General features: G+C 35.3%; 4 protein-coding genes across 6 annotated transcripts; 2 read left to right on the forward strand and 2 right to left on the reverse strand.

The window, feature by feature from the left end:
- Window positions 1–36,639: 36,639 nt before the first annotated feature.
- Window positions 36,640–90,849, reverse strand: LOC127831768 (carboxypeptidase D-like). Of its 3 annotated transcripts, none has more exons than XM_052356810.1 (7): window positions 90,673–90,849; window positions 87,975–88,069; window positions 75,238–75,410; window positions 74,113–74,631; window positions 73,285–73,437; window positions 38,057–38,202; window positions 36,640–37,535 (listed from the first exon to the last, which is right to left on the reverse strand). In XM_052356810.1, exons 1-4 carry the CDS (start codon window positions 90,833–90,835, stop codon window positions 74,421–74,423), a joined length of 642 nt encoding a protein of 213 aa, XP_052212770.1. In that variant the 5' UTR covers window positions 90,836–90,849; the 3' UTR covers window positions 36,640–37,535; window positions 38,057–38,202; window positions 73,285–73,437; window positions 74,113–74,420. The 3 variants fall into 3 exon arrangements, with proteins under 3 accessions (XP_052212770.1, XP_052212769.1, XP_052212771.1); XM_052356809.1 differs by lacking the exons at window positions 36,640–37,535; window positions 38,057–38,202 and adding exons at window positions 69,458–71,906; window positions 72,409–72,551; XM_052356811.1 differs by lacking the exons at window positions 36,640–37,535; window positions 38,057–38,202; window positions 73,285–73,437; window positions 74,113–74,631; window positions 75,238–75,410 and adding exons at window positions 78,802–80,207; window positions 81,179–81,352; window positions 81,857–81,997.
- Window positions 39,629–46,409, reverse strand: LOC127831769 (uncharacterized). Its single transcript, XM_052356812.1, has 5 exons — window positions 46,345–46,409; window positions 43,604–43,698; window positions 40,845–40,979; window positions 40,004–40,191; window positions 39,629–39,857 (listed from the first exon to the last, which is right to left on the reverse strand). The coding sequence occupies exons 1-5, from the start codon at window positions 46,373–46,375 to the stop codon at window positions 39,815–39,817; spliced, it is 492 nt and encodes a 163-aa protein (XP_052212772.1). The 5' UTR covers window positions 46,376–46,409; the 3' UTR covers window positions 39,629–39,814.
- On the forward strand, window positions 56,586–59,492 carry LOC127831514 (uncharacterized). The gene is made up of 5 exons (XM_052356498.1): window positions 56,586–56,867; window positions 57,619–57,865; window positions 58,334–58,443; window positions 58,657–58,864; window positions 59,092–59,492. The coding sequence occupies exons 1-5, from the start codon at window positions 56,808–56,810 to the stop codon at window positions 59,490–59,492; spliced, it is 1,026 nt and encodes a 341-aa protein (XP_052212458.1). The 5' UTR covers window positions 56,586–56,807.
- Window positions 59,561–62,115, forward strand: LOC127831766 (uncharacterized). The gene is made up of 2 exons (XM_052356808.1): window positions 59,561–60,470; window positions 61,055–62,115. Exons 1-2 carry the CDS (start codon window positions 60,389–60,391, stop codon window positions 61,846–61,848), a joined length of 876 nt encoding a protein of 291 aa, XP_052212768.1. The 5' UTR covers window positions 59,561–60,388; the 3' UTR covers window positions 61,849–62,115.
- Window positions 90,850–137,549: the final 46,700 nt, after the last annotated feature.

Raw genomic sequence — 137,549 nt, forward strand, 5'->3', positions numbered from 1 at the left:
TTCAATACGCACAGAAAATATGATTGTGTTTAATTATCATTAATACAATGTCTATATTTTGTGCAGCGGAATGTTTATTCAGACGGATACGACAGAATTACGTAAGTATCATTGTGTACTTTACAGTAGATTTTACTACGGAAGAAATTTATTATATCTCACTCAGTCACTGACAAAATGAGCTTGACACATAAACAACAACCGGATCGGATTTACATCCACATAATATTGTGACGAATCCGATGCTATTCAAATTACTAATGTTTGATAACGTTTGATGAATTCGTTTATATCAATATGCATTAACTTTCAAGGGGAATAATTTATAATTGAAATGTGCGATCAATGACAGTGTTATATTGGGATAATTAGTCGTTTAGCCGTAACAGATAAGTATTTAGTTTGTTGTGTTTCATTTTCAACATAGTTTTACCGTTTTTTACTTAAAGTAAAACAGTTCAGTCGTCATTATATCTTGAATTTTAAATATTGAAATACATGTCGGATATTTCATATTTTCGGACGTTGCTACGTAGCTAGTTGTCAACATAATTATTAAGATACATATTTACCTTTTACCATACAGTTGTGCCAGCTGATGTCTAATTAATGACGCGCTGTTTAATGTCAATAATGTTTTTCTGCCCGTGATGATAATAAGTCTTTAAATCAACAACCCCAGCAATGTCAATGGTCTGTCAACATAGAAAAATATTAGCTAAAGAAACTTCAGCGTACAATTTATATGGTATTGACATACCTGTACTCTGAAGCCAACTCTGTATCGAAAGTCAACCAGAGTCGTAACATATTTATGTCACGCTATAAATCAAAGAATACTCATTTTCTTGGATACATTTCTACATATATTGGTGAATGAATATAAATTACTGCATCGAGGAATGTTTTAAGGTTTAAATGTTTCAAATGCATCTAACAATAGATGAAAATAACTCTCATCAGTCTGAAATTCACAATTTGAAGCCATTGTCGCTTTGTCCAAGACTAGTTTTCATTTGGATACTGTCGGATTCATCCTTGACATCTTTTGCTAATATTGTAAACATTGCCTTTGTTTTTCTGAAATCATATTTATTGTGATTAACAACATACGTCTGGTGGATTATAAAACTGATTTCAGTGTGAATCGGGTAGTTTTAAATATTTACTTTGAGTTTGTATTTACACTAACAATTTGTTAACAACACAAGCCAGAATATTCTAAAATACCGGGAAATGTCATTCTGAATTTGAAAACACTTGAGCACATGGTATACAAATATACAAATACAAATTTTATTTAAGTCAGTTTGTACATAACAAGTATAACATTAACATCTACATTTTCACAACAATAACACGTATACTGAAAGCGCTTGGACAAAGCGGAAAGAATCCGGGTATTTCGGACGAGGTATTTCCGGGACAGTTTACTCAATATGCAAAGGAAAAATATGATATGCCTAATCGACAATTTCAATTGGGTTTCGGAACGCATGGTTTTATTTTTCTATGCGTAATCGGCAATTTTACATTGGGTATTTACACAAATGTGCACCTAATCTGTAGCTCTGTTACAGTAATCTGTGAAACAACGTCATTAATATAACAAAAAATATGTTTGACCACAACGGTGGCTAATAATGTTTAGGAAAAATTACCAACAATATAGATTTATCTATAACATAACATGTTAGAATTTTATCATGCATTTATAATCACTCATAATGAGATTTCAATATACAGTTACATGCATAGACAGTTTTTTTTAAGCCAGTGCCTTTTGAATTCAGAAAATAAGCAAGATAAACCATAAAATTGGGAAAAAAATAGATAGTAAACCATAAAATGGAGAAAAATGAGGCATTATTAATATGATTATAAATAACAGAATCACAATAATATTGTTTTAAGTGCATGATTTAGTGCATTATTTAAATTTATATTATAAAATGCTGCTTGAATTTCTTTTTACCTTTCATATGTAAAAAAGAAATATCATCTGCTAGTGCAAAATATGACTGGTCATTTCGTAGCAAAAGAGAAGAAAATAAGTGCATTAAATAAATGAATTAATATTTTTGTATCTGGAATAGTTGTATTTTAAATGATCCTCCACCCTATTATGGCCGAATAAGGGCTAAATTGCTTTCCAACTTGAAATGAAAAGGCATATTGGTTGATCGCTGTAGCGTTTATGTGCAAAATTTGAGGGCCAATTGATAAAGCTTGTTGATGCCAAAACAGGTAATAATAATAATTTATTATCAGGTACATGTACACAAGCAAATAAGTATATTTAACCCTTTCAGTGCGGGAACCAAATTTTAAAGGCCTTTGAAAACAGTTTGGATCCAGATGAGACGCCACACAACGTGGCGTCTCATCAGGATCCAAACTGTTTGCTATTCTGATAGTATTCTTTGATAAAAAATCGAAGAAAATGCTAATTTTAGAAATTCAGCAGACGACATTTTAGCAGACGACAAATTTCCCAGCATGCAAAGGGTTAAGATGCTTAAGGTGTGGAAGACTCATAATCAGGTTTGGTGTCCCTCAAACCCTAAGCGTCTTGTTATTTCTTATGCAGTTTGTATAGATAGTGCCACATCCTGACACGTAAAGCTTGTGCTTTGTTGGCAGCGTTAGTTGGCTGTTAACAGGTTCATTGTGGTTATCTCCACCATCAGTCTGTCCGTCTGTCCTAGCCACTATCTCTTACACCATAAGCACTAGAACCATGAAACTTAAACACATGGTAGCTATGAGCATTATGTGCGACCCTGCACTATTTGGAATTTTGATCTGACCCCTGACCTCGCAAACCAAATAATGTTTCTTTAAAAAAATCTATGGCGGTAAAAAGTTAATGTGCAACGTCGCGGAAAATATTATACTTGACGACGTCATACAATGATGCGACTTTTAACAATTTAAGATTTAAAATTAAATCACATTAATGATTTAACAATGAGTTTTGATAATATAAATGCCATTGAACAGAAAATTGACATAAATGTGACCATATATTAATATTTGTACAAAATAGCCGACAACAACCGATTAAGTGTTAAAATTCCCGGGTACATTTTAGTATATTTACCGTACCCAGGGTACGAGCCTTACTAACTGTATTATTATTATATCTCACCGACTACAAGGTACCTTTACCTTGTTGTGTTTATCAACCTGGAATTTATGTAAAAATCCGGCTTTCTTTACTTTTATTTTTCATTCATTTGATTAAGCAATTGTTGACGTATCTCGTGGAACATTATTTGAATCTTGGGATTTTAATGGCGACAAGCTGTGTCAATTTATTTTAAAAACAAATCTAAGATTTTAAGTTTTGTGTGTTTGTCATGCATAATTCAGTGTTTTCCAAAAAAATTGAGTAGCCAGTTATATGGCCAGCAACAATGCAGTAAAACTAAAGCATTTGTGACATTTTACTTGATATACTTGGGGAAAGTAGTTGGCGTCTAGAGTAAATGTAACCGGCGAAATGGCCCGCTGCCGGTCTTACAGAGAACACTGATAATGGTAAACTAAATTAAAAAAACTCGCTGCGACTGGATTACGGGTTTGTAAAATTGTTTTTTGGGTCATAATATGGTTAGCATTCAATACAAATGTTATTATAAAGTATTGTGGTTTAAAATTCATTTTGAGAATAGGATGGAAGAACAGAAAATGAAAGGGTATACAGGGATGAAAATTAGTGGTTTCCCGTGAGCCCAGGACAAGTAGTTTTGGCCTGGGCAACTCAATTTCCAAAGTTGATAGTCTGGCCGGGCAACTTGTTTTTTTTTTTAAAGCTTAAAACAATTCAGTGCAATAAAAATTGAATAACAATTGACCACCATGGATCAATACTAGTTAAATAACATTCATTATTTAGGAATAGGAAATAATTAAATTCAGGCTCATAATAAAACATCAACATTGAGTAGTGCAATGTCAGCAAATTTATTTAATTATCTATTATTTTATTAAAAGAAAGTATAATATACACATGTACATATTTCTGGGCTCGTTATTCTTTATCTGGGCAACCAAAATACTAAAGATGGTTGCCAGTGCAGGCAAACCAATAGTAATAAGTTAGTTTTAATCAATGAAATATCATTGTAACTTTATTGTTATAAGCATTGCATTAAAGTTGTGATTGAGGTAAGCTTGTTGTTAATAATATAGTATATTACTTTTTAGCTCGACTATTATATATGAAATATATAAAGTGGAGCTATCCTACTCACCCCGGCATTGGCGTTAGCGTGCAAATGTTATAGTTTGCGTACCACCCCAAATATTTCCTATGTCCCTTGACATATTGCTTCCATATTTTGCATATTTCTTAACCAACATGACCCCAACCTCAATACAAGAGCAGACAACTGTATCACTTGCATTTTATAAGAATTATGACACTTTTTCCATGTAGAATATGCATATTATTGATAACTCTACAATGTTCGAAATTCGCACTAGCCCGGAGCTAGTTGATCTTGTTTCGGGCTACTGAATTTCAATGGGTACTAGCCCGATTGGGCTATTGATTTTTCGAACTTTTGAAATTAAAAATGCTCAAAAATATTATTTTCATCCATCGTTTGAACCATACCTTAGAGGGTTTATTTAGCTTCGTATCGCGTTTCCTCACCCTTCCGATTATGTTGACATGATGAGAGTTTGAATGACAATTTTTTTTTGATACTGTGCAAATAAAATGCGGATCTACCCAGGTTGTTCAATTTGCTGTACTTTCAGAAAACCATACAAGTCTACAAATGTTTTAAATGTCCGCCATCTTGGATTTGTAATGATCTATTGACGAATTAACGCATTGCAATATCATATTTTAATAGAATATGTCAACCAAATTATATATTGATAGCGTAGTTGCTTGGTTACTTTTTACTGGTTTTCAGTTTTGGCAGTCAAACGTTATGCATATTTTATTTCACGTGCAAGGACTTACATTGATTGTTTTTGGACAGTTGTTTCCGGATACGGTATTATCTGTCGATTTTAATTTATTTTCGACATTCTTGATAAAAAAATATCTAGAATGATGAATACACATGCGATGTTACGGATGGTCTGGTTGATAATTTTTCACATTGTACTCACCAGAATTGGACCTAGAAAGACTATAATAAAAAACAGTAAGCTAGGGGGAGGAGACACTGCCCTCTATTCGCTTTATCATACGGCCTAAGACTTTCGGCTAAATGTTTCGGATTTCAAATTTGGGACAATTGACATCTAAAATTATTTACAGACTGGATATAAACCTTTGCATCTTGACTGCATGTAAGGTATTGATTGACGAATATCGTCATACATAAATATTATAATCGTATTGTGTCATTGAAAATGAAATATTATAATAACATTTCCAGTTAATTGGGATCAACTGTTTGTTGCAATCCTCATCAATTACACCCTACCTGCAATAAAATCTACCCAGAACCGCAAAAATATAAACTTATTTTAAAAACTTGTGATAAACAGTTCGGGTTAGTAAACTTTGGTTCGGGCTAGTGAAAAATTCCATCTGGTAGCCCGAACGGGCTAGTGGTTTCAAATGTGAAATTCGCACACTGACTCTTTGTTAAAGTGTGCGTACCACCCCAAATATTCCTATATCCCTTGATATATTGCTTTCATATCTTGAATAATGTTAACGTGCATATTTGTATTAACGTCTTGTTATTGTAGTGTACATATTTTTCGGATTTCGGACAGCCCATTCATTGAGTATTATTGTTGTGGTTTTGTGAGTACTCTTCATGTAAAATACTGCTGTTTAGATGTTCATTTTTAGTCGTATATATATCAGGATTCAATACCTATACCTTAGTGAAAATGGCATCGGAAGAACATTTGTTCATTGTACTAGATAAAAGTAAACATTATATCTATCCATCTTATTGTTTATTGCAGTTTCAGTAATATTCTGTCTAAAAATGATTTCAACATGATATAATTATAAATCATGGCTAGGAAATGTGTATATATGAAGCAAAAATTAAAAATAGATGGTTCATTTTTTCCCATTTACATGTATGTATATTTATCTATGTATACATCTTTTGTTGTAAACAGTTATGCGACATGTCGGGAAACGCCCAGGACAAATATATCGACGTAATGATTTTTTCACTTATGTGGGTGTATGTTGGCTCCACTTCACACGATACAGTCATTGTAGTTTAATTGAAAAATGCATCTTACAATGTGAGATGAGTTCTGGGTTCAAGCCCCAGCAGTGGCCTATCAAGTGTGAAATATGGAGCCATTATGATTAAATATACACAGTTATCTTTTTAAACAATACAATTAAATATAAGGAATAATGTTAAAGGGGAATTGCTGCTTAGCTATTTTTGACATTGAATAACAGGGTTTATATACACCCCAAGGATAAATGCTTCTAAATTTGTAAAAAAAACAAAAAACAAGTCGAAGTGTGCAGAATATTAAACATTTGCAACTTTCTGATGTCTAAAGTCATCAAATGCCACTTGAAGTTTACTTTTTTTTTGTACAAAATAACCCATTTTGTGCTGTCCATTATCGGTTAATGTTTTACGCTGTCAGGTCCAGAAGCGCTCATTCTGTAGCATGTTTGGACCATAATGTATAATGCGACCAAGTTTCAGCAGATTCAGCCCAGTGGTTCTGATTTTATACGCTGTGCCTAGCTTTTATTGAGTATAAGTACTATTACTCACTGATTTATGCATATGAGCTTGGCTGTTTTCGAACAAAACCTGAGGTTTTGTCATAGCAAGCTCATTGTGTCATGAAGTGTCTTTTCGCCATCCGGCGTCCGCCATGCTAAAACCTTAACATGAACCCATTGTACCCACATATTTTTTCGTACCCATTTTTTTCGTACCCAAATATTTTTCGTAATCAAATGTTTTTCGTACCCAAATTTTTTTTGTACCCATTTTTTTCCTACCAAATTTTTTTTTCGTACCCATTTTTTTCGTACCCAAATTTTTTCGTACCCAATTTTTTTTTTCGTACCCATTTATTTCGTACCCAAATTTTTTTCGTACCCAATTTTTTTTTCGTACCCACATGTTTTCGTACCCAAATTTTTTTTCATACCCTTTTTTTTGTACCCAAACTTTTTCGTACCCACTCTTTTTCGTACCCACTCTTTTTTTTTAACCCAAAATTTTTCGTACCCAATTTTTTTCGTACCCAAATTTTTTTCGTTCCCATTTTTTTACTACCCAAATTTTTCGTACCCAAATTTTTTCATACCCAATTATTTTTTGGTTCCCATTTTTTTCGTACCCAATTTTTTTCGTATCCAAACGTTTTCGTACCCACATTTGTATATTCTTACCCATTTATTTTTTTCGTACCCAAATGTTTTTCGTACCCAATTTTTTGGTCGAAATAATCGGTTTTCAATTTGATTTGATCTCCCCACTCATTCCATCCCGCGAAACCCTTAAGGTGTCGCAACTCTGGTATGGAATGAGTGATGTATTGGACGTCATCATTGATGACGTTCAATCGAACGAATGATAAAGGGGGCTAAGTTGAGTTAAGGTGGCGAGAATCACCGCGATTTGAGTTTCTTGAAAACTGGCCGAACACGTTTGCTGAAATTTGACATGTATATGAACCAGAATGCGATCTACCTGTTGGCGTTGTCGTCATATCTGGGAAAAAACAACTTTTCGAGTATTTTGTGTTTAAATACTTTTATGGGAAAGGGCACGCGCACAGATAAACATTGTGACGTCACTTCACAAACAGCGTTAGACATCCGCCATCTTGTAACGCGACAAAGAAACTCAGTGTTATTAATTCAATAAACACAGAAAATATGATTGTGTTTAATTATCATTAATACAAATGTCTATATTTTGTGCAGCGGATGCTTATTCAGACGGATACGACAGAATTACGTAAGTATCATTGTGTACTTTACAGTAGATTTTACTACGGAAGAAATTTATTATATCTCACTCAGTCACTGACAAAATGAGCTTGACACATAAACAACAACCGGATCGGATTTACATCCACATAATATTGTGCGAATCCGATGCAATTCAAATTACTAATGTTTGATAACGTTTGATGAATTCGTTATATCAATATGCATTAACTTTCAAGGGGAATAATTATAATTGAAATGTGCGATTCAATGACAGTGTTATATTGGGATAATTAGTCGTTTAGCCGTAACAGATAAGTATTTAGTTTGTTGTGTTTCATTTTCAACATAGTTTTACCGTTTTTTCCTTAAAGTAAAACAGTTCAGTCGTCATTATATCTTGAATTTTAAATATTGAAATACATGTCGGATATTTCATATTTTCGGACGTTGCTACGTAAGCTAGTTGTCAACATAATTATTAAGATACATATTTACCTTTTACCATACAGTTGTGCAGCTGATGTCTAATTAATGACGCGCTGTTTAATGTCAATAATGTTTTTCTGCCCGTGATGATAATAAGTCTTTAAATCAACAAACCCCAGCAATGTCAATGGTCTGTCAACATTAGAAAAATATTAGCTAAAGAAACTTCAGCGTACAATTTATATGGTATTGACATACCTGTACTCTGAAGCCAACTCTGTATCGAAAGTCAACCAGAGTCGTAACATATTTATGTCACGCTATAAATCAAAGAATACTCATTTTCTTGGATACATTTCTACATATATTGGTGAATGAATATAAATTACTGCATCGAGGAATGTATTAAGGTTTAAATGTTTCAAATGCATCTAACAATAGATGAAAATAACTCTCATCAGTCTGAAATTCACAATTTTGAAGCCATTGTCGCTTTGTCCAAGACTAGTTTTCATTTGGATACTGTCGGATCATCCTTGACATCTTTTGCTAATATTGTAAACATTGCCTTTGTTTTCTGAAATCTATTATTTGTGATTAACAACATACGTCTGGTGGATTATAAAACTGATTTCAGTGTGAATCGGGTAGTTTTAAATATTTACTTTGAGTTTGTATTTACACTACAATTTGTTAACAACACAAGCCAGAATATTCTAAAATACCGGGAAATGTCATTCTGAATTTGAAAACACTTGAGCACATGGTATACAAATATACAAATACAAATTTTATTTTAAGTCAGTTTGTACATAACAAGTATAACATTAACATCTACATTTTCACAACAATAACACGTATACTGAAAGCGCTTGGACAAAGCGGAAAGAATCCGGGTATTTCGGACGAGGGTATTTCCGGGACAGATTTACTCAATATGCAAAGGAAAAATATGATATGCCTAATCGACAATTTCAATTGGGTTTCGGAACGCATGGTTTTATTTTTCTATGCGTAATCGGCAATTTTACATTGGGTATTTACACAAATGCGCACCTAATCTGTAGCTCTGTTACAGTAATCTGTGAAACAACGTCATTAATAAAACAAAAAATATGTTTGACCACAACGGTGGCTAATAATGTTTAGGAAAAATTACCAACAATATAGATTTATCTATAACATAACATGTTAGAATTTTATCATGCATTTATAATCACTCATAATGAGATTTCAATATACAGTTACATGCATAGACAGTTTTTTTAAGCCAGTGCCTTTTGAATTCAGAAAATAAGCAAGATAAACCATAAAATTGGGAAAAATAGATAGTAAACCATAAAATGGAGAAAAATGAGGCATTATTAATATGATTATAAATAACAGAATCACAATAATATTGTTTTTAAGTGCATGATTTAGTGCATTTTTAAATTTATATTATAAAATGCTGCTTGAATTTCTTTTTACCTTTCATATGTAAAAAAAGAAATATCATCTGCTAGTGCAAAATATGACTGGTCATTTAGTAGCAAAAGAGAAGAAAATAAGTGCATTAAATAAATGAATTAATATTTTTGTATCTGGAATAGTTGTATTTTAAATTGATCCTCCACCCTATTATGGCCGAATAAGGGCTAAATTGCTTTCCAACTTGAAATGAAAAGGCATATTGGTTGATCGTGTAGCGTTTATGTGCAAAATTTGAGGGCCAATTGATAAAGCTTGTTGATGCCAAAACAGGTAATAATAATAATTTATTATCAGGTACATGTACACAAGCAAATAAGTATATTTAACCCTTTCAGTGCGGGAACCGAATTTTAAAGGCCTTTGAAAACAGTTTGGATCCAGATGAGACGCCACACAACGTGGCGTCTCATCAGGATCCAAACTGTTTGCTATTCTGATAGTATTCTTTGATAAAAAATCGAAGAAAATGCTAATTTTAGAAATTCAGCAGACGACATTTTAGCAGACGACAAATTTCCCAGCATGCAAAGGGTTAAGATGCTTAAGGTGTGGAAGACTCATAATCAGGTTTGGTGTCCCTCAAACCCTAAGCGTCTTGTTATTTCTTATGCAGTTTGTATAGATAGTGCCACATCCTGACACGTAAAGCTTGTGCTTTGTTGGCAGCGTTAGTTGGCTGTTAACAGGTTCATTGTGGTTATCTCCACCATCAGTCTGTCCTAGCCACTATCTCTTACACCATAAGCACTAGAACCATGAAACTTAAACACATGGTAGCTATGAGCATTATGTGCGACCCTGCACTATTTGGAATTTTGATCTGACCCCTGACCTCGCAAACCAAATAATGTTTCTTTAAAAAAATCTATGGCGGTAAAAAGTTAATGTGCAACGTCGCGGAAAATATTATACTTGACGACGTCATACAATGATGCGACTTTTAACAATTTAAGATTTAAAATTAAATCACATTAATGATTTAACAATGAGTTTTGATAATATAAATGCCATTGAACAGAAAATTGACATAAATGTGACCATATATTAATATTTGTACAAAATAGCCGACAACAACCGATTAAGTGTTAAAATTCCCGGGTACATTTTAGTATATTTACCGTACCCAGGGTACGAGCCTTACTAACTGTATTATTATAATATCTCACCGACTACAAGGTACCTTTACCTTGTTGTGTTTATCAACCTGGAATTTATGTAAAATCCGGCTTTGTTTACTTTTATTTTTCATTCATTTGATTAAGCAATTGTTGACGTATCTCGTGGAACATTATTTGAATCTTGGGATTTTAATGGCGACAAGCTGTAAGTGTCAATTTATTTTAAAAACAAATCTAAGATTTTAAGTTTTGTGTGTTTGTCATGCATAATTCAGTGTTTTCCAAAAAAAATTGAGTAGCCAGTTATATGGCCAGCAACAATGCAGTAAAACTAAAGCATTTGTGACATTTTACTTGATATACTTGGGGAAAGTAGTTGGCGTCTAGAGTAAATGTAACCGGCGAAATGGCCCGCTGCCGGTCTTACAGAGAACACTGATAATGGTAAACTAAATAAAAAAAACTCGCTGCGACTGGATTACGGGTTTGTAAAATTGTTTTTTGGGTCATAATATGGTTAGCATTCAATACAAATGTTATTATAAAGTATTGTGGTTTAAAATTCATTTTGAGAATAGGATGGAAGAACAGAAAATGAAAGGGTATACAGGGATGAAAATTAGTGGTTTCCCGTGAGCCCAGGACAAGTAGTTTTGGCCTGGGCAACTCAATTTCCAAAGTTGATAGTCCGGCCGGGCAACTTGTTTTTTTTTTAAAGCTTAAAACAATTCAGTGCAATAAAAATTGAATAACAATTGACCACCATGGATCAATACTAGTTAAATAACATTCATTATTTAGGAATAGGAAATAATTAAATTCAGGCTCATAATAAAACATCAAACATTGAGTAGTGCAATGTCAGCAAATTTATTTATTTATCTATTATTTTATTAAAAGAAAGTATAATATACACATGTACATATTTCTGGGCTCGTTATTCTTTATCTGGGCAACCAAAATACTAAAGATGGTTGCCAGTGCAGGCAACCAATAGTAATAAGTTAGTTTTAATCAATGAAATATCATTGTAACTTTATTGTTATAAGCATTGCATTAAAGTTGTGATTGAGGTAAGCTTGTTGTTAATAATATAGTATATTTACTTTTTAGCTCGACTTTTATATATGAAATATATAAAGTGGAGCTATCCTACTCACCCCGGCATTGGCGTTAGCGTGCAAATGTTATAGTTTGCGTACCACCCCAAATATTTATTATGTCCCTTGACATATTGCTTCCATATTTTGCATATTTCTTAACCAACATGACCCCAACCTAAATACAAGAGCAGACAACTGTATCACTTGCATTTTATAAGAATTATGACACTTTTTCCATGTAGAATATGCATATTATTGATAACTCTACAATGTTCGAAATTCGCACTAGCCCGGAGCTAGTTGATCTTGTTTCGGGCTACTGAATTTCAATGGGTACTAGCCCGATTGGGCTATTGATTTTTCGAACTTTTGAAATTAAAAATGCTCAAAAATATTATTTTCATCCATCGTTTGAACCATACCTTACAGGGTTTATTTAGCTTCGTATCGCGTTTCCTCACCCTTCCGATTATGTTGACATGACGAGAGTTTGAATGACAATTTTTTTTTGATACCGTGCAAATAAAATGCGGATCTACCCAGGTTGTTCAATTTGCTGTACTTTCAGAAAACCATACAAGTCTACAAATGTTTTAAATGTCCGCCATCTTGGATTTGTAATGATCTATTGACGAATTAACGCATTGCAATATCATATTTTAATAGAATATGTCAACCAAATTATATATTGATAGCGTAGTTGCTTGGTTACTTTTTACTGGTTTTCAGTTTTGGCAGTCAAACGTTATGCATATTTTATTTCACGTGCAAGGACTTACATTGATTGTTTTTGGACAGTTGTTTCCGGATACGGTATTATCTGTCGATTTTAATTTATTTTCGACATTCTTGATAAAAAAATATCTAGAATGATGAATACACATGCGATGTTACGGATGGTCTGGTTGATAATTTTTCACATTGTACTCACCAGAATTGGACCTAGAAAGACTATAAAAAAAAACAGTAAGCTAGGGGGAGGAGACACTGCCCTCGATTCGCTTTATCATACGGCCTAAGACTTTAGGCTAAATGTTTCGGATTTCAAATTTGGGACAATTGACATCTAAAATTATTTACAGACTGGATATAAACCTTTGCATCTTGACTGCATGTAAGGTATTGATTGACGAATATCGTCATACATAAATATTATAATCGTATTTTGTCATTGAAAATGAAATATTATAATAACATTTCCAGTTAATTGGGATCAACTGTTAGTTGCAATCCTCATCAATTACACCCTACCTGCAATAAAATCTACCCAGAACCGCAAAAATATAAACTTATTTTAAAAACTTGTGATAAACAGTTCGGGTTAGTAAACTTTGGTTCGGGCTAGTGAAAAATTCCATCTGGTAGCCCGAACGGGCTAGTGGTTTCAAATGTGAAATTCGCACACTGACTCTTTGTTAAAGTGTGCGTACCACCCCAAATATTTCCTATATCCCTTGATATATTGCTTTCATATCTTGAATAATGTTAACGTGCATATTTTGTATTAACGTCTTGTTATTGTAGTGTACATATTTTTCGGATTTCGGACAGCCCATTCATTGAGTATTATTGTTGTGGTTTTGTGAGTACTCTTCATGTAAAATACTGCTGTTTAGATGTTCATTTTTAGTCGTATATATATCAGGATTCAATACCTATACCTTAGTGAAAATGGCATCGGAAGAACATTTGTTCATTGTACTAGATAAAAGTAAACATTATATCTATCCATCTTATTGTTTATTGCAGTTTCAGTAATATTCTGTCTAAAAATGATTTCAACATGATATAATTATAAATCATGGCTAGGAAATGTGTATATATGAAGCAAAAATTAAAAATAGATGGTTCATTTTTTCCCATTTACATGTATGTATATTTATCTATGTATACATCTTTTGTTGTAAACAGTTATGCGACATGTCGGGAAACGCCCAGGACAAATATATCGACGTAATGATTTTTTCACTTATGTGGGTGTATGTTGGCTCCACTTCACACGATACAGTCATTGTAGTTTAATTGAAAAATGCATCTTACAATGTGAGATGAGTTCTGGGTTCAAGCCCCAGCAGTGGCCTATCAAGTGTGAAATACGGAGCCATTATGATTAAATATACACAGTTATCTTTTTAAACAATACAATTAAATATAAGGAATAATGTTAAAGGGGAATTGCTGCTTAGCTATTTTTGACATTGAATAACAGGGTTTATATACACCCCAAGGATAAATGCTTCTAAATTTGTAAAAAAAAACAAAAAACAAGTCGAAGTGTGCAGAATATTAAACATTTGCAACTTTCTGATGTCTAAAAGTCATCAAATGCCACTTGAAGTTAACTTTTTTTTTGTACAAAATAACCCATTTTGTGCTGTCCATTATCGGTTAATGTTTTACGCTGTCAGGTCCAGAAGCGCTCATTCTGTAGCATGTTTGGACCATAATGTATAATGCGACCAAGTTTCAGCAGATTCAGCCCAGTGGTTCTGATTTTATACGCTGTGCCTAGCTTTTATTGAGTATAAGTACTATTACTCACTGATTTATGCATATGAGCTTGGCTGTTTTCGAACAAAACCTGAGGTTTTGTCATAGCAAGCTCATTGTGTCATGAAGTGTCTTTTCGCCATCCAGCGTCCGCCATGCTAAAACCTTAACATGAACCCATTGTACCCACATATTTTTTCGTACCCATTTTTTTCGTACCCAAATATTTTTCGTAATCAAATGTTTTTCGTACCCAAATTTTTTTTGTACCCATTTTTTTCCTACCAAATTTTTTTTTCGTACCCATTTTTTCGTACCCAAATTTTTTCGTACCCAATTTTTTTTTTCGTACCCATTTATTTCGTACCCAAATTTTTTTCGTACCCAATTTTTTTTCGTACCCACATGTTTTCGTACCCAAATTTTTTTTCATACCCTTTTTTTTGTACCCAAACTTTTTCGTACCCACTCTTTTTCGTACCCACTCTTTTTTTTTAACCCAAAATTTTTCGTACCCAATTTTTTTCGTACCCAAATTTTTTTCGTTCCCATTTTTTTACTACCCCAAATTTTTCGTACCCAAATTTTTTCATACCCAATTATTTTTTGGTTCCCATTTTTTTCGTACCCAATTTTTTTTCGTATCCAAACGTTTTCGTACCCACATTTGTATATTCTTACCCATTTATTTTTTTCGTACCCAAATGTTTTTCGTACCCAATTTTTTGGTCGAAATAATCGGTTTTCAATTTGATTTGATCTCCCCACTCATTCCATCCCGCGAAACCCTTAAGGTGTCGCAACTCTGGTATGGAATGAGTGATGTATTGGACGTCATCATTGATGACGTTCAATCGAACGAATGATAAAGGGGGCTAAGTTTCGTTAAGTTGGGGCATATAGTCGCGATTTGAGTCAATTGAAAACTGGCCCAACACGTTTGCTGAAATTTTACATGTATATGAACCAGAATGCGATCTACCTGTTGGCGTTGTCGTCATATCTGGGAAAAAACAACTTTTCGAGTATTTTGTGTTTAAATATTTTTTCTGCGAAACCACACGCGCTAAGATAAACATTGTGACGTCACGTAATAAAAGCGCTTAGGCTAGCTTCCATCTTGTTAAGAAAACAAAGTAACTGACGTTACTCATTATTAATGCAATATACAGTTAGGCGTTAAATCGATAAACAACGACGTAATAATTGTGTTTGAATATCAATACGAAGTACACATGTATGTCTTTTGTGGAGATCGAGTGTGGTTGTTTAGATATATATATAAATGACATAAATCTATGTGTTATTGTGAGCGACAAGTTGAAGAAAGGTTTACACGGCGAGGCTTTCCAAGACGTGTCGGATAAATGTAAGAACACACTCGTATTAACATGGTATTCTATTTATCCGATAATACCTTTAAAATACATGATAATCATGAGACAAATACATTATTAATTTAGGGTTTAATTATTGAATCAATAAATAAACGTGAGCAGCAAATCAATTAAGTATAAACAACACGCTTACCTTAATGACGACGATAATCCAATATGTATAACAATTACAATTATGTATGATAAACACACAATCCGAAATACGTTTTTGCATTCGTTCTATGCTTTAAACAAATAAATAACTGTTAAAAACATCCAGAGAATTTAACTTAAAATTGTTTGTTTTGACAAATAAATTACGTCACACAACATACGTCATAATTGCGCAATCAGTTGCATGCAAAATAAAAGTACGGAAAGCCGGTTTTGAGAAATGTTTATATAGATAAGCAAAATAGTATGATTCGAACAATAACAAACGGCAGAGCGGGGACGGACTTCTCAAAATAGCACTTATTGAAATAGTTTCATGTATATTAAAATCCCTGCGATATCTTTGGTGACCTTCATCAAATTCATAGAAAAAAATAAAATACAATGCAAGTATCACGTGTACTTGAATTTGTCCGACGAGTTGAAGAAAGGTTTACACGGCGAGGCTTGCCGTGAGCAACACATCATTAGCAGCATAAAGTGCGTAACAAATAAACAAAATAATCAAACATAATAATAATTTAACGTAGCACATTTAAATATCTATTGCAACTGACACCGTTTTGTAGCGAAATTTGATGACTCAATTTCAGCTTTAACAAGAGTTATAAAAATACTTAATTAAGTATAAACGTCACGCTTATCTAAATGACATCGTTAATCCAATGTTTGTAACAAAAAGTTGACTACTTTAATCCAAAGTTTATAACAAACACCTTGAAACGATATGCACTTCCACCTTTATTAATCCATGTCTTTATCGAAACTTAGTTCAAACCACACAATTGTATTGTATTTCTATCTATGTTTACATTTATGCATGATGAACACACAATCCGAAATACGTTTTGCATTCGTTCGATGCTTTAAACGAATAGTTTACAAATAAAAAACACAACGTCCGCGACATGTCCTTAAATTCCAGAGAGTGTAAATAAAACTGTTGTGTTTCGTCACCGAAATGACGTCACACAATGTACTGCGTAGTACATTTCGTAATATAAAATCAAAGCGCTGATTGCATTGCAAAATGAATTCAACACTATCTTGAACGCAAAGCTATAATGATGTTTCAATAAAATACACAGAATTTTGTAGACACAGAAAAAGGCTTAATGCTAGTCGATAGTGTTTAAGATGGGGATGTCCGACACAATGCAGTGGTTTGCTCGTTTCACGTTTTTAATATTATAGTCATGGGAATTGAAGTTCTACTTTTTAAGGTAGCTAATCGAACGGCTTCGAAACAATAAACATGTCTGCGAGTATTATGGTTTATTTCATGTGATATGTATATTAAATTTTTGCGAGAACTTTGGTTACCATCATTAAATGCATAAAAAGAAATAGGTTTTCAATTTTATTTCATCTCCCCACTCATTCCATCCCGCGAAACCCTTAAGGTGTCGCAACTCTAGTATGGAATGAGTGATGTATTGGACGTCATCATTGATGACGTTCAATCGAACGAATGATTAAGGGGGCTAAGTTTCATTAAGTTGAGGCATATAGTCGCGATTTGTGGCGCTTGAAAACTAGTCGGTTACTTTTGCTGAAATTTGACATGTATATGGACAAGAATGCGATCTACCTGTTGGCGTAGGCGTTATACCTGGGGAAAATCTAGTTTTCGAGTATTTTGTGTTTAATTTTTTTTGTGGGAACGGGCACGCGCTCAAATAAACATTGTGACGTCACTTCACAAACAGCGTTAGACATCCGCCATCTTGTAACGCGACAAAGAAACTCAGTGTTATTAATTCAATAAGCACAGAAAATATGATTGTGTTTAATTATCATTAATACAAATGTCTATATTTTGTGCAGCGTATGTTTATTCAGACGGATACGACAGAATTATGTAAGTATCATTGTGTACTTTACAGTAGATTTTACTACGCAAGAAATTTATTATATCTCACTGACAAAATGAGCTTGACACATAAACAACAACCGGATCGGATTTACATCCACATATTATTGTGCGAATCCGATGCAATTCAAATTACTAATGTTTGATAACGTTTGATGAATTCGTTATATCAATATGCATTAACTTTCAAGGGGAATAATTATAATTGAAATGTGCGATTCAATGACAGTGTTATATTGGGATAATTAGTCGTTTAGCCGTAACAGATAAGTATTTAGTTTGTTGTGTTTCATTTTCAACATAGTTTTACCGCTTTTTCCTTAAAGTAAAACAGTTCAGTCGTCATTATATCTTGAATTTTAAATATTGAAATACATGTCGGATATTTCATATTTTCGGACGTTGCTACGTAAGCTAGTTGTCAACATAATTATTAAGATACATATTTACCTTTTACCATACAGTTGTGCAGCTGTTGTCTACTTAATGACGCGCTGTTTAATGTCTATAATGTTTTTCTGCCCGTGATGATAATAAGTCTTTAAATCAACAAACCCCAGCAATGTCAATGGTCTGTCAACATTAGAAAAATATACGCTAAAGAAACTTCAGCGTACAATTTATATGGTATTGACATACCTGTACTCTGAAGCCAACTCTGTATCGAAAGTCAACCAGATTCGTAACATATTTATGTCACGCAATAAATCAAAGAATACTCATTTTCTTGGATACATGTCTACATATATTGGTGAATGAATATAAATTACTGCATCGAGGAATATTTTAAGGTTTAAATGTTTCAAATGCATCTAACAATAGATGAAAATAACTATCATCAGTCTGAAATTCACAATTTTGAAGCCATTGTCGCTTTGTCCAAGACTAGTTTTCATTTGGATACTGTCGGATCATCCTTGACATCTTTTGCTGATATTGTAAACATTACCATTGTTTTCTGAAATCTATTATTTGTGTTTAACAACATACGTCTGGTGGATTATAAAACTGATTTCAGTGTGAATCGGGTAGTTTTAAATATTTACTTTGAGTTTGTATTTACACTACAATGTGTTAACAAAACAAGCCAGAATATTCTAAAATACCGGGAAATGTCATTCTGAATTTGAAAACACTTGAGCACATGGTATACAAATATACAAATACAAATTTTATTTTAAGTCAGTTTGTACACAACAAGTATAACATTAGCGATGTATCGCTATTGACCGACATATGGTATGTTACTAAAAGTAGAAATACCGTGAAATCTCGGGAGATTCGCATTTCAAGAAAGTCTGTCACATCGCTGTTTTTCTCGATATGAAAGAGCAGAATAGATAAATTTTAAATGTTTAAGATAGTATTTTGTGAAAGAATGTATCGGTTAAATGTGAAAAATGTCAATCTTTCCAATCAAGTGATTGATTTGGGCCAATAACTGCATTTAAAACCTGTTTTGGACCGGTCTTTGTTAACTGTCAACTTTTCGGGATTTTCTGGTTGACTTTCCTAATGGGATTGGTCCATAACAATTAAGTCGCGCCAGTCAAAAATCATAAAAAGCGACATTTAAAGTTATGGTAGCCAGAATTAGAAAAATATGTATAACTGATCAATATCAATCATGACAGACTGATGTCTCAGGTTAGTGCAGTGATTTTTCCACCAGATTCTCACAAAGGTGATCCCGGTTGATTTCTCCACAATTGAATATATGTCAGTACACAAATAAATTATACAGCAGGTAATGACAATCGATAAATGTCTAAGTTGTAATTAAATTGTTTGCACAAATTTGGACACTCTTTGTGTCTGGGATCTGTTGGGTTAAATGACCTTTACAACAAAACATACATCTCTGAATCTGCGATACATTACAGTTAAAGTTTAAGACATGTAAAATACCAGTATTCAGATCTGAAAATATCCCAAAAAACTCGTATGGTATGAAATACATATATCTTGTGACGTATTTTCATTTAAAATCTTGAATTTAATGACGACTTGAATGTAATGACGACAAGTCGGACATGCAGTTGTTAAATATTTTAATACGTATATCGTGTGACATAATTTAATTTAAACTCTAGATTTTAACGACATTAGTCTGACGCGTTATTTTATTTAGCAGTAAAAAAAAATTAAGTACACTATCAAAAGAATACAAAAAGTGTACTTGTAAATAAAAACTCCTTCATTCTGTATAAAGATTGTACGTTACAGCAGAGCTCCAGATAACTTTTCTGAGTAATTGGGTAAATACCCACTTCTTTTGAGTTCAATTGGGTATTTTCATATTCAATTGGGTACAAAAAAGTCGGTACCCACTACTTAAATTGACAATTGGGTACTTTTGTTTTAAAATTGGGTATGTTCATTGTCTAACTGTCTTAAATTCTCACCTGCTTACCTGAATAAGCTGGTTGAAGTTCCACTCTTAATTGATTAGTTTCAGAGATTTTGTGTAATTATGTAGATGTATCCATATTATACAGTCTTGATTTTTAAAAAAAGTTCAACGATTTTTTCCACCAGTTTTCTTACAATGTAAGCACTGACAGCGGATTGCCTCCGACACAATATCGTCAAAAATTAGTTTCACTATATTTTCCGCTTCTGATTTTGTGTTGCCTGCGGTTGAATATCTTAAAATTGAGTTTGTTAGTGCTTGGGATACGATGTTTCCATTTTTAGGCCTCACGGTTTCGACATGTTCACAACAATAACACGTATACTGAAAGCGCTTGGACAAAGCGGAAAGAATCCGGGTATTTCGGACCAGGGTATTTCCGGGACAGATTTACTCCTTATGCAAAGGAAAAATATGATATGCGTAATCGACAATTTCAATTGGGTTTCGGAACGCATGGTTTTATTTTTCTATGCGTAATCGGCAATTTTACATTGGGTATTTACACAAATGCGCACCTTATCTGTAGCTCTGTTACAGTAATCTGTGAAACAACGTCATTAATAAAACAAAAAAATATGTTTGACCACAATGGTGGCTAATAATGTTTAGGAAAAATACAAACAATATAGATTTATCTATAACATATCATGTTAGAATTTTATCATGCATTTATAATCACTCATAAAGAGATTTCAATAAACAGTTATATGCATAGACAGTTTTTTTAAGCCAGTGCCTTTTGAATTCAGAAAATAAGCAAGATAAACCATAAAATTGGGAAAAATAGATAGTAAACCATAAAATGGAGAAAAATGAGGCATTATTAATATGATTATAAATAACAGAATCACAATAATATTGTTATTAAGTGCATGATTTAGTGCATTTTTAAATTTATATTATAAAATGCTGCTTGAATTTCTTTTTACCTTTCATATGTGACGTAAAAAAAGAAATATCATCTGCTAGTGCAAAATATGACTGGTCATTTCGTAGCAAAAGAGAAGAAAATAAGTGCATTAAATAAATGAATTAATATTTTTGTATCTGGAATAGTTGTATTTTAAATCGATCCTCCACCCTATTATGGCCAAATAAGGGCTAAATTGCTTTCCAACTTGAAATGAAAAGGCATATTGGTTGATCGTGTAGCGTTTATGTGCAAAATTTGAGGGCCAATTGATAAAGTTGTTGATGCCAAAACAGGTAATAATAATAATTTATTATCAGGTACATGTACACAAGCAAATAAGTATATTTAACCCTTTCAGTGCAGGAACCGAATTTTAAAGGTCTTTGAAAACAGTTTGGATCCAGATGAGACGCCACAGAACGTGGCGTCTCATCAGGATCCAAACTGTTTGCTATTCTGATAGTATTCTTTGAAAAAAAATTCCAGAAAATGCTAATTTTAGAAATTCAGCAGACGACATTTTAGCAGACGACAAATTTCCCAGCATGCAAAGGGTTAAGATGCTTAAGGTGTGGAAGACTCATAATCAGGTTTGGTGTCCCTCAAACCCTAAGCGTCTTGTTATTCCTTATGCAGTTTGTATAGATAGTGCCACATCCTGACACGTAAAGCTTGTGCTTTGTTGGCAGCGTTAGTTGGCTGTTGACAGGTTCATTGTGGTTATCTCCACCATCAGTCTGTCCGTCTGTCCTAGCCACTATCTCTTACACCCAGCGATTTTCCTCCTTTATAAAGTACCAGTAAACAGTACTTTCCCAATCGAGCGAAAATTCCCAAATTCCCAATCGGCATCTGAAAAAATCCCAATCGGCGTCCGAATTTTTTCTCAAAACGATCGAAAATTTCGTAACAAAACCCAACTTTCGGCGAGCGAACAAAGAAAATCGTATAGTTGTGTGTAACCACGCGCTCGATTAATATCGGGTTTTATTATTCAGCGCGTTCAATCAATAGAGTCGTTACTGTTTGCGGTTCTTTTGTCAGGCAGCGTACTGTTTGACGTCGGTTTGAAACCTTATCGTAGTTTGAAATGCCCTCCAGCACTGCCTCTGTGGAAAGGTTGTTCAGTCTAATGAACAATCTTTGCACAACCAATCGGAACCGTCTATCACAGGACACATTGACAGCTCTAATGATGCTGTGCAGAGAGGGATGCCAGCAACTGAGTGATGATCAAACATCAAAGATTGTTGTAATTTAAAAAAAAAATGAAACAGAGAGACATTGCTTTATAAGAGATTAAAACAACTAGTAATTGATTTTGTGTCTTCTATATAATATTTTGTTATTTATATCAACTTTATTACTTTTAGTAATGGACATTAAGGCATGCCTGCAAATGATTATTTTAATGGGTATGTTCAATTAAGTTTGAACTGTATGATGTATTCAATAAGACCCAAACTTCACGACGCGATTTTCCCAATTTAAGGATTTCACGACTCGATTTTATCCCAATTTTGAGGTTTTCACGACTCAATTTTTCCCAATTGGACCGGTACGGGTACTTTTCCCAATTTGACAAGGAAAATCGCTGACACCATAAGCACTAGAACCTTAAAACTTAAACACATGGTAGCTATGAGCATTATGTGCGACCCTGCACTATTTGGAATTTTGATCTGACCCATGGGTCAAAAGTTATAGGGGTTGGGGTGGGGACGGAACAGAGATTTTCACTCATTTTTAGCTCGACTATTATATATGAAATATATATAATGGAGCTATCCTGATCACGTCGGCGTTACCGTTAGCGTGCACATATTAAAGTTTGTGTTCTACCCCAAATATTTTCTTTTTACTTAAACAAATTATTTTTATACTTTTATGCCCCCCCCTTCGAAGAAGAGGGGGTATATTGCTTTGCACATGTCGGTCGGTCCGTCCACCAGGTGGTTTCCGGATGATAACTAAAGAACGCTTAGGCCTAGATCATGAAACTTCATAGGTACATTGATCATGACTCGCAGATGACCTCTATTGATTTATAGGTCACTAGGTCGAAGGTCAAGGTCACTGTGACCCAAAATAGTAAAATGGTTTCCGGATGATAATTCAAGAACGCTTATGCCTAGGATCATGAAACTTGAAAGGTAGATTGATCATGACTCGCACATGACCTCTATAGATTTTCAGGTCACTAGGTCAAAGATTAAGGTCACGGTAACCCGAAATAGTAAAATGGTTTCCGGATGATAATTCAATAACGCTTATGCCTAGGATCATGAAACTTGATAGGTACATTGATCATGACTCGCAGATTACCCCTATTGATTTTGAGGTCACTAGTTCATACATGTACTTCTTTACCAACATGACCCTAATCTATAAACAAGAGCAGACAACTGTATCAAGCATTTTGACGGAATTATTGCCCCTTTTATACTTAGAATATGCATATTATTGATAAATCTATGTTAAAGTTTGCATACCACCTCAAATATTTTCTTTGTCCTTTGACATATTGCTTTCAAATTTTGCATACTTCATAACCAACATGATCCCAATCTATAAATAAGAGCAGACAACTTTATCAAGCATTTTGACAGAATTTTTGCCCTTTTATACTTAGAATATGCATATATAATTGATAAATCTATGTTTAAATTTGCATACCACCTCAAATATTTTCTATGTCCTTTGACATATTGCTTTCATATTTTGCATACTTCTTTACCAACATGATCCCAATCTATAAACACGAACAGACAACTGTATCAAGCATTTGACAGAATTATTGCCCCTTTTATACTTAGATAATTGAACATTTTGCTTAAATTGCCATAACTTCTTTATTTATGATCACATTTGATTCATACTTTGACAAAACAACACTTACCTGACATACCACAATGCACTGCACCCAAACTATCCCCCATGCCCCACCCCAGAATCCCCCCCCCAAATTTTTTTTTTATAATTATTTTTGAAAGTTCATCTTTTAAATTACCACCAACCCACATAAACCCCCCCCTCTCCATAATGGCTTACATTAACCTGTCAAGCACTCAAAATCTCTTATGACAATACGGTCAATCTCAACCATGCATGGCCGCATTACCAACCCTGGGGCGCCCCCTGGGTCAAACATGCGGCGTGGGAATTCCCGTCGGCCTCTGCCGCACCATTTTTCACCAATTGACTTCAAATTAATACTTAAGATTTCTTATGACAACACAGTCTATCTCGACCATCCATGTTCACATTACCCACCCCAGGGCCCCGCCCACTTTGGTGGTAAAGATTCCAAGCTATTTCAGCATAATTAAAATCCAAGCCATTTTTGTGGTCAAGACCCGAGCTTTCTCACCATAATTAAAATCCAAGCCAGTTTGTTGGCAGAGACCCCGAGCTATTTCAGCATAATTAAAATCCAAGTCAGTTTAGTGGTCAAGATCCTGGACTATTTCGGTATATTAAAATCCAAGCCAGTTTGATGGTCAAGACACCGAGCTTTTTTAGCATAATTAAAATTCAAGCCATTTTTGTGGTAAAGACCCAGAGCTTTCTAACCATAATTAAAATCCAAGCCAGTTTGGTGGCGGAGACCCCGAGCTATTTCAGCATAATAAAAATCCAAGTCAGTTTAGTGTTCAAGATCCTGAAGTATTTCGGTATAATTTAAATCCAGGCCAGTTTGGTGGTCAAGACCCCAAGCTTTTTCAGCATAATTAAAATCCTAGCCAGTTTCGTGGGGGAGACCCTGAGCTATTTCAGCATATTTAAAATCAAAGTCAGGTATAATTCGGTATAATTAAATTCAAGGCCAGTTTGGTGGTCAAGAACCCGAGCTTTTTCAGCATAATTAAAAACCTAGCCGGTTTCATCGCCGAAACCTCGAGCTATTTCCGCATATTTAAAATCCAAGCCAGTTTGGTGGTAAAGATCCTGAACTATTTTGGCATAATTAAAATCCAAGCCAGTTTGGTGGTCAAGATCCTGAGCTATTTCAGCATAATTAAAATGCAAGCCAGTGTGGTGGTCAAGAACCCGAACTATGAGCATAATTCAAATCCAAGCCAGTCTGATGGTAAAGATCCCGAGCTATTTCAGCATAATTAAAATCCAAGCCAGTTTGGTGGTCAAGACCCCTAGCTTTTTCAGCATAATAAAAATCCAAGCCAGGTTGGTGGTCAAGATCCTGAGCTATTTCAGCATAATTTAATTCTAAGCCAGTTTGGTGGTCATGACCCCGAGTTATTTCAGCATAATTAAAATCCAAGCCGTTATGGTGGTCAAGACCCCAAGCTATTGTAGCATATATTGTTTTCGGCATAAATTTTTCTTACCCAATTGTTTTCGTACACACATTTTTTTCGTACCCATTTTTTTCTGTTTTTTGACAGAATAATGCCCCCTTTTATAGTTAGAAAATTGAAAATTTGGGTAAATTTTGTGTTAAGGTCTACTCTTATCCTATATATGTTAAGGTCTACTCTTATCCTAAAGTATCAAAGCTATATCGTCTACTTAATGTTATAAGTCATGTAAATGACATTTTTATACATTTTATTTCTTTCCCATTTTTGTGTTTTTATTAAGGTGACATACATCAACTGTTTAATGATATTAAGTCTACCTTTTTGGTAATAATAATGTTTTTACCAAATTTTCAAAATTGACATTACGTACACATGTCATTTGCTGAATGTAAAAAGTAGCATAACTGACATTTAGTTAAATTTTCAGGAGAAGGAAAAAACTTCTTTATTGAAATAAAATAGGGATACTTACAGAGTAAAACAAACACATGGGATATTTTCAGATTTGAATACTGGTATTTTACGCATCTTTAGGCAGTTCTGTGTACCAAGGATAAATACAATACTTTAACATTCATGTACAATGCACAATACTAAAAACCTGAATTGTAACTGTAATGTATTTCAGATTCAGAGATGTCTGTTTTATTTCTAAGGTCATGTGAAAAATTAAGTTTATATGTTTATAGGTTTAAAATTGCAAATTGTCCTCTTACTTGCCCTTGTATTTCAAGATAGAATACTTTCCTTCCCAGAGGAAAGAGATCTGGGTTTGAATCCCAGTGGGGGCTTCAGAGGATGATTCATTTTAAGAAAAATGAATATATTTGCTTTACTTTGTCTCTAACTTAACCAATTAACTATGACAATGCCTTTAAAAGTATGCAGTTTTTGATAATTCAATTATGCAAAAAAACATGTATAATTTTAGGGTAGACTAAGACAGCAAACTAAGAATGGGCATCCATTTTAGTTTTTTAAGTCAATACAACAATAAATGCATATAGGAACACATATGTATTTAAATTAAAAATGCAACAATCAGAGGACATAATCAATTAAATAGTAAATGACTACTTAAAATATTTTTTAGCACTGTTTGTTTTCCAGAGATTTGTGAATATGCCGTTTTATGTTCTTCTCCTTGAACAAATGCAATATGTGCTTTGGAACTGGAATCATGTAGTGTTGGAAAGCTGGTGTTTCACGTCCAGAGGGTCCTTGCGTCCGGAAGCTGAAAATTGTATATGATCTCACCACTCATTCCATCCCGCGAAACCCTTAAGGTGTCGCAAGTCTAGTATAATATAATGCATACATTATTTTTTGACGTCTTTTTTTCTTAAAGTGATCATGTCCCTTGAAGAATACATTTCTTTGAAAAAATCTGGGACTGGTTAATATGGAATGAGTGATGTATTGGACGTCATCATTGATGACGTTCATTCGAACGAATGATAAAGGGGGCTAAGTTTCATTAAGTTGAGGCATATAGTCGCGATTTGTGGCGCTTGAAAACTAGTCCAGCACGTTTGCTGAAATTTGACATGTATATGGACAAGAATGCGATCTACCTGTTGGCGTAGGCGTTATACCTGGCAAAAATCAAGTTTTCGAGTATTTTGTGTTTAAATATTTTTATGGGAAAGGGCACGCGCACAGATAAACATTGTGACGTCACTTCACAAACAGCGTTAGACATCCGCCATCTTGTAACGCGACAAAGAAACTCAGTGTTATTAATTCAATAAACACAGAAAATATGATTGTGTTTAATTATCATTAATACAAATGTCTATATTTTGTGCAGCGGATGTTTATTCAGACGGATACGACAGAATTACGTAAGTATCATTGTGTACTTTACAGTAGATTTTACTACGGAAGAAATTTATTATATCTCACTCAGTCACTGACAAAATGAGCTTGACACATAAACAACAACCGGATCGGATTTACATCCACATAATATTGTGCGAATCCGATGCAATTCAAATTACTAATGTTTGATAACGTTTGATGAATTCGTTATATCAATATGCATTAACTTTCAAGGGGAATAATTATAATTGACATGTGCGATTCAATGACAGTAGGTCCTGTAAACTGGGAAAAAATACAGGACCTCCTCTTTTTTCACAGGACCTACCAACTACATAAATATATTAATACAATCACACGAAAAGCGGCCATACATGGTACTTGTTTAGTTTTATGAAACATGTTCTGAAAACTATTGAACACATTTATCATTATAATTGCACTATGTACAAAAAGATTTTAGGAGCATTTCATTTTCAGGTGTTGCCGGTCGTTTTCCACCGGGAGTCGCTCCCTCGTAATATCGTAGAAACATTTTTCAAACAGTTTTCAAAGTCAAACTCGGCGGTAGCGTTTGTTGATTCTTGTTGCTAAGTGTCAGTGGTCGTTTCGCCCTAAATCCCGTTCGCCCCCCGAGTCGTTTCGCCCCCGAGTCGTTTCGCCATGGGTCGTTTCGCCCTTATTCCTGGGTCGTTTCGCCCTTATTTTTATACGTATAGCGATATTAAAGGATTTATCTTAGGCTTGTCAGAAGCTGAATGGGATATTGTTTAATACAGTATTATATTATCTTAATTACTGTTTATTTTGTCTTTTGAAATAAATATTACTGATAGGGGTTGTATAGAGATGAGGCTGTAGTATGGAATACTTAAATAAATAAATAAATTAATTTGTTAATGCTTTACAATTTAATATTTAAATAATTAATGTATAACCGTAACTCAACAAATTTTAAAAATGTTGGTAAATTTTATTAAAGTATTAAATAAATAAACATTTGATTTTTGTAAAAGTTGTATGATTGAGAATTATTGTAAAATTAATCATTTTTTCGTACAACCAAATACATGTAGGTATAATAAACATATATGCGCGGTTTACGTTTTTTCCTATAATTGTGTGCGCAATAAGTTTTCAATACGTAACGGGATCTTCGTTAATTGTTTTATGACAAATTATTAACTTTTGAATAATTAATAGTTATTAATAAATATGTGCATGCATTATTTCTTTGTTTATTGATTATATTTTCTATTTACTATTTGTTCATTTATTAAATATTTCTACAACTTCATAAATTTCAAGCATGATTTGAACTTCCAAATGGAAAATGTGTTTACAAAATGAGTATTGCTTTGAAAAACCGGGTCTTAACGCAAGTGCGTGAACTTCTATCTTTAAAAAAAATTATATAGATGTATATCTCATTGTGTACTTATTGTAAAGCTTTGTTAATGTGTGTAAATATTGAAATAAATATTAAAAGAAACGTATGTAGTATATATCAAAATAATAACAGTTTTACGAATTGCGTTAAGACCCGGTTTCCATATGCACTACGCATTTTGTTAGCATATTTTCCATTTTAAAGTCACATCATACATTTAATTCATGAAGATGTTACAATCTTTAATACATGAACTAATAATATAGAGAAGATAGAATCAATAAACAAATAAACATAAAGATGTAAAGGAAAATTACAGTAACCAAATATCTTTCAGAGAATAAAATGGGCTGTTTACATCACCGACTTATTTAATTATTTACATCTTTTATACGTCAAAGAGTGTCAGCGCTTAAAGCTAATTGAAGTTGAAATATGGTAGAAATAATATTTGTTAATACCGCAAATCGAAGAATGGACAGGATTATTAATTATTAAACTATGGAAATTTTATTACATATAAAATTTTATGACAAACAGCGTATTTTATAACAACGACAACATGCAGACAAATAGCGCCGACACGAAATATAAATAAAATAGATAAGCATCTCGTACCTGTATCACATGTCCGATGTTGCCATCTGTCACATAAATCACATGTGATGGCATGTTGGCGAGGTGAGACTATCCGATCACACGAAATACACAATTCGTCTGCCATAAGAACGTGTCGAAATATAAATTCACGAATGACGCTGCCATGGCCAAGTTGCTTTTTATATACACTTTCGGCGAATATCTTGAGATCAAAAGATGCAAACTGGCTTAAAGTTTATAAAAACAATATAACGCCTTTATAATGTCTCCTTTTGATGTTTCTGTGCTAGTAATTAGTCAATCATCTGATCACACGTCTTCCGATCTAAGTGTGTTTGATAATTGTTAAATTGGTCCCGAAATTATTTTAACTGGCAAATCAATGCATCATACCTCTGCCAAACTAATTAATCGTAATACTTTACGTTTGTAACACAATGAATCATAACGTTTCCGTTAATTAATTGCAATTAAAATCAAACGGATAATTGAGCAAACATCAAATTTGTAATTATTAAATAATCTTAATTTCCCATATATCATAAACAAGTACTAAATTAAAATTGCAATTAATAATAAAATTTGTATTAAAAATCTTAATTTTCCATATATGTTAAACAAATACTATTAGGAGAGAAAGAATCATTTACAAAAGCCTAATATTACATAATAATTAAATAAGGGCGAAACAACCCACTTGTAAGGGCGAAACGACCCTGGGCGAAACGACCCGGGGTGACAGAGGGCGAACGGGATTAAGGGCGAAACGACCCGAGACCGTGTCAGTGCGCATGTCAGAGAGGAATCTGGTCAATACGGCCTAAACCCACGACGGCTTAGATCATTGATCTCCAGCCTTTTTCACGCAGGAACATTGACTGTCAAGATCATGACATTGTGAATGAAGATGATCACAATTATTAATAACTATCTCGATTACGTCCATACAAATTGATATTTGTTTCATTTAATAATCAGATTTATAATTAAACTAATTAGCGACTAGGCCGTCATGGATTTAGACCCTCCTGACGAGCATTCTTCATATGGTAACGACGCAAAAAAATGGACCAATCAGGTGCATCGAAAAATTCCGTAGAGTAGAGCGTTGGAACGGAAAGACGCGATCGCTATTTTTATACCGCGGAAAACTTTCAGAGCCGTAAAAACATAAATAATCAACAATTTCGTTCTTTTTTTTACCGGACAATCGGTCCTGTAAATTAGACCGACAGGCCGGACCTTACAAAATTTTACAGGACATGTCCGTCGGTCCGACCATGTTTGGCGGAGACTGGTATTGACATACCTGTACTCTGAAGCCAACTCTGTATCGAAAGTCAACCAGAGTCGTAACATATTTATGTCACGCTATAAATCAAAGAATACTCATTTTCTTGGATACATTTCTACATATATTGGTGAATGAATATAAATTACTGCATCGAGGAATATTTTAAGGTTTAAACGTTTCAAATGCGTCTAACAATAGATGAAAATAACTCTCATCAGTCTGAAATTCACAATTTTGAAGCCATTGTCGCTTTGTCCAAGACTAGTTTAATTTGGATACTGTCGGATAATCCTTGACATCTTTTGCTGATATTGTAAACATTACCTTTGTTTTCTGAAATCTGTTATTTGTGATTAACAACATACGTCTGGTGGATTATAAAACTGATTTCAGTGTGAATCGGGTAGTTTTAAATATTTACTTTGAGTTTGTATTTACACTACAATTTGTTAACAAAACAAGCCAGAATATTCTAAAATACCGGGAAATGTCATTCTGAATTTGAAAACACTTGAGCACATGGTATACAAATATACAAATACAAATTTTATTTTAAGTCAGTTTGTACATAACAAGTATAACATTAACATCTACATTTTCACAACAATAACACGTATACTGAAAGCGCTTGGACAAAGCGGAAAGAATCTGGGTATTTCGGACCAGGGTATTTCCGGGACAGATTTACTCGTTATGCAAAGGAAAAATATGATATGCTTAATCGACAATTTCAATTGGGTTTCGGAGCGCATGGTTTTATTTTTCTATGCGTAATCGGCAATTTTACATTGGGTATTTACACAAATGCGCACCTAATCTGTAGCTCTGTTACAGTAATCTGTGAAACAACGTCATTAATAAAACAAAAAAATATGTTTGACCACAACGGTGGCTAATAATGTTTAGGAAAAATACAAACAATATAGATTTATCTATAACATAACATGTTAGAATTTTATCATGCATTTATAATCACTCATAATGAGATTTCAATATACAGTTACATGCATAGACAGTTTTTTTAAGCCAGTGCCTTTTGAATTCAGAAAATAAGCAAGATAAACCATAAAATTGGGAAAAATAGATAGTAAACCATAAAATGGAGAAAAATGAGGCATTATTAATATGATTATAAATAACAGAATCACAATAATATTGTTTTTAAGTGCATGATTTAGTGCATTTTTAAAATTATATTATAAAATGCTGATTGAATTTCTTTTTACCTTTCATATGTAAAAAAAGAAATATCATCTGCTAGTGCAAAATATGACTGGTCAATTCGTAGCAAAAGAGAAGAAAATAAGTGCATTAAATAAATGAATTAATATTTTTGTATCTGGAACAGTTGTATTTTAAATCGATCCTCCACCCTATTATGGCCGAATAAGGGCTAAATTGCTTTCCAACTTGAAATGAAAAGGCATATTGGTTGATCGTGTAGCGATTATGTGCAAAATTTGAGGGCAAATTGATAAAGCTTGTTGATGCCAAAACAGGTAATAATAATAATTTATTATCAGGTACATGTACACAAGCAAATAAGTATATTTAACCCTTTCAGTGCGGGAACCGAATTTTAAAGGCCTTTGAAAACAGTTTGGATCCAGATGAGACGCCACAGAACGTGGCGTCTCATCAGGATCCAAACTGTTTGCTATTCTGATAGTATTCTTTGAAAAAAAATCGAAGAAAATGCTAATTTTAGAAATTCAGCAGACGACATTTTAGCAGACGACAAATTTCCCAGCATGCAAAGGGTTAAGATGCTTAAGGTGTGGAAGACTCATAATCAGGTTTGGTGTCCCTCAAACCCTAAGCGTCTTGTTATTTCTTATGCAGTTTGTATAGATAGTGCCACATACTGACACGTAAAGCTTGTGCTTTGTTGGCAGCGTTAGTTGGCTGTAAACAGGTTCATTGTGGTTATCTCCACCATCAGTCTGTCCGTCTGTCCTAGCCACTATTTCTTACACCATAAGCACTAGAACCTTGAAACTTAAACACATGGTAGCTATGAGCATTATGTGCAACCCTGCACTATTTGGAATTTTGATCTGACCCCTGGGTCAAAAGTTATAGGGGTTGGGGTGGGGACGGGTCAGAGATTTTCACTCATTTATAGCTCGACTACTATATATGAAATATATATAATGGAGCTATCCTGATCACGTCGGCGTTACCGTTAGCGTGCACATGTTAACGTTTGTGTACAACCCCAAATATTTTCTTTTTACTTTAACAAATTATTTATATATTTTTTATGCCCCCCCCCCTTCGAAGAAGAGGGGGTATATTGCTTTGCACATGTCGGTCTGTCGGTTGGTCGGTCCGTCCACCAGGTGGTTTCCCGATGATAACTCAAGAACGCTTAGGCCTAGGATCATGAAACTTCATAGGTACATTGATCATGACTCGCAGATGACCCCTATTGATTCATAGGTCACTAGGTCGAAGGTCAAGGTCACTGTGACCCGAAATAGTAAAATGGTTTCCGGATGATAATTCAAGAACGCTTATGCCTAGGATCATGAAACTTGAAAGGTAGATTGATCATGACTCGCAGATGACCCCTATAGATTTTCAGGTCACTAGGTCAAAGATTAAGGTCACGGTAACCCGAAATAGTAAAATGGTTTCCGGATGATAATTCAATTACGCTTATGCCTAGGATCATGAAACTTAATAGGTACATTGATCATGACTCGCAGATGACCCCTATTGATTTTGAGGTCACTAGTTCATACATGTACTTCTTTACCAACATGACCCTAATCTATAAACAAGAGCAGACAACTGTATCAAGCATTTTGACGGAATTATTGCCCCTTTTATACTTAGAATATGCATATTATTGATAAATCTATGTTAAAGTTTGCATACCACCTCAAATATTTTCTTTGTCCTTTGACATATTGCTTTCATATTTTGCATACTTCATAACCAACATGATCCCAATCTATAAACAAGAGCAGACAACTGTATCAAGCATTTTGACAGAATTATTGCCCTTTTATACTTAGAATATGCATATATAATTGATAAATCTATGTTTAAATTTGCATACCACCTCAAATATGTTCTATGTCCTTTGACATATTGCTTTCATATTTTGCATACTTCTTTACCAACATGATCCCAATCTATAAACAAGAACAGACAACTGTATCAAGCATTTGACAGAATTATTGCCCCTTTCATACTTAGATAATTGAACATTTTGCTTAATTGCCATAACTTCTTTATTTATGATCACATTTGATTCATACTTTGACAAAGCAACACTTACCTGACATACCACAATGCACTGCACCCAAACTATCCCCCATGCCCCACCCCAGAATCCCCCCCCCCAAATTTTTTTTTTTATAATTATTTTTGAAAGTTCATCTTTTAAATTACCACCAACCCACATAAACCCCCCGCTCTCCATGATGGCTTACAGTAACCTGTCAAGCACTCAAAATCTCTTATGACAATACGGTCAATCTCAACCATGCATGGCCGCATTACCAACCCTTGGGGCGCCCCCTGGGTCAAACATGCGGCGTGGGAATACGCGTCGGCCTCTGCCGCTCCATTTTTAACCAATTGACTTCAAATTAATACTTAAGATTTCTTATGACAACACAGTCTATCTTGACCATCCATGTTCACATTACCCACCCAGGGCCCCGCCCACTTTGGTGGTAAAGATCCCAAGCTATTTCAGCATAATTAAAATCCAAGCCATTTTTGTGGTCAAGACCCGAGCTTTCTCGCCATAATTAAAATCCAGGCCAGTTTGGTGCAGAGACCCCGAGCTATTTCAGCATAATTAAAATCCAAGTCAGTTTAGTGGTCAAGATCCTGGACTATTTCGGTATATTTAAAATCCAAGCCAGTTTGGTGGTCAAGACCCCGAGCTTTTTTAGCATAATAAAAATCCAAGTCAGTTTAGTGTTCAAGATCCTGAACTTTTTCGGTATAATTAAAATCCAGGCCAGTTTGGTGGTCAAGACCCCAAGCTTTTTCAGCATAATTAAAATCCTAGCCAGTTTCGTGGGGGAGACCCTGAGCTATTTCAGCATATTTAAAATCAAAGTCAGGTATAATTCGGTATAATTAAAATCAAGGCCAGTTTGATGGTCAAGAACCCGAGCTTTTTCAGCATAATTTAAACCATAGCCAGTTTCATCGCCGAGACCTCGAGCTATTTCCGCATATTTAAAATCCAAGCCAGTTTGGTGGTAAAGATCCTGAACAATTTTGCATAATTAAAATCCAAGCCAGTTTGGTGGTCAAGATCCTGAGCTATTTCAGCATAATTAAAATGCAAGCCAGTGTGGTGGTCAAGAACCCAAACTATGAGCATAATTCAAATCCAAGCCAGTTTGGTGGTAAAGATCCCGAGCTATTTCAGCATAATTAAAATCCAAGCCAGTTTGGTGATCAAGACCCCTAGCTTTTTCAGCATAATAATCCAAGCCAGGTTGGTGGTCAAGATCCTGAGCTATTTCAGCATAATTTAATTCTAAGCCAGTTTGGTGGTCATGACCCCGAGTTATTTCAGCATAATTAAAATCCAAGCCGTTTTGGTGGTCAAGACCCCAAGCTATTGTAGCATATATTGTTTTCGGCATAATTTTTTCGTACCCATTTTTTTCTGTTTTTTGACAGAATAATGCCCCCTTTAATAGTTAGAAAATTGAAAATTTGGGTAAATTTTGTGTTCAGGTGTACTCTTATCCTATTTGTGTTAAGGTCTACTCTTATCCTTAAGTATCAAAGCTATATCGTCTACTTAATGTTATAAGTCATGTACATGACATTTTTATACATTTTATTTCTTTCCCATTTTTGTGTTTTTTATTAAGGTGACATACATCAACTGTTTAATAATATTAAGTCTACCTTTTTGGTAAAAATAATGTTTTTACCAAATTTTCAAAATTGACATTACTGACACGTGTCATTTGCTGAATGTAAAAAGTAGCATAACTGACATTTAGTTAAATTTTCAGGAGAAGGAAAAACTGCTTTATTGAAATAAAATAGGGATACTTACAGAGTAAAACAAACACATGGGATATTTTCAGATTTGAAAACTGGTATTTTACGCATCTTTAGGCAGTTCTGTGTACCAAGGATAAATACAATACTTAAACATTCATGTACAACGCACAATACTAAAAACCTGAATTGTAACTGTAATGTATTTCAGATTCAGAGATGTCTGTTTTGTTTCTAAGGTCATGTGAAAAATTAAGTTTATATGTTTATAGGTTTAAAATTGCAAATTGTCCTCTTACTTGCCCTTGTATTTCAAGATAGAATACTTTCCTTCCCAGAGGAAAGAGATCTGGGTTTGAATCCCAGTGGGGGCTTCAGAGGATGATTCATTTTAAGAAAAATGAATATATTTGCTTTACTTTGTCTCTAACTTAACCAATTATCTCTGACAATGCCTTTAAAAGTATGCAGTTTTTGATAATTCAATTATGCAAAAAAACATGTATAATTTTAGGGTAGACTAAGACAGCAAACTAAGAATGGGCATCCATTTTAGTTTTTTAAGTCAATACAACAATAAATGCATATAGGAACACATATTTAAATTAAAAATGCAACAATCAGAGGACATAATCAATTAAATAGTAAATGACTACTTAAAATATTTTTTAGCACTGTTTGTTTTCCAGAGATTTGTGAATATGCCGTTTTATGTTCTTCTTGAACTAATGCAATATGTGCTTTGGAACTGGAATCATATAGTGTTGGAAAGCTGGTGTTTTGCGTCCGGAAGCTGAAAATTGAAAAAAAAACAAACCTCCCCACTCATTCCATCCCGCGAAACCCTTAAGGTGTCGCAAGCCTAGTATTTATTCAACTATGTGTCGTACAATACAATCTGATTTTACAAATAAATAATTACATAAACACAAGTACGATACAAAACTGATACACCCAGTCAAATACTATAACAATTTCCGCCTAGTCTGAATTTTGTTTTGAAGAGTCCTTATTTTAAACGAAAAAAAATCAAGAAAAGCTGAAAATATCGTCAATGATTGCCTGTCCGGACTGCACAAAATAATCTTAGACGAGAACATTTAAACAATTTTGAGGATGCATGTAACATTACAGAGCTATTACTTGACGAGCTATGATTTTCTCGGTTTTGCTTATATATATTTATATATATATAAGATTTATGCAATAAATCTCACGAAATTAATTTTAAAGATTTAAGAAGGATCACGCTCACAAAAAGTAACGTTTATATTGTTAGCGGAAGATAAAATGTTTGTGTTTGCGGCCTTAACTCTTTCAGTGCTGAAACCGAATTTTGAAAGCCTTTGCAAACAGTTTGGATCCAGATGATCAGGATCCAAACTGTTTTTATTGTGATAGTATTTTTTGACAAAAATTTGAAGAAAATGCTAATTTTAGAAATTCAACAGACGACATTTCAGCAGACGACAAATTTCCCAGCATGCAAAAGGTCAATACATTAGAGCACGCGATACCACATAGAACGTAGCTATAATTGACAAAGAGGCTGCGCATTGAAGCGCGTCGCTCGAGGGACCGCGTTTGTTGGTTTCAGTTTCAGTTTTGATAGCGTCCACAGTTTTAGGGTGACTTTCAGTTTTAGTTTCAGCTGTTTTTTCAAGTTTCAAGTGTGGTAGATTCAGTAGGTATGCTAGTTTCAGTTTCCGCGTCCACAGCTTCAGTTTCAGTTTCATTTGAAGTTACAAGTTTGTCAAGATCCAAAGTGACGTCAACGCGTGTGACGACGCCTGTCGACACGATGAACTTTTTGGTCTCCTTGTGGATCTTGTAACTGACCTGCAATGATAAACAAAGCACATGTTTATTTGCATATTAATCCGAACACAGCATGTCATAAGACAGGAAAACTATTTGTTATCACAGAAAAGGTAATAACGCACACCTGCTTGGTTTAAACCTTTAAAACTTAGCTCGATTACATCGAAAGCCCACAGCTTATTGAATCGCTTTTTTGTCGGTTCCATGGTAGAAACAACTACTTAGCGTAAAAAGATCTGAAGATATCTCACACAGTTTTGATCCAACATGTGACATTCTGGTCATTAGGCGGACACCATATCCATTCAGCAACGGTGAAACGTTACACCAGAATAAAAACGTGTTGGCTTAAGCTATCTTGGCTATATCTCATCTGAACAACAAATGTACTGAAGTAAGTCTATAGTCATCAAACAATTAAAAACAACACATTCATGATGTATGGGTTCATGTGCATGTGATAAAACCGTTTTATTACGATAAATAAAACACGTTACCGAATATATATGATATTTGAAACATGCAAACTAAAGACTCACATTCAAAGTATATGTGCCTGGCATGAGGAGTCGGAAGTACTGGCCGCCATGTTTAAACCTGAATGTCGGGAATGCTCGTCCTTCAAGGTTCAACACAGCGCCATCCAACGAGATGTTGTTTTGGTCCCGAATGTATCCCTTTACACCTAGAAATGAAATCTCGACATCAAAAACACGAGGATTTATAGTTATGTAAAATACAACGTAAAAGTTGTTTCTAGCCCATTAACCTTTTTAACTCGGAATACAAGTTAAAATGGAAAATGCAAACAGTGAAACAGTGCAGTATGTCAGCAGTAGCTTAAGCAGAGGGGGTTATTCTATGACAAACAAGATGGTGACGTCAATGCCAATATAGTTGTTTTTCGCCGTTGTACAATCTTTATTTCTTGTATTAAGTATAACTATGCCGCTCACTTTTCAGCAATATTGACAAGAAAATTATTAACAGTCATATTGTATTAATATTCGCTCTTTATTTCGATTTTACTCGCTGAGAAATTTCTTAGCGGGTCACACAATTACAGATCCTCTGTAGAAAAATTCGCAGCGAGTATGATATGGTTGAAAAATGCATTTAAACAATTAACACAAGTAATAAAGGGTATTAAGCTGAGCAAAATACCTCGGATAATAATCTTGGCATGAGCGTCGCCATCTTGTTTGTCACGTGATCACCCCCTCGGGAAAAAAAGCCTTTCAAACTTTAATCTATTAAGAAAGGTGCTTAATTGTAATTTGATTTATAAAGGGACTTCAAACTGATTACAATTCTTATCTAAGTAGTTTTCGGTGAAAGTGGTCTCTATGTCTTACCCATGTGAGCCAACAATAGATAGTTGACCAACGCGTCTTTGTTCTTCACCCAGTTATCGGATAGAGATGAAGCACTCGGAAAATGGCAGCAGGACAATTCTATTGTGATTTCACATATGCCTTCAGCAAGGTAGTTGTAATACTCGCAACTTACAATTAAAGTTAACTGCATGCTTGGATACAAATGTATAGGAGTTTACACTGCATTTCACGGTATTGAAGTCATGTACGCATCGTTCTGGCAAAACTGTGCTTAACGCTTGTTCTTAAAGTGTCCTCCCAGATAAGCCTGTGCAGTCCACAATGGTTCACCGACTTTCCGCATAAACTTGATTTCCATAAAATCGGATTAAAATGGTATTTTGGTAGTGTGAAAAATACGCGTTAAAATGGCTGCTACATGATTTTATATACAATAGGTCAAAGAAGATTCATGCTTGAAAGAACCTACCACAGGCAGTCCAATATCGTACATAATTATTAGAGAACACTGTGCCAAAGTTATGTTCAGATGTTTATTTTACTACACTGAACGTCTACTTTAAGGGATGGTGGCTACGGGTAAATTTGACTATTGCACTTTTATTATTTTCTGTTCCAATCCCGTTTGATATGCGCATGTTGATCTAGAAATTGAACGGCGTCTTTCCTCCAAAGAAACCAGCCCACAAATTGGACGATGGTAAGTAAATGCGTTCTCAATATATCGCGCGGAAACGAAATGGTTTACGGACTGACATTCAAACCGAGCGAAAGACAGACCGGCTCAAAGAAGTAGTTGTATGCTTGCTATGTTACTTATATAGTTACCTAACACAGGATTCAACTCGGCTCCGTTTGTAATGCCATTCTTAAAGTACCCGCCGCATTCGTTGCCATTAGTTTTTTTAGACATAGTGTAGTGTGACCTTGCATAGGTCAGAGCTTTATACTGGAGTGTCGTCATCCACCGTCTTCGAGGGTCCGGAAAAACCTTGTTTTGGGTCTTAAAATAAATTTAACGTAAGGCATTTAAATCAAGTAATTGCAACTAATTCAATGCATTAATAAACAAATCTAATCCAATGAATGTCTCATTCTCTGTTATTGCGTTGTGTTTATAAGTCATCAAGGTTTAATAAGACATACGACCTGAGAAATAAAAGTCGCAGGGGTAGTTTGCAACCAAAGCACCACCGTGCAAGTTGGCAGAGATTACAAAATTGTAGTCGTCCAGCCAGTCTATCACGTGCTGCGTTTCGGGTTGGACGGGTTTGAATGCCCCGCCGTGAACTAAATCGGGGAAGTTTCTTTTCAAGTTGTCCTCGTTGGCGTTGTATCTGAATAAGAACGGACATGGTAAACATATGATCGGAATTTCGGAAAAAAAATATACAAAAAACTAACTGATAATATCCGTCCCAATAACGTTTTATACAACACTTTTACGTACCCGCAAGCGTTTTCTTTTATCTGACTTCGCAAGCGTTTTCTTTTATCTGACTAAGTGAATTCGTTGCTTATATGAAAAAGCTGCGAACTCAGTCGCATGTATCGTAGTAATAAAGAATCTGACAAAATTTAGGATCTGACAAAATTTGATAAAAATTATGATATGTGACTTCACGCGGTAATTTTGGCAAACACAAACGATCACGTTGAGCGAATGTGCGCTTTTATGAGATTGAAGCCAATGGCGCTGCATTAAATATATTAACCTTGCTCCGGCAAAATCGAGCTTAATGCATGTGCGTAAAGGGTCGTCCAGGATTACCCTGTTAAGTCCGCACAGGCTAAAACGGAACGACATTTTTCGCTGTTATAGTATTTTTCGTTGAAAAGAAGTCACTTCTAAGCAAAAATCCAGTTAATCCAGAAAATGTATGTCGTCCCCGATTAGCCTGTGCGGACAGCATGCATTAGCCCTTTTTGCATTAACGAGGCTCATATATATAAACTAATTACTATTCCCCCTGTTTAATAATACACCTACCGGCCTAAGGTACCCGTGCATCGACCCTCCACTGATATGTTGTAACCATCGAGGTTCATTGACGGCATGATGTGCACAGTGGTGTGACGTCACGTACAGGTCAATCAAGTGCAGCAACACCTCCCGACTTACGGCCTGAGCAATATAACGGCAGATATACTACATTTTATATTTATTTTTAACTTTTACGCGGCACAAAACATAACTTAACAATTTAAACTTTATTGATTAATTCTTTGTTTAAATCCCATTTCCAAAATCTTGTCAATGTCATACACGACCGTAAACCACGGGCGCCACGACTTTTTTGCGATGCATTAATAAATGAGCAAATGGTTCTTCCGAGGTGGCGCTAAGGACCAGATGTTGTAAAATGTCACGGATAATTCTTCAAGGTGATTTGTGTTGTTTTTTTTCAACATATTTCGCATTATTTTAAAAATCGGACAATGTAGTGCGATTCAACGAAGATTATTTCATCCACAAATGTTCAGAAACATACAATCCCAACCAATTTGAAACGTGGGAGCCTTTATAAGTTGCGGCGTGGTGGAGTTTTATACAGCAAATCGATGTATTTTTGCCTGTGTGACGAGCGAATTTCCACCCGATTAATTCGGGAACATCAACGATTGCGTTCAATATATAGTAGTTGCTGCATTTACACACACATTGGGTGTTGAAGATCTTATAATTAATTTTGTATTTTCCAAAAGAGATGGAGCCAATACCAATGATGTAGCGCTAATGACAGGAGGCGGTGCCAATGCACGATATGTGAATCATCAAATGACTTACATTTGATCGATAATGTTCCATTTCCATATTTCATTTCATTTTTCAACGTAAATATAATAATTGAAATCCATACAGAACATATACACATTCTATAAAAAAAGATGTAAATATATACATATATAAGTAACCGACTATATTAAGAAGTCAATAATCAGAGAAAAACTTATTGTACGATATAAACCCAAAATATGTAATAGTCAATAAATCCAACAGCTGAATTCTCAACATATTTTTTAACAACAAATGTGTTTATACAGCAACATAGTTCACGAAATAATTAACAAGACGTTAGTTCTGCTTGAAACGATTAGTTTTGTACCCTATTACAATGTCTTAATTCACAAAAAGGCAAAGGTCAACGAACCTTAAATAGGCTAAAATATGTCGTTTGTTCTCTCTAACATCTGCAAATAAATAGAATAGCTCAGGCTTTAATCGTTAATCTTTTTTTAATTATACATTATACTCAAGTTTGTTTACAGTTGTATAGTATATTCAATGACAGAAATCTATAAAATTTCTTTGAAACAAATGTTTCTTCATAATTATGTAGACTTTACTGTTTTGATTATATTTCAATTTGATCGAATTAAGAAAAAAATCGAACACTAAATTTGGAATATGACACGAAAAGTGTATGGTCGGCACCGAAAATTAAAATAGTTGAGCATGTGCATTTGCGCAAACTCCTGTAATTATCGCCACCTCATTGGTATTAGCTCCATCTCTATTGGAAAAATAACAAATTATCTATCAGATCGTCAAGAAGCCATGTTATTGTGCACGGAACAACTTATACATGTTCAACGGATTTGTTTGATGTTGTTAGCGATTTCATTGGGTCGAATTTTGCTCCTCACACAGGCAAAATACATCGATTTTCTGTTATAAACGTCTCCATTCCACAACTTATTAAGGTCATCAGGTTTCCAAATGGGTTGTTATTATATGTTTCTGTATATGTGTGGATGAATTAATCCTCACTGAATCGCACTTAATTGCCGGAATTTTAAAATAATGCGAAATATGTTGATTAAAAAAACCCAAAAACCTACTCACTTTGAAGAATTATAATTGACTTTCAAAAAATCCTGTCATTAGCGCCACATTGGAAGCACAGGTGGGTAGCGTGTGGCTATGATATTAATTAGTTAAAACATCATTTTGAATGATAAATAATCATATTATAACGAAAAATTAACTTTTCTGAAAAAAAATATTTCACTATCAAATATATATATAACAAGGTATGCAACTCAAAATCAGCCCAAAACGGGGTGCATCGCTTTGAACAGCCATATCTTCATCAATTGTGCAGCGATTTTCACGATCTCGGTCTTATTCAACGCAGAAATGAATTTCCTTTCTGGAAATGTAATGTCTTGCAATATTTTTACAAATGCTGGGTCAACTTTTCAGAAATAACACGATACACAACTCGCATGACCCAGTTGACAGTGATCTATCTTTAATAGGTTCAAACAATATTGCTGAACTAAATATTCATAGGCAAATACTTCACGTTAGGTGTAAGCACTAAGTTACAATTATTTTCACCACGGACTCTAGATTACACTCCGTGTTTTCACAAAGTATGTTAACAGAATGCATTAACATATTTTTATTTCCATCTTTAATCAATTGCGCTGTTCTCTGCTCGTGTGTAACTTAATTTCGTGATGAATAGAAACCACTTAAACGGATGTAGAATTATTCCGAACTAAAAGGTAGATAAACAACGCCATATAAAAAAAAAAAAATATAAAAATAAATAAAGAAAGGATCATTGACCATGGATTCTGACCCTTTATCCAATAATTTGGAAACTATCAGTAGTGTTACTCTAGATAAAACAAAGTCAACGGAGCTGAAATAATTTGGATTATAAAGAAGCATATTTGTTGGCCCAATAGGATGAAATATCTCAGAGAAAGGTCTCATGACCTTTGACGCATAGATACCTCATTGCCATGCATATTTCCGATGTACTTCACGTGTGGTCGAAGATCGATATTGGAAAACGAGCTGCCGATCGCCATTACCCACAAGTCATCGCCTAGAGGGACAAACATAATCGGACCGCGCTCTGAGATTTCAGCAGACAGGCAGACAGGCAGGCAGGCAGGCAGGCAGGCAGGCAGGCAGGCAGGCTGGCAGACAGCCAGGCAAGCAGGCACGCAGGCAGGCAGGCAGGCTGGCAGGAAGGCAGGCAGGCAAGCTGGCAGGAAGGCAGGCAGGCAGCCAGGCAGGCAGGCAGGCAGGCAGGCAGACAGACAGACAGACAGACAGACAGACAGACAGACAGACAGACAGACAGACAGACAGACAGACAGACAGACAGACAGACAGACAGACAGACAGACAGACAGACAGACAGACAGACAGACAGACAGACAGACAGACAGACAGACAGACAGACAGACAGACAGGCAGGCAGGCAGGCAGGCAGGCAGGCAGGCAGGCAGGCAGGCAGGCAGGCAGGCAGGCAGGCAGGCAGGCAGGCAGGAGGCAGGCAGGCAGGCAGGCAGGCAGGCAGGCAGGCAGGCAGGCAGACAGACAGACAGACAGACAGACAGACAGACAGACAGACAGACATACTTCCAGACAGACAGACAGACAGACAAGACAGACAGACAGACAGACAGACAGACAGACAGACAGACAGACAGACAGACAGACAGACAGACAGACAGACAGACAGACAGACAGACAGACAGACAGACAGACAGACAGACACTTAATTCAGACTTATACGCAAGTACATCGTCTTTATACACAAATAATTACAGAGCATTATTGAACATAAATAGTCAATTTAAAATATAAATACAAATAAACACATTCGATAGTAAGAACACGGAATTTTTATCTAGGGGGGTATAAAATCTATTCAACGGTATTATTAAGGATGGCATTTCTTATAACCAAAGTTTCTTTTATATATTTACCGTACATAAATTAGAGTTAACTAATCTATCACATGATACCAATAATTTGTGGAATTTAAATACAGATGGCTTCAGATAAAATTTAAGCCGTGATTAACGCTGTGGCTGATCAGGGACGACACCTTCCCCTTTTATAGAATTGGTCGTTTAAAGGAAGTCTCTTAGCCAAGAAAATCCAGTAAAGGCGGAAGGTGTCGTCCCTTATTAGCCTGTCCGGACTGCACAGTCTGTAGTGGCACTTTACGCACATGCATACAGAGCTACTAATGACAACTGGTAGTTAAATAGTAAGTGTGGTTACCAAGCATCGAAGTCATATACATTTTTATGGTGACAAAGCAGAAACTTACTTCAATGAAACTCAAAAGTACTCATGTGTTTATGCAAAACTAAATAGCATTATTTCTTACTGAAATTTACGTTAAACCGTTCTGAGTTTTAATAGTTTAGCGAATTAAATTCGTTCAGTAAACAAACATTAGAAATAATAATTCATAACTGTCAAACAAGAAGACCCTGATCCACAAAAATAATAATAACAAGACACCAAAAACGACGCAATCTTGTTAAATGGACTTTGTAACTGTTTGAAAGAAAGTTTCATGGATACCAAAAAATAATGTAGACATAATATTCTTACAAGCGAAATGCACTGCCGACTGAAAACAGTTATCAAAATATCAGTTGGTGAATGGGAAATCATCAATCAATAATAGTGATAACAAGCGCTGCATGCGATAATTATTATCGTATGCAGTGCTTGTCATTGAAAAAGGGAAATACGTCGTTAAAAAACCTAATTTTCTAAATGTAATGGTCGACTTAATATTTGCGCGTAAAATATTGCTTCCAAAGGTAAAAGCTTCGAATCCCAGGAAAGGACACATTTTGTTTTAAGTTTTCTTTATATTGTCTGTATTGGACAATGAAATACATACTATTAAATACGTATACAATATTTGTTAGATACTACAGTTAATGTCTTTTTTACAAAAAAATTAAAAGTTCCTTTTAATTTACCGACATACTTTAATAATGTGACAATTTTCGATTGCAATAAAAAAAAATATCTTCGTCTTAGCAATATTAATAAGACCACTATTAAGGATTGTTTTCGTTTCATATCGGAAGTTCAACGAGATTTACGTTCGAAACACAAATGAAAACATATAGACTGCACGGATTGCACAGGCTAATCGTGTTCGACACTTAACGCACATGCAATAAGTTCCCTTTTCACAGAGCACGGTTGAAATTAATTCATTAACCCAATGACCTATGATAATATAAAGTTTTTATTGTTTTTATTTTATAGTGACCATATTGTTTTATAATGATTTTTAATATCATCTTAAAACCTCATAAAGGACGAGCCAGATGTGCGTAAATCAAATGACAACATATATTATTGCCTTAATTGTTTAATAAAAACGTTATTTTAGTGTTTAACAATGTTTCTTGAAGATGACTCGAGCTTAGGGCTTTTATTTCGAACATTTTGTCTTGTATAACACACACAAACAAAAAACAGCAACAACAAATACAGAACACTAACATTTCGATAATTGAAAATGATTCCAAATATATAAAGCTTGAGCAGGTACTTGTACGTTTAGTTGTTTTAAAGAAGTCTCTGCTAAACAAACAAAGTATCGTCAATGATTAGCCTGTGTGGAAAGAACGGGCTTATCTGGGAAGTCACTTTACGCATATGAAATAAGCCCCTTTTTCCCAGAGTTTAATGCAAACCCTACCTTGAACACTTTTCCCAATGCTGTACAGCATGGTGATATCCGGGTACTTGTTGTTCACTTCCCGGAGATATGACGCCATTTCTACGTTACCATGGTGGACGTGTAACAGGGTCATAGTCCCGCCAACCATTGTTAAAAGTAGCGCCAAGAAAAACGGACACATTGCTGCTCTGTCCGGATCTACAAACAAACATCAAATGAAATTGCTCCATTTGTGATGTATAGGAACGATGGCGCTGCCTTTTACATACATGTATACACAACAAGAGCCTTGCGCATCAATAGCCATACTTATGCTTTTCGTTTCCTTACAGTGACCAGGGGCAACACTTTGTTCCATATTAGTTTTAGTGTCAAAGAAATCTATTCTTAGCGAAAATCCAGTTTAGGTGGTAAGTGTCGGCCCATATTGATTTGTGCATATGTCATTTCGTTTTGTGCATTTTTCACCATCTTCTATATTAATCAGTCTAAAAGACATAATTTTATTACGTGCAATATCATTTCGTTCTTTCCATAAGACATTGTGTAATATTATTTTGCCAAATTGTTCGTCATGAACTAACTTGTGTAAAAAAACACGTATTTTTATAAAGTAAAATCGTCATTTGTATATGTGCATAAGTAAAGTTGGTTTGTTTGTTTTCCGCGTTTGTCTATGCTTGTACGATTATCATTAGTGGATGTTAATTTCTCGAACTGTTCTATGCATAATAATTATCATCCATGCCATCACACTTGTGTATTTTGCATTTGGCTAAACAGCAAATGTATGCTTAAAAGCTCATACATGCTGTTGTTGTTGTTGCTAACTTTATACTGTCCTGTAGAGACATCGTGTCCTTATGTACATTTGTCATAATGTTATGTAATTTAACAATGAACAATGTGCTAATTTCACTCAATTTATATAAGCATCGTTTCGTTCAGTAAATTTGTATTTATTTCACTTAAATACATTCAGTTGTTCTGTTCAAAGAATATTCTGTGATTAGACTGATCGTTTTGTTCTGTATTTTTGCCATACTGTTATATGGACATATCCGTTGTTTACACCAAACACAGTTTACCATAAGCATGTTTTACCATAATTATATAATGTTAAATTATCAGGTTGCTCTTGTTTTGTCTCATTTTAAGCCCTTCGTTTCGTTCTGTAAATGTGTCATCACGACCTTTCTAAATTTGTAGATAGTTATGTACTCGGTCTGCCATTTCGTGTTAAAACCTAGTTTTATTTTGCACATTCGTTATAATGATGTATACATTTATCCGGCTGACTTATAATATGCGCGTTTTGCCATGCACATGTCTGTTTTTTTCACGTGGTTCTGTGCTAATGTCACAGATACATATCGTTTCGTTATGTGAAGTTGTCTTTATGTTATGTGCATTGGTGAAGTTGTTCATTACTTACTTTATAATATCATGTCGTATCAACGCGATGCTCATCATATTTAACATGACCGGTATGGCGTGTATATAGGCCAAAGTATACAGTACCTGCATTGTTCTTGCATCAATATGTGATTGTTACATACAACATATCGTTATATGCATGCGTCATTATATTTTGTGCATTTATTCGTTAAGTGCTCATCTTAAAATATTGTGTAATTGGTCCATGAGTAGGATAGTTTCTAATTGACAAAACCCACATTGAAACCAACAATTATACAAGCACGATTTAGGGTCATTACAAATAATGAAGGTTGTTATTGGTTCAATCAAAATTAAATCCAATTATCCATATATATTGCAAAATGACTTTTAAGTACATGTATACGAAACCAGTCAATTGGAATTTCTGTTCTATATTTATTTAGCCTTTAAGATTTTTTTAAATATATTTTGTTTCAGAGATAAATACAATACCCACGTATCTATAAAATAAAGGGAACATTTTATTTGTTTGTTTCATGGACAGTTTTATTAGTTTGGACTCAAACAAAACCACTTAAGTTATTTACTTATTTTATTTTCAGAATTTACCTCCATAAAAAAGAAACATGTTTGGACAACTATTGAAAGTATAAAACCCATCAATCACATTGGCATTTATTAGTTTAATATGTTTTATTCGTGTTTCAAAAGCAAATAATGTCCATCCGCACCTGAGGCTGCTTTTTTATTAATGGAACAATAACAAGAAGATCTATGCTTGTATTATTTATTATGCTCTCTGTGCCCATTTTTCCGGCGTTTCTTGTTTCATCGTCCAAGATATAATAAAATCTGATTCCAAAGGCTTCGGATACCCGCGGCGAAAACGTTTTTATTAAAACCTGTTTTCTATCATAATTTATTTAATTAATATTTCAAGGCTTGATTGGAAATACAAGTAAATTTAATAAAGTTGTATTTACTATGTTTCGTTCTTATAAACAAAAATAGTAAAATACAGTACAATATGATCTAACTAAAATATGATTAAGTAAGGCCAGAACAACTAAATAAATGCACAAAACTGTTTTAAATATTGACATATCGAAAGTATGTTTCAACAAGAAAAAAAAATTAAACACATTTCAATTTTACACATATCAAGATTAACGTGCATAAGAGACGACCTAACTACATGATAACATGAACTTATATATGTACAAAACTTATTTTTATATGCAAATGCAAAACATTAGAAGACGAAACGATTTTTTTGAGTATGACAACATGTAGATAACACAGAACAAATTGGCAAATGTATAGAACGTGCAGACCAATGCAATCAGAAGGCATAATTGACATTACACAGTATAACACAGTATTGCTTAATTGGTGTCGTCCACACGTATTTTTGAAATCATATTTATTTACTCGTTCCAGAGGCGGTTCCAGGACTTTCGATCCACCACACTTCTGAAGCGAATTTTCCAAAACACCACGAGGTGTCTCAGCGACAAAATGGGACTATTTCGTATATAATCGAAATGAAAACAAATTGATAAAATTAACTGATAAAGGCTTCCACATTGAGCCTTGGTAACTGGTGATTACAATTAAGCAACATATCTACGAAAACAATCACAAAGAATAAAACTGTAGTGTACGACACAATTTTAATAATGTAAACATCGATTACATCTGAAGCTGTAGATTAGACAGATGCCACTATTTGGGCGTGAGAATGAATCATCAAACAAAATGAAATGAACAACAAGCTAACCTCTATGTCAAATTAAATGGGAAGGTTATAACCATTAAAACGATATGTACATCCTTTTAATGTTCCGATAAATCAATATTCCATTTTAACCCATCTATTTTTGGATGCGTTTGTATCGAATGTAAAGCACAATGACCAAAACACGATGTACAAATGAATGACTGGTCAGACAATTTTATTGTATTCCTGTTGAAGTTTGCAAATATTCATGACAAGATCATAATATATTTTTTTCTGTAATTTTAATATTTGTGTATATCTGCCACTTCTATCAATCGTAAACTATTTCAATAATAATGTATTCAACGTTTTTAAACTCTGACTTTGTACAATAATGTACGCGGCTGTTTTTGTTAACTTTTTGTTATTGATATTGGTCTTGTTAATTAAGATATGGTAATTTTATAAGTGTGTGTGTGTGTATACGTGTGTGCGCGCGCGCGCGCGTGTGTGTGTGTGCGTGCGTGCGTTAGAGTGTGTGCACATGGGAAAATGTAATCAACAAAACATTTATATTCTTTAATACTTTCTGTTAATAAATATTTGTTTCTTGAGACTATTTCAATATTGGAAGAGAAATTAAAAATATAAGATAAGTCATATAATATACTTGCTTTTTATGACACTTCTATTGCACTGTTACAGTACTCTTATGTCCGTCAAAGTCTTCATGTTTGCATTATAATGTAGCAATGCATTATACATACCATAGTTGTTTGAAGGCCTCATTGAAAATAAGATTGCCATTGTTAAACTGTTTGCATGACTTTGTATCAATGTGTTGTCTTAAAGAGTTTCCTTCGGAAAATAAAGAGATTAAATAAAATCAATAAAAAGTTTACGTAGCACATATACGGGTACATGTTACAGCGCACTTAGAAAGAAAACATGCTTTCTTAATTCGCCGGCAATTTCCGCTTTTGTTGTTTTTGCCTCTTTCTACTGCCGAAATAGATTGATAACTTTATGTACAACTTTTTGCGTTTAACTTTCTTTTTGTCACTTTACATCCTACAGCTGACCCTTTTAGTAGTTTTGATTTAGATATCCACCCGGATTGGGTACCGGGGCCCTTTCTAGATTGCTAAGTAAGAAGCGAGTAAGCCATTTCAGCCATAATAATACTGCGACTACAAGAAAGTCAGATTTTATACAAAATACCATGGTTTACTCAAATCAATTAACGATTGAGTCGATGGCATGTTTGCAACCTGTGTGACATCAGTTATTGCCTGCCTTTAATCAAAAGGTCCTAATCGATTAACAGATTTTATTAAACCCGAAGCGAGTTCGAGCCAACTGAACAAAAGAACGTGTGAAAACTATGACCGGGACTGTGAAAACAGTTCGAGCCATCCGATAATTCGAGCCAAGCGAGTTCGAGCCATCCGACAAAAGTTCATATAAATATATAGAAATAAAAAATCGGTGCTTCGAGGTGAGTTCGAGCCAACCGGAAATTCGAGCCAAGCGAGTTCGAGCCATCGGGTTTCGACTGTATACGAGTATAAGGCCAAACACGAATCAACCGTACGTATTTGAAATATTAATACGCGCGTTCTTCGAACAGACATGTATTGTTGTAGTGTTTTTTGGACATAGTTATTTGATTCGATTGTTAATAGTATCGTGAATCATCGCGCTCATGCTTAGTAAATTGGTTGCTGTGGTGGAATAATTCTTATTAAATTAATCATAACTAGTACCTATCATGGAATTATTGAACAAGAAATATCTTTAAAAAAGATATACGGCGTAAATAGTTTAATGAATGAGATCAAGTATAGCGAATGTCTTTTTCTGTGCAGTTCTTAGCTGCATCACACGCAGTACGGGATGTTACGGGGAGTTTTCGCGGCTTATTTTACATTATAACATATTGCTGGTCATAAACCTATAGATACAAAACAGAAAACCAAAAGAAGAATGGAAGTGAAATTTAAACATATGAGTCAACCGGCCACACGAGAAGTATCCGTATTTATAGGCGCGTTCTTCGAACAAACCTGTTTTAGTGGTTTGTCGGGCATTGCTATTTGATTCGATTATTAACAGTATCAATTATCATCGTGCTAATGCTTAAAGTGATATTATGGGCATTTTGCACTGTTGAATTGAGCTGAAAAGAATTAACAGGTCAAAATAGTTAGTTAAAATGTGGTTACTGATTAATTATCTGCAACTCACCTTGCTACCAGTTGTTTATAAAAATATATTTTATATTCGATATTCTTACGTGACCCACCCAGTCCTGTAAGCTGAAATGATCCGTAAAACAATTTCGTGTCTTTGTGTCGTATGAACAAATCTGCACTAAAACTAAATTTAAGTTCAACTCGTAAACGCATGATCAGTTGTCAAACGAAAGTACGGTTGATATTCAAATGCATTATTTTTCTCTTTCTGGTATATTGTTTTAGTATGATGATGCTGCATTAATTAATATAAGTGTATATGAAGTAGAAACATCAAAAATAATCAACGGTTGCGATAGACACCTATAAACTGTTACATGCTCATAATATCACTTTAGTACATTAGGCAATATGGACGAATAATTATTGTTAAATTTATCAACAATAATATTTATCATTGTATTGTTGAAAACACATTAAAGGGGCCTTTTCACAGATTTTGTCATTTTTTAACTTATTCATTAAATGCTTTATATCGATAAATGTAAACATTGAATCGTATAAGCTCCAGTAAAAAATCAAGAATAAAATTTAAAAAAGGAAAAGAATATTGCCCGGACCAGGTTTCGAACCAGTGACCCCTGGAGTCCTGCCAGAGTCCTGAAGTAAAAAAGCTTTAGCCTACTGAGCTATTCCGCCGAGTTCATATACATGAAGTTTTTTATACCTTTTATAAGCAATCTTCGTAGTTTCACAAAATTTAACGACAAAAACAGAACTCTCCAAATTATTCAATCGTTTCGCGTTGCAACGCTTTATAATTTTTAGGTTTTAAAATCGTCAAAAGATGCATATAATGGCTATATTAGACCATGGTAAATGTTCAGTATTACTGTTTCCTCACAAATATCATAACTGAAACGAAAATTTGCGAATCTGAAACAACTTTTTTCAATTTTGTCAATTTACCAAAGCGTGAAAAGATCCCTTTAAGAATCTATTATTTACATACCATAATTATATTGCTGAATATCTTCATTTAACATATTTCTGGTCTAAAGAAAATTCCAGGTCACCTAGTTCACGGATAGCGTCTTTACTATATAACGATTATTTTACTGGCCGCCAACTCCGGTGATGACCTGTATATAAACTCTGAATGTCCGCGAATTGACCCGATATACCTCGCGGGTTGAAATGCAATGCTTTAAAGTGAGGCCTCGCTTCCATTGCTCTTTATACTTTTACATGTTAACATGTTGACAGGAATAAGGAAGTAAGTACTAAATATGAGAACATAGCCTTTTAAGTATAAACGCTCTTGCGCTGGTAATACTCTGAAAATAAAAGGTGTACGCACAAACTGTATTGATGTCGAGAATTGAGTGTAAAACTGTTCTATCTATTAAGCCTTTTCATTCGAGATAAAATTGTTTCATACAGTAAAACAGTGTTACAAAGACGCGGATATGTTTCCAATGTTCTGGTGGTATACTCAAATCAGCCAATGGAATAAATGAAGTGTATTCATTCGTACCTAGCCGCGGGAAATTTTATTGGAATTTTATTGGACACTTACAAAGGTCAGGCTAAGGTGAAAAGCTGGCTTATGCAGCTTACGCCGAAAAACAATCCTTTATTGACATACCATTATTATATCGCCGAATATCTGCAATGAAGATATTTCCGGTCATGTTCACCGGGTTAACGCGATAGAGTTTATATAATGAGTCTTGTACAGACCGCGAACTGAACTTTATACCTTGCGAGATGGAATGCAATGCGTTAAATTGAGGTCACGGTTTAAAGCTTTATACTTTTACATAAAATGTTCGCTGTTTCGAAAACAATTTAACATAGTTTGGTAAAAACAAATATCAGGATATGGAACAACAATATTTATATGATCTAAAATATTCGTGATCACAGAATGCAATACGGTAGTAATAACTAAATATGAGAACGCAGCCTTTAAAAACAAACGCTGTGGCGCTGACAATCCTCTGAAAATAAAAGGTGCACGCACAAAGCGTATTGATGCCAAGAGTTGAGTGTAAAAATGTTCTATCTATCAAGCCTTTTCATTAGAGATACAATTGTTTCATGCTGAACACGCCCACCGCGATCTTCCTCTACTTCCTGCTTGGCGTCTTCAACATCGCAGCGTTCATGCATCCTCAGGTAGGGACTGCTGTTGTTGGTGGTGGTGTTAATTGTGATGATGCTGGTATTGATGGAAATAAAACGGATACTGCATAGTTGATAGTGATTCTGATGATCAAATTAAAGATAATGATACTAAGGAAAGGGAAGATAATGATACTAAGGAAAGGGAAGATGACGATGATGATATTGATTATCATTACTATTATGATCAGAGGGATTTTGCTTTCGATGTTGAGATTTTTGCGTGGGCGGAAATAATGATGCTGCTGCTGCTGCCGCTGATGATGATGATAACGATGGTAATGGTGATAAAGATTATGATTATGATGATGGTTATGGTTATCATGATGATGATGATGATTAAGCTTTTAAACAACAAAAAATAATTTCGCAAAGCAAACCTTATTTTCATCCGACGAATCAATACGCCTATATTTCATTGTTCTGTCTTCATACAGGAGTTCGTCTGTATCTTGCACGGCGCCCTCTACTTCCTGGCGGTGCCCTCGATGTCGATGTTGCTTATGATCTACTCCATCTGCAACATGCACGTGGTGTCCTGGGGCACGCGCGAGACCGCTACGGCAGCCGACCCGAAACGCTAAGCCCGCAAATATCCCGACAGTCGATTGCAGGTAGGTCGGGTGTCTCATTTGATGGATTTTGAGACGGATGTATGCCTTATATTGTGCCTAATTCTAATGTTTTGTTACTTCAGTTTATCTTAAGACTGATCCCATAAAAAACTCAAGCAACTCCCACACAAATGTTTACAGCAGTGTTTCAGATGACAAACGTCAATTGATATGTTCCCGAACGAATGTTTGCAAATGCAAATAGTATTTAAAAAGTGCACGCGTATTTATAAATAGTTCTTTATTACTGAGAATACTAGTATTTTCTTATATGCATGACGTTTTAATTCAGTAAATTTATTTTTAATGCGCTGCCAATGAATTTTCTATATATAAAAAAATCACTCAAAACTCCGTGTTGATAGACTACTTATTTGCATTTACTCTGCATACTACGACTCACGTAACCGATGTATATTTATGTTTTGCTTTCGATCTATCGATTTAATGACACTTAGCATACGGATTAAAGAGGGTTTTCACTATTTAAATGCCACTGCTTAATTCTTTTGGCTTGCTCTATCATTTCAAAAACGCAATTGAACCTGTTATAATGAAGTGTCAGCAAAGATTTTACGCCCGAAACGCCAAAAATGAAGAACGTTATTAAGGGTTTATAAGGGTTCATTGTCGAATAAACCGCAAATGTTGATCGTGAAAATATTTTTTTCCTCTCGTGAAAAGGCGCTACTCCAGAAATTCTCTTCATCCGACGCCGACGAGACAAGCGACTACAACTTCTCTTTCGGGAACCTCTTCCGCTGCGTCTGCTGCGCGCGTCCCCGACCGGACGCCACCGAGAGCAAGTTTGAGCTCGTGATCGACAAATTAGAGTCGCTTGAACGCGCTCTTGGCGGGAATCAGGTAACATGGAATTATAAATTCTCGAAGATTACAAGCGTGTGATGTCTAATCTTAGTGTTTTTCTAAATAATTTTATCAACTAAAATCATGGCATTCCTCTTGGTTACTTGACTTTCTTGATGCGATTGTTTATAATTATTGAGAACTTTATACACAAGGACTGTGCGCGGGTTTGACCGGGATATAAAGCGTCTTACATAATCATTTATGTCTTGTTCTGAGAAAACTGGGCTTAATTCATGTGCGTAAAGTGTCGTCCCAGATTAGCCTGTGCAGTCCGCACAAGCTAATCAGGGACGACACTTTCCGCTTTAATGGTATTTTTAGTTTCAAGGAAGTCCCTCCTTACCGAAAATCAAGTTTAGGCGGAAAGTGTCGTCCCTGATTAGCCTGTTCGGACTGCACTAGGACGACACTTTACGCACAAGCATTAAGCCCCGTTTTCTCATAACAAGACACAATTTTGAATGACAATCAAATACGATTTTAAGAATTCAGTTCAAGCTGCTTTACTTCAGAACAGAACCGTTAATAACATTTTACACTTCAAATTTAATAATGTTTAAAGGACATTGAAGATGTCACATAACAGCAAATGTTGCTAATAATAAGGATGAAACAAGCAAAGACATTAAACATGTCATTGAAACCACGGAAATAAAGATAGAGCGCTCTTCCAACTCTATAGCCAGAACAAGTTTTTCAATAACTGCATATTTAGAACATAATTATACACTTATTTAATATTTATATCAAATTTGTATAAATCAATGCAACAAAAAAATATTTAAAAGAAGAATGCACGTGGCGCTTACATTATATACATCACATGTTAATGGCAGCATCTAGAAAATGCTGCTAGAAGTGTCACCACTGACGATGGCGTAAGCGTGACGTTTGAGACAGTGGCGGAAAACGTCACAGACGGGCTGCGACGTCGGAAGGAAAGTTCGAAAAGCGTCTCGTCGACGCCCGATATCGCAGGCGGATTCGAAGGTACTTCGTTCATTTGTATTGTGTTTGCCTCGTTTACAGAACATAATGTTTTTTTAATTGTAAATGATGAAGATAATGATAGTGGTGCTTGCGGTGATGGTCATGATTGATGTTATCCTGAAAATGACATTAAATGTAAACCCCACAGTTTAAATAACACCATAAAACGTACGGGTGTAAGTTTCTTGTTTGCTAACGTTGATTACGCCGCTTCATTTATTTTTCTACAGTCATAAAGTCATATTAAAGTCGTTATTTCATAACCATGTTTGTGCTCGGTCCTAAGCAATAAATCCAGCGTTCAAGCAAACATTCGCGCCTTACGACGAAAATGCGCCAAACTGGCTGAACGACGACGGACTGGGTAATGGCCGAACGCGTTACCTTGGCAACGACGAGAAACTGTTCTGGAAGGACCTGATCAAGAAGTACCTACTTCCGCTTGAGAAAAACGAGGCTCAGCAGGCCAAAGTTCAGAACGACCTTCTAGAACTGAGGAACAAAATGAGTCTAATGTTCTTCACGCTGAATGGTTTTTTCATCGTTATTGTCTTCACGTTACAGGTAGGTTTTGTTTGGTTGTTGCTTTTTTTTCTTTGATATAAATATACTTTTCCGGAAATTCTTGAAAGTCAAATGTTGCAGGTTTGGTATGTGTTCTTACAACTGCACTAACTATTATTTTTAGTCATCTGTTACAAACAATCGGTTTCATTATATTAATCCCCTTCCATGCACTGCCTTAAGGGGTTTCCTAAACGGCAACATTAATATTGGTAAAACAGAGACGAATATTCATGGATGTTTTGGGCGTCATTCTTAGCGCATTTTTGTCATATCCCGTACGCGAATGAATTTCACACACGCGTTCGTGCATATTGTTTTACGTAAGCATGTAAAGCCACGATAATTTGTTAAATACCTGTTCTTCTCTTATTTGGTTCCAATCCATAATTTTTTGTTAATACACTATTGCTTTCCCATCTACAGCAAACACCCACGGGTATTTGTCTATTACTTCTCAAGACATGTTTCAAACATTCTTGTCTCACTTTTTTATCAACAAATTCCTAGATCTTGACATACAGAAAGGACCATGCACAACATTTCAAGTTGTGTCACGGTTAATAAGCATTTGATTAATATTGCTCTACCCGTGTCCTTGTATCGATTGTTTTTCTTCGATTCTTTTCTCATCTCCGATCTCCAGTACACAAACGCCATCAAGATAGGGAATGCATCCACATTTGATTAATAATGATGATTGTATTACAAGTATTAATAATAATAAGTATGTTCCATCTCCGATCTCCAGTACACGAACGCCATCAAGATGCGCAAGGGCATCAGCATCCCGCTGCCCTGCTACGCCAACAACGGGCGGCAGCTGACCCTGGAGCCCATCTCTCTCCTCTTCATGATCGTGTACGCTGTGGCGCTCGTCATCCAGTTCGTTTCCATGTTCTTCCACCGTCTCGGCACCGCGCTCCACATCATGAGCTCCACAGACATCAACTGTATGAAGCCCAACAACCGGGAGATCAACGCCATGGATATTGCCAGTAGGTTGCATTTAGTTGATATTAGTTGTATAATACAGACAAATGAAAGAAAAATAAATAATGACTCTATTATATGTTTTGTTAATACAAATACATTGCATACAAAAACAATAATATTTTTACTATTGATTTTTATACGCATTTATACGATGATAATAATGGCGATGATGACGACGACGACAACGACACTGTTGGTGATTTGAATGCTGCTGCTGACGATGAATATGATGATAGGCAGTTTTGTAAATCGGTATTAATGTTATGAATAGTGTTGTTCAAAGACTGTACCGTTCGATTAACGTATATAAAGTAAGTTCGCGCACAAAACACGCACGTGAATGGTATTAAGGATAAGTTGGTAGCCTTGCTCAACTTGGTACAACGAATGAAGGAAATGTTACATTTTATAAACGATTCATTTTTAAAATTTCTATATAAAACATGCACAAACTTGTTGTCGTTCTTCAGGTAAGATCGCGCTCGTGAAGGAGATGCAACAAATGGACGACGAGGACGACAAGATGTCCGTGACGACCACGTCGAGCAGCAACATTGACGACGACAGCAGCCTTACGCAGGTAAGAGTGGACGAAATTGAAACCCGATTAGACTATTAAAGTTGGAATTTTTAGTTTGTACCTGATTTCTTAAATTTGTTTTGATTTATGTTTAATGGACAGTCGTAGATTTGGTCATTAATCAAGTACGAAATAAAAGCAAACCAAAACAAATCTGTTCAAATTATAACACGTTAATATCATATTAATTCACTTAACCATCATTTTTTACAGGACGATTCCCCGAGACTGAAACGCCGAAAGACCGTCATCCGAATCACGAAGCGCCGAAAACAGAATCCGGGACCCAGTGGCGTTCCGGGCATTGAAGTTCCGGCGGGGCCGGGATACAACATGGGAAGCAAATTCATGAAGAATTTTATGGACCTCGTCAACGACCTACGCAACAAGCGAGTGAGCCAAACAAGCGAACATAGCGAAGGTGCTTCGTTTTGCTTTTTTCACTTTTAGCTTTAAATTTCAATTTCGTATTAATTTTACGTTAATAGCTAAAAGAATGTGAAGAATAACTGACCTGTTTCGATCATTTCAATGGACAAATTATTGTTTTCAAGATAAAAGTGTTGTGCAGAAAAGCATGTATGTTGTTTATTTCAAAAATCTGTTTTATCCTGGGATTATGCAACTTGTATAACCATTTTTGTGCAGACTTTTATTGCAATATCCACGTGCTCAGCCAGCCGCGTAGTAGCGATGCGGATACGAAGAGCGACAGCTTGCTGGATACGTATGAAGATGTGGTAGTCGCGATGCGACCTAAGTCGGACGCGTCCGCTGCTAGTAAGACTTCGGGTAGAGTTTTAAAGTCGAATAAATTATCAGCCGAAGTTCGACCGTTTTCGACCAATAAAACACCGCGCATCAGAGAGGACGATGCGCGCGCAAACTCTATCGAGTCGGAATCGGAAGCATCCGACAATTCCGGGTCTAATTCGCGAGCGCCCTCTGTGACTTTCAATAACCACCCGGAGTTCATATCGAATTTCAGAGAGGCTCAGAGCGTTAGTGTTCCGGCTCCGAATGATGTATTTATTGACGAAAGTGGATGACGTAAACTGGCAAAATATCGTACCTGTGTAAACTAATTAAATGTACATAAAGTTAAACTACTTTTCGTGAGGGATTTTTTAGCGTTGTAACGAACTTCATTTATTTTGTCTTGCAGGTCGAGCAAACAATTTTAAGTGAGTGCATGCACAGTTTTGACGAATATTAGCAATATTACCTTTTATGTAAAGTAGTAATTACGGTTTCAAAACATATGCGTTATATGGAGTTGTATTAAAACAGTTTGTGCCTGTCTTTCACATGAATATGCGTGTACGTTTTGTAAATCAAATGGTTCGTGTTTTCGCCCCTCCCCTACAAAACACCTTTCTTGCAATAGTTAATCCGTATGAGTGTCTTTGTCTTATAGATTAATTTGTCCTCGCGAAAAAAACATTTATGGAAAGTATCCATTCAGAGGAAAGAAACCCATTTGCAAGCGATTTGTATAAACATCGTATTTCAAAATTCAATGTGTGATACATGTCCGCTTAGTGTCTTCCCATGTAATTCGCAACCGCGTTCTTTCGTTCCCATATATTTTGTACCCGCTTTCATTTATGAGCGTGTTTGTCAGGATACTCTGATATTAATTGTAGTTTAGCTGCCTATATAAGTTATGTAAACATATTACAAGTAGTTCAAGGAACAGTCGTAGATTTGGTCATTAATCAAGTACGAAATAAAAGCAAACAAAAACAAATCTGTTCGCATTATAACACGTTAATATCATATTAATTCACTTAACCATCATTTTTTACAGGACGATTCCCCGAGTCTGAAACGCCGAAAGACCGTCATCAGAATCACGAAGCGCCGAAAACAGAATCAGGGACCCAGTGGCGTTTCGGGCATTGAAGTTCCGGCGGGGCCGGGAGACAACCTGGGAAGCAAATTCATGAAGAATTTTATGGACCTCGTCAACGACCTACGCAACAAGCGAGTGAGCCAAACAAGCGAACATAGCGAAGGTGCTTCCGGTAAAGTTTTGCTTTTTTCACTTTGAGCCTTAAATTTCAATTTCGTATAAATTTTACGTTAATAGCTAAAAGAATGTGAAGAATAACTGACCTGTTTCGATTATTTCAATGGTACAAGTTATTGTTTTCAAGATAAAAGTGTTGTGCAGAAAAGCATGTATGTTGTTTATTTCAAAAATCTGTTTAATCCTGGGATTATGCAACTTTTATAACCATTTTTGTGCAGACTTTTATTGCAATATAGTAAAAGTAAACTTAAGCTAATCCTGTTTAAACGATTTAAATGATATTATAATTATCGGGTAATTTGACGAAACGATATAATGAATCAATTGCAACGGAGCTGCGGGGAACTTTTTTTATGATAAAATGTTTCTTTTTTACCAGAAAAGCAACGGATGATTTTTTGTTGTATCAAAAAGCATGATGTTGAAAAGTCACCGCATAAGGAATTAGTACTGTTTTACAATCGATATAATGAAAGCCTTTGACTGTTTTTAGCGTTCAAACATACATCTGTTGGCTGTTGAACTTTATTATCTATATATATTTATATAAATTATATATTAAATCTTATTTTTTAGGTAAGTTCGGTCGCCGGAAGGGAAGCAGCGGCAACAAACGAAAGAGCAAGAAGGCTATGCGCGCAACCAACTCGATACAGAACGACAAGCGAATTGTGCTCAGCAAGGCGGAGGCCATTGAGACGAAACTCCAGAAGATTAACCGCCGACATGGGGCGGAGGGCACGACCGGCAAGGTTGACACGTGGCTACATCTCGTTCGCGATTTGCTGACACAGTCTCGGATGAGCCTGAACACGAAAGGCGAAGAGGAGAAGCGCAGCTCGCTTCCTTGGCGGAACCGCCTTAGTCGCTCCAATTCCATCGATGCGATGCCGAAAGACGATGTGAAGCTTAAGAGTCTTCCGAAGCGCGGCAGCTATGGCGGCTCGTCAACGTTGAACATAATTGCCGACAGCGAGGAGCCGGATGTCCACGTGCTCAGCCAGCCGCGTAGTAGCGATGCGGATACGAAGAGAGACAGCTTGTTGGATACGTATAAAGATGTGGTAGTCGCGATGCGACCTAAGTCGGACGCGTCCGCTGCTTGTAAGACTTCGGGTAGAGATTTAAAGTCGAATAAATTATCGGCGGAAGTTCGACCGTTTTCGACCAATAAAACACCGCGCATCAGGGAGGACGATGCGCGCGCAAACTCTATCGAGTCGGAATCGGAAGCATCCGACAATTCCGGGTCTAATTCGCAAGCGCCCTCTGTGACTTTCAACGACCACCCGGAGTTCATATCGAATTTCAGAGAGGCTCAGAGCGTTAGTGTTTCGGCTCCGAATGATGTATTTATTGACGAAAGTTGATGACGTAATCTGGCAAAATATCGTACTTGTGTAAACTAATTAAATGTACATTAAGTTAAACTACTTTTCGTGAGGGATTCTTTAGCGTTGTAACGAACTTCATTTATTTTGTCTTGCAGGTCAAGCAAACAATTTTAAGTGAGTGCATGCACAGTTTTGACGAATATTAGCAATATAACCTTTTATGTAAAGTAGTAATTACGGTTTCAAAACATATGCGTTATATGGAGTTGTATTAAAACAGTTTGTGCCTGTCTTTCACATGAATATGCGTGTACGTTTTGTAAATCAAATGGTTCGTGTTTTCGCCCCTCCCCTACAAAAACACCTTTCTTGCAATAGTTAATCCGTATGAGTGTCTTTGTCTTATAGATTTATTTGTCCTTGCGAAAAAAAAAAATTTATGGAAAGTATCCATTCAAAGGAAAGAAACCCAATTGCAAGCGATTTGTATAAACAACGTACATATTTCAAAATTCAATGTGTGATACATGTCCGCTTAGTGTCTTCCCATGTAATTCGAAACCGCGTTCTTTCGTTCCCATATATTTTGTACCCGCTTTCATTTATGAGCGTGTTTGTCAGTATACTCTGATATTAATTGTAGTTTAGCTGCCTATATAAGTTATGTAAACATATTACAAGTAGTTCAATGAACTTGTATTTATGTATGTTGTTACAGTTAAATGTTAAGATTTCGCTGCGGTCTATTTAACAATTACTATATTTAGAGTAACAATAAGTTTAAAATGGCATCGATCCCTCAAAGCATTTTACACAATATCTGTTCAGAAATGTAATCTAATTAATATTGTTTACAGATTTGTTTACCAACAAAAATAATACATTAGATGCATACAAATAATTTGTTTTTATAATTCATTAATGTAAAACTTTCAAATAAAAACACACTTTTCTATGATACGGATACTTATATAAAGAGATTTTTTTAGGAAAATAACACTAGTAAATATATATATTGTTGTAAATGTCAATATGTTCTAGCTCTGTTATGGAGTTAGCTTAGGTTTTCAAAAACAACTTCAACACTTTTATTATGTTCCCGTAATGTGCTATTATATCATATACTGGATATTCAGGATACTTTCCCGGCAATTTCATCCTTTTGTCTGGTACTTTATGTCCTTACATCGACATTACCTACTTAATTTTAATCCCACAAAAACATGGTCATGCATTCTATTTAATACATATAAAAGTGTAACATTCGTGCCTTATTTGATCATGTTAGATACCTACATGCGTAGCAATGACATACAAATGTTTTATGGCATGACTGTCCCTTAGAGGGACCTTTTTACGTTTTGGTATATTGACAACATTGAAAAAAATGTTTCAGATAAACAAATTGTCGTTGTAGTTATGATATTTTTGAGAAAACAGTAAAACTGAATATGTACTATGCCCTCAAATATCCATTATATACATCTTTTGACGATTTAAAAACCTGAAAATTATAAAGCGTTGCAACGCGAAACGATTGAATAATTTTGAGAATTCTGTTGTTGTCGTTATTTTTGTGACACTACGAGGATTGCTTATATACAGTATAAAATACATCATGCACTGTATGAACACCGATGACCGAGTGGTCTAAGCGTTAGACTTTTACTTCAGGGGTCAGTGGTTCGAGCCCAGTTGAGGGTTACTTTTATCTTTCTTTAATGTTGTTCTTATTTTTACTGGAGATTTACATAAATCAATATGAAGCATTTAATGACTAACTTCAATACATGCCAAAATGTGTGAAAAGGTCCCTTTAACATTGCCCAATGACTCTGGCAAATTTGTGTGGTTTTGAATGGAGCAAAACTCAGTTTAGTTTTTGTCATTGAATATATGTATTAATTCAAAATCGCTTATATTTGCTTGAAGAATGAGTGTAATGTCTTGATTAAAGGTGTGTAATATCTTGGAGAATGTGTGTAATGTCTTGATTAAAGGTGTGTAATGTCTTGAAGAATGTGTGTAATGTCTTGAAGAATGTGTGTAATGTCTTTAAGAATGTGTGTAATGTCTTGAAGAATGTGCTTAATGTCTTGATTAAAGGTGTGTAATGTCTTGAAGAATGTGTGTAATGTCTTGATTAAAGGTGTGTAATGTCTTGAAGAATGTGTGTAATGTCTTGATTAAAGGTGTGTAATGTCTTGATTAAAGGTGTGTAATGCCTTGGAGAATGTGTGTAATGTCTTGAAGAATGTGTTTACTCTTGAAGAATGAGTGTAATGTCTTAACTTATGTGTGTTATGTCTTAAAGAATGTGTGTTATGTTGATCATTTCGCATTGAATTTTTTCTCTCTCCAAATTACATAAAACAGCATGTACATTATTTTTTCCGTATAATGCTTGTTTGATTGCCCGTAAATGTTTATCATGTGTGATACAATATTGGATATTTTGTTGTAAAATATACATGGATGTATTTATATATAAATGTACACAAATTATGTTAAATACAAGAGTATTACATGGCTAATAAATGTATCTGAACAACTTGTATTTGCAAATTATTTTATCATAAAAAAACAACATCACTTTGCAACACCAGATTCATTTTTCTTGCAAGGGATTTCAGGCCCTGACCACTTCAATAATATAATGTTCATTCCGGCAAAGACATTCGGAAAAGTGTTTCTTACCAGACATTTCCTTCGTCCAAGGCCCGTAACTTCGTAAAAATAAATGGACCGCAACGAAACTCAGATAATATATGTTAGACGTGTAGGTAGACTCACTCACCAAAAAATCAATCAAGCGTTCAGGAGAAAGAATCCGGAAAACTTTTATTCTAGTGAAAAATGGAATGTCCAGACCCGATCACTTCCCCAAAAATCAACCAACAGGAACAAAGTTCGAACCTGATTTTTTTTCATGCAGGTAGAATCATACTTTAAATGTCAGGCTGATTACTTGACTCTTTTGTGAAAAAACTCGTTAAACGGAACGCCTGACGGACGGACGGAAAACGGACGGACGGTTATTACGACCGCTTTATGCATGTCTCTACTGAGGCCATACAACAACAACAAGATGGTAATATTGTATTGTAAGAAACTTTATTTTATAAATCGTGCAATGTACTACAAAGCATTGTCGGACCGTATTTGGTACAAAAACGAATATGGTACAAGTTTGTACCATAATCGGCCGAATATGGTACAACTGTCTAATTGTACCATATACGTATCTGCAGTTTTGGGGTAAAATGCCTGACCGAATATGGTACAAACTTGTACCATATTCGGATGAAAAATGTACCACATTCGTTCCGAATATGATACACACTCATCATCGTAATCATCATCATCATCATCGTTATCTCATCATCATCATCATCATCATCATCATCGTTATCTCATCATCATCATCATCATCATCATCATCATCATCATCATCATCATCATCATCATCATCATCATCATCATCATCATCACATCAATTATCAACACCCCAATGATCATCATCGTTGTTATCTTTACCAACACCACCATCATCATCACCATCAAAACCAACATCATCATATCCATTATCATGATCGTAATGGTGATCACAAAAGTTTTTTTTGTGATGATGATGACAGCGATGTTTTCGGTCGATAATGAGGATGTTGTGATGATGATGACGACGATGAGAATATCATCATCATCATCGGCCAATAAACATCGCCATCATCATCATCACAAATATTTTGTTATCATCATCATCATTATCATCATCGTCGGCCGATAAACATCGCCGTCATCATCATCTAAAAACTTATCATCATCATTATAACCATCATCATCGTCCGATAAACATCGCTGTCATCATCATCCCAAAACGTTTGTTATCATCATCATCATCATCATTATCATCATCATCATCATCATCACCACAATCATCAAACCCCAATCATCATAACCACTGTCATCATCATCACCACCACCATCATCATCACAATTTTTTTACCATCATCATCATCACAAATGTTTTGTCATCATCATCATCACATATTCATTTTACATTTTGTATTTTATAATTTGTTTCATTCAAGAGATTCAACAAACTTGTACTTTTTTCATTTATTGGTATACTGACAGGATTTTTCAAAGTAATATTGAAGAACATAGAACAGCATTTAAATTTTAATCCAACTGTAGCATTTTGACAAGACATAATATACATATATACATTCATTTTAGTAGCAGCCAAAATATCCCAAATGTGCTTCGTAAAAAGTTACCAGTAAATGAGCAAATGACAACAAATTTCCGGTAGAAGAACATAATCATCAATCACAAAAATAACATAACAGGTTTCCAAACACCGATATACATGTATATTTCACCTGTAATGTCTGTACATGACATCTATGATATCATACCAACCGATTCCACTAACACGCAAACGCAGCCATGCGTTTGCCCATTTTGGCCCCTTGATGATTTCTTTTATTGCCGAAATAAGACCGCTGTTTCTGCCCGCTCTTGTTAATAGGAAACGAACGCTAACAGGATTTCTGTTACTAGTATCTAGTCCAATATCCGGCCGAATGTAAATTCTAGGTGTTTGCAAACTCATTGACCTTATTAAATCTCTAAAGGGTTTGCCGACCTTCGCCAACACAAACTGGATTGACGGGTTTGATTGTATGCAGAACTTAAAAATTTCAACTTGAATGTGAAGTGGTAACATCAGAAATGGAAAAGTCGTTCGCTTCTGTGCCCTCCTATTGTTTATCATATCTTGAAGCTCTTTCAGGGCTGAACACACAGAGACGTCACCGTTGTCGCCAGAGTCACCGTTGTCGCCGGAGTCACCGTTGTCGCCAGACGCAGCGTTGTCGCCGGAGTCACCGTTGTCGCCGGAGTCACCGTTGTCGCTGGAGTCACCGTTGTCGCCGGAGTCACCGTTGTCGCCAGACGCAGCGTTGTCGCCGGAGTCACCGTTGTCGCCGGAGTCACCGTTGTCGCTGGAGTCACCGTTGTCGCCGGAGTCACCGTTGTCGCAAGAGTCACCGTTGTCGCCAGACGCAGCGTTGTCGCCAGATGCAGTGTTGTCGTCAGACGCAGCGTTGTCGCCGGAGTCACCGTTGTCGCCAGACGCAGCGTTGTCGCCGGAGTCACCGTTGTCGCCGGAGTCACCGTTGTCGCTGGAGTCACCGTTGTCGCCGGAGTCACCGTTGTCGCAAGAGTCACCGTTGTCGCCAGACGCAGCGTTGTCGCCAGATGCAGTGTTGTCGCCAGACGCAGCGGTGTCGCCGGAGTCACCGTTGTCGCCAGAGTCACCGTTGTCGCCAGACGCAGCGTTGTCGCCTGACGCAGCGTTGTCGCCAGACGCAGCGCTGTCGCCAGAGTCACCGTTGTCATACGACTGTTCTAAGCGTGATATTATGTCCTTGTACACGCGTTGATTGATACGGATACTAACGTAATGCATGCCAAATCCTTCTGGGAAATACCCCAATGCAATTGTTCCAACATCACCATCGAACTTTCCATCTGCTGACACAATTGATGAGTGTTCTAGTCCTCGGGTAGAAACTACCAGGCACTGCAAATTATATTCTCTCATAAGTGCAATGAGCGTGAGGTTGTCGCCGTATGTCCCATTCTTAGACATATTCTTAACGTATTCATCAAATGTTTCATCATAGACAAAAGTTTCATAGAAATATCTGTTTTCTACAATGTGATGGACTGCTTCCTTACGTAAAGCATCTACGTCTTTGTATATACCAATTTTACCAAGTTGATGCGATATAGCAGCAAATTGACAATTTCCATCCGGATTTGGGTCCATGGCAATATTCACCCCATCCAACAACTGCAGATTTTCATGGTGTGTTAAAACATGATAGTACTTAGTTCTGTGATTTTGTTTCTCTGAGCGGTTCTGTTTTAATGAATGTTTTTTAATTTTTCGTTGTTTCTCTAACGCAACAGTTAGGCTAGTCATGTTTTCGACCCCAACCGATTTGCTTACGAATCCAAGTTCGGGTTTGTTCGGTACTTGAAATGACACGATATAAACACCATTTCGTTTTACTTTTTCTACCTTGCCTTCGATAACATATCTTTTGGTTGGCACCCTGGATTTTCGAAAGGGATAGCGAATTAATACTGTCTCTCCTACTTTGTACTTGCTTGGGGAAGTTGCGTTTTTCAACAGCGACCTGTAAGCCTTTTTATTTGCTCGCCGTATGGTTTTCTTTATTTCACGAGAACTATGACGTTCTTTGGTAAAAACATGACTTCTTCCGTAGTAGGCTTCAAAGGGCGTGAGACCCCCAAGAACTCGTTTGAAACTTGTGTTTATGGCATAGGCTAAATCTTGAAGCCCTTCGACCCAGTTAAATCCACGTTTACTTTTTGTTGCAAATAGAATCTTGGCCTTTATAACACTGTTTGACCTTTCACACTTGCCCTGTGATTGAGGATGATACGGCCTACTATTGATCATTTTGATGTTGTACTTGTTCAACAAAAGTTTCATACTAGGGCCTTTAAATTCCAGTCCGTTGTCACATTGGATGATGTCAGGGGCAAGGTTAACCATCAACACGTCCTCTAATGCCTTTGCAACTTCACGCGAACTCTTCGTTTTCAGGGGTTTTGGCATAACGTACCTAGAATAAACGTCCACGACTTGTAGAATATAACTGTATGTGGACCCCTTGTAGCTAACACTTTGATTTTTCATGTTAATTATGTCAATCTGCCATCTTTTGCCTGGTTCCTCTTCTGTAATTGTCTTTGGCTTTGGCTTGTTTGTAAATCTCGGATACTTCTCATGGTAATACTTGCTATTGTACAGTATTTCAAGGATAGCTTGTTCCGAGAACCCCGTGTAATTTACTTTCAGTTTGTTGTAAATAACCCTTGCTCCACATCCTTTGTTTTCCATGAACATCTTCTCAACAAATCTAGGAAGATCTTCTTTCACAAGGACTTGCTTTCCGCCACACAATAAAGAACCCCGGTCACCAAGCTCGAAGTCCTTACGTTTTATAATCATGGCCAAACAATTATTCTCTTCAGGTGTCCGTTTCTTCACAGGGACATCGAACGATCCGTTTAAACATCTGACAATAATGTCGTACTTCGACCTGGGCAAGCACCCTAATTGCTTCCTTTTTTTCCTAATTGCTTCCTTCATCTGAAATAATATAATAAGTTATTATACATTTATACTTCATTAGTTAATAGAGCTTGTATTGAACACCGCGTGTCGAAAACGAATGTCTCACGACATGAGCTGAGCTAAAATCACTCGTCTGATAGCTCCGCTAAAATTTACAATCCGAACTTCCGGGCAATATGCGCAATGAAAGTAGCAAGTACTTCATGTAAAGTTTCATTGAAATCCAACCGAATTCAAATTCAGGGGAAAAATAGCGGGCAAACTTATGGCGGTCAACGGACAAACGGTCTGTAGAAACCAATGCTACGTGGATGGAAGGGATATAAAGAAGGGGCCCTGGGGGCCTAGGTCGCTCACCAGAAGTCACGACTAGGCAGGGTTCGAAGGTCAAAGACCTATAAACTCCATAAAATTTAAAATGTTCAAATCTACAGATTACAGGAGCTCGATCTGATTTTGGTGGAAAATACACTTTCGAAAAAATGACTGTAGCTTAAATATTTTAGCAGTTTAGGAGTTACGCACCCGGAAGGAATGCCACGGACAATTGGATAGACGGACGGACAACTGCAAATGCACTCTGAGGGGGGGGGGCATAAAACATAAAAATCAATGCATGTTAAAACATCAATGCATATTAAGACAACTGAAAATTAAAATTATGTACAGTACTTACTGTCAAGAATTCTTTTGAAGTTTGAAGAAAGTTTGGATTTCAATTCTTTCTAGTCGAAAATCACAACTTTTCTTGCCGACCGCCAAGTCAAATATGGTTACTGACTTCTGAGTAAGACTCGTGTGCAAAATTCCCGCCTTTTTATCAAAGAAAAAATCGGAAACTTCAAAGCTTTGTCGGCTTCTCAGCAATATGACGTCGGAACGACAAATCAACTTTACAAAGTAATGTTTAGGAATACAGTCACACCTGTCTAAAGCAGCCAGTCAAACATCCTTATTTTTGGAGAGATATATTCATTTAAAAGAGCTCAAAATCTCTTAAATCGGATTTTGGTGAAAATACACTTTCGAAAAAAAAAGTTTTAAAAATTTGAAAATTGCTATTAATGATCTCCACGAAAGTATCTGGCCCGCCCGGGAATCGAACCCAGGCCGCCTGCGTGCCAATCTGACGCGCAACCGACTGAGCTAGCCGGCGAAACAGTTACACAACCAGCAAAATCCATGTAAAGTGTGGTTAGGTTAGCTGTTTCTGTTACTGCTAGTTACGACGACGACGACGACGACGACGACGACGACGATGATGATGATGATGATGATGATGATGATACTTTTGTCACTTCCAATATTAGGTTAATACAATGTATTTGAGTTTGAAAAAAAGTTTACACATCGGCAGACTATTTCATTTATTAAGAAATACATAATTTATGTACCATATACGTAGGCCATTTTCATTTTTATGAGTTTTTTTGGTATGTACCAAATACGTTTTGGCGAGCATAGAAAAACTTATTCCAACCGAATATGGTTCAATGTTTGTACCATATTCGGTCGAAAATTGTACCATCTTCGGTCCGAGTATGGTACATTTGTACCATATTCGGCCGAATATGGTACAAATGTACCATATTCGTTTTTGTACCAAATACGGTCCGACAAAGCATTAGGGGGCTATTTTAAGATGGTGGTGTTTGTGAAGAATGTCATTTAATGAATTTAATGTCAAATCTGTATTTGGACTAGTTTAAAAAATATAATAGCACGGAATAATGCCCTTGTTAGGTTATATCAAAGTAAAAGCTATTGCGTTGCGCATGTACCATGCAAGCTTTCAAAATTTGAAGAGTAGTTTAAATGTTATGTCGGTTATACTTGTTTCCGTTATATTATCGATGAAAAGCGTTGCATTTCCGATTTCGATTGATGACTGTCTATAAACGACCATAATGTGTTAGCCTTGATGACTGTCTATAAACGACCATAATGTGTTAGCCTTGATGACTGTCTATAAACGACCATACTGTTTTAGCCTTGATGACTGTCTATACACGACCTTACTGTGTTAGCCTTTTCTTAATCAGGAGTATTATGTTGCAGTAATATACTATAATATAATGCATACATTCTTTTTTGACGTGTTCTTTTCTTACTCTGATCGTGTTTTTTTTTTAAATCTGGGACTGGTTAATAGTTATGCAACTATGTTTCGTACAATACAAGCTGATTTTTACAAATAAACAATTACATAAACACAAGTACGATACAAAACTGATACACCCAGCCAAATACAATTACACTTTCCGCCTAGTCTGAATGTTTGTTTTGAAGAGGCCTTATTTAAAACGAAAAAAAAAATCAAGAAAAGCTGAAAATATCGTCAATGATTGCCTGTCCGGACTCAAGAAAATGATCTTGGACGAGAACATTTAAACAATTTTGAGGATGCATGTAACATTACAGAGCTATTACTTGACGAGCTATGATATGTTTTCTCGGTTTTGCTGATATATATAAGATTCATGCAATAAATCTCATGAAATTAGTTTTTAAGATTTAAGAAGGATCAAGCTTACAAAAAGTAATGTTTATATTGTTAGCGGAAGATAAAATGTTTCTGTTAGCGGCCTTAATACATTAATGAACGCAATACCACATAAAACGTAGCTATAATTGACAAAGAGGATGCGCATTGAAGCGCGTTGTTCGAGGGACCGCGTTTGTTGGTTTCATTTACAGTATCAGTTTTGTTGGCGTCAACAGTTTGAGGTTGAGTTTCAAGTGTGGTAGATTCAACAGGCATGGTTGTTTCAGTTTCAGTTTTCGCGTCCACAGCTTCAGTTTCAGTTTCATTTGAAGTTTCAAGTTTGTCAAGGTCCAAAGTGACGTCAACGCGTGTGACGACGCCTGTCGACACGATGAACTTTTCGGTCCTCTTGTGGTTCTTGTAACTGACCTGCAATGATAAACAGAGCCCATGTTTATTATCATATTAATCCGAACACAGCATGTCATAAGACAGGAAAACTATTTGTTATCACAGAAAAGGTAATAACGCACACCTGCTTGGTTTTAACCTTTTAATCTTAGCTCGATTACATCGAAAGCCCACAGCTTATTGAATCGCTTTTGAGTCGGTTCCATGGTAGAAACAACTACTTAGCGTCTTTAAAAGAGATCTGAAGATATCTCACACAGTTTTAATCCAACATGTGACAACCCGGTCGCTAGGTGGATACCATATCCATTTAGTAACGGTGACGCAAGATTTTGTTGGCTTGAGCTATTGTGGCTATATCTCCTCTGAACTGAAGTAAGTCTATAGTCATCAAACAATTAAAAACAACACATTCATGATGTATGGGTTCATGTGCATGTTTTGAAACCGTTTTATTATGATAAATAAAACACGTTACCGAATCTATATGATATTTGAATCATGCAAACTAAAGACTCACATTCAAAGTATATGTGCCTGGCATGAGGAGTCGGAAGTACTGGCCGCCATGTTTAGACCTGAATGTCGGGAATGCTCGTCCTTTAAGGCTTAACACAGCGCCATTTAACGGGTTGTTTTGGTCCCGAATGTATCCCTTTACACCTAGAAATGAAATCTCGAAATAAAAAACACGAATATTTATCGTTATGTACAGTACAAAGTAAAAGTTGTTTCTAGCCCATTAACCTTTTAAACTCGGAATACAAGTGAAAATGGAAAATGCAAACAGTAAAACAGTTCAGTCTGTCATCAATATTTTAAGCAGAGGGGGTAATTTTGTGACAAACTAGATGGCAACGTCAATGCCCAGACAGATGTTTTTCGCCGTTGTACACCCTTTATTTCTTGTATTAATTGTTACTATGCCGCTCACTTTCCAGCAATATCGACAAGAAAGTTATAAACGTTCATATTATATTAATATTCGCTCTTTATTTCGATTTTACTCGCTGAGAAATTTCTTAGCGGCTGACACAATTACAGATCCTTTGTAGAAAAATTCGCAGCGAGTAAAGTCGAAATAGAGAGCAAATATTTAAACGAAATAAACGCAAATCGATTTCCTACTGATATGGTTTAAAAATGCATTTAAACAATTAACACAAGTAATAAAGGGTATTACGCAGAGCAAAATACCTCGGATAATAATCTTGTCATGAGCGTCGCCATCTTGTTTGTCACGTGATTAGCCCCTCTGTTATGGCCAAAAAGAAAGCCTTTAAACTTCAATATATTAAGAAAGGTGCTTAAAATTATTTTGATTTTCTAAGGAACTACAAGCTGATCAAAATTCGTATCTGAGTAGTTAACGGTTAAAGTGGTCTTCATGTCTTACCCATGTGAGCCAACAAAAGGTAGTTGACCAATGCGTCTTTGTTCTCCACCCAATAATCGGGGAGAGATGAGGCATTCGGAAAATGGCAGCAGGAAAATTCTATTGTGATTTCAAATATGCCTTCAGCAAGGTAGTTGTAGTCCTGCATGCTTCCTGCAATGGACTCGCAACTTACAATTCAAGTTTACTGCATGATTGGATACAAATGTATAGGAGTTTACACTGCATTTCACGGTATTTAAGTCATGTACGCATCGTTCTGGGAAAACTGTGCTTACTGCATGTTCTTAAAGTGTCCTCCCAGATTAGCCTGTGCAGTCCACAATGGTCCACCGACTTTCAGCATAAAATGAGTTTCCATAAAATTGGATTAAAATGGTAACTTGTTAGTGTGAAAAATACGCGTTAAAATGGCAGCTACATGATTTTTAAGACAATAGGTCAAAGATGATTCATGCTTGAAAGAACCTACTACAGGCAGTCCGATAACGTACATAATTATTAGAGAGCACCGTGCCAAAGTTATGTTAAGATGCTTTTTACTACACGGAACGTCTACCTTAAGGGATGGTGGCTACGGGTAAATTTGACTGTTGCACTTTTATTATTTTCTGTTTCAATCCCTTTTGATATGCGCATGTTGATCTAGAAATTGAACGCCGTCTTCCCTCCCAAGAAACCAGGCCACCAACTGAATGATGGTAAGTAAATGCGTTCTCAATATATAGCGCGGAAACGAAATGGTCTACGGACTGACCTTCCAACCGAGCGAAAGACAACCGGCTCAAAGAAATAGTTGTATGCTTTCTATGTTACTTTTATAGTTACCTAACACAGAATACCAATCGGCTCCGTTTGAAATGCCATTCTTAAAGTACTTCTCAAGGTACTGGCCGCATTCGTTGCCACCTGTTTTAGCCAAAGTGTGGTGTGACCTTGCATAGGTCAGAGCTAAATACTGGAAAGTGTCGTCATCCACCGTCATCGACGGTCCGGCATTATGTAGATAGCGGTCTTAAAATAAATTTAACGTAAGGCATTTAAATCAAGCAATTGCAACTAATTCTATGCATTAATGAACAAATATAATTCAATGAATGTCTCATTTTCTTTTATTGCGTTGTGTGTATAAGTCATCAAGGGTTAAACGACATACGACCTGAGAGATAAAAGTGGTAGGGGTAGCTTGCAACAAAATGACCGGAGTGCAAGTTGGCAGAGAGTACAAAATTGTAGTCGTCCAGCCAGTCTATCACGTGCTGCGTTTCGGGTTGGACGGGTATGATTTGCCCGTCGTGAACTAAATCGGGGAAGTTTCTGTTCAAGTTCACCCAGTTGGCGTTGTATCTGAATAGGAACGGACATAGTTAACACATGATCGGACATAGTTAACACATGATCGGAGTTTCCGGAAAAAAAATCCCAAAACTTACTGATAATATCCGTCCCAATAACTTTTTATATCACATTTTTACGTGTTCGCAAGCATTTTCTTTTATCTGACTAAGTGGATTCGTTGCCTATATGACAAAGCTGCGAAATCGGTCGCATGTATCGTAGTGATAAAGGATCTGACACAATTTGATGAAAATTATGATACGTGACTCCACGCGTTAATTTTGGCGAACACAAACGATCACGTTACGCGAATGTGTGCTTTTATGAGATTGAAGCCAATGGCGCTGCATTAAATATATTAACCTTGCTCCGGGAAAATCGAGCTTAATGCATGTGCGTAAAGGGTCGTCCCGGATTACCCTGTTAAGTCCGCACAGGCTAAAACGGAACGACATGTTTCGCTGTTATGGTATTTTTCGTTGAAAAGAAGTCACTTCTAAGCAAACATCCAGTTAATCCGGAAAATGTCGTCCCCGATTAGCCTGTGCGGTCTGCACATGCATTAACGAGGCTCATATATATAAACTATTATCTCCTGTTTAGTCATACACCTACCTGCCTAAGGTATCCTCGCATTGACCCTCAACTGATTTGCTGTAACCATCGGGGTTCATTGACGGCATGATATGCACAGTGGTCGTGTTAAGGAATTGAGTCAGGGTCAAATTTGTGCCGTATGACGTCACGTACAGGTTAATCAAGTGCAGCAACACCTCCCGACTTACGACCTTAGCAATATAACGGAAGACATACTACATTATATACTTATTCTTAACTTTTTCGCGGCACAAAACATAACTTAACAATTTAAACTTTATTGACTAGTTCTTTGTTTTAATCCCATTTCCAAAATTTTGTCGAAGTCATACACGACCGTAAATCACGGGCGCCACGACTTTTTTGCGATGCATTAATAAATGAGCAAATGGTTCTTCCTAGGTGGCGCTACGGACCAGATGTTGTGAAATGTCACGGATAATTCTTCAAGGTGATTTGTTGTCATATGTTTTTTCAACATATTTCGCATTATTTTAAAAATCGGGCAATGTAGTGCGACTCAACGAAGATTATTTCATCCACCAATGTACAGAAACATACAATCCCAAACAATTTGGAAACGTGGAAGCCTTTATAACTTGCGGCGTGGTGGAGTTTTATAAAGCAAATCGATGTATTTTGCCTGTGTGAAGAGCGAATTTCAACCCGATTAAATCGGGGACATCAACGATTGCGTTCAACATATAGTAGTTGCTGCATTAACACATACATCTGGGTTTGCAGATCTAATACTTAATTTTGTATTTTCCAAAAGAGATGGAGCCAATGCCAATGATGTAGCGCTAATGACAGGAGGCGGTGTCAATGCACGATATGTGAATCATCACATGACTTACATTTGATAGATAATGTTCCATTTCCATATTTTCATTTCAGAACATATACACATTCTATAAAAAAATGTAAATATATTAATATATAAGTAACCGACTATATTAAGAAGTCAATAACCCGAGAAAAACTTATTGTACGAAATAAACCCAAAATATGTAATAGTCAATAAATCCAATAGCTGAATTCTCAAAATTCTCAACATAATTTTTAAAAACAAATGTGTTTATACAGCTACTTAATTCACGAAATATTTAACAAGACGTTACTTCTGCTTGAAACGGTTATTTTTGTACCCTATTACAATATCTTAATTCACTAAAAGGTAAAGGTCAACGAACCTTAAGGATGTTCGATCGTTTCGTGATTTTTAAAAAAATATCCAGAATGCTATAATTTTTTGTAGGGTGATTAATGGATATGTATCTGAAGTAAATATCAAATAAAAAAGGGGGGTCACCGTGAATAATTTTGAGATATTGACGGTTTTTAAATGCCATGTGCGTTTGAGAAAAGGTCATTTTTGCGGGGCATAAAATTCGGGGTACGGTAAAACGTTTGTGTGTAAAACATTTAAAATGGACTAGCAGTATTGAGATTGTATTAGATCAGCAACTGTAACGTTTGTATTATCATACTGAACACATTTAAAACCAAAAATATTGGAAATGGTAAAAAGTAATGAGACATAAGTATGACTAGTTTTTTGTTTGTTTTGAACTTTTTATTGCACAGTTCAAAAATCGATGACATACAATACAGATACAAATTTCTGTTGATGTAATTTTTATATTCATTTGAAGTTCTCAATAATTAAAGTAAACTAGCTTAGCATAAAAATGAAGCAAAGAAATTCATAGGTCACCGTGGATTTTTTTTGGCTACAGACCTTTTAATATGGACTTAATTTCAAAAATATAATTACTCACATTGTAATAGTAATTAAAACAAATCTATATAATAACTGCTCCATAACAAATAAAGTTATCAACTGAAATTTGATACACGTAGAAATATTTATTATATACATACTTATGGAAATATTTCAGATGTAACACATGAAAAAAAACATGTTGATGTTCAAATAAACATCTTTAATTACCCCACCCACCTGTTACCCATGTTAAGTACAGTCCGTGGGCACCTCCCGTGTGCAAAAAAGAGTGAAAGCTAATTTATATATCAATTTTTAGGTAAATGTCTGAAGTGTAAGAAAATTTTGGGTGGACGTGCCGCGTGATGGTACGGTTTTTTGTATTATGTAATTGTGTTTGGTTGCCATGGTAACAGTTTCGAAATACTTCTATTTCCAGTTTAAGTGCTAAAAAGGTCCCATAATCGTTTTTTTATTCTGGGTTTATGATATTAAATTACTTTATCACAAAAATATTTTAAATGAGATCACACACACGCTATTAATGATGGTAAACTGTACTAGTATTCGGATAAATTGAAATTGGGATAGCATTCAAATTACTGTTGACTATTGCATACGTTTTTGACATAGGAGACACACTTTTATCATAAGTAAGGTTTCAAATATTAGATTGACAAAGAATCAATGGGGTTAATTAATTAGTTATTGCATAATTTATAACAAATGTGTGTAAACCTGTAACAGATAAAAGTAAATGGTTGTATAATAATCACCTTGTAACAGGGTTGGCATATTGACTGGTCAATTAAGTATTGACCAGGCTGGCGGTCAATACCCGGTTAAAACCGGTCAATACTGGTCATTACTGGTCAATAATGGTCGATTGAAAAATGTAGCATTTAAACATCAAAAGGAGCTCTTTCATATTAAATCAATAATTATTCTGTAATTGATTAACTTTTTTAAAAGTTATTTATTGTAAATAAAATCTTTAAAGCTGTAAAAAATACTTCTTTATTATTTATGGAAACGGCCTCAAATACATAAGGACTGAGGCAATATCTTTATCTCAGTGTATCACATATGTTACTAAAGCATTATTACTATTGTAGTTACCACAGTATTCCACTTATCTATTGATATATCTATTTGATAAGCAGATGGACAAACAGAACTCTTTTGTTTTCTAGGGTCATAAATTTGGCCCCTAAGCCTTAATTGGTAATAAAATGCATGCAGTGTTATGTCTCTCATATTGACAATGAAACAAATCTGCCCTTAACCCATTCCGTGCGAGAACCTAATTTTAAAGGCCTTTGCAAACAGTTTGGATCCAGATGAGACAGAACAGAACGTGGCGTCTCATCAGGATCCAAACTGTTTGCTATTATGATAGTATTCTTTGTAAAAAATAGAAGAAAATGCTAATTTTAGAAATTCTGCAGACGACATTTTAGCAGACGACATATTTCCCAGCATGCAAAGGGTTAAGCTATTTCATATCACTCACACAAAAGGAGATTACTTGCTATTAATTAAATAGTTACTTCTAACTTGTCTCCTTTCTGTATTAAGAGGGTTTCTTTCCTTTCATATTTTAAATTTCAATTGGTATTCAAATGAATAAGCAATCAAAGTTCTTGATTTTGACAATAAAAAATGTTTTCCAATTGTGGGTCTACTCTAGACTCTTCTTTTCAATTATTTTTTCTCTTAATAATTATTTCTTATTATGTTTTTTATTTTTATATCAATGGAAAATAAAAGATTTTTTGACTATTTTGACTATTTTGTTTTAAAAGTATTTAAAGAAATCTATGCAAGAATACATGACAAGTAAGGACTGTGTCAAAAAGGTGCCATTTCAAAATTGGGGGCAAAGTTCAATCGACCAGTATTGACCAATAATGACCACTTCGGGAGTATTGACCAGGGCGGTTTTAACCGGTAAAAACCGCCGGTTAAAACCAAGGGCGGTCGATTGGTGCCAACCCTGCCTTGTAATAACAATATAAAACTATGGAAGAATACAATACTTCATTTATCAACGGTATGATTAATGCAAACCATAGCTTGTGTACATAACTGAGCTGTTATCAAATTTGACTAAGAGCCATGAACACACATAACATTTTACACCATAAGCTTAATACAATACAAATACATTGCGTTCAAGCTATAATCAATGTAAAATTTACATATCAACATTGTGCATGAACTACACATTTGCACTGAATATATGACAAACATGAGTACATATGTAACAGAGTCAGTCAAATATATGATATATAGCATTATATTTTTTGCATTCTAAATAATCAAAATACAAAAAAAGAAATATAACTTGAGTCACCAACAGTCGGTCGTCATTATTTAAGACTATATATATAACTTAATATTTATAACATAGAAGAAGATGTTTAAAGGAAAAGTTAACGCACGCACGACGGACACAGGATCATGACATAAGCCCTGCTGGCCTTAGGCAAGTGGAGCTAAAAACAACATTGAATACAATAAGCGGGGCAATAATGTTTCACACACCATCTGTGGTTTAATGCACTGCCAAAAATATCTTACAACTTAGGTGAAACATGAGAAATACAACTGACATAAGAATCACAACATCGAGAAGGAAAAACAATTTCATAGCTAATCTATATACAAGATGCAAATTACAATTGGTTAGATGTCAGGCAACAAATAACTCGCTATTGCACATATTATTTTCTCTGATTTTGTTACTCTGATTTGTCCGTTTGTAACCTCTGACAGGGGGCTCCTCAAACCACTCAGTCCGTTTCTTTTTGATTCAATACTCAAATGTTTAAGTCGCAATCCACTTCCTGCAACTTTCCTTGTAACACCTTGACTTATAACTTATATGATTTTATATTTGGTAATATTTCCTTTAACATTTTTAAGTATCTAAAAAGCCACAAATATTTTGCTGAAACTCAAACATTTTTCCACAAGTATGGACAGCATGGAGCAACACTTTACAATCAAATACACTCTATGTTATGCCCAACTAAAATTTCTGGTGAAAATTTCTGTAAGAATGTTATAACATTTGTCAATGCAGATTTGATGGGGACAGCTGTTACTTTATGTCCCTTAACAAGCATAGAGTCGCCAACAACTGTCACTCCAGTTATTTCTGACGCTTTCAAGGACATCTTCTTCTCAGGCATCACATATGTTGAAAACTGACCAGTTGAATGCACTGCAGCTATCTGAATTATGTGAGAAGTACGCTCTGAAAAAACAAAACAAAAATTTTACATAGAAATTGCACAAATTCCATTTTAGCTCCATTAATCAGAGAGCCTTGGGTCGCTCGCCCAAGTACAATGTAAATTTCTTAAAATACTTTTGCAGGGTTTAAAATAAACATAACAGGACAGGACAGGACTTATTTTGAAGCTTAATTTGAACAATCGTAGAAGAGGTTCCTTTACATCCATTCTCTATGCATTGTGGTTTAAGAGAGTTTTTCAGTGGAAGGGTTATTGATCGGAAACAATTTTCACACTTATTGTGATCTTGACCTTTGACCAAGTGACCATAATTTAAATAGGTGTTATATACTGTCCAATCCCTATGCACATGGAAAGTAAAAAGCCAATCCGTGAGAAAGTTGACAAATTATTGATCGGAAACTAAATGATCTACCGACAGACCATTATCCAGCAAAACAATATTAACTCTCTCTTCAGAGGGGGGGCATAATAACTGTTATTATAAAAATTGAAAGCTCTTTTCTTCGATTCATGGATATATCAAAGTAAGTTTTTGGCATCTTATTTATTTATAAATCTGAAGAAGCGAAGAGAAGAGTGTTTAAATTCTTAAATGATGCACAATAATATACTATAGCCAGTTGTGGGTAATGTAACATTGCATCATCTAAGTGGTATTTACTATCATTTTATCAATACAGATTAAGAATGATTTATTATATGAAAGCAAAATGAGAAAATAGTCTGAACATAACTCTTGTTGCAATTCAATCATATGCTAGGTTGACCAACAATTGACACGATATCTCACATCGAGTTACACAGCAGTAGCAGGTTGAATTATGTTACACATGTAAGTAAATATGTATACTTTTTAATAGAAGTTGAATTTTGGAGATTTAGAGTACCTAAATACCTGAATTGGACCAAGATAAACATCTGTATGTGCAACACTGTGAATAAGGAATATGTTAAAAATAAACTTTACCTAACCCTCTTGTTTCCAAATCAAAGAAAACAAATTCCTTCCCAGTAGTGTCTAGCCCTGCTGGACCAGGCTTGGGTACAGGTGGCGGTAAAGTTGTCACTTCAACATCTTGGTCCTCTATGTTTGAACTGTATGTTGGTCCCGCTCGTACATCTTGCACTGTCCTTTGAATGCCTGAACAAGAAAACAGAATTTCAAATTGGAAAATGTGCTTGCACCTTCATGGGTTATCTCCGATTTTTATTTAAAGAAATGATTACACAGCACATTAATGCTTTTACAATAATCAATTTACAAACATTAGCATATGCTTTAAAATGTGCCTACTACTTTGCATATATATAATTGATGGATCTATTGAAACAATCTCAAACAAGAAATGTGTCCACACGACACGGATGCCCCATATTTCAACTTTGTAACAATATAAAAAATAATCCATACAATTGTAAGAAACCCAGGATTTCACATGGCCATGTTCGAACTTGGTCTAGACACAGCTTCTGACCAAGTTTGGTGAAGATCGGATGAAAACTATTTGAATTAGAGAACAGGCACGAAAAGTATGACGGGCTGACCGACCGACCCACAGACAGTTCGAAAACTAAGTCGCCAATTTGGGGCATACACATGAAGAATACTGTGTTTTAAAAATAAAATGCCCATAATTAAAAATACCGTTCCAGTTTTTAGTCGTATGCGTCGCTGTTTTGCTGCACGAGCAACAACTATAGCCTTTCTTTTTTTGTGCTGAAGGTCACGGGGAAGGGCCAGTTTCGATGTGAAAGTCCCAGGTGAAACACCCAGTTTATGATTTACCTGAAACAGATTGCAGTAAATGACAGAACAGTTTACAATCCACAATGCTAGAATATGCTTATGCCGAATAAAATAATATGATTTAATGTCAATAATTTACAAAAGTTTGATAATTTTATAAGACCTAGAGATCTACATACACACAAATAATAATTAATTTAAGCCCTTTATTTTCAAAACCAATACGTATTTGACGAATTGAGAATATTTATGTTTTGTAAACTTGCAAAATTTCATTTTTATTACCGGTATTAATAAATAGGGCTCCAGGAAGAAAATAAACTTATGTCACTTTAACCCTTTCAGTGCGGGAACCGAATTTTGAAGGTCTGTGCAAACAGTCTGGATCCAGATGAGACGCCACAGAACGTGGCGTCTCATCAGGATCCAAACTGTTTGCTATTCTGATAGTATTATTTGAAAAAAAATCGAAGAAAATGCTCATTTTAGAAATTTAGCAGACGTAATTTTAGCAGATGACAAATTTCCCAGCATGCAAAGGGTTAAAATTAGTCAAAAAAATTAGACGTAAGCTACCCCGCTTACGTCTAAACGGCTACCGTCGTTTTCCTATAGCAAATTGAGTTCAACTTAAACTTCAGTTTTTCTCGTTAAATCTTTGCTAATGCATAAAATTATCATTAATTAGACATAAATGTGAGCGATTACCTCTTAAATGTGTAAAAATTGTGCTTTTAAACCACTTATGTACATTTTAAAAAATAAACATACACAACACACGAAGTGTGTTTGTCGTTTATAGAATTACATTGAATTATATTGAACGAAATTATTTTTTGAATAGGTTACACATAACCAATTGTTGTTGTACAACAAACCACATCACTTTTTAGCTTTCTGTACTTTTTAAATAAATGAAACCTATATGTGTGTGTTAAAACTACCAGTTGTATCACGAAGTGTATATTGATAGGAGATGAATCGAGTATGTGACCCTTACCGTAGTAAATTCAATCTTGTGCAAAAACTATTCATCCGATTTTATTGGTTTATACGTTATCTTGTTGCTTATTAATTCCTCTTTCAAAAAATATACGTTTTAGTATACTCCCGTTGCTATTAATGGATTTATAGCGAGATAAACACAAGAAATACACATTTTATGTCTTACCACCGCGCGTTTTACCGTGTTGTTGCTATCGATCTTGTACAATTAGCGTACAGCGAAGCGCCGAGGTTATACATTTTGATGTACCCACTTACGTCTTTTGTTGAATTATAGTTTCATTTCTCGGCCGATTTTGACAAATTATATATCATTAGAAAGCTTACGTTACGTAGTAAACAGATATATGAACATATATTAAGTTTTTCTTCTGATTTCGACAGCCCGGCGAGTTATAACTTTAACTTTTGCAAATATCATACCGTATTGGAGTTTTAGAATCTAGATTTACGGTTGACATGTTCGTACTTAATACCAATTTGTAGCGTTCTTCTGATTTCGACAGCCCGGCGAGTATTAACTTTAACTTTTGCAAATATTATACCGTTTTGGAGTTTTAGAATTACGGTTGACATGTTCGTACTTAATACCAATTTGTAGCGTTTATATTTGGAGTTCAGTTTTAAAAATTACATCTTGCTTAGGAGAATAGAATTCTGTATACGATAGAAAAAAAATTTGTTTAAAAAACGAAAGTAATTAAGGAATGAAGGCGGAAGAAAGTAGCGCGCGTTCCTAACGCACTGAACTGATGCTACGGTCTTGGCGATTATGCTTTTGTTTAGAAACCGGCCATTGAATTTCCTTTGCCATGATTATTATATTTTTTATGGAATATATTGTGGTATTTTGTTCACGAAACATATCAATAAAGCTTATTATAAATAAATCTTAATAAATTAACGATTTCAGCTCTTGTTTATAACAAAGAAAGGGTGATAAATTTATGATGAAACAGCGTATATAGCGGACCCTCTCGATTTTATTCGGCTTTGCATGCATACTTGAAATAAAATGGGTGTCAAAAACATTAATCGTTTGCTGTTAATTATCAACGAGGGAATTATGTATAATTATATGAAATGTTATTTACCTTAAATTATCAATTTATTAAAGATTCTTGAAAATCACAGTCGGTGTTACGCGGGTCATTTCGTATTTTGACATCAGGGCATCATGTCCAACTATTCAAAATCAGATTTTTTTTCACTGGGACGATGACGGCTTAGATTAAGACAGGCAGACATATAGTTTATTCAGACTTATACAACAGTACATCGTCTTCAACTCAAATATATAAATTATTTTTAGAAGAATTGTTAGGTGATTACACATATAGCAGTGATGATTCTGAGAATGTTGCCATGTTCCTTATCCGTGTAATCTAGAGTCCGTGGTTTGAGCATTTTTATCGCGGTGTTCAACAAAAGATATCTCAATAATCTTGTTTATTGATAGATCTGTGGTTTTATTGCCCCTGTGTTCAGCACAAACCAATTATCTCTTTATGATCAGATACTGTGCCGACCAATACTAAATAACACTATGGTGTCATACGCCACAGCAGGGACATATACTTGTGATCATGGAGTCTTAGTGCAAGACTTTAAAAAGTATGTTGTTTCGCTTGCGGTTGTTAAAGCCAAAACGGGGCTTCCCAGCTGGCACAGCTGCTACAGCTGCTGATATTCGGATCTGAATACCTAAACTTATTCAGACCTTATTCTTAACCGTTGCGCGTTTTACGATATCGGATTTTAGGCGGGAATACAACTCAGTGAAACTATTCAATTTCTTATACAACATTAAGCATATTAACAGTTATTGAAATTAACAATATCAGCGACATCTTTTTAAAGACTAAACACGTTTTCAAGTATCGAATTTAACATGTCAATAAAATATATTAATACCAAAAAAGGTTTCATTTAATATTGTTCACATTAAACCTTTAAATGAAAGTGTCGCTTTAACTATTTTCCGTGTCTTATTAAGCCGCGAATCGTTTGCTAAAAACAGCTAACAAAAAGGGCTACACGTTCTAATTCTTAATGAAATACAAAAATAAGTATAACATAATTATTAACGTCCATAAACACACAAGGCAAGATCAAAGTTTTAATGGAAAACTAATATGACATTCCACGTAAATTATTATTTTCGTCTAAATCGAATACTATATGTAGAGAAACAATGTATTTATAACCGACCAATGAGGTAACATTATGCAACTTTCAATTTACACAGTGCTATATGGCCACAATATGGAATTTGAACAGTGGTAGTGTTTTAAGGTCTGGACTATCATTACTTGTAAGTTTGTATAAACATTTTTCTAATGCAATTAGTAAAATAATGTTTACATTTTATGTTTAATAATTTATTGCATGATTATTCTGTGCTGTTATATGAATTTGATGCCGTTAAAGCTTCCGACATGAATTCATGTCGGAACGATGCTATTGCAAAATAACGTTAAACGATATGAGGTCGATGAAAATTTATTTTATTTTCATATTTATAGGAGTAGGTTAAAATATACATGTTTAACTAAGGACAACCAATGAACCATTCACATTCTACTGTAATTGTGTTTACTGGCAGTAAATGATTAATCAGACAAAATATGAAGGAAAAATATAGCAAGTACAATAAAAAAAAATGTATGCATGTAGACTACACAGGAATAACATGTACTTTGAGATAACTATCTGAATGTATTCAAAAGTAATTTAGACAATAAATCATGATATAATGCACCAATGTACCAAAAAGACAAAAAAAGTCTTACCTAATGCAAGCTTTGTGTTCATGTCATAAACTCTGTCATGTTTTCGTCCAAAAGCCACATTATTGATGGCACCACAATTGCTACACTGACACTGTATTTCCAAAACATATGCCAGTCCGAAATCCCTGCTTCCTACTGTGTTAAGTAAATTCATGGGCACTTGGCAAGAACTGCATGCTGAAAGCGATTCGGCCAACGTGTCGAGTTCAACGACACGTCTACTAATTTTCCAACTGGCATCGCTGTTGTCACATGTGGTCACGCTTACCGACGATCCGATAGAAAAATCGTCAAAATAACAGTGGTCATATCGGAAATCTTGATTGTCGGTGGAAATAGTATTTCTATTGAAATCCATATTGTTCTTTGAAACGTTTTAAAAAAAACTTTTAAGTTTCGTTTTGTATTCCGATTTATATCCAAATTAGATATTTTAAATGAAAATTATTAAGCCAAGTATCTGATTCTCATTGTTGACACATTATCGTTTCGTTATCAATAGACGCTTGTATTTGCACAGAAAATAACATCTACAGCGTAAGCAAGCGTTTCATCGATGTCGATCACGAAGTGACGTCAAGCAATCGAACGCTTGGTTTAATTGCAGTAAATCTCGAAAATATGTAAATGCCGAAAATTTATAGGCGCATAATCAAAACAGTAAAACTAGAATTTTCACTCGTTTATTCCAACCTAATCTTTTGAAACCGTGAAAATATTTAATTTTCACGATATAGAGAATCAATTACCGTTAAGTGGAAACGATCGAACATCCTTAAATAGGCTAAAATATATCGTTTGTTCTCTCTAACATCTGCAAATAAATAGAATAGCTCAGGCTTTAATCGTTTACATTTTTTTTGTTTATTATACATTATACTCAAGTTTGTTTCCAGTTGTATAGTATATTCAAAGAAAGAAATCTGTAAAATTGCTTTGAAACAAATGTTTCTTCATAATTATGAATACTTTACTGTTTTTAATATTTCAATTTGAATGAATTATGATAAAATCGAACACTCAATCTGGAATACGACACAAAAAGTGTATGGTCTGCATCGAAAATTAAAATAGTTGAACATGTGCATTGATGCCAATTCCTGTAATTATCACCACCTCATGGCCATTGGCTTCATCTCTATTGGAAAAATAACACATTATCTATCACATCGTCAAGAAGCCATGTTATTGTGCATGGAACAACTTATACATGTTCAACGGATTTGTTTGATGTTGTTAGCGATTTCATTGGGTGGAACTTTGCTCCTCTCACAGGAAAATACATCGATTTTCTTTTTAAAACGTCTCCATGCCACAACTTATTAAGGTCATCACGTTTCCTATTGGATTGTTTTTATATGTGGATAAATTAAGCATCGCTGAATCGCACTTACTTGCTGGATTTTAAAAAATATTGCGAAATTTGTAGATTTTTTTTAACAGTCACTCACTTTGCAGAATTATCATTGACTTAAAAAAAATCCGGTCATTAGCGCCACTTCGGAAGTAGCATTGGCTTATTTATCAATGCATCGCAAAAAAAGAGGTCGCGCTCGTGACTAACGACCGTGTTATACAGCTTCCGTCGTTTGGTTTTTAATGGCATCCGACAATCTCAATGCAGTTTGGATTTGAATGTTCCAACATACAACACAAAGGTATAGTGCTGTGGTAGCTACTTACACATTTCTCTGATCCATAACACGAATACACCGCTCATTCTTTCTGATTGTATGTGTATTTGTCGCCAGGGAAACGAAACTAATTACGTCAGATAAACATACGTTTCACAGAAATGGACCAATATTAAGTTTTGATCATACTTCTTTACTTTGTCGACCCTTAAAGTCATTATTCAAGGTTAGGTTACCAGAGGGGGTAATCGCGTGACAAACGATATGGCGACGTAAATGTCAGGACAGGTCATTTTCGCTGTGCAGTGCGTTTTATTACTGGTATTAAATGTTTAAAATGCCACTCAAATTTCAGCCATATAAACAAGAAAGTGATAACCGTTAATTTCGTAGTAATATCCGCTCTGTATCTCCACTTTACTCGCTGCGAATTTCCTGACGTCGCTATCTTGTTTGTCACGTGACTACCACCTCTTGTTAACAGTTCATCAGTGTAATACTAAGACAGTGGATACTGCTTTATCAAAGCGATATCGAAAAGAAATACCTCAGAGAAAGGTCTCATGACATTTGACGCATAGATACCTCATTGCCGTGCATATTTCCGATGTACTTCACGTGCGGTCGAAGATCGATATTGGAAAACATGCTGCCGATCGCCAGTACCCACAAGTCCTCGCCTAGAGGGACAAACAGAATCGGGCCGCGCTCTGAGATTTAAGCAGACAGACAGACAGACAGACGGACGGACGGACGGACGAACGGACGGACGGACGGACGGACGAACGGACGGACGGACGGACGGACGGACGGACGGACGGACGGACGGACGGACGGACGGACGGACGGACGGACGGACAGACAGACAGACAGACAGACAGACAGACAGACAGACAGACAGACAGACAGACAGACAGACAGACAGACAGACAGACAGACAGACAGACAGACAGACTCTTAATTCAGACTTATACAAAAGTACATTGTCTTTATACACAAATAAACACAAATATTATTTTCTGACACCTGACTTCGTATAACAACAAAGCTTTATATAACATAAATAATCAATTTAAAATATAAAAACAAATAAACACAAATAAACACAATCGATAGTTAGAACACGGAATTTCTATATAGGTGGTGATAAATCTATTAAACGGTATGATTAAGAATGGTATATCTTATAACCAAAGTTTAAAAAAAATATATTTACCGTACATAAATTAGAAATAATTAATTTATCACATGAAACTAATAACATGTGGAATTTAAATACAGACTGCTTAAGATTAAATTTAATCCGTGATTAGCGCTGTGGCTGATGGGGGGCGAAACCTTCCCCTTTTATAGAATTGTTCGTTTAAAGGAAGTCTCTTAGCCAAGAAAATCCAGTATAGGCGGAAAGTGTCGTCCCTTATTAGCCTGTCCGGACTGCACAGTCTGTAATGGCACGTTACGCACATGCATACAGAGCTACTAATGACAACTGGAAGTTAAATAGTAAGTGTGGTTACCAAGCATCGAAGTCATATAAAGTTTTATGGTGACAAAGCAGAAACTTACTTCAATGAAACTCAAAAGTACTCATGTGTTTATGCAAAACTAAATAGCATTACTTCATACTGAAATTTACGTTAAACCGTAACCGTTTTAATAGTTTAGCGAATTAAAGAATTAAAGTACTATATTCAATTAACCATTGTATATCGTTTAGTTCACAAAGATTTGAAATGTAAATGCATAGCTGTCAAACAAGGGGACCCTGATCCACAAAAGTAATAATAATAAGACACCAAACACGACGCAATCTTGTTAAATGGACATGTAACTGTTTGAAAGAAAGTTTCATGGATACCAAAAAATAATGTAGGAATAATATGCTAACAAGCGAAACGTCACTACCGACTGAAAACAGTTATCAAAAAGGCAGTTGGTGAATGGGAAATCATCAATCAATTTTCGTATGCAGTGCTTTTCATTGAAAAAAGGAAATACGTCGTTTTAAAAACCTAATTTTCTAAATGTAATGGTCGACTTAATATTTGCGGGTAAAATATTGCTACCAAAGGTAAAAGCTTCGAATCCCAGGAAAGGACACATTTTGTTTTTAGTTTTCTTGATATTGTCTGTATTAGACAATTTAAATACATACTATTAAATACGTATAAAATATAAGTTAGATACTACTGTCATTTCTAGAAAAAATTGACCAGTTCCTTTAAATTGACCGACATTCTTTAATAATGCGACCAATTGAAATTTATAATAATAACTTCGTGTACGCAATATTAATAAGACCACTATTAAGGATTGTTTTCGTTTCATATCGGAATTTCAACGAGATTTACCTACGAAACACAAACGAAAACATATAACCGTGCTCTATGAAAAGGGGGTTTAATGCATGTGCGTAAAGTGTCGTCCCAGATTAGCCTGTGCAGTCCACACAGGCTAATCATGGACGACACTTAACGACTTAACTTGATTTTTGCTAAGGAGAGACTTTCTTTTAATTGAAAATTTCATAAAAGCGGATAGTGTCGTCCATGATTAGCCTGTGCGGACTTCACAGGCTAATCTGGGACGACACTAAACGCACATGTATTAAGCCACATTTTCACAGAGCGCGGCTCAAATTAATTCATTTACCTTATGGCCTATGATTAAATTACGTTTTTATTGTTTTTATTTTATTATGACCATATTGTTTTACAATCATCTTAAAACCTCATTAAAGATTAGCCAGATGTGCGTGAATCAAATGATCACACATACTATTGCCTTAATTGCTGAATAAAATCGTTATTTTAGTGTTTAATAATGTTTCTTGAACAAACACAGAACACTAACATGTCGATAATTAAAAAAGATTCCTAATATATAAAACTTGAGCAGGTATTTGTATGTATTTTTTATATAAAGGATGTTTGGTGAAAATACATGTGTGTGTATTTAAATGATAAAAAATGGCGACTCGTTTTTCTATCATTTAAGAGATAATGATTCAAGGAAAAATGCCTCTTAAAACAAACCAAAATAAGACACAATCTTCGAAACCGGGGCTTAATGCATGTGCGTTAAATGTCGCCCAAAAGTAGCCTGGGCAACTCCACTTTTATGGAATTAGTAGTTTAAAAGAAGTCTCCCCTAAACAAACAACCAGTCTAAGCCAAAGTATCGTCAATGATTAGCCTGTGTGGAAAGAACGGGCTTATCTGGGAAGTAACTTTAAGCATATGCAATAAGGCCCTTTTTCACAGAGTTTAAATTCAAACCCTACCTTGAACACTTTTCCCAATGCTGTACAGCTTGGTGATATCCGGGTACTTGTTGTTCACCTCCCGGAGATATGACGCCATTGCTACGTTACCATGGTGGATGTGTAACAGGGCCATAGTCCCGCCAACCATTGTTAAAAGTAGCGCCAAGAAAAACGGACACATTGCTGCTGTGTCCGGATCTGCAAACAAACATTAAATGAAATGCTTCATTTGTGATGTATAGGAACGATGGCGCTGCCTTTTACATACATGTATGCACAACAAGAGCCTTGCGCATCAATAGCCATACTTATGCTTTTCGTTTCCGTACAATAACCAGGGGCAACACTTACGCTTTCATAGTAGTTTTAGTTTCAAAAAAATCTATTCTTAGAGAAAATCCAGTTTAGGTGGAAAGTGTCGGCCTACATTGATTTGTGCATATGTCGTTTCGTTTTGTGCATTTTTCATCATCTTCTATATTAATCAGTCTAAAAGACATAATTTTCTTACGTGCAATATCATTTCGTTCTTTCTAAAAACCAATGTGTAATATTATTTTGCCAAATTGTTCGTCATGAACTAACTTGTGTATAAAACACGTCGTTTTATAAAGTAATATCGTCATTAGTATACATGTTGTATGTGCATAAGTCAAGTTGGTAAGTTTGTTTTCCGCGTTTGTCTATTCCTCATCATTAGTGAATGTTTATTTCCATGCCATCACACTTGCGTATTTTGCATTTGGCTAAACAGCAAATGTATGCCTAAAAGCTAATAAATGTTGTTGTTGTTGTTGCTTATTTTATACTGTCCTGCATCGTGTCCTTATGTGTATTTGTCATAATGTTATGTTATTTAAAAACGAATTATTTGCTAATTTCACTCAATTTATATAAGCATCGTTTCGTTCTGTAAATTTGTAATTATTTCACTTTGATACATTCAGTTGTTCTGTTCAAAGCATATTCAGTGATTAGACTGATCTTTTTGTTCTGTATTTTTGCCATACTGTTATATGGATATATCCGTTGTTTACACCAAGCACAGTTTACCATAAGCATGTTGTACCATAGTAGAGGGGAAACTAGGCTTCTGGGACAGAACCGTTTCCCTTCCGTTTTCCTTCCGTGTCCCAGGAAATTCTATATATAAATGTATAGGTAAATAATATCTTTTTCAAGATATTATATATCCTTCCGTGTCCCAGGACATTCTATATATAAATGTATAATATCTTTTTCAAGATATTACATATTTCCGAAAGGTCAAGCTCGGGGCAGCATCCCATTCGCAAACGCGGCGGCTCGAGGACTTTTGACCACTACCATTATTCGTGCATTTTACAAAAATAAAAATAAAATGAAAATGACTTAAGTATTTTTTTTACTATATAAAATGGATGACAAAACGGTACAAGAATTGATTCAACGGCGTATTCAGCAAATTGAAAATCCACCACCAAATGAGCATCTAAATAAATTTTTACAAGACTTAAAATTGACACAAAAATTATTTAATTGCAAAATATGCAAAAGCCATAAACCTGTTAAAAACAGTTGGATTTATGATGAACGTGTTATGGATTTAGTAGATTTTAAAAAGGATTAAGGTCCATTTCCAAACCCTCACTTGGGTATGAAAATGACTATTACAAGTCTATTAGGTTTTTATTGTCAACCCATGAATTAAACGATTCGGGATATCCAAGCCACTTGACTAACGACTTGTCCCCGCGTTTTCTAATAACTTTTTCTATTCTATATACTTCTTGACTTGTTTTGTGAAGTTCTTGTTCATAAAACGTACCCTGTATTTCCTCATCATTATAATCAGTGATTTTATACGTTGGCGGATCTGTATATTGAACTTGTGACACTGTAAACACCTCCTCAGTCCATCTCGGTGTATATCCTTTTTCAAATATTCCCTTTTTCTTAGTTATTCTTACCTTATCGCCGACTTCAAATATTGGCTTACCGTACTTTTGTGGGTGTTTGGAGTACAAATTTACCCAAACAACACTTTCATTTTTTTTATCACTAGCATCATCAGGTGTCATTTTGATTGATGAATGCTTTGTGTTGTTATAGTCATTGACCATTTCATCTAAGACATCAACATATTTTTGGTAGAGTTGGCTGAAAAGTATTTGAACATTTTTTCCTTCATTGTTCTGTTCCATCGCTCTACCACGGAACTTTTCTCTTCGTTTTCTGTGGAATACAACTCGACTCCCAACGCCATAACGTTTTTATTGTAGAACTCCTTTCCTTTATCGACCCACAACTTTTGAGGTTGTCTATTTTTAAATATTTTGTTAAATGCTTCAGCAACCTCAACTCCGGTTTTACTCTTTAATGGAACAATCCATCCATATTTTGAAAATACATCAATAACTGTTAGCAAGTATTTTACACCATTATTAAACTTAGCAAAAGCTTGCATGTCAACTAAATCCGCAGCCCATATGTTATCAATGCCATGGGCAACGACTATTCTTTTTCTAAAACGTTTTACAACGGGTCTATACAGTTCGACTGCGAGCTGATCAGACCATTTTATTTCTTTAGCCACGACTTTTTTTCCCCATTATAACCCAACCCAAACTTTGCCTTGGTAGATATTATCGGCTTTATTATACTACGCTCAATTCTTTCACGGAGTGTTGGGTCTTTAATAGCATCCATTTGTTCAAGCATAATTTGATCAGCTACGTTTCTACCTGCTGTATCTGGAAAGTGTTGGTAAGCTAAATCATGAAGGTATGCGGCATTATCAACTAGATCAACTGGTTTACTCCAGTCTTTATATGCGCCAGTTGAAGTTAATCTCTCGTTTAAATTAGTTCCAGGTCCTGCAAAGTTCATTCCTGGAATATGCATTTCACAGGGAAATTTAGCCCACGGAAGCTTGACTTTACTCGTCACCTTATTCAACGTCGAAACCAAGTCTCCGCCAGTTTTAGTATGCATTTTTACAAACTGTGTTTTAACACAACCGCAAACGGAGCACTTTCCGCGAAGCATTGGTTTATTGTTCTTACTGACACCATTTTTTACATCAACTGTTTCAGTTTTGCTTTTGCACTTTACACAATACATTTTTTAATGAAAAAATAATTTATATTTAAAATGGAAGTTAAAGATCTTTCGTGGAATGACGTAAATACAAAAAGATACAACAATAGACTTTTACCGAGATCAATACGAGGTCTTATTATTGGTAAAAGCGGATGTGGAAAAACTATACTATTGTTAAACCTTTTACTTCAACCAGGCTGGTTAGACTACAACAACTTGCAAGTTTTTGGCAAGTCGCTTTTTTCAGCCGGAGTACAGAATTATTAAGAAAGCATTTGAAGAAAAGCTACCTAAAGAAGAGATTATAAAATTGTTTAACGAGCAAGACTATATAATGGAGAATGACGTTTCACCAGCTCTTTTAGTTGAAGAAATGGCTAAAATTTTAGATAAACCAGCTGATATTGAATGTAATTTTTTTGAAACGTCTGATGATGTACCTGATCCTAGAGACTTGTGCAGCTCTAAAAAAAATCTAATGATTTTGACGACCTTCAGTTGGAAAAACAAAACAAATGTGAAACTTATTACATAAGAGGACGGCACAGCAATGTAGACTGCTTTTATCTAGCACAAAACTACTTTAAACTTCCGAGACAAACAATACGTGAAAATGCAAACTTTATTTGTTTATTTCCACAAGACATGAAAAATAATAATAACATCTACAACGATCACGTTTCAACTGATATGTCAAAAGAAGAATTTAGAAATTTTTGTAAAGTAGCCTGGGACCGTCCTCATGGATTTGCTGTAATAGATCTTACTAGTAAAAAAAATAATGGTAAGTATAGATCGGGATTTGACTGCTTTTATATGTCCGAATCAGTGTAAAAAATAATACTAATATAAAAATGGAAACAACGCTATTAGAAAGAATTGCAAATAATACGGAAACAACTGCTAAAAATACGGAGCCAAAATCTTCGTTTTACATCTTGTTGAGTGAGAAAAGCACTTGCATTAAGACTAAATTTAGACCACTCATACAACTAGATAAAAACAAAAAGTATGAAATGGCGCTAGTTAATTTAGAAACATACTATTCATTTCCAAATATAGACTCTTCAAACAATAACTTTCGCTATAGCCCTATCAACGGAGATGATTGGTATGATATAAATATTCCCGAAGGCTCATACGAACTTGAGGACATAAACGAATACATACAACGAATAATGAGAGATAATGGCCACTACAACTCTAAATTTGATAAGTACGGCATAACACTAGAGCCAAACAACAGCACGCTCAGGTCTGTTCTAGAGATTAAAGCAAAGTATCAAATAGACTTTACAACGCCAAACTCTGTCAGAGCGGTATTGGGGTTTAATGCAAAAGTATACTCATCAGGGTACAATGAATCAGAAAACATTGTTAATATAATAAGTGTCAATAGCTTGAAAGTAACTAGTGATATAATTGGTTCATCATATTCGAATGGTGTAACTGAAAACATTATATACAGTTTTTTTCCATCAGTTGGACCCGGCTATAAAATTATTGAAGTTCCAGTTAATTTAATTTATTTACCTATCACTATAAGCACAATTTCGTCAATGGAAACAAAACTTACTGATCAAACCGGTCAACTTATAAATTTGCGCGGTGAAGAACTTTCTATGAGGTTCCACATACGAGAAGTTTAAACTAAAAAGTTTTTTTTAATCATATATAAAATGAGTCGTTTCGTAAATATAAAAGTAAATATTAGCGAAGGTCAGAGAGAAAAGATCAAAAAAGCTATTCAATCAGGAGCTCCCGTGTCTATTCGCCTATCACACGAGGATTTATCTGGAGAACACGTGCTAGCCCTCACTCAAGCACAGATTAACAAAATGACAAAAGCGTACCAAAGTGGTAAAGGAATGACGATTAAAATGTCAAAAACACAAATAGAACACAACGCAAAAGTTGAAGGTGGATTTATTGGAGCTATTTTGCCGATGTTGGCTACCGCGGGTAAGTTTCTTATGTCAAGCGTTTTACCAGGACTTGCAACCGGTTTGCTAACCGGCGTAGGAGCCGCAGCCGGTAGTAAAGTTGTCGACAAAATTAGTGGATCGGGTGTTTTGTATTTAAAGAAAAACGGAAGCGGTTGTAAAGTAACACAAGCAGGTAAAGGATTGTATTTAGCTCCGTGGAGGAAAGGTAGTTCGTTAGGAGAGGGATTATACATGAAAACCGGAAAAGGGTTGTACATGAAAACCGGATCAGGATTGCTACTGAACCTAATTCACCATTTAGCAGTATTCCAATACTAGGAATGCTGTTGTAAATATAAATATTTATATTTACATATATAAAAATGCAAAGATCTAGTATGCCAATTCACAAGTTTATCCACAAGTATAAACAACCACCACCAGCGTCAGTTAAATGGTTGCCACACGAGAATCTTGCGCATCCTGCAGAACAACTGTATGGTAAATGGAGTATTTTAACGCAGCAATCGCTAACTATTAAACCGAAAGCAGCACTTACTATTGAATTAAAAATAGGTTTACGGTTATTTCAAGGTGTTTGTTCGGTATCGCTCAAACAAAGTTTAAAGGAAAAGAAATGTAGTTTACAAGATGGAATTATTGCTGAATCTGTTGACAACATAATTGTTACAATTCAAAACAACTCAGACGTTGCAGTTAATATTGTTGAAGGCGAATCTTTATGCTTTGTCACACATCAGTCGTTTTAAAAATATATTTTTGTCAATATAAAAATGGAGTATAAAGATTCTAAATGTAACGCATACGGTACGTATGCTAGTGACACTAAACTATATCCAGCTTTACCTGCTGTTCCATCGGCTCCTGAACTGATAAGAGTTGAAGGAACTGCTCAGTCATACAGACTTCAAAAGATTAACGAAATTCAAAAAGAAATTGCCACAGAAAGAGACATGCGTGCTAACTTGTCTAAAAAGTATCACAGAGCAGTGAGAGTTATAGCAGGAGTGGACAACGTTTTTGTTGTTTTTTCAATGGTGTTAGGTGCTACAGGGATAGGGGTATTGAGTACAATCATTGCAGCGCCAATTGCAATAGCAATGGAAGGTGCTGCCTTAGGTATAGGACTATTGTCTATCGTTGGAAGTCAAACCGATAAAAAGCTAACAATGAAAGCTGAAAAACACGAAAAAATTAAAACTCTTGCGGATGCAAAGTTGAACACAATAAGTGATCTTATATCAAAGGCGTTAGCAGACGATCGAATTTCTGATGAAGAATACTCATTGATTCTAAGTGAACTAGACAAATTTAATCAAATGAAAGAAGAAATAAGATCTAAAATAAGAGTAGGTTTAGACGAGGAAACAAAACAGTCTCTTATTGCGAAAGGACGTGACGATGCAATTTTATCGTTTCAAAACATGTTTAGTAAATCGAAAGAGACGTTTATAAAAAAAGACGAACACCGCTCAAACAACGTATGACGTACGACGTAAGACGTGAGACGTAAGACGTGAGACGTACGACGTAAGACGTTACGAATCACGTTTTAAATCACGTTGAAATCACGTTTAAAATCACGTTTAAAATCACGTTGAAATCACGTCTAAAATCACGTTGAAATCACGTTTAAAATCACGTTTAAAATCACGTTGAAAATCACGTTGAAAATCACGTCTAAAAACATTATTATTTCTATTTAAAAATGTCGTTTTTAAAGATAACAGATCCGCAAAAAAGAGACTTTATTGTGAAGGAGTTTCTAAAGTCAAAGCATAACATTCGTCAAAACTCTATCTGAAAAGATAGGAGATATAAGTTTACAAAGAGAACTAACAAAACTCTACAAACCTATCACCGACTCTCAAAAAGAGTTAAAAGAAGCCACGTCAAGTGCTATCCAAGCGCTACCTGCAGCATTAACAGCTACAGCACCTTATGCAGTTAGGTTCCCTCATTATCCGAGCATACAAGCAGAAGAGGATAAAGGACCGAAAGAAAGCTTAATAAAACTTGGTCCAATAGCAACGGAATTCTTGAAATCAATGGCAAGCAAAACACAAACCGATAAAACATTTGGTTTGTATGATAAAAACGGGTCCTTTTATATAGGTGATTCTAAGGTAACACTATCAGGGGATGATATTATTTTAGGAAACACCAAATATGAGGGAACTCCTGGACTGTGGGAACTAATCACCTCCAAAACTCCTGATTCCAATATATATTCCTCTCAGGATATTGACTCCTACGAAACAATTTTACTATCCACCAATGCAATCATAAATCCTGATACGGGAAAGGTTAAATCTAGTTCAGGAGAGAAGTATAAAAACATCATAAAACCTGTATACGAAAAGTATGTCAAGCCTAAAAAGACAACAAAAATTCCTTTAAGGACTCCGGAGAAGAAAGGGGAAGGAATAGCGTTAATGCCTTCTGATCCGAATACACTGGTTAACATGCTTTCATTACGAGTTGCAAGTTATAAAGCGGGCAATACTGGAGTAAAAAATGAAATCATATACCTAGCAGATGATTTGTTGAGACAAGGGGTAATAGATAAAGAATATTATAAAACTTTAATGTTGCTTATTTAAAAAAATGATTGTTACAACTAAACGAAGATACATAAAAACACGTTATTGGTGGTGCTGGAATATTTGACACTGCTGCAAATTTCGTTAAGCGAATAGTAGGATCAACGGCTGCAAAAACTGCTGCAAATGTCGCAAAAACGGTGGCATCGAAAGTGAGTAGCGCATCAAAAACAGAACTAGGTAAAAAGGCTATCACAGCCGGAAAATCGGTTGTAAAAGAAGTTGGTTTAAAAGCTATCGATGTTGGAAAAGATGTAGCCATAGCTAAAGCTAAGGTTTTGATTGATGGATATAAAACACCTACCAATCAAGAATTAACGCAAGAATCGAGGGACGCGTTAGCTTCTCTAATTAATATGGGTTCCAATGAAGTGGACATTTACAATAGGTTTGCGGGTTCCGGCGTCGGGGTGAAGAGAGCCGCCGCAATCTCAATTCAAGATCTTGTAAAAAGTTTGAACACAGGCTCCGGTCTTCGTCTTGCTTAAAACTTTTTTCTTCGTTAATAAAAAAGTAACAATGTCAAGCGAAATATTAAATTTTACAGAACCTGCAACAGTTGACGAATCGATAGAAAAATATGAGTGTCACGAGTATGAGCCTGTAGCTCGTACGAATTTAAACTCAGCTGGTGAAATACGTATCAACATTGAGTTGCAAGACCTCTTTACTCATCCTGCGGAATCATACTTACAATTTGAAGGTCGATTGACTAAAGCCAACGGGGATCTATACACAAACGCAGACGCAGTAGTGATAACACACAACGGACTTATGCATTTGTTTTCACAAATAACGTATTCGCTTTCAAACCAAGAAGTAGAATCCTTGTATTATCCGGGACAGGCCACAACCATGATTGGATTGCTAAAGTATCCTGATGAGTTTTGTAAAGCACAAGGACTCAATCAGCTTTGGGCTAAAGATAGCACTGCAACAGCTGTTATTGCAAAAAACCTAGGATTTGCTGCTCGACATTTACACCTAATTCAAAAGCCAACCGTTAAGGGAACATTCTCATTCATTGTCCCGCTGAAACACATTTTTGGATTTTGTGATGACTATGACAAGATTGTGTATGGCTTTAACATACGCTAACCCTCGTTAGAAAATCAGACGATGACGCAATCTTTAGAGCACATACAGCGGATGGAGTTCATGCTGCTGGTAAAGTAAACATTGACAGAATTTCATGGTTTATGCCTCATATCATACCTGCAGATATGGAGCGAATGCAGCTGTACAAAACAATTGAGGCGAAGGCAACATTACCCGTTAGTTTCAGAGCGAGACAATGCGACACTATTACAGTTCCAGAGTCTACTACGTTCAGCTGGAGACTAAGTGTTAAGACATCACCCGAAAAACCGAGGTACATTTTAGTAGGATTTCAAACTGATCGTGATGGTAATCAAGAAGCAAATCCTTCACTTTTTGATCATTGCGATCTCAAAAACATGTACATTATGATGAATCAAGAACGTTATCCAGCTGTAGATTACAACTTGTCATTCCCAAATCAACAGTTTGCGAGAGTGTATTATGAAGCATCTAGATTTGGTGAAAAGTTTTATGGGATGGATCCGTTGATAACGCAGTGTAACATTACACCTATGGATTTCAAAGATCTGTATCCAATTATGGTGTTTGATGTTAGTAAACAAAGCGAAAGACTAAAGTCGGGAGTTGTAGACATTCAAATAAAAGTAATATTCAATAATGCAGCGCCAGCAGGGACGGAAGCGTTCGCAGTTGTGATTTCAGATAAAATGTTAAACTTTCACTCTGACGGAACTAAAATGACTGTAGTGTATTAAGGAAAATAAAATGAAAATGGCTTAAGTATTTTTTTACTATATAAAAAATGAGGTACACAAAGAAAGTATTAATTAAAATGCTAGAAAGTATTGACGTTCCTGCTACGACTGATCAAAGTATAATGGAGTTAATGTTGATTGCAAAGGAAAACGGACTAGATTGGAAACGAGAAGATGTTGTTATACCAGAACCTAATGAAAAAAGACCGCGAGGCAGACCTATACATTTTTCACCTAAAGTAATTGTTAAATTAACGAATATTGAAACTGGAGAGGAAACAACCTATTACTCAAAATACCATGCAATAAAAGCGCTTGGTTCTAATATAAAAAAGAGAAACAACGGACAAGTGGTAAATGGAATGAGGTATGAGGTCATGTTTTTATAAGCAAAACACATGCTTATAAAAAAATTGAATTGACCTAAATATTTTTTAATATATATAAAATGAATAACAAAACTGTAAAAGAGTTGAAGAAAGCCGCAAAAGATCAGGGTATGTGCGGATATTCGAAGCTCACAAAAGCTGAGTTAATAGCGAGGCTGAGCAGACGCAACGATGAGGATTCGGATGATGATGTTTGGGAAAATGCAAGGGAGGATGCAAGGGATAATGATGTATGGGAAAATGCGAGGGAGGATACAAGGGCTGAACCAGCTAAAAAACCTACTATGATAAATAGGTTATTTAATTGGGCTGTTAAACCTGTAAAGACTGTAAAGACTGCTGTAAAAAATAGCTATGATTGGGCTGTTAAACCTGTAAAGTCAGCTGCAAAAAATAGCTATGATTGGATTATTAAACATACACCAGAGCCTTTAAGGAAAGCGATAAGCGAAAAGGCTGATGCGTTTAAAGCAGAAGTCGAATCTATTTATAATAATTACTATAAGAAGCAGCAAAGAAGTGAACGTGATATTAAAATTAGTGAAAGTGCCATAGTAATTAAAGAAAGTAAAACTGCACTTAGACGTTTTGCAAGGCAATATGTTATTGATGGGGTTGAAAAAACTGATGCTCCAACATTTTTAGATATTGTTAAACCCGAAGTTGTAAAGTTTATGAGCAAAAATCGTCAAATAAAAATGAATCTAGTGCTAGTGTGTGAAATGGAGCGGCATTCCATGGAACATGAAACTGGTGTAATCGAAAAAATACCCTTTGTTTCGAGAACTGAAATAGTATTGGAGGGAACTGATGTTGCTGAATTATTTACCCAAATGGTAGATAGGATTTTGGAATCGTTTGCAAATTTTCAAATGAAGGGAAGCAATTGGAGACTAAAGTCCGTCATTAGACTGGAAATTAACACCGGTACGTATAAGCCATTAAAAGGTAAATCATACATTCCATTGCCGAAAGAGTTGGCTGCTAAAAAGGCAATTATTAACATAAAGAATGAAGACGACGAATGTTTCAAGTGGTGCGTCACGAGAGCATTAAATCCTATTGTAAAACATTCCGAAAGAATAACCGAACAATTAAAGGAACACGCAAATTTGTTAAATTGGAATGGAATTAAATTTCCAGTTGCAGTGGATGAAAATGTAATAAGTAAATTTGAAAGAAACAACAACTTGAGCATCAATATATTCGGTTATGATTCTAAAGAAAAGGATATTTACCCACTAATAATAAGTAAAAACGAAAGTGAAAAGGCTATTGATTTATTGCTGATTTCAAATGGAAAAACAAAACATTATTGCTTGATTAAAAATTTTAACAAATTAGCTTCGAGACGAACTGAAACCGGTCACAATAAAATGTATTATTGTAAAAGGTGCTTAACAGGTCATCGAACAGTTGAGGGTCTTCAAAGACACAATGAATATTGTTCATTACACAGCACACAGAAAATAGTGATGCCAGCAGAGGGAACCACAGAGTATTTCAAGCATTACTGTAGATCAATGAGGGTTCCGTTTGTAATATATGCAGACTTCGAATCGTTTATCGAGCCTATTAGTTCTTGTAATCCGAATCCTGCGACGTCGTTTACACACAAGTTCCAGAAGCATACGCCTAGCGCGTTTTGCTATCATGTGGTATGCTCTGACGGCTCATTGTATAGTCGAGAGCCTGTGGTGTATTCAGCTAAGAATCAAACAGATGATGTCGCGCAATTATTTGTTAACTCTGCTGAACAAACCACTAAGGATATTTACAACACATTTAAATTTTCCAAGGAAATGATATTCACAAAAGATGATCAAGCTGAATACGATGCTGCGACCACATGTCATATATGCGAAGGTGATGAAGGCGAGTTTAGATTAGAAGGCAACACTGAGAGCTATACAAAGGTTCGCGATCATTGTCACTTGACTGGAAAGTTTAGAGGAGCGGCACATTCAAAGTGTAATTTAGGGTATAAAATCCCTAAATTTATTCCTGTATTTCTACACAATCTATCTGGATATGACTGTCATCTATTTATTAAAAAGTTAAGTATTGGAGGACAAATTAGCTGCATTCCAAATAACGAGGAAAAGTATATTTCGTTTTGTAAGAAGGTTGTTGTTGACACGTATACAAACAAAAAAGAACAGGAAAAGCCTATTTATCGTGATATTAGGTTTATTGATACCTATAGGTTTATGCAATCGAGTTTGGATGCTTTATCGGGAAATCTTGCCGATGATCAGTTTCGTGAATTGGCTAAGGTCTATACCGGTAATGAGTTTACACTCTTGAAACAAAAGGGCATCTTTCCATATGATTATGTGAGCTCTGTTGAAAAACTCGCAGAAACGTCATTGCCCCCAAAGGAAGCATTCTACTCAAAGCTCACGGGTAAGGCTATTTGTAATGATGATTATGAATTTGCAAACAAAGTATGGAAGGCTTTTGGCTGTAAAACAATTAGAGACTACCTTGAACTCTATATAAAGAGTGATGTCTTGCTGCTAGCCGACGTTTTCGAAAACTTCAGAGATGCTAGCAATAAGTATTATAAACTAGATCCAGCATGGTATTATACAGCGCCAGGACTATCTATGGATGCGTGTCTTAAGTTGACAAAGGTAAAACTTGAGCTTATAAACGATTATGACGTGTTGCTAATGTTAAAGCAAGGTATTCGAGGTGGGGTTAGTACAATTTCAACGCGTCTTGGTATTGGAAACAATAAGTATATGGGTGATGATTATGATGAAAGCAAAGACTCATCGTTTATCATTTATCTGGATGCTAACAATCTCTACGGGTGCGCGATGAGTAAGCCACTTCCAACAGGGGGGTTTAAGTGGATGAATGAAAATGAGCTTAACGATTGGAAAAACATTTCATGCACAGAAGGACATGGGTGTATTTTAGAAGTTGACTTGGAATATCCTGATGAATTACATGATCTTCATAATGACTATCCACTAGCCCCTGAAAACGTTATACCTGAGGGATCAAAAGTTAAAAAGCTTATTCCAAACTTGAACAACAAAACCAAGTATGTAGTACATTATGAAAACTTGCAGCAGTACGAAAAGCTAGGGCTCAGAGTTACCAACATTCACAGAGGAATTAAGTTTGATGAAAGCCCTTGGTTAAAAACATATATCGACTTGAACACTGAATTGCGAACAGCTGCAACTAACAACTTTGAAAAAGACTTCTTCAAGTTGATGAACAACAGTGTGTTTGGAAAAACAATGGAGAACATCGAGAATCGTGTTGATATCCGATTGGTTAATAATGTTACACAGGCGGAAAAGCTCCTTGCAAAGGTTAATTTCGACCGCTTGACTATATTTGATGAAAATTTAATAGCTGTACATATGAGAAAAACCAAGTTATGTTATAACAAACCCATTTATCTTGGAATATCTATTCTAGACTTAAGCAAGACAATAATGTATGAGTTTCACTATAACTACATCAAGGCTAAATATGGACAAAGGTCAAAGCTATTGTTTACGGATACAGACAGTCTTGTCTACGAAATTAAAACGAAAGATTTTTATGCAGACATTTCAAACGATGTTGAAAGACTGTTCGATACGAGTGAGTATCCAAAAGATCACCCCTCCGGAATTAAAACGGGTGTGAACAAAAAGGTTCTCGGAATGTTCAAAGATGAGGCAGCTGGAAAACAAATAGAGGAATTTGTAGGACTCAGAGCTAAACTGTATTCGTGTAAAATGTATGAAGGAAAGGAAAACAAAAAGTGTAAGGGGGTAAACAAGAGCGTTATCGAAAACACCATTACACACAACGATTATAAAACACGCTGTTTTCTCGCCAAGAAGTGCTAAGGTCAATGAACGTTATAAGATCATACGCGCATGAAATATATACTGAAACGGTCAACAAGGTAGCTCTTAGCGCAAATGATGATAAGCGTATTATACTAAAAGACGGTATTCATACAATGGCTTATGGACATTACAGTCTTAATAAAAAATAATGACAAACGTTAATAAATTAATCAAAAAGTTTAAAAGCGTGGGAGGACGTGTTGTACCCAACGTACCCATTTACAGTACGTTCTCTTCCACATCACAGCTTATAGATGCTGCTAAGCAAATAAAACAAGCAAATGTTAGAGTAAGGTATGTACGTGACAACTATCCACGTCATCCAAATATGCCGGGTACACACTGGACTGCGTGGATAAAAAACGGTCATGAAAAAATATACTTTGACACTTTTTCTTAAGAGCCACCTCTTGAACTTGTAACCTATCTAAACGAGCGAATGAACGCAAAACAATAATATATAAAATGAGTTTTAATACCGTTAAATATATTAGTGTTGAAGGGGTTGTATTACCAAACGAACCTCTATCCAATTTTCAGTTGATAGATGCTGCTAAAAAATTAAAGATTACAAACTTTAGGGGTGTCTACCTACGTGATGAACTTCCTAAACAACCTAAAAGGGTAGAATGCGGAATTTTAAATTTGGGGAACTCACAAGGAAATGGCACACATTGGACTGCGTGGATGAAAAACAATCAGCGTAAATATTATTTTGATAGTTATGGTTTAACCCCTCCCCAAGAACTAGTTAGCTATTTAAACAAACCTGTGTATTATAATAGCGAAAGAGTACAAACGGATGGTGAGGTATTTTGTGGTCACCTTTGTCTTTACATTCTTAAACAATGTGAGAGCGTAAGCTTACAACATGTGATAAACTCATTGTATTAAAAAAAATGTGTATATAAAAATGTCTGTAAACATATTTGGTAAAACAAACGTCGGATCGTCGCAAAGAGTGATTTCAGGAGGGGTTACATTATCACAAGCCATTAATACGTTCTTAAGACGAGATGGTAAAAATGCAGCTGCTGAAAATATTAATATGGATTCTCACAATCTAATCAATGTATTGAATCCTATTAATGCTCAGGATGCTGCAACTAAAAGTTATGTTGATAAGCATCTTCCATTAGCAGGTGGTACTTTAACTGGTATACTAGAAATGAGTTCTAACAAAATAAGCGGTGTTGGTGATCCTTCTACTGATCAAGATGCTGCAACTAAACATTATGTTGATACGCATATTAGCGAAGCTAAAGAAAACATAAGTGTTCCATGTTTAAGTGGATATATTCCTATTTTGGAAGGAAATGTTAGTGTAACTGGGTTTCGTGTTTCTTCAAGTGCTATACTAGGGGATACATTTCAACCATACCACGCTTTTAACAATCTTACTGATAATGGGTGGGCTACTCCGGGTTCGGGAAGTCTTGAAATTGAATGTCCTGAGTCCGTAAAAATTTGGAAAGTGGCGTTAATGGCTTTAAAGGGTAAAACTATTACAAAATGGGAATTTGAAGGTAGCAAAAATGCTAGAGAATGGCGTACTCTTCTTCACTCTAAGGATAAGCTGTATGGTACTAGTTCTGCTGTTACGTATTTTTCTATTCCACCTTCTACAACTATTGATGATTATACATTTTACAGACTTACTATAAGCTCAAGTATATCTACTGAGGAAATTGGTATTCAATATATGCAAATGTATGCTTTATCAAACTAATTTAATTAAATCACCCTTAATATAAAAAATGAGATTTTATCCGTTTTTTCTAGAATGTAGTAAGCGTGAAACTGATAAGGAAAATAAGAGGTATTTGGAGCTTCTAGGGTTTGGAAAATGTGGTATGATTATTGACAATGACGATGGAACATCAACACTCGTTAAAGAAAAGGGAAAATTCAAAATCCCAATAACATACAGCGTCCAAATGCATGATGAACTTAATCAAATGCTCTGGACTAAAAACAATGAGTTTGAAAAGCTGGAAGCAACCATTAAAGAGTCAATGAAACAGTGGGTGAACGTTAAAAAACGGGATCAACTTAGGTTGATTGATAAATACGTGTTAAAATTAGAGTGTGATATGAAGGAGAAAAAATATCGCAAAGGTGCTATTACCACGGCCTTCTTACTCGGAATGATCAAACCAAACGACATTGTTTACCAAGACTTTGAAATTAAACATATAAACACAATATTTTCAAAGGCCTTTACGAATAATGGTAGTGGTCAAAAGTCCTCGAGCCGCCGCGTTTGCGAATGGGATGCTGCCCCGAGCTTGACCTTTCGGAAATATGTAATATCTTGAAAAAGATATTATACATTTATATATAGAATGTCCTGGGACACGGAAGGATATATAATATCTTGAAAAAGATATTATTTACCTATACATTTATATATAGAATTTCCTGGGACACGGAAGGAAAACGGAAGGGAAACGGTTCTGTCCCAGAAGCCTAGTTTCCCCTCTACTTACCATAATTATAGTATGTTTAATTATCAGGTTGCTCTTTTTTGTCTCAATTAAACCCTTCGTTTCGTTCTGTAAATGTGTCATCACGACCTTTCTAAATTTGAAGATAGTTATGTGCTCGGTCTGCCATTTCGTGTTAAAACCTCGTTTTATTTTGTACATTCGTTATAATGATGTATATATTTATCCGGCTGACCAATAATATGCGCATTTTGCCATGCACATGTCTGTTTTTTTACGTGGTTCTGTGCTAATGTCACAGATACATATCGTTTCGTTATGTGAAGTTGTCTTTATGTTATGTGCATTGGTGAAGTTTTTTATTACTAACTTCATAATATCATGTCGAATCAACTTTCTGTTCAGTGTATTTAACGTGACCGGTATGGCGTGTATATATGCCAGTGTTCTGTACCTGCACTGTACTTGCAACAATATGTGTTTTGTAAATAATCGTTCTTTGCATGTGTCATTATGTTATATGCATGATTTCTTTAAGTGCTCATCTTTACATGTTGTGTGAATAATCCATGAGTAGGATCATTTATAATTGACAAAACCTACATTGACACCAATAATGATAAACGCACGATTTATGGGTAATTATAAATAATAATGATGGTTGTTATTGTTTTAATAAAAAAAAAATCCAATTATCCTTTTATATGGCAAAATGACTTTTGAGTTCATGTTGAGTGGAATTTATGTTCTATATTTATTTATACTTAAAGATTTCTTTTATATTTTATTCAGAGATAAACACAATACCAAGATATCTATTAAATGAAGGAACTTGTTATTTGTTTGTTTCATGGACAGTTTTATTAGTTTGGACTCAAAGGAAACCAATAAAGGTATTTACTTTATTAATTTTCAGAATAAACCTCCATAAAAAAGAAACATGTTTGGCCAACTATTGAAAGTATAAAACCCATCAATCACACCTGCATTTATTAGTTTTATATCTAAGTGTTTCAAAAGGAAATCATTTCATTTCGCACCCGAGGCTGCTTTTTTATTAATAACCTCGCCCATATTGTTTTCACTCTTTATTAATGACATCGAATTAAGTCTGCAGAATGGAATAAACGCCGGCATGACATTAGAACAAATATCTATCTATCTCTTATTATTCGCAGACGACGCGGTTTTATTTTCTGAAACACAAGAGGGTCTTCAAGAGTCATTATACAATTTAGAAGCCTACTGCGATAAATGGAATTTATCAGTTAACATTGAAAAAACAAAGGTCATGGTATTCCGAAAAGGGGGTTCAATCAGTAAAGCATTCAAATGGACTTATAAAGGTCAAGAACTAGAAATTGTGAACAATTTTAATTACCTTGGAATTGTGATGTCAAGTGGCGGATCGTTCGTGCCCGCAACAAATACACTATATGGCAAAGCATTAAAAGCGATGCATTCTTTGTTCAACCTAACGAAAGATATGGACGTACCCATACATATCATGTTTAATTTATTTGACGCATATGTATCATCCATTTTAAACTATAACTGCGAAGTTTGGGGATCCATCAAAGAGGAAAATATTGAACGCGTTCAACGTAAATTTTGTAAAAGACTATTGAACGTAAAAATGTCAACAAATTCACTATCGCTATATGCCGAAGTTGGTCGATTTCCCTTGCATATCGACAGATATGTCAGGATGGTTAAATATTTTTTGAAATTACATACTGTGAAACAGGGAAATTGTATTCTTAAACAAGTTGTAGTTTTACAAAGATAAGAAATTGAACGTAAAAATAATGCTAACAATTGGTCATCGAAAATACGGGACATTCTTAACCAAACCGCTTTCACCGATGTATGGCTATTCCCCGAATCTGTTAACAATGATCACTTTATCCCGTTATTCAAAAACAGATTACGAGACCAGTATATTACCAACTGGGATGTCATTGTGACGTCGTGTAGCTCAATGATCCTATATAAGGAACTCAAACCGGTTTTTGAAAGATCATCGTATCTTGATATTGTTGACAGCAAAAAACATAGGAACATTATTGCAAAATTACGTTTGTCCTCTCACAAATTATCCATAGAAACGGGCAGACACCAGAATATTGACAGAGATCAACGCAAATGTATATTATGTAACCTTAATGACATCGAGGATGAATTTTACTTTGTTCTTAAATGCCCTTATTATAATGATGTTAGGAATGCATTAATTCCGAAATATTATAGAATCCGGCCAAATATGTTCAAGTTTATTAAACTACTTAATAGCTCAAACAAAACTGTATTAAGAAAGCTAGCCATGTATTGTTTAACATGCTTTAAAATAAGAGAAACTGTCATATATATGTAGTGTTAAATAGAAATACATTTTTACAAAAAAAAGGTCAGAAATATGTAATTATACCTATTTTTGTAAACATATATGCATAACATTGTGTGACCACTGTGTATTAAACCCATCCATGTACCATTCTCACGAAATATGTTCACGAACTATGTTTATTTCGTGTTTATTTAGATTATTTATTCTTTAAAATGATGTGTTTTTTTTGTGTGTACTTCAACGCATGCTGTTATTTATATGTATGTTAATGACGATGAGCTTCACATGCTTAAGTCAAAAATAAACTATTCTGTTCTGTTCTATTAATGGAACAATAACAAGAAGATCTATGCTTGTATTATTTAGCGACACATTTTGCTCGCTGTGTACATTTTCTCCATCGTTTCTTGTTTGATCACCCAAGGTATTATAAAATCTGATTCCACAGCTTCGAAAACCCGTAGCGAAAACATTTTTATTAAAACTTTTGTCCATCAATTGTTTTTTTTTTTTAAATATTAAAGGGCTTGGCTTGTTTGGAAAAAGTCAATTTCATTAATTTGTATCAAATATGTTTCGTTCTTATAAACTAAATTAGTAAAATACAGTACAATTTGATTCAACTAAAAAATGATGAAGTAAGGACAGAACAACTAAATAAATGCATAAAACTGTTTAAAATATTGACATATCGGAAGGATGTTTCAACAAGAAAACAAGTAAATACATTTTGGTTTTACATATATCAGGATTAACGTTCATAAGAGACGACCTAACTACATGATACAATAAACTTATATATGTACAAAACTTTTTTGTATATGCAGTAAAACAAAAATACAGGACGAAACGGTTTTTTTTCTATATTACAACATGTAGATAACACAGAACAAATTGGCAAATGTGTAGAACGTGCAGACCAATGTCATCAGAAGGCAAAATTGACGTTACACAGAATAACACAGTATTGCTTAATTGGTGTCGTACAAACGTTTTTTATAATCAGGTAAATATACTCGTTCCAGAGGCGATTCCAGGACATTCGATCCACCACACTCCTGAAGTGAATTTTCCAAAACACCACGAGGCTTATACGAGGTGTCTCAGCGACAAAATGGGACTATTTCGTTTATAATCGAAATGAAAACAAATTGATAAAATTAACTGATAAAGGCTACCACATTGATTTTTGGTAACTGGTGCTTGCAATTAAGCAACATATCTACGAAAACAATCACAAAGAATTAAAAGGTAGTGTACGACACAATTTTAATAATGTAAACATCGATTACATCTGAAACTGTAGATTAGACAGATGTAACTATTTGGGCTTGAGAATGAATCATCAAACAAAATGAAATGAACCACACGCTCACCTCTATGTCAAATTAAATGGGAAGGTTATAACCATTAAAACGATATGTACATCTTTTTTATCTTTTTATCTATCTATTTTTGGATGCGTTTGTATCGAATGTAAACCACTATGACCATAACACGATGTACACAATTGAATGACTGGTCAGAGCATTTTATTGTATACCTATTGAAGTTTCCAAATATTCATGACAATATCATAATGCGATATATGTTTTAGATTCGTTCGAATCTACGTCACACGCGATCTACGTCATATGCGTAATCAGTTCAATGAAAACAGAAGAACGGACAACTGGGTCTGTAACACATTTTAGAGAAGGACCAAAATAGGAGGAAATTTAATATTAAGCATAACAAGAAATATCTTTAAAAAAGATATACGGCGTTGATTGTGGTTGATGTTGATAAGAGATAAAGAGTTATATCAAAGAGACAGCAAATTCCTTTTTCTACGCAGTTCTTAGCAGCATCACACGCAAATCAATAATCGATCGCTAGATTTCGTGGCTTACTTCGCATTATTAGATATTGTTGACCATACATCTATAGATATAGAACAAAAATATACAAGAAGAATAGAAATAAAAAGAAGATACAGTCGAAATCCGAAGGTCGAGTCATCCGGAATTCGAGCCATCCGATTTCAAGTATACTTTAATTTACTAACATAAGTCTGCAATACATGTGCACCTCTAGTTGAAGAGTATTCATACTACCTTAACTTCGTACTACTGCGCACTACTTTGTACTTTTGAATTAAGTAATTATATATATAATAAAAAAACTAAATATTTCCTTATTTTTTTTAAACCAATATGCTAAAACAGTTTAAGATTGAATCAAACAAAAAGTATAAAGTAAATTATATCAGCATGTTTTACGTAGCACATATACGGGTACTTATAACAGCGCACTTAGAAACAAATCATGCATTCTTAATTCGACGGCAATTTCCGCTTTTTGTGTTCTGCCTCTTTCTACTGCTGAAATGGATTAATAACTTTTTGTATAACTTTTTGCATTTTACTTTCTTTTTGTCACTTTACATCCTACAGCTGACCCTTTTTGTAGTTCTGATTTAGATATCCACCCGGATTGGGTACCGGGGCCTTTTCTAGATTGCTAAGCAAGAAGCGAGTCAGCCGTTTCAGCCATAATAATACTGCGTCTACAAGAATGTCAGATTTTATACAAAATACCATCTTTCACTCAAATCAATTAACGATTGAGTCGATGGCATGTTTGCACCCTGTGTGACATCAATTATTGCCTGCCTTTATTCAAGAGGTCTTAATCGATTAACAGTTTTATTAAACCCGAAGCGAGTTCGAGCCAACTGAACAAAAGAACGTGTGAAAACTATGGCCGGGACTGTGAAAACAGTTCGAGCCATCCGATAATTCTAGCCAAGCGAGTTCGAGCCATCCGACAAAAGTTTAAATAAATTTATAGAAATAAAAAATCGATGCTTCGAGGTGAGTTCGAGCCGACCGGAAATTCGAGCCAAGCGAGTTCGAGCCATCGGGTTTCGACTGTATACGAGTATATGGCCAAACACGAATCAACCGTACATATTTGAAATATTAATACGCGCGTTCTTCGAACAGACATGTATTGTTATAGTGGTTTTTCGGACATAGTTATTTGATTCGATTGTTAATAGTATCGTGAATCATCGCGCTCATGCTTAGTAAATTGGTTGCTGTGGTGGAATACTTCTTATTAAATTAAAACTTATCAAAACTAGTACCTATCATGGAATTATTGAAAAACAATCCTTTATTGACATTCCATAATTATATCGCCGAATATCTGCAATGAAGATATTTCCGGTCATGTTCACCGGGTTAACGCGATAGAGTTTATATAAAGAGTCTTGTACTGACCGCGAACTGATATATACCTTGCGAGATGGAATGCAATGCGTTAAAGTGAGGTCGCGATTTCACTGCTAGAACGACGGTTTGTTTAAAGCTTTATACTTTTACATATTATTTTCGCTGTTTCGAAAACAATTTTACATATTTTGGTAAAAACAAATATCAGGATATGGAACAACAATATTTATATGATCTAAAATATACGTGATCACAGAATGCAATACGGTAGTAATAACTAAATATGAGAACGCAGCCTTTAAAAAACAAACGCTATGGCGCTGACAATCCTCTGAAAATAAAAGGTGCACGCACAAACCGTATTGATGTCGAGAGTTGAGTGTAAAAATGTTCTATCTATCAAGCCTTTTTATTAGAGATACAATTGTTTCATGCTGAACACGCAGTAAAACAGTGTTACAAAGACGCGGACATGTTTCCAATGTTTTGGTTGTATGCTGAAATCAGCCAACGGAATAAATGAAGTGTATTCATTTGTGTCTAGCCGCGGTCAGGTCAGGTAAGGTCAAAAGTGACGTTAAACAGCTACGCCGAAAAAACGACATAACTGGGCCTCATTTCTAAATCGACCCTAACCGTATAATAGCACACTGACGGGTTATAGGCGCCCGCCCAGCTCTGGCGTATTTTATTCTCGAAATAATATACCCCTCTACTCGCCGTTACTATGCAGCATGGATTTGAGGCAAATACAGTTACACACTATGTTTTTATGTGTATTCATTTGAAGCCGATATGGTAAAAGATTGTCTTTATTCGTCAGAGCTCAGTATTTATTAAGCATGGACTTAAAGGGACATTTTCAAAGATTTTGGCATGTATTGAAATGTGTCATTAAATGCTTTATGTTGATTTATGTAAACAATGGATCTTAAAAGCTCCAGTAACAAAACAAACAATCGTTTCGCGTTGCAACAATTAATATTTTTCAGATTTTCAAATCTTCAAAATATGCATATAATGGATATTTTAGAGCATAGTAATTGTACTGTCTCATCACAAATATCAAAGAAACTTTGCGAATCTGAAACAATGTTTGTAATTTATGTAAATTTACCAAAATGTGAAAAGTCCCTTTAAGACTAACACATAATCAGCTTACGCTAACCTCCCTAACTGTTAGTAAGTACGTATGCATATGGTTTGAAATCTACACTGCAACAGACCCGTTCCCTCTCATCAGTTCGGGTATATACGATATAGATTTCAAGCCATCATAGTAACAGACCTTCCCTAAATATTGATAGCTAGGTAATTACGAAGCTTTTTACCAAGCTAAAGTAGTAACACACTCAGTTTCCTCTTCACAGCTCAGTGTTCGTTCATGAAGCAAGGACTCTTTTTCAAGACGGTAACATATCAAACCGCACTTACGCAATATTTCGCATAAATATGAAGTAGTTGTGGGGGCATTCGCATTCTTAGATGCAAAAGATGACGATGTATCGTTGATTAAAACATGGCAACATTTCATTAAAACTTCAACAAATAAAAATCTATCAACATTGTTTTTGTCAACTTCAGTTAAGTCTCCACAGAATTGCGCACTAGTGTATGGTTGCAATTCTGCTTATGGGCCATGCTCACTTTCCGCTTGTATGATATTTTTCGTTTCAAGAAAATCTCTTCTTAGCAAAAATCAAGTTACGGCGGAAATTGTCGTCACAGATAAGCCTGTGTGGACAGCACAGGCTATTCTGGGACGATACTTTCGCACATGCATTTAACCCGTGTTTTAACAGAGCAAGGCTCATATTTTAACCTGATATTTTTAACGAACAATTGACAACTGTTCATAAAAACTTACAAACCTGTCAGCAAACTTTGTTGCAGAGAAATTGAAAACATTTCATGTATTTTCTGCTATTGAAAGTTTGGCGATCATTTGCAACGTATCTTATTAAGAAGTTTGTAAATTAATCACTCTACTTGAATTGAAATGTATATATACTAGCTTTATTGAATCGTAAAATTTCATAAAACAATAAAGGTTATTTAACACAAACGTAAACCACTTCTTTGAACTGCATATTCATGATACATTGACAAAAATTTAATTGTTTTCGCGAATTGTGTTTTTATTTTTTCATGAAAAATACATATTTTCATAAAAATGTTTAGCTGAAAGTTAAGTTCTATAGCATAACAAAACAGATCTTCAAAAAAATATAGTTAGAAGCAACCATTACTCGACTTCGATTGTACACACGAATACGGTATTTATATTATCAATAACATCAGTATTGGTCGATTTCTTGTAATAACCATATTATTAAACTTTAAACACAAGTTTACCTTCATTGAAAAATGACAATGTTGTAAGCGCCGTATACATCAGGTTTATTCCCAAATTGGTTAATTGCACAATGGCCATACGTCATTTTTTATTGCTGTCTAATGCATATGACACTGTCATTAACATGCAGTAATTATCAACCAAATATCAGTTAACTTACTGTCCACTACTTAGAGTATAAAAGTGTTGACGTCCCATTTGGAATAAAAATAATATTTTCACTTGCAAAAACAATCAAGCAAACAAAAACAAGTACGCATGTTTATAAATGGCGCCGGCATCTGTTAGCAAGCATTACTTTGCGCAAAGAAAACATAATTACAAATTGCTGAACAAAAGACAATTTTTTTTCCGAAAATGCTTAATAACAATATAGCAATTAACTTTTAAGTGATATCTTTTAGAAACATCAACCCACAATACAGAAGATAAACTCTTAAAACACAATAAAATAAAGAAAAACAACAACAAGATCTATACAATTAATTGATACATACACAAGTCGGTTCTATTCACAGCCTTTTACCGCGCGTCGCGTTGAAGAACTCATATAAACGCTAGAAAATCGGTTTATATCTGAGACTGCTAAAACGGTGACGGCATAGTTTTCTTTACCAGAAGAAATATCAATAAGTGATATTCTTTTCTCATAGGATAATGTCCGAGAATTGATAATTTAGCTTGTTTTCATAATCAGAAACATTTAATCAAAGGTTTAATTGTTTAAAACAGCAACATAATTCTATATTTGAATACTTTGTCCACATATCGAGGCATGCTTTAAGATGTTTCAATAAATGCATAAATTTTCTAGATTTTAACAAAGGATCTGTTAAGCTCAATAAACCAGAATTAAATAAAGAAAAAACAACGTTTGTCATCAGCTGGAAGCTAGTGTCCTTTGAAACGAAAGGAAAGCGTAGCCCATGCTCGGATTGCGCAGGTGCGCAGGCTGTGCTTGAGGTACGCTGGCCTCATACCCATGCTCGGATTGCGCAGGTGCGCAGGCTGTGCTTGAGGTACGCTGGGTAGCCCATGCTCGGATTGCGCAGGTGCGCAGGCTGTGCTTGAGGTACGCTGGGTAGCCCATGCTCGGATTGCGCAGGTGCGCAGGCTGTGCTTGAGGTACGCTGGCCTCATATGCCATAAGAGCATTTGTCCCATGACGAGGATGTAACAGTGTTATTTAAATGTGTGGAAAAAACTGCGTCTTTATCAAATATCAACATACCTTATGTGTCGATGACGAGGAAATAAATTGATAATAAGTCTTGTTAGGACATAAAATGTGATCTCAAGTTGTAAAAATTGTCCGCACCCATTAAATTTAACAACTACGTTATAGGTGTCCAATATTTTTGAGAAAGCTTTCATTTTTGCTTTTCTCATTTCGTCATGTTGCTTGTTTTCGATATACATCTAAACAGTTTCAGCGATTTAAAGGGGCCTTTTTCACAGATTTTGGCATGTATTAAAGTTTGTTATTAAATACTTTATATTGATAAATGTAAACATTGGATCTAAAAAGCTCCAGTAAACAAATAACAAGAATAAAATAAAAGAAAGAGAAAAAAAGTAAACCTTAACTGGGCTCGGACCACTGACTCCTGGAGCCCTGGAGTAAAAGTCTATCGCTTAGACCACTCGGTCATCCGTGCTCATACAATGAGTGATGTAGTTTATACTTTATGTAAGCAATTCTCGTAGTATCACAAAATATAACGACAACAACAGAACTTTCCAAATTATTCAACCGTTTCGCGTTGCAACGTTCTATAATTTTCAGGTTTTTAAATCGTCAAAATATGCATTTAATGATTGTTTTAGAGCATGGTAAATGTTCAGTATTACTGTTTCCTCACACATATCATTAATACAACAAAAATTTGCGAATCTCAAACTATTTTGTTTTATTTTGTCAATTTACCAACACGTGAAAAGGCCCTTTTAAGGAAAATCTCGTTTAAGATCTTCTTTGTCAGTGGTTTATGAGTAGTTCAGGTATGTTATGGTCGCATGTGTATATATCAGAACAACCTGAAACATTCTATCTTTCCATTTCCTCAACATTTGTTTATCTCCTGAGTGAGTTCTTTTCAGAGTCCCGCCAATCCCAAAGCTATTAATGATATCCTTATATTTATATACTCCAAATTTCATTAACTCTCATTATCCGATCTGAAGTGAATGTTCAAACCTCGTTTGTTCTCACATGCGACTGGTAGAATATCGTCAAGGTGAACGAAAACATGTCGCTGCTCTACATGTCGTACCAGCTGCTGCTCATCTGCTCCTCGCTTCTCACGCCCTCTACCATCTCCCTGCTCACCACCGGCGCACTCAACATGACGTTTCCGGCGTTCGACCTGATCAACTCTCTCGTCGTTAGCGCCGTCTCGGTCGCCCTCTTTATGGCCACGTGCTTCTTTTGTGAGCCCAAGTGGCATGTAGGCACATCGGACACCGTTTACAAAGAACGAATGCGTTTGGTGACTTTTGTAAAAACATAAACTCAAACTTATTTTGTTACACGTTTTGTTTTTCGTTTTTTTTGTCATAAAACACCGAATAGAGCTAACATCGCTTGTTATTTTTCAGTTGCGACTAGCCCAGGTTCTCTCCCTTGCCTACACCAGGTGCATGCTGGTGGTTGTAGTCGGTCTTATGACCTACTCCATCTGCAACATGCACATTGACTGACAACATTTCGCCCTTATCGTTTATTTTAAGAAAACGCTATTTTAAACCTGTTACGCAACTTCATAGTTCTTTAAAATGAACACGCATTACAGTGTTCTTGCTTCCCTCGGTTTTATTTTATTGTTTTAAAGGGGCCTTTTCACGTTTGGGTAAAATGACAAAATTGAAAAAAGTTGTTTCAGACTCGCAAATTTTCGTTTTAGTTATATTTTGAGGAAACAGTAATACTGAACATTTACCATGCTCTAAACTAGCCATTATATGCATCTTTTGACGATTTAAAAACCTGAAAATTATAAAGCATTGCAACGCGAAACGAATGAATAATTTGGAGAGTTTTGTTGTTGTCGCTATATTTTGTAAAACTACAAGGATTACTTATATAAAGTATAAAATACATATGCCCTTGTATCTGGAAGAATGGCCGAATGGTCTTGGTCGCAGGCTTTTTACTCCAGGACTCCAGGGGTCAGTGGTTCGAGCCCTGCTGAGGCTTACTTTTATATATATTTTTTTATATATTTTATTTTTGATTTTTTTACCTGGAGCATTTTAGATCCAATGTTTACATGTATAAATATAAAGCATTTAATGACAAACTTCAAAACATGCCAAAATCTGTGAAAAGGCCCCTTTAAGGGCGTTAACGTCATGCAAAAAACATTCGGGAAAATCGGATATTCAAATAATTGTTCTCAGTTTTTCTCATGATACGCCACTTTAGTGCGAAAACACAAACATCAATAGACTGTATTATTAATTAACTTAATAATATTAGTCGAGAATGTGTTCAATTTGTTCTCCCCATACAAGTTGAGTAAAAGGCGGCCAATATGGAAAAACACGGCCAATACGGGAAAAGGTCGGCTATTACGAGATTCAGCCAATAAAAAACCAGGAAAAACTCGGCCTTATATGAGAATTTAAAATGTCGACATTTTTGACACCGATTTTCAAATGATACTTTTGGGTACCCCTGTATACTTACAGGTGCCCCATCTTTCCTAATAAAAATTCGTACCAAAATTGTTCATACCCAATGTTTTTTCGTACCCATTTTTTTTTCGTACCCAAATGTTTATTCGTACCCAATTTTTTTTTGACCCACATTTTTTCGTACCCAAATTTTTTTCGTACTCAAGTTATTTTCGTACCAATCTTTTTTTCGTACCCAAATTTTTTTCGTAACCAATTTTTTCTCGAACCAGTATGTGAAAAATGTGGGTTCGCAAATGGGTACGAAAAACATGTGGGTACGAAAATTTTAGGTACGAAAACAAATTTGGGTACGAAAATTTTGGGTACGAAATAATTTTGCCAAAAAATGTGGGTACGAAAAAAATTGGGTGCAAAAAAAAATTGGGTACCTACTACGAAAAAAATCATTTGGGTACGAACATTTTGGTACAAATAAATTATGCCAAAAAAATTGGTGTACGATAAAACATCTCTTGCTGAATAATATTATAAAGTTCATTAATAAAATTGTCATTAATTAGTTGAATTCATATTGGCTTTGATATTGAGCTTCAGACAGCCGTATTGCCCTTCGGCCTGCGGCCTCAGGCCAATACGACTGTCTTCAGCCAAAATGAATTCAACTTATTAATAACATTATATTACTGACGCTGCTTCATTTATTAATAATTATTATATTGCCAAATTATGTGAAATTAAAATCTTATATGTGTTTACAAAATGAGGTAACTTAATTAGAAACTCAATCAATAATTTGTGACAGTTAATGAATAATGACGTTCTAATGCAAACATTGATTCATTATTTAAACAATATACTTGCAAGTACGTTCTTATTATTCATTTTTAGGTCTGGCTGTTAAATAAGGACGCTGAAGAGTGCGACTTTAATTCATGAACCTTTTGAAAATTACATAATGCACACACTGTTATACTTTTTTAATTGTGCATTTATTGCAAGGCGAAAGCCCCATGAGGGCACTTTTGATCGACGGCGTTTGTGTTCAACCAGTCGCAAACGGAAACAAGCATACGGATCGTAATGTGACAGACGACCGACCTGTTCCTCCGGATATTATTCAGTTTGCAGTAAAACAAATTCCATTGTCAAGCACGGGCTAGTTGGTCACTGAACTATCTTCGGGCATCAGAAAACGAGTGTGGAATTGTACATAATTGCTGTGTTAGTTTCAGTCGAAAAGAATCTCGAAAATATGTAGAAATCATTTGAAACTTGTAAGATACTCGCACACGAATTTCAGATCAGTAATTAGGGCGCGCAGTTGGGAGATTATAATAAGCGTCAACTCGTAAAGTCGAACACTGATTTACCAAAACATTACAAGTTAAAATATATTCCAGTAAAAAAAATGACAGCACCAATAACAGCACCAATAACAGCACCATGACGGCAATTCTCTTTCAATTGAAATGACATTGGACAAACAGGAAGGTCAAGTGTACTATAATTGAAGAATTACAATATTCCCGAAAGCGCATTACTTGTATGATCTGATTCAATAATTCCAGCAATGAACATTCGATAAGTGTACCTATTTACAAATTGGATGTTTTTTTGAATGCAGTGATTTTATTATTTTAACATTTAAAGCACTCTCCCTAAGATAACACCCAGCTTCTTTAGTCCTACGAGCGTCAAGCGGTTCTTACACATCAAATATCAAACGATACTTTTATGTTACGACCCACATATAGGAGATGACAAATATAAATGGGCCATGCTATGTGAAAAAGGGGTTAAATGGGTGTGCGTAAAGTGTCGTTCAATATTAGCGGGTTGCACAGGCTAATCTGGGACGACACTTTACGCACTTGCATTTAACCCCCTTTTCAAAAAGCATTTTACTGAATACAACCTGTATCAATGGCTGAATGTCCACCAAAAGCTGTTGCATACCGTTGGGGATAAACATTTACGCAATTATTTACATAACTTTGACAGAAACGCATAACTGAAGATGACAAGATACGTATTGACGCAAAGCATCAAAGGGCGTCGGGAATTTCAGTGTAAAAGGCACTCAATAAAGTTTCATGGAACGATTTTTCCTACTGTAAATATTAATATATTGGCCGATTATTTTAAACAAAATAGAAAAAGATACTGGTGTAACCATTATCTATGATTTTGTGTTATAACCCCCAAATAACCATTATCTATGAAGTTGTGTTATAACCCCCAAATAACCATTATCTATGATTTCGTGTTGTAACCCCCAAATATTTCATAGTTCATTTTATTTACATTGGTTTCCTTTTTTACTGGCATCCGTGTGCAGTTTTCATTTATGGAACAGAACTGTGTACGGTAGGTTTAAAATCTGCTTCATCTTGTAAGCGTAATTTCATATTTTTCTCAACTTCAAGGGGAGATTATTCTTACGTTGCTCATTTACGATAGGGGTTGAGTACTCATTGATATGAAAACACTGTAAAAGTTTTAATGTGTTTACAACCCCCCCCCCTCCACCCTCGCACACATATATTTCATGGGCATAATAAAAACAAAAAATGGTTACAATAAAACAGCATATTTATTTAAACTAAAATTTCTACATCAAAACACAAAGTTAACATAGAACACAAATAAAATAATTTGATTCTACTGGGCTCGAACCTTGGGCCTCTCACATATGAAACGAGCGTTTTACCACTACTCTACGGAACCGCTTGAAAAATCATATTCTAAGATATTAATAAGATATTAATACTAGTAGTCGGTTTAAATGTAAACCTGGAAGTTTAAACGCTGGATAGTGAGCGGGTTTAAAGGTCCATACCAAAGGGTCCATACAACTGGCAAGATACGGGTAAGGCCTGCGGCCTTCTATATGTGGTTCTTAAAAAAAACCTGTAAGAGGACTTAATAGTAATGAGACTGGGGTGCTGTGATGGTGCTCCTCATTGATAAGCGGCTGCTTCCTTTATCAAGACTCATTATTACAATTAATAATACGTGTCGCGCTTTGCGCTCTATAGCGCCTTTTAGTAACTAGGGGGTTGCTAGGATAGTGGGACATAGAAGTTTTGTTTTTATACAAAACCAGAAAGTTTCACCGGTTCGCGTATTTGCCCAGTCCCTGTGATCTTTTATTATTGCCCAGTTCATTGGATCAGTTAATAATGAAAAGAATTAGCTTTGCATTATTGGCAATAAATGTTGTAGTAAATGTAATAGGCACAAATGCAGTACTTATTTACACTTATTTACACAAAAAATCACCATTATGCAAGATATTCTGACAACAAAAATTTATACATTGATCCGTCAAATAACATCTTCTCCCATAAGCGAAAAAAACCGTATTACATACGAGTCGCCGCACTTCAGTGCGACGCCAATAATAAATACTTAAAGTCATATCGAGTCATTAACAACATGTTGTTTTAATTTACAAAATCAAATTACGATTACTTGAGCATACATGCACGCTTTGTGAATAACTTGTCGCATTTTTACTAGGTGCTTGTCCATCAAAACGTTAACATTGTTATCTTGCGTCCAATCTTACTTTCATTTCAATAGCGTGCAATAATACAACGTGATTTTATTTACTATTGTATCAAAATGGTATCAATAAATTGTCGCAACTTGTATGTGGCGCGTAACACTAGCAACAATGTTACCGTCAAAGTGTTTCAATTGTTTAAAACAATTTCAGAAATATGTGAACTTTTCGCTATGGCATTGTAGTTACGTTTGTATGTTGTCTGTTGCAAAATGAATGTTAGGTAGAGTTAGGTACATGTATACGCTATTACAAGATGTTTTCAGTTGTTTGATACTTTTAAACGGCTGAAAGTGGTTAAATATTAGGATCCCAACATCAAATATCCCGCGAATGATAATACTTCTGCTGTTATCCCAAGCATTTACTCAGTCTGGTACTTCCGCTGTAAATTGAGAATCATTCGGACATTGATAATGAATGACAAACGAGAAACAATAAGAACCATTCCATCTAGAAAGCATTCCATGAATCGGTATTTTAAAATCGTTATGCGGACAATGCCAAATCAATTTTATCCATTTAAATAACATGATGTGCTGTCATTTACGTCAATAACATTAATATCATCATGTTTATGGAACAATTGTCATAAAGGCCGACCCGTTCATTGACATTTTCTATTTGCCCTGACAATTCATGTTGACATTGTTTTAAGTTAAAGTGTATTTATGAAAGCGTTTGTTTAGGTGATATATGGAAGAAGGATACTGCTGGGGCAAGCATGTTTTCTTTAGTGTATGTTTTATTTGGACTTTTAGCATCCACCCGGATTACAAACGTTGGTATGTTATAATTTTATCGGGCCTAATTGTCACATATACTGTATTTCACATGTATGATAGGTTTGTAAAATATTTTGTGTTTTGCATGATCATACGGTTCCCAAATAATATAGTTCGTGTCTGTAAAAGGTATTTAGATTATTTTGTCCTGTGTATTATCTTATTGTTCACAAGCCATATGTTTGTGAAAGGTTTGTAGATTATGTTATGCTATGTATGCTCTTAGTATTCACTTATATACATTTCACATTTGTAAAAGGTTTGTAGGTGATGTTGTGCTTTGCTTATCCTTATTGTTTAGCTGTATCATACAACACGTTTGCTAAAGTTTGTTCGGCTATATGATGCTTTATAAGACCATAGTGTTAATAAATTATATATGTAAAAAATATCCCGCAATATGATCCTTGAACCTTCATATGAGGAGTTTGATACAGTGTGAGTAGTCGAAAGTAAATTTTAAGTAAGTTTAACGACATCACTTAAGCGTCGTACATTTCGCGAAACACTTTAGTGAAATGTAAAGTGAACATAGATTCAAGGTATCACAAACAGGTTTTATAGCCGGCTCTTAATAAGATAATTGGTGTCTTTGCAAATCCGACGATGTCTTTAAAGTCTGCAAATAAAAAACTTGACGCGTCAAATTTCTTCCATAAAAATATATCACGTGTCTAATTTCTTCAATTATACTAAAATAAGGCAAATACATTTCATTCGTATCTTCCCTTCGTAGCGATGGTGCGACACACACTGATGCTACTGAGGGGCGGAACCGGAAGTGGACGCACCTTCTCGTCTCTTTGGAACGGTGGAACCTTCAACGATCCCCATGGTAACATGTCCGAGTTGTATCTGGACGATTTTAAGGTCGACATCGACTCAGATTGGGGCAACGTTACTGAGGTTTGTTAACAAAGTAGCTACCCATCAATGTTTGTGGTATGTATGTGTGGGTGGGTGGGGGTCGATAGGAAATAGTCGCCGTCGACCCGACTTATTCGTCAGCAAAACTATGGGAATCGAAAGATTTGTGCATAAAACGTTATTCTGCAACTTGCCACATGGTCATGTACAATGTATGCAAGTTCTGTATGTTAATCGAACATAATCTGTAAACGTATTCACAATGTCTGTGATGTTTGTTTGTTCGACCACAGTTTGATTTGCTTTCAAATAATACATCTTCTCTGTTAAATCGATGATCATTATCTTCACAAACGTGTGTGGATACATTGAAAATAATATTGCTATATATATTGAAATTAAACAAAGCACAGGTAAAAAGAATATGTGCACAATTACGACTTTGTCTTCAAATTCCTACATCTCTACAGGTGTCTACGGGTAATTTGCGAATAGAACTACGGAATCTTGCAAACGACTGGCATATCAATTCAAACATATTTCTCTTGCTTTAACACAGATTTCAAACACATGTAGTTGTCTGTATCCGATCTCTGAAAATGTCTTTTTTCTGATTTTTACAATTAATAAATCTTTGGAAAAGTGTCATTAACTCTTAAACATTGTTAATTTCCTTCTTGACAAAGTCACACCCCATAGCTTAACAAATACGTTTCACAGATGTCAACAAAAATTCCTTCTGGTATGAACTAGTGGATTTCACTTTGCAAAGCAATTTCTAGGATATCGATCTTTCGATCTGTCCGCACAGGCTAATCAGGGACGACACTTTCCGCGTAAACTTGATTTTCGGTAAGGAGGGACTTCCTTGAAACTAAAAATACCATTAAAGCGGAAAGTGTCGTCCCTGAATAGCATGTGCGGACTGCACAGGCTAATCTGGGACGACACTTTACACACATGAATTAAGCCCAGTTTTCTAAGAACAAGACACACATTATCATGCGCCTATATTTTATGTAATTTTAATGATGATCATTAAATGAAGGTAATGTACTACAGTCTACCAATAGAGCACTGTCATTAACAGTTTCTTTACATGTGAAAAAAATCAATATTTGATTTGTTCAAGAAAATCGGAAAAATAATAAACCGTATACATCCGACCCATACGTCAGTACATGTTTTGACCATGGAATAAAAAAAATTAGAGCACGCTGTATAGACAAACTATCCGGAATTTCGTTTATAATATTTAAAAGCAAAGATAACTTGTCTGGCCAGATCAGAAAGTGTGTCTGTAATTTCATTCCAAAATACTTTTGGTTTAAAAAGTAGGTTTATTTATATATATTCAGACGTTACATTTATCGGATTTTTATAATAACGTCAATGATCGCATGACATAAACGGACAGCCGTACCTGTTTACATAACATTCGGTATTTTCTTTGTTTAATGGTCATATCCGTATTGTTTCAAAAGTTTCTGATACGAGTTCAACTTTAATTGTGACTCAACAATAGCATCGGCGAACTTAAGCAAAATCAACTGAAGTATTAAGTCAACAGTAGTATCGGGAACTGATACAAGATCAACTGCCATTGTAACTCAACAGCAGTATCGGCGAAGATTGCGCTGTCGTCAGCGAAAAGGATACAGATAAAATGTGCTATAACCTCGGTGATAAAAATACTCATATGATCTTTACATCTTTTGAACTGGTATCGAGAATAGTAAATAGTGCATATGTGAACTTATAGGACATTATTCTTAAATGAACACAAAGTAAAACATCATCTGCATCAACAAATAGAAGACTCATTATTTATAGCACTGGTTCCTTTATATTTCAATTGCGAAAGAGTGAGAAATAAAACAAATGAACAAGAAAAGACACACATATTCAAAATTAAAATCACATACATGAATATAACCGGGGTAAACACATTCAAATGGCCAATAACCGTGTAGCTACTGAATGAGTGGTTGCAAACGAGAGCAAAATAACTGAAACATGTCGAAGCACGACGAAATACGACAAAAACAAGAATTAACGTCATATCGTTTTTTGATAAAAATGCTTCAGAACATAACATTATACAGAACCATATAATAACATATAAATATGAAGCTATTTGTATAGACAGCATCTTTTTAATTTATTAAAGACATAATAAAAATAGTCAATCAAATTACAAGAAATATTATATTTTTATTATAGACTAACCAGATTCACTTTCAAACACGAATTTTTAACAGAAAATTGCGCACCAGATGATCCACATGTTGCATAACCCAGTTTAAAAGTTATATAGTAAAAAAGTTATGAAATATTGATATTTAGTTTTAAAATCTTGAGTTTTTCAGATAATTCCATAAGCAATTAATAAGTGATATGAAAGATACGTAATTCGCTTAATTCAGTACGTGTACAAGTTTTTGCGATTGTTGAATTCAACAATAGACTATTATGAAAATTTAAACTAAATTAATTCCTACCAATGTTAGGCCATGTAACCTCCATCGAGCATATTTAAATGACTAGCTTACCGGAGAGAGTTTTTTTGGTGATGTAATGTTTATGCAATATGTTTTTTTTGAATGGTTTTACGAAATAAAAAACGCAGATTGAACAAAGAAAATTCAAGAAATATATTTTTTTTAAATTAATTTTGGTAATTTAACTTTGCACAAACGGCAAGCGCATCTTTTTCCATTCGCTCTCACTTCCAGCTCAACGTCAGCTGTGTAAACGCGCTCGGCTTCCCGCTAGCTCACGTGCAATTTGACGTGACGTCACTGACGTCATCTGACTTCAACGACACCACATGGTTAAGATCAAACGTCATCTACAATTTCCCGGCGGACTTCACACCCGATTGGCTTTATGTAAACGAAACGTACGTTTTCGATTGTTTTGAACGAATGGACGGATTGATGGTTTCATGGATCGACGGAGAAATTGAATGTGTGTGTTTGAGTGATAAACGGATTATATGGTTTGATCCAGTTGATCTATGTATACATGAATCAATGGCTCGATGTTTTTATTGATACAAGGATCAATGAATGCGTAAATTATTTCAAGGATTGATGAATGTATTGATGGACGTACGGTATAGATGGATTAATGGTAGATTATGAAAAGCATAATCGGTGGATGCATTGAATCATAGAAACCATTATTTGATTTTAACAATATATTGGTAAATGTCTTTTGTTTTTATTAAAATTTTGACTGCTGAGTGGATGAATGATTTGGTGATAGATAGACTGATTTATGGAGTGATTTGGATGATTGATGTATGGATGTTTTTGTAAGAAAGTGGATCGAAGGCAGGATACTTAAACAGTTGAGGAGGACAAGCAGGTCTTAACATAAATATTTTAATAATAAGTACCAACTATATTGCAGAACGAGCCATTTGTCCATCCAATTGTTGGATTTGAATCGAGTGTGGGTTGCGTTACTTCCTGGTCCGAAAATAGTGATCGCGGTCAACTCGTCAGCCACATTTGAACTGGACAACGCTGGTAAACCCGTGCTATATTGAAATATTTATCTGCATATTCACCATCGTTCCCGTTTTATGAACCGTCTTAACAATCATCACAGTCTCCGTCATTTTTCAGAATGATTTTCGTCATCGCCTCCGTCATCTGTGTCATTTTTCATAATGATGTTCGTCATCGTCTTCGTCATGTGTGTCATTTTCATTATGATTTTTATCATCGCCTCCGTCATCTACGGCATCGTTCATAATGATTTTCGTCATCGTTTCCGTCATATGTGTCATTTTTCATAATGATGTTTGTCATCGTCTTCGTCATGTGTGTCATTTTCATAATGATTTTCGTCATCGTCTCAACCATGTGTGTCATTTTATAATCATGTTTGTCATCGTTTCCGTCATATTTTGCAAATCAGTATGGGCTTAACTACGCTAGGAACCGTTACCCGTGACTGCCTGTGTGGATAACTGCAGTAGATTTAAGTAGACGATGAATGCTAGGCTAGGAGCATCTTCTCTAACCACCGCATCTGCCTGTTTATTAATAGTTCCCACTGGTACACTACATAGTGTGCATGTATTCAAAAGTATTTAACTTCTTGTAAGATAACGTTGGCCAGTCTAGTGTTTATCATTTGAATCTATACATATTGGCTGCTTTCAGGGAAAACGGGGCTTTATGCATGTCAAATAAAATTAGCATGTGCACACTGATAAGCTGTATCAATGATTTGAAAAAACAACACATCTCGACCTGTGCTTTAAGACACACTCTTTATAAATTTGAATTGGTTGTGGTCATTTAAACTTGCGATATGAAAAGCTATATCATAATTTTTAAAACTGAGTTGCGTTTAAGATTATACAACAGCGAACAAATTCAGTGCCTTCAGCGCTTTGATTTATAAAAGCCTTCGTTTGCCCGCATTCATGTGATTGACATCTGGCTTATAACTGCCTTCTTTTCATGTCATTAACATCTCGCTTATAATCGTCATTGTTCAAGTATTCGGCATAATCTAAATTATCGTAATCGCGCCAGTCATCGACCCCACCTCTTCGCTGCAACCATCGTCCACGCCATCGACGAAATCTTCATAGTCTTCAGAGAGGTGAATTACTCCTTTAGTGTACTTTTCGTTATAGGGGACTTAACTCTTCCAGCCGAGTCTGTGTCGGAACTACTGATTAACAACACGTACGTGTATAGTTCACATGGTCAAAATTTTACGGTACGTATCAGTTTACCTGATTATTTAGTGCTCGTGGTAAGTCTTTGCAAAGCAATTTGTCCTAAGTCCATCGTCAATCGTTGCCTCTTGAAAACAAACTCTGTCGATAACAACAAATCTGAGTACCAAGGGTAAAAACAATCAAACAAGGTTTAATTGAAGAAAAGTTATGTGAAGTTTGTAGAAGTCATTATTTGAAGTGAAAGTACTTGATCCAAATTTGTGAGGATGAATACCTTGACCGAGTTTAAAAAATAGCACTGCTTTGTTGCTTAAATGTCTAACATATGACTAAGCATTTTCGTCTTTATACCAATACAAAAAAAGGGTTTGAACCCATAAAAGGTCACATATGACATACATTGAAAATTAATAATCAAGTTGCGAGACGTGCGCACATCATTTATTAATAATACATAACTATCGTATGTTGCTATTTCTATATTGTGTCGTGTTTTGAGAAAATGGGGCATATTGCATGTGCTTAAAGTGTCGTCCCAGATTAGCCTGTGCATACAGCACAGGCTAATCAGGGACGACACTTTCCGCTTAAACTAGATTTTCGGTAAAAAGGGACTTCCTTTAAACGAAAAGTACAATTAAAGCGGAAATTGTCGTCCCTGTTTAGCCTGTGCGGACTGCTCAGGCTAATCTGGAACGACACTTTACGCACATGCATTTTGCCCAATTTTCACAAAACAAGACACAATTATCTGTTTTTTTGCACACAGCGTCTGTTTCAAATGCAGGATTTTATCTTCGCTGATCTCGGATGGACGGACGGGTTCATATACATCGACCGAGTAAGCGTTGAAGCGCAGAATCAGACGGGGCACCGGATGTGGTTTACGTTGAAGTTCTTACCGGACGCAGATTGGGATAAGGGTTTGGAATATTATGTCGAATCTAATGTCGACGGTTTCGAAGTAAGATTCGTTTTATGCTATTTTTACCATTTATTAATCAAAATGCAGTCTTTACAAAAAGTAGCCTTCTAAGATCCCCAAAAGATTGCACCAAAACTACGTAAACGAACATTTTTTCTCACTTTACCCAGTTTATTTTGTGACATATCAAATGCTGGATATGCTCACATACTTCCAAGATAAACGAGTATGTGTAGGACCAGCCTGAAGCGAGATAAATAAAGAAAAGAAAACCCTACTTAACATTGGTGAAAAATACAACACTTTGGCTGTTTTAATGTCAGAATTACGTCTGTCTGATGTGAACATGTATGAATTCTAAACCGGGATGTGATTTTTTTACTTAAAAGCAACGAGGAACAGTGATGTCATAACTTTATTTTATATATTTTTATTAAAATCATACTACTTATTTTACTTTATACTATATGATCATGATAATTTTTATGAACAGATGTTTTTCAACACTGACATTATAATTTATATGAACAGAAGATTTTCAACACGGATGGCGTGCCTGTTAACCTTACTACGCCACTTTTGGCGTACGGTATCAGAATAGAATACGAATTTCCAGTTCTGCAGGTCACCATCAAGCTCTTCGGACCGACAGGTGACAACCAACGGACTTGTTACTTGATTTTCTTATTTCAGATAGTGTTTTTAAAGCTATACACTATCGTAGTTATCGGGATACGAGCCCTTGTCATGTGGGAGCTAAAATGTAAAGCGCTACCGGGTTGGCCATTAAGACCTTTTATCAGCAGAGTATTTAAACTTTATGTTGTTATACAAATTTTCAAACTATCGATTGGAAGCCTATAAACATTTTATCATTGCATGTTTTCAATTGACGATTATCCATAAACGTTACAAGACTTTAGAAATTGATTTATTTCGCTTGTTTTAATGCAACGAGTATTTTTTTTTTTTTGAAATATGTGATATTTTGTTGTAATTTTGCCAATCAGTGAACAAGTCCTAATAAAGATAGCAAATTGTGCTCCAATTTGTTTAAACCGATTAATATAAGCACGATTACATGGATACCCTGGGTATTGTATAGACATTCTCGAGTACGTTTCATGGGAAGAATCAATACGAGACGTCTTTTGAATTATACTGAGAACGGCGTAGATCGAATCCGCGCGCCTCCACTCGTAAACCGGTCGATTGCACCATAACGGCTAAAACTAAATGGTTATTGTCTTTCAGCCTCAACCTACGTGGAAGCACCGTTCCTCGTTGTTTCTGGAGAGTTTATACGTAAGTATGCAACATGTGATTTTAAAACTAAAACATTTTAATGTATAAATGTGCCTTGCAATGTAATAATTGCCGGTTTTAATCGATTTGTCACCTATTTATATAAGAAGATTTTTTTTATCTAAGCTATTCTCCATTATTAATTCTACTATTTATTTTTTACTTTAAAGGTGAGATATTATGTGATATGTATAAAATATTCTTCATTTGTTTTAACTTTTGCTTTTTTGGTTTCAAGCAACGCAATCATCAACATCGACAGAAATACCAACTTCAACAGCTGCAGCGCCAACATCAACAGAACCACCATCAACATCAACAGAACCATGGACATCAATAGAATCACCCTCAACGTCAACAGAATCATTGACATCAATAGAACCACCGACATCAACAGAGGCAGCACCAACATCAACAGTAGCACCACATGTGACGTCAAATCAGGATTATGTTGTTTTCCTCAATATGTCTATACTCGTCAATGGCTCCATCTATTGCCCATGTACCAATGTCTCATGGTCAACAACGAATGTCACCACAAACCTGGCTGAAATCGTCGCAAATTTAACGCTGGACCCTTCTGTGCTGTCAAAGACAACTCGCCTATACACAAGCGCTCCTGACGATCGGACGTCGTCGGCAGCGATGGGCTCATTCGGCATTGCAATTATCGTCGTTTTCTTAGGTTCGATCGTCCTTTCTGACGTCCCGAATTTGCTGTCTGGTCTCAAGCAAATGCGGAGGAACTGCGTTTACTTCAAGAAAAAACTCTCGCACGAAAGATCGTCTCGTTGCAGCGTACGGACGCTTTCAAACACAGCGGAGACCACCCTTACCGTCAGCAGTGATGGAGAGTGACTGGACAAAACAACTCGCAGGGGTTACTCCCCATACCAGTTAACGGTTACAACAGCTGTCATCGGAGATAATTTTACACAATTAATCTAATGCAAGTCAGTTGTCAATATTATTAATAATTGTATCATATTCAATTTCACAAATACAAAACCGCCTATAAATTTTAACGCTGATAGTATAAAAAAGACTGCTGGTGAACAAGGAAAATCAAATGAATCGTGAATAGTTTTTGCTATCTTGGTGGTACTGTACGTTATCGAATTCGACGGTATCTAATATCACTTAAACACATTTATCTCGTAACTTATCTGCGATCGTATCATATATAATTTATCACGTGTGTGCATCTTATTTATAAGCCAAGATTTATATTCATAAATACTGTTTATATGGTTGCTGTGAGAACAATTGATACTATTTCAATTATGTTTCTACATGATGCTACCTGTTTCTTAACTGTAATATGTGCATCATTTATTTTGATGTGTGATTTCTTTATTTTGACACGAACGTTCTTGATTATGACACGTGCTTTCTATATAATGATGCGTACCTTATTTATTTCTTTATTATAAAGCGGCACCTGTTCATTATGAAACGTGCTTTCTTTATTTCATTATGCGCATTATTTGCCATTACAAATGATATCTGATGTGTATCTTCTTTATTATGATTAGTGCTTTCTTTATTATGATATGCTGTTTATTATGATGAGTTTTTTTTTATTACGAGTGGTACCTTCTGTATTATGATAAGTGCGCTCTTTGCTATGATATGCTCTTTATTATACGGGCAAAAGCCCGCGAAGCGGGCGTTGACCGTTAATTTGTATCAATTTTCTGAAATACAGAGAGACATTACCTTATAGGCTATCAAGTCAAATAATTCCTGTCGTCATTTATTTTCGCGATGGAAAATCAAAGACCGCTGGAGCAACATAGGCACTTCGACAAACGCTACAGGACACGTAGATGCATTCCTCAATAAAAAATACGACAAGAAATTTATTATTTTGTAGGTAATGGTGCTCTATCTCCTTGCATTATATGATTTTCTACGATCAAAATACGTCTGTTTGCCTCCCTGTGTGACACTTCCTGTTTCCCATAATGCATTGCAAATTGAAAATTGCTCTAGATGTTGTTAACAAAATCTTAAAAAAGATAACCCGTCTAAATTATTTGCGTACTTCCGGTCACATTTATGCGTGATGGACCCGGCTTTGGACTGTCCACAATGTGGTTGCGTTCAGGGGCCTTTCTCTTCACACATTGCTTGCTTGTTGTTTTGTATGACCTGGTTTGGACTGATTTTGCTGTCTTATATGGTCTTTTCATGGCCTGTTCATGTTGTTGGACGGCATTCATGACATTGTCACTGGTCAGTTCTTTACCAGAAACAAGCTTGCTTACTGTTCTATATGGTTTCCTGACAGATACATTCTTCCTTTTTACAAGCTGATGTTCCTTTTCTTGAAATACATCTGACTGGATTCCCCCTTCAACAGTAGCCCCACTGGATTGACTGTCACCACTGTCATCAAACACTTCTGCCGGAACCATGCAGCTTTTTGAAATGACATTTCTATCCAGAGGATAAATTCCGGTTGTCCTGAAAGAAGACTGCAAATTATCCGAACATAAGGCCCTGTTGTATACCTTACAGGATATTTCGGCTATGTTATACTTTGTAATGGCAGCATGTGTCTTTCGTATGTATGTATGGGATTGGACATGTACATTTTTTGGAAGGGTCCATAGCATCCAACATCAAGGGGCTGCAGAATATGGCTGGTATGCGCAGGAAGAATGTTAAGTATGACATTGTTGTCTTTTGCCCACTCAGCCAGTGTTAGGGCAATATGCGACCTATGTCCATCTAGGAGCACAAGAACCTTGTGATCCCCCCTTCCTGGTACAAAGTGTATGAAGTGCTCTGTAAGGTATTTGCGGAATACATCCATGTTTGAACACCCTGATTCAGATACAGTTCCATTTGCTCCTGGTGAAGAACCCTTAAGAAGGTCAAAGTTCATTTGCTTGCCAGGAAACACAAAGAATGGTGGAATTGCTGAACCACTAGCGCTACCTGCACCAATTATTGTTACTGTCTGACCTTTTCCAGATGTAACCGCCTGAGCTGGATGGTTGGTACTTGCAACTATATGAGGGGGGTTGTGTAGTATGGACACACCTTTTTCATCCACATTAAAGATCAAATGTGGCTTATCCAACAGATTATTCCTTTGGAGACAGGTTTCAAGATGATCAAAGTATGTTATAACAACAACCTCACTAGCCATCTTGGCCCTTGCAAACTCAAGTGCTCTTGGCTTTGTCACCCGCATCTCTGGCCACCTTTTTAAGAAGCCCTTCATCCATTTCATGGACAGAGGTTTATCTTTAGTTCGCTTCCCCAGCTGAACAGCAAACTCACTAGCAACATCTATGCATTCTTGCTGAGTATATCCATAACCTAGGTCAGCCATCCTCTTGAAATGGTTAACAAGTTTAGCCTCTTTAAGCTGGTCAAGTAAAGGAAGTTTGCCCATTACACACAAGTCAGGATCAACTCTGCCTATAAACCTGTCCTTAAGTGTTCTTTCTGGAACATTAAACATTCTACTAGCCCTGTACACTGTTATGCCTTCCTCTTTCCCCATCCTATAAGCACTTGTAAGGGCACTTGGTGAATAAACCCTATACTTTTTCTTCACAGGTGTAGGATGCGCCTGATGAAAAAAAATGCATCTTCAAATTTATCAAAAGGAACATAGGTAAAAAAAACATTCATAAAAGTGGTTTGGCCTTACTAAGAAATACTACGGTCACGTGACATTCATTGTTAAAAGGTAAACAGAGCAGACGGTAAAAACTACGAGGTTTAACAATTGATTTGTTATGTGTTTTCTTGTTTTTTCAGTAACATTAATTTTGGAAATAGTAGAAATTAGGTTTTGATCGATTAAATTTGTTATTTATTGTAAATACCTGTTTAAATCGCATTTTGTCGAGTTTGACAGTTTACGTGGGAAAATTTTTCGCACAACACTGTGACGTCAAATCTCGCGCATGCGCGGAAATCTCGCGTGATAAAAACAAATCTCTTGAATGGGGCGAATCAATGTTTACGGCGATTTTAGGTACGTCTACGATATTATTCAGTCAAAGTAATGGAACATAAAAGTTATCATTTTATTAAGTTTTGGAGTTATTTCTTGAGTATATTCTACGTGATTATTCTAAAGACCCTTTTTTGTGATGTATTAAGTAACGTTTGTAATTGTAAACAATATTGCATCTCCGACTCATACTCGATCATTTTTGTAACAAACTGTTTCAAACTGTAAAAAATCAAACTGTGCTTACATACACATTGGAAATAGACTAATTCATATGTATGGATTCTCTTTGATTTTCTTATAGAAGCTGCTCTGTCAAATGCTGGACTTCAAACATTCCATGCAGCATTCTGCTGAGCAAAACTGACTGCGTGCTTTGTACTCAACAACGAAGCAATTCTGGACCTATAAAGCTTGACCGGGACTAAAACATTAGCAATTGTGACTCTGTAATGTTCAACGGTAGTGGACTGTAAAGAAACTGCAATTATTGTGAAGAGATTCTGTATGTCTGTAAGCAAAAAGAATATACAGCATAACAAATATCAGGTGTGAAAACAAAGTGAAAGAATAATGAAATTAACAATTTGCAATCAGGCATGTCAAATGAATTGTTGATATTAAAAATGATAGTTCCCAGGCAGCTCTAGACGTTTTTTTCTGTATTTCTATTACTAGTATTATTTCATAAAATGTATGCCACAATTAAAAAGCACATTCTGTTTAGAGACCATTGTGTTGTCTCATTGTGTGATGATGACTTTGAGTAATACATTGAACATTAAACAATATCTACTAAGTGGTTTTTAAGTATCAGATTTCTTGTTTATTATATAAATGAATGTTAATTTTTGCTTCAATATAAATGTGCATAATGCAGTGCCAGTAGCACACTTTGCAATATTTTTTTTATTACAAAAGAGTGTGTTGTACACTTGAACTTATACCTATAATTAATAATCCTTGCCTAAATATTCATTTGACACACCTGAGACCATGTTGTGTATTACCATTATTATTTGCACATTATGCTGACACTTTGAGAAAATTGCAAATAAGCGAAAAGCAGAAGTTTAGTCTTGTCAACTGTCTCTTATTAATTTTTTTAAAGACCATATAAGAAGCGAAAGTGTAGGATACGGTATTCATTTTATTTGATGACTGCTCGTTATTATTTCTTCATAGAAGGAGTATTGGATGAGTGGAGTATTTTTTTGGTTCTACATCTTTGATTAAGTCAACTCATTGACATTTAGTGCCATGACTGAGCGTGTTTTTGAACTAACAAACGCGTGGTAGGAACTTATCCGAATATATGCAAACTCATAACAGTGTGTCTAATACTATATGTGTTGAGTGCACAGAAACAAGGGCGAGAAGATAAGGGTATAAATGAACATACTGAATGTGTTATTTTGTTTATGAGCTTGAACATACAAAAACTTGACTTTAATCAATTGGGATGTACATGCAGTTGCAATCCGGTTGTTATTTTATAATCATATTCATGTGGAAACTGCCTCATTCACATGCAATACGAAGCTGCTGTCTATATGTTTAATGCCACATTTCATAATGACTGAATATCTTTACTTTCAAAACATGAAAATGAATTAAATGAAATGAAAATAAACGAAATAATGAAATCAAATTCAGGTGAAAAATATTTGATTATATTTTATTTAAATATGGTTTGGTCAATTATTTACTGGTAAAACAATACTTGTTGATAACAGTAAATTCGTGATAATAAGTATGTTGTTGGTTATTTTTTGTCTCACACATAAAGTGACAGGTACACTCATATATTTAGCGTTAAGCTTATGATGTGGGTCTTCATCATAAATCTAAATTTTTGCTACGAGTATTTTCTCCTTAGCACCAACCTAGTAATGTTCAATCTGTGTATGCCATAAGCGATAGTTTTTACCAACTGTTTATTCCTGAGGATTCAGAAAAAACACAATAAGTTCACCACATTTCATGACATAAGCTCTAACAGTGCGAAGATATGCAAAGAGTATTGTGTCCAAAGCCAAAGGTGATATTTCTGGTCTGTGTAATTTTGCGCAGTGAATGAGGTCTATGCACTTCTTTCAAGATAGATGCAAACACTCCCGCAAGCATTGTTGCATTTATATGTTTATTAACATTAATTAAGTACAAAAAGTTTTTCATTTACATATGCAGGGGATACATTTACGATGTCGATGATTTAGACATGGGACCAAAATAATGAAGTACGGCACCTTTTTTTATGCTTAAGTTAAATAAAATCGTTTTAGAAATAATCTCGCCCTAAAACATAAATGGCATCCCTGCATATGGAAAACATCAATAAAACACAGTTTCGCGAGATTTTATTTTATTTTTATTTTTAAATTCTAACATTGTTTTTAAAAGTAAACAAAAACTGAAATACATGTTTAAGAGTTGAAAACAGTACAAGGGGCTACTATACATAAAGCATAGCTTCATAAACTTGTTTAAGATTAAAACAAATTATATTTTATTGCTTTGCTAAATTACATATTGTTTTGTAAAGAAATTGAATGTTTTGTTGCATGATAATGTGCAGACATATATTACCCGTGTTATCTTTAACAAACATCAAATAAGCTTTTGCCCGTAAATTAGGTAGCACCTATTATCATATTACTTGTATTATGATAATTCGCTCTTTATTATGATATGCTCCCTATTATGATATGCTCTTTATTATGATGTTGTGTTTATTATGATAAGTGCGCTTTTTATTATGATATGCTCTTTATTATGATATGCTCTTTAATATGATATTGTCTTTATAATGATAAGTGCGCTCTTTATAATGCTATGCTCTTTATTATGATATGCTCTTTATTATGCTATGCTCTTTATTATGCTATGCTCTTTATTATGCTATGCTCTTTATTATGCTATGCTCTTTATTTTGCTATGCTCTTACTTCCCTGCTATCCTCATTGTACGTTAAAGTTATCATGATTGCCTGATAATCACGTGACCTGATAGTTGTTCTATCGCGTAATACTTAGCCTACTATCGGGTTATC

The sequence above is a fragment of the Dreissena polymorpha genome, chromosome 5 (genome assembly GCF_020536995.1).
Source record: "Dreissena polymorpha isolate Duluth1 chromosome 5, UMN_Dpol_1.0, whole genome shotgun sequence".
Lineage (NCBI taxonomy): Eukaryota > Metazoa > Mollusca > Bivalvia > Myida > Dreissenidae > Dreissena > Dreissena polymorpha.

Bases quoted from the DNA above. Each gene is read 5' to 3' on its own strand.
- LOC127831514 (XM_052356498.1), top strand. From the start codon at position 56,808: ATGAGTCTAATGTTCTTCACGCTGAATGGTTTTTTCATCGTTATTGTC. The intron at 56,868-57,618 runs GTAGGTTTTGTT...TCCGATCTCCAG, and splicing joins TTATTGTCTTCACGTTACAG to TACACGAACGCCATCAAGAT. The intron at 57,866-58,333 runs GTAGGTTGCATT...GTCGTTCTTCAG, and splicing joins CAACGCCATGGATATTGCCA to GTAAGATCGCGCTCGTGAAG.
- LOC127831766 (XM_052356808.1), top strand. From the start codon at position 60,389: ATGAAGAATTTTATGGACCTCGTCAACGACCTACGCAACAAGCGAGTG. The intron at 60,471-61,054 runs GTAAAGTTTTGC...CTTATTTTTTAG, and splicing joins ACATAGCGAAGGTGCTTCCG to GTAAGTTCGGTCGCCGGAAG.
- LOC127831768 (XM_052356809.1), bottom strand. From the start codon at position 74,269: ATGACGGTGGATGACGACACTTTCCAGTATTTAGCTCTGACCTATGCA. The intron at 72,552-73,284 runs GTAAGACATGAA...TTTCATTTCTAG, and splicing joins CCTTTTGTTGGCTCACATGG to GTGTAAAGGGATACATTCGG. The intron at 71,907-72,408 runs GTGAGTCTTTAG...TTATCATTGCAG, and splicing joins CAGGCACATATACTTTGAAT to GTCAGTTACAAGAACCACAA.
- LOC127831769 (XM_052356812.1), bottom strand. From the start codon at position 46,375: ATGCTGTACAGCATTGGGAAAAGTGTTCAAG. The intron at 40,192-40,844 runs GTAGGTGTATTA...GTTCTTATTCAG, and splicing joins TGCACGGGTACCTTAGGCCG to ATACAACGCCAACGAGGACA. The intron at 39,858-40,003 runs GTCGTATGTCTT...ATTTATTTTAAG, and splicing joins CTGCGACTTTTATTTCTCAG to ACCCAAAACAAGGTTTTTCC.